Source organism: Amborella trichopoda, chromosome 13 (genome assembly GCF_054954075.1).
Source record: "Amborella trichopoda isolate Santa Cruz 75 chromosome 13, AtrichopodaSantaCruz75HAP2 v2.0, whole genome shotgun sequence".
NCBI classification, from domain to species: Eukaryota; Viridiplantae; Streptophyta; class Magnoliopsida; order Amborellales; family Amborellaceae; genus Amborella; species Amborella trichopoda.
This window is the reverse complement of record NC_142348.1, coordinates 33,743,239-33,887,417: the sequence shown is the minus strand read 5'-3', so window position 1 is coordinate 33,887,417 and position 144,179 is coordinate 33,743,239. Positions and strand designations below refer to the sequence as shown.

The 144,179-nt window shown below is 37.6% G+C and overlaps 4 protein-coding genes and 4 long non-coding RNA genes across 43 annotated transcripts in view; 3 read left to right on the top strand and 5 right to left on the bottom strand.

Moving 5' to 3' along the window:
* Window positions 1–10,328: 10,328 nt before the first annotated feature.
* Window positions 10,329–17,161, top strand: LOC148779174 (uncharacterized). Its single transcript, XR_016047619.1, has 2 exons — window positions 10,329–10,702; window positions 13,704–17,161. It is a non-coding gene; the product is annotated as an uncharacterized LOC148779174 (long non-coding RNA).
* A 1,236-nt stretch (window positions 17,162–18,397) lies between these two features.
* On the top strand, window positions 18,398–18,916 carry LOC110006487 (hypothetical protein). Its single transcript, XM_020662064.1, has one exon. It carries the CDS (start codon window positions 18,398–18,400, stop codon window positions 18,914–18,916), a length of 519 nt encoding a protein of 172 aa, XP_020517723.1.
* Window positions 18,917–24,694: 5,778 nt separating this feature from the next.
* LOC18425540 (ras-related protein RHN1) lies at window positions 24,695–41,057 on the top strand. 35 transcript variants are annotated; one of them, XM_088855965.1, is made up of 10 exons: window positions 24,695–24,892; window positions 26,648–26,723; window positions 26,924–27,158; window positions 28,508–28,585; window positions 28,865–29,019; window positions 38,869–38,917; window positions 39,465–39,894; window positions 40,339–40,412; window positions 40,712–40,805; window positions 40,895–41,057. In XM_088855965.1, the coding sequence occupies exons 7-10, from the start codon at window positions 39,813–39,815 to the stop codon at window positions 40,993–40,995; spliced, it is 351 nt and encodes a 116-aa protein (XP_088712091.1). In that variant the 5' UTR covers window positions 24,695–24,892; window positions 26,648–26,723; window positions 26,924–27,158; window positions 28,508–28,585; window positions 28,865–29,019; window positions 38,869–38,917; window positions 39,465–39,812; the 3' UTR covers window positions 40,996–41,057. The 35 variants fall into 35 exon arrangements, 28 of the variants coding, with proteins under 28 accessions (XP_088712091.1, XP_088712081.1, XP_088712071.1 ...); XR_016047613.1 differs by lacking the exon at window positions 39,465–39,894 and having other exon boundaries at window positions 28,852–29,019; window positions 40,699–40,805; XR_016047611.1 differs by lacking the exon at window positions 39,465–39,894 and having other exon boundaries at window positions 26,924–27,711; window positions 28,852–29,019; window positions 40,699–40,805.
* Window positions 41,058–46,345: 5,288 nt separating this feature from the next.
* On the bottom strand, window positions 46,346–55,492 carry LOC18425541 (uncharacterized). 2 transcript variants are annotated; one of them, XM_020662056.2, is made up of 6 exons: window positions 55,292–55,492; window positions 54,671–54,803; window positions 53,265–53,368; window positions 48,644–48,797; window positions 48,406–48,546; window positions 46,346–48,052 (listed from the first exon to the last, which is right to left on the bottom strand). In XM_020662056.2, exons 1-6 carry the CDS (start codon window positions 55,324–55,326, stop codon window positions 46,616–46,618), a joined length of 2,004 nt encoding a protein of 667 aa, XP_020517715.1. In that variant the 5' UTR covers window positions 55,327–55,492; the 3' UTR covers window positions 46,346–46,615. The 2 variants fall into 2 exon arrangements, with proteins under 2 accessions (XP_020517715.1, XP_020517714.1); XM_020662055.2 differs by having other exon boundaries at window positions 54,905–55,294.
* Window positions 55,493–71,076: 15,584 nt separating this feature from the next.
* Window positions 71,077–74,402, bottom strand: LOC148779173 (uncharacterized). The gene is made up of 2 exons (XR_016048151.1): window positions 74,275–74,402; window positions 71,077–71,455 (listed from the first exon to the last, which is right to left on the bottom strand). It is a non-coding gene; the product is annotated as an uncharacterized LOC148779173 (long non-coding RNA).
* A 10,602-nt stretch (window positions 74,403–85,004) lies between these two features.
* Window positions 85,005–85,553, bottom strand: LOC148779172 (uncharacterized). Its single transcript, XR_016047606.1, has 2 exons — window positions 85,509–85,553; window positions 85,005–85,435 (listed from the first exon to the last, which is right to left on the bottom strand). It is a non-coding gene; the product is annotated as an uncharacterized LOC148779172 (long non-coding RNA).
* A 20,976-nt stretch (window positions 85,554–106,529) lies between these two features.
* LOC148779171 (uncharacterized) lies at window positions 106,530–107,834 on the bottom strand. Its single transcript, XR_016046770.1, has 2 exons — window positions 107,708–107,834; window positions 106,530–107,531 (listed from the first exon to the last, which is right to left on the bottom strand). It is a non-coding gene; the product is annotated as an uncharacterized LOC148779171 (long non-coding RNA).
* A 35,091-nt stretch (window positions 107,835–142,925) lies between these two features.
* Window positions 142,926–144,179, bottom strand: part of LOC148779170 (secreted RxLR effector protein 161-like) — a 4,274-nt gene continuing 3,020 nt past the window's right edge. Inside the window, exon 2 of the mRNA XM_088856610.1 lies at window positions 142,926–143,107. Coding sequence (XP_088712736.1) covers window positions 142,926–143,107 — 182 coding nt within the window. The remainder of the gene's footprint in view (window positions 143,108–144,179) is intronic.

The following is a 144,179-nucleotide window of genomic DNA, read 5'->3' as shown; positions in this document are numbered from 1 at the left end:
GGTTCCTTCTCTCATTTTTTCTTATTCTTTTATTTTATTTTTTTTATTGTTCCTATGGTAATTTCCCTTTCCCTTACCCTTTTTCATAAAACTATGCAAGTTTGGCTTAAAACTATCCACATGCACCGTATCTTGGGGTGCATGTGCATCACACATACTCCTTTATTCCTCGGCTTCTGGAAGGATCACGAGCTCCTCTAACTTAGGAGTAGTTTCTCGAGAAGCAGGAGAGGATATATACACATCCCAAGAGCTAGGGAGGGTGTTCAAATGATGGCAAACTTGCATGGGCTTAGTGTGCTTCATATCGATGACTTCAAGTTTGCGTACTAGGGCACGGAATATGTGCACATTCTCAGCGATATTGGATCATTCCACCATCTTTAGATCATTATACTTCTTCATTGCAAGGGTCCTTTTTACTAGGAAAGCATAGACAAATTCCTTCTTTAGCCTTTTCGTGGATGGCTTTAACGGTCATCAAACTGTCATATTCTGATACGTAGGGATCATGCATAAAAAAAAGTATAAATTTTTAACAAGCATCTTTTTTTTTTGGTAAGTCAGTAGGGGGGAAGGTCCCTACCTGTTTTTTCATTAATAAAAGAACAAAGAAAAACAATTAACGTACAACCTTAAAGTAGGGAAATTGTGCCAGATCCTGTAAATAAAAGAGAGGAAAGAAAATTTGGTGGTTTATGGCACCACACAATAGCACCGCGACCAGCAGATGCCCTCGCAATTATGTTTGCCTCCTGAAAAATATGTGCAATGGACCATTGATGAGAAGAAAGTCTAGTCCGGCAATTGTCTGCAATCATCTTTAGCCACCATGGAGCACGACATCAATTCTGAATGACATCCACAAGTAGAGCCGAATCACTTTCTATCTGTATTGGAAAGCAATTCCTTTGATGAACCAACTAAACTCCTTCTTCAAGTGCTAATAGTTCTGCATGGTTCTTAGAAGCAAAACCAAAATGTTTTGCAAAAGCAATAATGAAACCACCGTCTTTGTTCCTTATGACTCTACTACCACCCGTTAAACCTGTATTTCTCAAGGAAACACCATCAATATTGAGCTTGTAATTCTAAGCCTCTGGAAATGACCATTCCACTGGAATAAGGGATTCTGACAGCTGATGGTGCCAAGCTATCTGAAGATTACCAGTTATGGGCCTTTCTGATTAATGGAAAGACCACTTTTTAACTTTTGCTAGTGCATGAACATATTAGGAAATTTGTTTCACAATAAGCTCTCTTCTGGTGGGTCTTGACTCATAGACTCTTCTGTTGTGCTCTTCCCATAGAAACCAAATAGCAGTTAAAAAGATGAAAGACCAAACATTATGAAGTCCATGAGATTTAAATCTAAAAAGTAAGCACCACCTAAGTACATCAGGGACAGAAGTATCGATGACAAATTGTTTCCACATCTCCAAGCTAATGATCTCCATATACCTTGCGCAAAAGCATATTGGAATAATAGATGGAAAATGTTGTCATCATTGTTGCTACAAAAGGGACATAAAGAGTAAAACTACATGCCCTGCTGCTGTAATAAAAGTGAGTTTGGCAATCGATTATGCAAGGCCAACCATGAGAGCCATTTCGCCCATGGGTTGCTTTTAAAAGACCAAAGTGTATGGAAAATAGGTTGTGATGAACCTTGATGCCTAATAAAAACCCATACCCCTTTAATAGAAATAGGCCATCAACAGAGTGAATCCAAACCAATGAATCCTTTTTGGGCTATAGAGGAAGAGTATATTTCTCAATATCCCTCAATATATTTCTCAAAATATCAGATTTGGGATCCTATAAAGTCTAAGATCCTTCTCCTTGTAGCAGCCCCCAAATCCGAAAGTGACTGACCTGTTAACCATAGATCCACCCAGAAATCCACCATCTGACCATTACTAATATTCCACTGTACATTGCCTTTCAAATGCACTAAGCCAAGTAAAATCTCATTCCATGCTTGAGAACATCATCTTCTTCCTTCAGCCTTCTATATAGAAGAATTTCTAAAATATCGATGTTTGAAGAACCGTGGCAAGAACGAGGATGGATTTTCCAAATCCTCCATGCTAACTTCATCATTCCTTTGATATTGAAATCCGCCATTTCCCTTACCCCGAGACCTCCTTCAGCCTGAGTGAGACACATTGTTCTCCATTTTATAAGATGAACACATTTTTTCTCTGCTTCAACGGCCCATAAGATGGTCCTCTATAGTCTCTCTATCATATTACATATTTTCTTTGGGAGAATGAAAGATAACAACTAGAAAACCGTTGATGCTTCGAGTACAGACTTAAGAAACTGAAGTCGACTTGCATATGAGAGACATAAAGCCTGCCATGACTCAACCTTACTGAACACCTTACCCACTAGACTATGACAATAACTGTGCCTTGGATGTCCACGAAATAATCGCAGGCCCAAATAACGGACTTGAAGGACTCCTTCAACAAACTTTAACTCCTTCAGAATTCTCCCACGTCCTCCCTATGGTGCACCAAAGAAAAAACCATTGCTTTTAGATGAATTCTAAATTTGACCAGTAATCCTTTCAAATTTAGAAATAAGTTCATGCATAGTAATGGCTGAAGAAATGGAAGTCACAGAAAATAAACACATCATCAGCATAAAAAAAATGAGAGACCCCATAATCACACCCTGAAGGAAACACCCTGAGAAGCGCCTACTAAAGAAATCCATGACCAGGAAAATAGATAAGGAGATAGAGGATTCCCTTGCCTCAAACCTCTCTTCCCTTTAAAATATCTCTTGGGTGAGCCATTCTTTAAAACAAAGAAGGAAGTAGTGGAAATACACAAGCGAACCCATAAAACAAATAACTCAGGAAACCTAAAGCATGCATTCTACCAACAATAAATTCCTAGGAACCCTATCATATAGGCGTTGCTCAAATCGATTCGCAGACACTTTTTAGGTCGAGTTGAATTCACATAAGTTCATTTTCCATAAGAATATTATCTGTACTATGCCTACCTTTAAAAAATGTAGCCTTCTTAGGGTCGATAATATCAACAAAAACAACTCATAACCGATTGGAAATTATTGTGATGATTATTTTGTATAAGACATTACACAACCCAATAGGTCGAAAATGTTTCATCATCCTAGGTGCATCCACTTTAGGAATCAAACATATAAAAGCGGAGTTGATTTGCTTGAGAAGCTTACCTTTAGTGAAGAAATATGTGAGGGCCAGAAAAAGATCCCTTTTAATGACTTCCCATCCAATCTTGTAGAATTCCACTGAAAGCCCATTCGAACCTGAGACATTTTCATTTTTTCATATCCCAAATGCATGCTTTGATCTCCTCCATATTTACTGCATCCATTAATTTGTCCTTGTGACAAGAATTGAGATGAATTGGCGACAAGAACTGATCAACCATATGTAGGTCAATATTGTTCTCCTAAGCTAATAGATCTTTGAAATAGCCAATCATATGATTTCAATGTCAACCTCAGTAGACAAAAAATTCCCATTCTGATATTTCAAAGAGATAATTATGTCATTCTTCATTCTCACCACAGTCGATAGATGAAAATATTTGGTATAGGAGTTCCCCTCTTTTAACCAGTTTTGATATGATTTTTGCCTCCAAAATCTTTCTTCATCTCCTATAAGAGTTTGCAATTTCTGAGTACATTCTTTTTCCTTAGGCATGAATGTCTCATTGGAAGGATCCATGTGTAAGCTATCATGCAAAGATGATAGTTGATGTCAAACTATTGCAATGGATTCCCCAACATAGCCAAACACATCCTTGTTCCATAAATGAAGGTCAGCCCTTAGTCTCTTAAATTTAGCAACAAAGCAATACTTGAGTATCCCCCCCCACTTGGCGTTGCTAGGAATTAGAGGTAACATCCAAAAAACGGTGATGCTGCTCCCACATAGAAATATACTTAAAATGTATGGGCCCAACCAGATCCAAATCAGAAATAGAGACGAGTAAGGTACAATGATCGGCGGCGCCTTTAGGGAGTAACTGGATTTTGAATTAAGGGAAAGCCAAAACCCAATCAATAGTTACTAATGCACGGTCCAACCTCCTTTTAATGCATCTTTTGCTCAACTGGCTATTATACCAAGAGAACAACCTTCTGACTACACCAACATCAATAGAGTATTGATGGTAAAGAATTGCTACCCCTCACTCTTTCTGAGGAATCTAATAGAGTATTGAAATACCCAATACTAGCCACAGAAGATTAATAGTTGCTCTTAAAGCCTCATATGGTCCCAAAGCGTGGTCCGTTGAGGCACATAGATGCATAAACCCCTGAGACAACTGAGATATTTCCATTACAAATACGAGTAGCCTCCATAGTTATCATGTGATCATTTACATCAATTACTTTGATTGAGTAAATTAAAAGATTCCATAGGACTAAAATTCTGGATGTACCCTCAACCTCATTAGCAATAAAGTTATTATAAAATCCCAACTTTTTAGACTAAATTTGGCTCAACTCCACATGAAGCTTAGATTCCAATAAAAAAAGAAGGCCAATATTATGTTGTCCTTTTAAATCCCCAATATCCGATATTATGAGACCCCTGACATTCCAAGCAGTAATTGACATAAAGAAAATTAAAAGGTTTGGTAATTTGGTAAGGGAAACCTTACCTTTAGAAGTTGTTGGAGCACGCTGAGCCTTATAAGGTAACCCTTCTTGGCACCAACAACTACTAGAGCTAATCCTTTCTTATTACCAATAGTTGATAAAGATAGACCCTTCTTGTCACCAATAGCTGTCAACGAAGCTTTTAATTGCGATCTAGTTTGAGCTTGAGGAAGCTTTTCACTATTCCCATGATCCTGTAATCGCTTACTAGAACCTTCCACCTTATCAACTTCCTTTTCCATAGACTTGCGAAGACTTACTAAGACCATGCCTTTTTGAAACTTGACTTTCTGCTTGGAATTGTGACCACCAACAATATTCCCCATGCCATCCTCTAGCGTGTCCCCCTGAGGCTGAACCACACCCATACCATTACTATTGGTTTTTGGATCCTTCAAAAGCAAGGGATCCAAAATGGCCTCAACATCATACTCCTCGCCATCTTTCTCTACGTCAGCAGTGACATTAACCTGCTTGAGATTGTGCTCACATTCCTTCTCATCATGGCCATGGACTGAGGAATGCATGACTGTAGGTGCAACAACTGATTCATCAGTCACCACTGTCGTCATGATATCAACATGTGTTGTCATAGAATGGGCAGCATTGTTTACATCAGCCTAGATGTCCATAGTCAACAATGAAGCTTCACGGTTTAGAACTTCATTCTGTGGCAAGAGCGAGGACTCGCCATCCTTATCTAGTGACGAAACACTCCCAATCACTGGCAGCAGATCTTCGACATCACCAGACACACCAATATTGTTAGCATTAGTCATAACTGTAACCTCATACTCCTGCTGCACATCAGAATCACCCATAGGAATACAAGTGTCGACTGTATTTTTCTCATAAGAGCCAACTACCTACTCAATAAGAGACACATCGTTATCCTCTTCGAGACTGGCTAGAATTTCCAAAATATTAAAAATGATATCCTTCTGGTCTACTTTGTTATTAACGTGAAAACCAACAGTATGGTCAGTAATCAGCACATTTTTCTCCTTTGACACATTGGGAAAGGTTGGAAAACCATTAGTGCTTTCCTTCACCCTCTTTTTATATACTAATTATTGTCTCCCTTTGACTAACTTCCAATCCTCTTCCCCTGAGGGTAACTTAACAAAAGTACCACCATCAGAAACAATTGTTGCACTAAAGCTTGATGGGAGCCTTTGCATTTAAGCCTGCTCGATATAATTCAAGCTTATGGCCCACCCACTGACATTTAGAACAGATCGAGGGAATGAACTCATAAACTATCTCTTGCCTATAATCCTGGCCACACATGTCCAACCAAACTTCAATCGAGCGTATCGTATATAAATCCAATGCAACACGCACCCTTGGCTTAGCCCTTGATCTTAATTTTGTCTGTTTGTCCATGAAGATGGGCTTTCCAACACTAGAGGCGATACAAAACAAAATTTTTGGCTCACAATACATCATTGGCAACCTTGGCAATTTGATCCAAATTGGCACAGTACTAGAGGGTTGAACTGATGGATTCCATTCTTGACGCACCAAACATTTTTTGTTGATAAATCATGGCCCCCCCATACAGGCAACCTCCATCTCCTTCCTAGAACATAATTGAAAAATCAAGAAGCTCCCATCAACGGAGAATACTTCAATAACATTCTTAAGCCTCCATATTTTCTTCAACATCTCTTTCATATAATTCCAATCGGGTTGGCAGCCCAAGAAGTACCCCAATAAGCAGTTTTCCCACCTGCTCCAAAAAGAGTCCATCAACTTCTCTTCAATTTTCATAAATTTTTTATCATTAATAATTTAAGTAGGTAAAGTATCGATCTCCTCAAATTTAAACACTCCATTTTGAACACCCTTGGCACCAAATAACAGGTATGAGGACTTACCCAAGCCCCAACAACTGTTAGCTACGCTTCCATTCTTGTTCTTTGGAACTAAGGATGGAAAGTCGTACCTTACGACACCTTCACATGAGAAGCAGAAGTAGATCCCAGGTCGTTCTTACTTCCAAAGTTTTTTTCTGAGTAACATCCACCTCCTTGCCTTTGTCAGAACTAGCAATAGGTTGACTTTCGATGTTGCCATCTATGGTATGCTTCGAACCCTCCCTTATAGGACTCTTGATGACCCCATCAAGGTCAACAATGGTAGATCTCGGGCTAGGGCCCATATGAAGATTTTCAAGGCCAGAATCTTGAACAATCACTGTCTCTCGGTTCATGACACTTTGAGTAGTACCATCAAGACTATAACTTATGGACCTAGGAATATCCCCACAAGGAGAGAGAGCTCGCTGATCAGCATGCTCACCCATAGCCGTAGGTGCATGCACCCCATAACCATCGCAAATAACATAATTGAGACCTTGACCATACTCAACATCATTAACAAGCATATTTTTCCACTCCCATTGTGCATATTCCTCTGTAGTAGCTTGATAGGCATTCCCTCGAGGAGCTAGTGGAGGGTTTTGAGTGAGCATGCATTGGATAGTCTCCTCAAAAAGGACGTATCCCACTTTCCACTTCCAATATGAGTAGTTGCTTCCATCGAACGTTTTCGATTTTAAGAGTTTGACCTTGAACTATTTGCGGCTACATTTCTTAACTCAAATTACAACAAGATAATAAAAAATAAAATAGCAAGAAGTCCAATCTCTGATATCAATGAAAGTAGGACTATATGACCTGGGCAACTATAAAGCGATAAAAAGTTATCTTCTTTTTTCTTTTTTCTTTTACCACCTGGATCATTTACAAGTGTCTAAACACAATAAATGAATTAGGAAAAACACAAAGTATGCCAAGGACTCTCACTTGCTTGCCATCAAAACAAATTCTCATTTAAAACAAAAAATATGAAAATCATATGAAAAAATAAATAAATTCAAGAAAGCATGAAATAAAACAATACCGTAAATCTTGCCTTAGGTTACTCCCAAGGACTTTGCACACCCATACCGGGTCTCCTCCAACAATGGCACACACGATCTCGGTCTAACTGTGTCTCATAACTTGGGAAGTCTAGTCAAAATCTTTTAAGAGCATGACATGGGAAGGTACAACTCAAGTACAAACACAAGGCTCAAAGATCAAAGAACATAGGCTAACGCCACCCACCAATGGCTTAGGCATGCCCCCCTTAGGGTTTGTAGTTACTATAAAGCTCAAAACCCTAACTAAATGAGAGAGAGAGAGAGAGAGAGAGAGAGATGCCAAATCAAGGTCAAGAGAGTAGACCCCCCCCATAGATAGTATTTATTAAATAGAGGCTTTGGGGTCTAATATTTTGCCTCCATTATGATACTCAATATGAACCTTTGATCATTGAGCCCTATGAAATGAAGAGATCTTAACCATTCGTTCTTTAAGTCAGCCATCATGATTAAAAAGAATGAGGTAAAACCATTATCTCTCAGTTTTCATAACTCTATTCCCATAAAAAATTGTGTAGAGTAAAATAATATGGTTTGTGAATCAATTTTCAATCAATTTCTACACTTGCTTATTTGGAATCAATTAATTTCATTCTATCGTATTTTCCTTTAATTTAAAAAAGTGGATGGCTTTCATTACATGCCACACCAAAATAGGAAAGAGAAGGAAGTGGGGCATCCCACACATGGAGGGCCATGTGGGCTCCACACCCCAAAAAGTGGGCCCAAAGTCCTAATGGCCCCCCACACCCTAATTATATTTTAGATTAATAAATATTTTTATAAAACTATTAAATATTTTATTTCTCTCTCTAACTAAAATAAATAAAGAAATGAGTTTTTCCTCATCTAAAAATCCATTTTCAGTAAAATAAAATATCTAGATAGGTCTAAAAATTCTTTTAATTATCTAAAATATAATTAAAACATAATTATGTGAATTAAAGAAGATTTTATGAGAGTTGGATCCAAAGTGTTAGGAATATAACAGATATATTGAGAACTTCATCTTTTCTAGAAACTACTTCTCACTGCAACTTCTCAAACTGGCCCAATAGCTCTCATGACCTACAGCTCTTTGTAGGGGTTCATGATTAGACTGTCAAAGTTAGTCAATAAATGAATGAGATACGATCCCAGTCCATGGATTACAGTTCCCTAGAAGTCTAGGCTTCATTCTAGCTTGATACCACTTGGGTTCCCCTCCAACACTGTCTAGTGTTGGAGGGGATCATCTCTTCGGAATATGTACGCAACATACACCCTCATCTAGAGGGCTACTTCCCATACAACCATCTAGTATACATACCGTGTGATGGTCATGATGAGGATTTTTACGCTTGTCCTCTCTTGCCAACTATCACACACACGGGTCACACCCAATCCCTTACCAACCGCCCTGATCAAAACTCTGGCCTCATCAAGAGATAACCCCACATCAAAACACTTATCGGTTGTGCACAAACGCGTAGGACTATGGGTTTTAGATATTAACCTAAGCCAAAGCCAGTCAAAGCTCAAGTGAGTCTTGACATTAGTAATGCCTCACAATCTAATCTTAAACACACTCACGTTGGAGCTAAAATTTCACTATAAATAGTTTAAGTACATACTCTCATGAGGCCTTTAAATGGCCACATAACCCCAATACTTGGCACTATTCCGGTTTGGATCAAGCTTCCTAATCTTTCTATATTATGTTAGGAACCAGAAATGCTCGCTCATTTGAAAACTAGGGCAGAGGCAAGGGTTTGTGTCGAGATGAATATTAATGGTGAATGCCTAGAGGAAATTCTGGTCAACTTGGATGGTTGCTTAATGTGATAAAAGGTTCTATATGAATTTATGCTAGTGTGTGTAAGAATTGCAAGTTTCTTGGTCATAGAGACAAGCTTTATAGAACGTGCTTTGAATCTATCGGAAAGAACCTCAAGGTTCAAACGCAGCATATAGAAAACACCGAACCTAGGGAACCTGAAAAGCTAAATGGTGAGGATGTTTGGTGGGTGAAAAAGGAGGCAAGGAGTTTTTGTTTCAGAAAAAGTCAGCCCCTATGAATGCAGGCATGCTTGATGTTCTTGCCGAGCTTGAGGATGGTGATTGCTGACTGCAAATTGCTTTGGGAGAATGAGCAAATGATCAAGGTTCACAGGAACCCATTAGATTGGTGGCTGTGGCAAAGAACCCCTTCATCCTCTGCATTAGATAAAGCTTTGGAGGGTGGGGATTCTACATCACGTACAAGCCCCTCATCTTCATGGGATGGGAGCATGGAGGGCAATCTTGTTGTTTTGAATGGAGGGCCATCAGATGATGGAATGAACATTGAGGATGATGCAGTTGGTATTGATGGCAAAGTGGTTTATAGATTAGATGGGCACAAGTTGGATGAGGCTAAGATTATCAAGGTCCACCTGTTTTAGAGAAAGCAGCTGTTGAATTTTCTCTCTTGGAAGACCATGTGTCCTAATTGGATCTTAATCAAAATAGAAAGGCCATCTTTTTGGAGGAGAATGTAGGGATGGTTAGCACATTGGGAGGAGAACGTGATGGCAGTTTCTATGCATGATTTAGGACACGAAACTTTCATGATTTTGAATGAGGTTACTGAAAACGAAAGCTTACCTATTGAAAATGGAAGTTTTAACTATTTCGTGGAGGTTGAGAATGCAACGGTTAACAAAGAAAATTCAATGTCATCACAGGAAACGTTGCCACATTATGTAGTTGAAGTGGGCGATGGATTTGCAACGGAAGTGTTGGCTATTGTTACGACCAAAGAACCAGCTAAGAGGAAAATGTCGGGGATGAGCTTGCGTCCAATCCAACCTAGCGATGGGGGACTATGGGAGCTTCATTGTTACTTGTCCATGATATTCTTCCGAGGATTCTTGGGGACGACAGCAGCAGTGGACACATCATGCGTAGTAGCTATGGTTGATCCTACGGCCTAAGTTCCTTTGAAGGTTGATAAGAATATTGGATATAGAGTTAAAGGTAGTTTGCAGCAGCACTCACAACACAAAGCAAAACTGAGAGTAAAATGAATGACGAGGTCAAAATCAAGTGTTGTACAAAAGGAACGGGGTACTTGCCACCCAGGTATGCCTAATTCTTCTTAATTTCTCCTATATTTATCATTGATTGAAATGTTAGAGGTAGAAATACAACAGGAAGAATATCAAACATTAGAAGCATTATTCTTAAACATGATGTTGGCTTATGTTTTCTGCTGGAAACAAGGGTGAAATTGCAATTGTCTGGTAGGTGGTCTAGAAAGATTGGGTTTTATAACTCTTTTGTGATTAATGAGTTGTATGGGAAAATCAGAATTATGATGACATTGAATCCTAGTATATATGTTGTGAATGTTCTCTCTAACCGATTAATTACTACTAAGGTTCATAGACCAAGTACAGGGACTTCTTTTATTATCAGAGGGGTGTATGGGTGGAATTCATTGTTAAAAAGAGCCATCTTATGGGATCATATTCGGTACTTAAAAATCACTTATACAGGGCCTTGGCTGATTTTGGCTGACTTTAAGTCCATTCTGGATGGGTCTGAGAAGAGAACTTAGTGCAGAAGCTCGGAATTTTGCAAGTGTTAGCTGATTGTGGTCTTGTAGATTTAGGTTCTTCTCGTGATTGGTGTACTTGGTTGAATAGCAGTGTGGAATCTTTGTGTATATAAGTGCGGCTTGATCAAGCGTTAACCAATTCAGATTGGATGCTAACTATGCCTAATGCTAAAGTGGAGTTGTAGTCGAAAGGAACTTCAAATCACTCTCCCCTGCTGGTTACACCTTCGTTTTTCCCTCCTTCCAATTCTAAATCATTCTATTATTTTTTAATGCGGCATGATTTGGAGATTTGTACCCGATGGTGATCATTTCGGGTCCTACTCACATGGGTGTGAGAGGGTCTCATAGGATCATTACTCTTGTTTTGTAGCCTATATTCTTCCCACATCTCTTCGACGTAGCACAACTATCATAGTCCATCTTCCACGCCATTTTACACGTTGTTTTCTCTTGGAATATCTATTTACAATGGAATACCTATTTACAACTTGTAATACAATGGTTGCATTGACTAATATTATTAGGATATTAGGCATTATTTCATTACATGATTAATATTAGGATATTAGTTAATCAGGATTAAAAAAAAATAGTACTAGCTCATAGGATAATAAATAAAGTAAAAAATATTACTAATACTAGTTTATTGAACAGTAAAAAAAATACACTACTTCAAGAGATATTTTAAGAGAGGAAAATATCTCTAGCTCATTCCACTTTAGAATTTGTTTACAAGTTTCTTTATCAATTATATCACATTGCAAGTATAAATTTATGTATTAATTTTATTAAAAAATGGGAGCAAATTTCTGTTTCTAAATTCTATATTTCTGTTCAGACTAATTATTATTATTTATTTGTGAGGGTCATACCCTTAAATTTTATGAATCATGCTTATTACAATATTATAATTAATAATTATACTAATTACAATGATAACCAAATCTTATATTTTATTTATTAATTTATTTACATTGTAAATTATACAATGTATTATTTTTTGTTACAGTTGTAAATTAGATTTTTAAAATAGACGATATTATAAGACAAAATTCATATTTATTCTTATTTGTACAGCAAAATGATTATAAAATATAAACCAATAATTATAATTTTAATGTATAATATTGTAGTTAGTTAGGTTGTAATAAGTTTGGATTAGTAAAGAGAATTACTAAATGTTTGATGCGATACTAAATTCACTTTATATGAAAATTTATTTTCTTTAATCTTATAATATGAAAGTGTTTTCTAATATTTTAAAATTATTTTGATACAATATTATATTATTATATCATAATTAATAATGGGAAAGATTTCTATACTTCCCCTACAACATAGAAGATCTATGCTTCCCTTGCCATCCAGCCGTCCAATTTTCATCAAGAAAGCCACTCACTGTTTGATCTTAGATCTGACGTCTCAAAGTATTTTATTTTTAGTTTTTTTTTTATAAAAATTGTATGATTATGAAATTCCGTACGTGTCATCTTCTCATTGGGGCTCACCTATAAAACTATTAAAAATAATTTTTCGATAAAATATAATAAGCAAAATACCCCTTAAATTTTCAGGGGTATTTTGGTCATTTTATTTTATAGGAAATATGTTTTTAATATTTTTTGCTAGTGTGAGTTTAATAGAGGATTGGACGTCCAAAATTTGGTGCCAAAATAGTTTATAAAAATAAAACTAAAAATAAAATAGTGTAGAGACGTGACATTATGATTGGGGCAATTTTAGCCCTCCATTCCGAATGGACGGTTGGATAAGGGGAAGTATATAAGTTTTGTTCTGTAGGGGAAGCATAGAAAGCTTGCCCATTAATAATTATACATATATTCAAACGAGAAAACAACATTTTACTATTCACCTATTTTTACAAAGTAATGAAAGTACATAATACACCACTCCTAATTTCTTTTAGAAACTAAAAAAACACATTTTTTAGAGACTTATAGTGATTTTTTGAAAAAATTTTGGGACAAAATTTGCCGATTCGGCTGATTCTCCGATCCGATTTACCAATTCCTTGATTCGACATGGGTATAGGTGTGACCGATTCCAGTCACCAATCCGTTTTTTTTAACCTTGCTTAAAGGTAGATTGATCGCTGATAATGTTGTCATGGTTAATGAGTTAGTTTCCTTATGCCATAGAGCTTCAGATAGACCGAAAACGTGCCTTCAACTAGACCTATGGAGCACATATGACAGGGTGCCCTAGAGGTTCATTCTTCAGAGACTTAGCATTAAGGCTTCCAGTTATCTCTATTTCTTGTGTACAATTGTGCATGACTATTCCTTCTTTCTCTATTATGCATGATGGTTCTCCTGTAGGTTATTTTAGAGGCAAGCGTGATCTTCGACATGGTCCTTGTATGAGTACTGTCAACATACTTGTTTCTTTTTGTGATGGATTATCTTAGTAGGATGCTTGATGAACTATTTCATAACAAGTCCTTGCCTCTTACCTTTCTTTCGGATAGCACTTATGGAGTCGATCATCTTCTCTATACAGATGATGCTCTTATCTTCTCTTGCACCATAGCTCAAGGAGCCTCCTCTATGAGGCATATTTTTTGATGATTTCTACAAGGTAACTGGTCAGAGAGTAAATTATTATAAAAATAACGATATATTCTGTGGTGTTCTTGACCATGTCAAAACTTAGATACTGAGCATGTTACAATTTGGTGTAGGCGATTTACATGTTATATATCTGGAGTTACTTTTATTTTATGGCTCTTTGAAGCATTCGCATTGTCAAAATTTAATTGAAAAGTTCTTCAGCAAGATTAGCTTGTGGCAAGCATTATCCCTCTTATTTGCAACAATTACAGTTCATCAAGTCTATTTTGAGTGCTTTGGTTATTTACTAGATGCTATCCTTTATCTTGCTAAGGCATCCTTCTAATATCATTCAGAAGTTGCAATGTAATATCCTTTTGATATTAAGGGACTACACTTGGTTAATTGGAACATGCTATACTTGAAACAAGAGGAGTTGGGACTAGGACTTCAACATGTTATGGATTTCAATCTAACTGATATGATGAAACTGGCATGGAGAATCATTTCTAACCCATATTTTCTCCTGGTAAAATTCTTCGAACATAAATAATTTGCAATACTACAGTTTAGCAGCCCAACTTTAGAATCTGCTTGCATGCATAGTGGTATCACCAATAGGCTGCAATCAAATATTATATGGGTGGTTGGTAATGGGAGGGAGATTGACTTCTGGAATGACCCATTGTTATCAGAATAGTCATTGCTAGAGATCTATTGCACAAACACTATCTTGGCTACTGGTTCCTCGATCATGGTCAAGGTGTCTGATTTCCAGGACAGTGTACCTCTGAAATGGAATCTTCCTTCATCCTTCTCTCTCTCTTTCTCTCTCTCTCTCTCTCTCTCTCTCTCTCAAGAGGTTCTTTTTCATGTTTAGCCTATTCATCCACTTGAGGATCATCTTGTTTGGATTCTTGTGGTGAATGATCTTTTCCTGGTTAGGAGAGCTAGGAAATATATTAGAAGGGAAGAACCTATGGAATCTTTTTTTAGAGTTTTATGGTCTACGCCATCTATCCTTAGGGCGAAGTGGGTTACCGGGTTAACTTTACATTCGAGGTTACCCATTTTGTCTCTACTTCAATCGATGTGCCTTGCTTTAGCCTTGATTCAGCCTCCATTTGTCGCTTATATTTTCAAGAGGAGGATTTCTCAGACCACATTATTGTGTAATGCATGTTTTTGAAACTTATCTGAAGATCCATTCTGAGTAGATTTGGGAAGTGCTTCCTCTTGGAGCAATCCACTGTGACCCTGATAAAGATATTGGTTAAATTTAGATTTCGATCTACATGTATGCAATTTGTTTGGAATTGTGTGCTTTTCATTACTATTTGGTGCCTTTGGATGGAATAGAATTCTTCAGTCCATGGTGGGGGGAATACGCCTAGAGAGCAACTCCTAAGATGTATTTTATCATTGGGTTAGATCGTTGGCAAAAGCTAATAATTGAGCATTCCATTCATCTGAATCTAATAGAGCTCCCAACCTTGATATACATTGGAGTCTGGTTACTTCTTATGTTCACATTCATGTGACGTGGCTGCTTCCTCATTTAGGCTTTTTTAAGCTTAATGTAGATGGGGCTTTCAGGCATATTTCGGGCAACGCTGAATGTGGGGGCATTAATAGAAATTATGCAGGTGGATTTATTGTGGCAATTGTAGCCTTGTTGGGTATTATTTCGAATAATGTAGCTGAATTCCACGCACTTGAGAAATGAATTTTCATGGCAAGGGAATTAAGTTGTGTCTCGTCATTGAAAGCGACTCCGAGCTTCTTGTTGATTCTATGAGTCGTCGCTCTAGACCCCCTTGGAGGTTACTTGTAATTTTGGGTATTTTGGGTAATTGTTTATCTATGCGTGCATCGTTTGCTGATCATGAATGGATGATTCAATACACTCATAGGGACGCCAATATGGTTGCCGACTCTCTAGCAAAGCAATAGTTTCTATGAAGAGAAAATTACATATATATCCCTTATACTTTACGTTATTACAGTTACATTCTGTTATTACTCATCTGTCTGTTTTTTATCTTTCATAACGCCTTTTTTTAAAAAAGACACTTTTGCCCTTTTTCAGATGTTCAACATTCGAATTTATGAAAATTTCGGATGTTCAACATCTGAAAATAGCCAGCTAGAACTATTACTTAGAAATTTCGGATGTTGAACATCTGAAATTCTGAGAATGGGATGTTGAACATCCGAAAGTTTGAGAATTTCGGATGTTGAACATCTGAAATTTTACGCGCCAAGACTTCCTGTGCACGGGCGGAAACTTATATATGTTTATTTTTATAAAGTTGGGAAAAACCGATCATTAAAAAACATACCCCCTTTTACTGTCCCTTAATACAGTAACCCACAAAGTTAAAGAGATTGACTCACTATTTGGACGTGATTGGTACCGTTCTTACTCTTTCTTTATACGGTTGATTAATTAAAGTTTATTTATCTGATATTATTTAGAATATTTAATTTTGTTAATAACATTTGTTGTGTATTAAGATTAATAAATAGGAATTTGTTTAATATTGATGAAGTTGTTTTTTTATATAATTGTTTGTTGTTTGTATCATGTTGATACATTGTATTCTTTGTTTTGGCAAAATAATTGTTAAACTTGTTTGTTAGTAATAAAATTTGTTGTTTATTTTACGTTTATGTGAGTATTACTCACACACTATTTCAATCTATTATGTAATACTCAGATTTTATGAACCCTAAAGTAGTTAGAAATATCCTAATTTTTGGTAATTTTTTTGTAACACTAATTTTGCTACTCATTTAATACATGAGTATTGACGATCGCTACTGACAATTTTAGTAGTACACTATTTCAATGTATTATGGAATACTCAGATTTTATGAACCCTAAAGTAATGAGAAATAAACCAATTTTTGGTAATTTTTTTGTATTGATTTTTTATAACAGTAACTTTGCTATTTATTTAATACAATATTATTGACGATGGCTACTGAGGGAGTGCAACTGGTATTCTGATATGTGGGGTCATTTGAGACGAATGCAGATGACAGACATGTTATTTATAAAGGATGAAAATTGAAGGTCACGAAGTATAATGGGAATAGTTCCTTGGAGGAACTAAAAAGTCATTTGTCAAATTTAACCAAGTGTGATCCAAACAAATTAGCTATTATGTACCACAACACAAGTCTATCTAGTGGACATGATTTGATTAATGTTAGTGATGATATAGATGTATCTTTTATATTGGGAGGAGAATCTTCAAGAATTGTAGTATATATTACCAAGGCACAAGAAGAATTTGTTTCTAAGGGCCCATCTTCAAGGAATAGGTATATCTACAATTTATTTTTCATCTGTAAGTTGTTTTATTTTAATCTTATATGTGTAGAAATTGTTGCTTCATCTTACACTCTATCTTTTGTCAATAGTTGGCATAACACTTTACTTGAGCAACATCAAAACATTGGAGTGATGCCCAACCTTGAGCTCGTATCAGAGCGTGATATGGAGGACATTGAACCACTAGAGAGTCCATGTAAAAGAGTCGGTAACGAGGTTTAATTGAATGTTGGGCAATTTTTTAAAAATGTTAATGAATGTCGACATCATCTAGTTGATTTTGCAATCCACAACAATTTTGTTTTGAAGTTTGACAAAAGTGAACTAAGACGGGTGTGGCCAAGTTGCAAGGCACATGGATGCACATGGCAAGTGCGGTGCTTACGAGTTGGCAGCACCACATGCTTTAAAGTGAAGTCTATAGTTAAGGAGCACACATGTAGTGGTCCAATGGAGAGGGTCCATCAGCTACTAGCTCGTAGTGATTGGGTAGCAAAAAAGATTAAAGGCCGCCTTCTTGACCAACAAAAAATTAAAACCAAAAGGCATTGTAAATGATGTTCAACGTGATCACGAGGTTAGGCTTTCCTACATGCAAGCTTGGTAGGGAAAAGAGGTTGCTAAAGAGATAATAGATGGATCACATGAATAACAATATCATGACCTCCCTCTATATATTGAGAAGATCAGAATAACCAACCCGGGAACTGAAGTCCGCATCCACAAAGATGAAGGCAGGTTCAAACGACTATTCATTTCCTATCATCCATGTATTATGGGGTTTGTCAATGGATGCAGGCCACTAATTGGTATTGATGGAACCTTCCTAAAAGGAAAGTATCAAGGCATTTTATTGTGTACTATCGCGGTAGATGCAAATAATGGGCTCTTCTCATTGGCATTTGCAATGGTTGAGAAGGAGAATTACCAGAATTCGTATTGATTCTTAAGTATATTGAATGAGCTCTTAAATGGGTACCCTAATCTGCCTGCCTTAACCATTATATCAGATCGACAGAAAAGCCTGCCAGAAGCAATAGAAAAATGCTTTCCCACATGTTTTCCATCATTTTGCATGCGACATATGGGAGAGAATCTCAAGGGCTTTATGAAGAGGTCAGCAACTACTGAAGTATTGATTTTGGAAGGCTGCTTCTAAAGCGACCACTGGTAGGTTTGAAAAAATAATATTTGATATACAGTGTGCTGACCTAGAATAATATCATTGGATTAAGAATATTCCACTCAAATTTTGGGCAGATGCCTATTTTCCATGGTCTAGATACAGTCATCTTATATAAAACATGGCCGAGTCTTTCAATGCTTGGATTTTATCAACTCGAGAGAAGCCGATCATTACAATGTGTAAAGAAATAAGGATACAGTTGATGATCAGGTTTGAAGAAAAGAGGGAATTAGGTAATACTTGGAGCGGCATGTTAGTATCGAAGGCCCAAGAATTACTTGACATGCGAAAGATGAAGGCTCGATTCTTGCACAAAGTTATATCCGCCATGGAAATGCTTTTTGAGATCCACTATATTGGAAAGAAGTACGTTGTCGATTTAATGCGGTGGACATACAGTTATAAAAAATGGCAATTCAGTGGAATTCCGTGTGCCCATGCTATTGCGGCCATTAACCATATGCATATGGATACCACTATGTACCGCCTTAAGTATTTTATAGTGGAATACTTTAGAAGGGCATTTGAAACTCCCTTTGCACTTGTCCCGGATAATATTGAGTTGACAGGTATTTACAACTGGACAGTGTTGCTACCAAGGACTACACGCCTTCCCAGTAGGCCAAAAAAGCAATGAAGAATATTCGAGATGAAACATCCGATCACTAGGCCTTTGAAGTGCAAACGATGCGGCGTAAAGGGTCATAATAGGAGGACATGCAGAGAACCAATAGAGTGAACTTGATGTTAATATTGTATTCTCATATGGAATTATGATTTTCATGAATTACTGAATTGAGTGAATATTGTGTTTTTGTTGTCAAAATTGTGTCAGTGCAATCGAAATTCTTTGCTGTCATAAATCTTCTAATGGATGAGTTTGCCAATCTTTGTGTCGAGATAGACGATTTCAATATTGGAAATCTTTGTGATAGCCTTAAAATAAGAAAAATGAAATTCATATCCATACATCCAGAAATGAGTTATTCTCATGTCCATGCATCCAGAATTATATCCATTTTTTTATCATGTCAATGTATCTTGATGTCCATGATCAATGTGATGTCTAAACAATTTCGAATGTTCAACATTTGAAATTGACATATTTTTGGTTCTTCAACATTCGAAAATGGTACTGTAAAAATCTAGGAAGCTCCTGGATTTCACAATGCGTTTTCGGATGTTGAATATTCTAAAACTTACTTCCTGGATTTTCACAGTGAGTTTTTGGATGTTGAACATCCGAAAATATGAAATTTTCAGATGTTGAACATCTGAAAATTCACTGTGATTATCCAAGAGCTTCCTGGATTTTCATAGGGAGTTTTCAGATGTTCAACATCCGAAAATATTACGTTTTCGGATGTTGAACATTCGAAAACTCACTGTGAAAATCAAGGAAGGTCCTGGATATTCACAGTGAACATCCGAAATTGTTTAGACATCACATTGATCATGGACATCAAGATGCATTGACATGATAAAAAAATGGACATCATTTCTGGATGCATGGACATGAGAATAACTCATTTCTGGATGTATGGATATGAATTTTATTTTCTTATTTTAAGGTTATCACAATTGTTTTCATTGCTGATTTTGTGATTTTGGATGCACAGTAGCTGTTATTTTCACCACCATCAATCATAAGACGTAATGTAAATAATGTTAAATTAATAAATCCCATTAATCTTATATCGAATGTATACTGGATAGCTTTAGACAGTGATATGATGCTAAACCCAATATACATATGCAACCACTAACAATCAAATTCACCAAGACTCCAAGTCTTCTCAAGGTGGTCCATAAGCACAACAACACACATTGATATCAAGAGTGATACTGAAGATTCTGCAATATATTTAGTGAGCAGTAATCATACAAATACTATAACTTTTCATAAAAAATATGCTAGCTCTAACCCTCAAAATGACCCATTACAAAATTGGGATCCTAAAAATGACCCATTACATGCCTCATCTTCCTTAGGCTGATACTGTTTATTTCGTGTGTTATATCTTCTAAGTTCCTCAACTGCAGGTTGTGTGGAGGGAGTTAGGTCTTCTATAGCCCGACTACTTTGACCCACTCCATCATCTCCGGCCTCGTCAAGTACAGCTTCGTCATTTTATTGACGTTGTAAATGCTCCATCCTGGCTTCTACGTCACCCATATCTACAGGCACTAACTTAGACAACATTTCAAACGCGTTGTTAATGCGATTAAGAACTTCAGGGTACCACTTCTATCTAAGTTTAAGTGCATCTGCTAATGTGACTGTAGATGCCTCAACTGCACTAACTTGCACAACAAGATTACATAATTAGCATATTAAAACAATTGAATAGAATTAATAGGTAAATAAAATATTATAAGAATTTATAGGTCAATATAAAAGTACCAACTGGTCCTCATAACCTCGAGGTCTCATTATATACTGTGATTCATGAGCAGGAACCACTTCTTCTTCTTCATGGATATGAGGTTGCAATATGTCTTTGGGTGGGTTAACGACATTATGTATCAAAGGATGGGACACCAAGTTGTACCAGGCCTTGTACTCCTCTAAGGGCAACCCATTACCAGTATCTTGTTGAATATCAGACATGATGCGGTCATGACGAGACAACCAGTTAGCGAATTTATCCACATTGACGTTTTGCTAGTCCCCCTGTCCAACTTTTCTGTTTGCCCTCTTATTAACAACCAAGGGATTCCTAGGAATGCCCTGTTTTGCTCCAAATTGCCGGCATACTCGGTCTGGCATGTACGACTCGGCAATATCGTCAAATATCAAAGTTGTAGGGCACATTGCAGTTTGAAATGCCTACTGCCTATCATCTGAAATGACCTCATTAGGGTTGAAATAGGGATTCCAGATTATATGTTATATGATATGGAATCAGTCAATAAAAATAATTACAAATACTTAAATACTATTAAAAGAAATCAATATCAAATTATACACTATCCTTATTAGGTTGGAGGTTATCAATTTCTTGTCTGATGGGAGGCATTAAGTTATGTGGATTGTCATGATATTTCTTCAGTGGCTCCCATCTTTTGGCCCTAGGAATATTTGGAGGGATACTATGTGGTATGGGCCTCATATGCATAATTTGCTCATATGACCAGCACTGCAATAAATTGAGTACGATAAATATAAAATATATTAGGAAAGCAATCTAAACTATTACGCTTATGTCATATACCAAAACAAATGGTTACCTGCATGAGAGTGGCCGAACCACTAAAATGTCTTCGCTTGAAAGTGCAAGCTTTTCCAAGTGAGCGATAGAGGAATGCAGGGGCTGCAGCATCCTAAGCATATGTGTTGGCACCTTCAATATCTTCAAAAAAATGCAGATACCTTGTTGGCACTGTTGAAACTGATGCATCAATGAATATGGTTATATTGATGAGGAATAGCAGATATGCTCGAGTATATCTATAAACTTGAACTGGGGTAGTATCAGGTGGCAATTCCCTAAAATTCGCCGTCAGGCATGTATGCCTTAGGCTTGCCAAGTTGACATCAGGGACTATACCCAAATTATCTTCTATAAACTTTCGTAGGTCCTTGATAGGACGACATGTGACTGGGTCGCCATCCACAGTCAGTTCTAATATCTCATATACATCAAAAAGTATTGGTGTCATCTCACCAATATGAATGTTGAAATGAAAGGTGTTGGTCTCAAAACACCACCTCTCTATATTAGCTGCGACCAAAGGATGATCAATTCGGCCTGGCCGAATGATAGCCAACGGGCCCAACCCAAAAGCATGAACTAACTGAACTTGTTCTCTTGTTAATTTCCATTCATTTAATTGATAACTCTTCTCATCAATTCTAATTTCTTCTTTCTCCTGAAATATAACAAATAGACAACATATTAGAATCAATATATAGACATGTACTTTCCAAAGGATGTTTGAACTAGACTACCATTTATTGAAAATTAACAAATAAATAGAATGGGCAGATGAATATATCCTTCCCATATGCAATGTTCTGGATGAAGTTGCTACAAACTAGGGTCCTGAGGATCTCCTGGATATCCTCCATTGGGATGTAAACGATCCATATTCACTGAAATCCCATATGGTCACCATGATAATCATAAGGCTACGCATATCAAAATTAGCTGGATAACAAAAAAATAATAATGACATACTATTGATGAAGAAGAACATTGCTAAAATCCATTGATGAAAGAAGAAAAATGCTAAAATGAAATTGCTATGCTCGTCCAACTAAAGATCATATACTTGAAAATCAAAATCAATCAGTGAATATGGAGGCCAAATAGAGAAATGATTCTTTGAGTCAAACAGACAACTAAAAAGAATTCATAGAGTTATTCAAAAACCAACAACTTCCATAATTAGCTACAGCGAAAAAACAGTCTCATATCCAGCTTTTAAATCCAATTAATATATCCACTTGAAGAACTACTATACATACCCCTTAATTAACCAGATATGCACAATCCTCATCCACTTCTTTTATCAGTAACAATTTCAAAACCACGTGAAATACTACACTAAGTCCAATTCAATGGACCTCAGCTAAACAATAACCAAACCCTAGATGGATAAACAAAAAAAAATACAGTAGTCCCCTTCTGAGTAACCATCCTCAACCAAAAACTAAAGAATTCAACTTTAATGAGTAACAAAATTATTTCAATGGCATTCGACATTGATAAGCAACAAATCAATTCATTGTAAAGACAAGAATCCAACTTTCATAAGCAGCTAAATCATCCCATAAAAAACAAAGAATTCATGTTAACTCAGTAACCAATCTATTGAAAAACCACGCAATTCAATTAAAAACTGAAGAAATCGATTTATAGATAGACGAACGGTTCCATCAAAAAAGAAAAAAATTCAATTTTATGTTAAGCAACAATTTCAAACAAATAACAGAGAACAATGCTACTTATAATACAAGCAACAGATTAAATCCAAAATATTCAAATAAATGTAGTCGTGGTTACTTGAATCATAAATCATAATTCAAATAAATTCACTCATTAAATACATTGCAAAATATTCAAAGTAAATATGTACTTGAATCATAAATCACATACAGATTTTATTTTTTAAGCTACTCAATCTATCGACAACAAAAATCAACAATTTACTAAAATATCAATAAATGTAACACAAATCTATGCTTAAGACTATCTAACAGTATAAACCCCTAAATTTAAGTAATTTATAGTTATACAGAGACCACAAAATTCCAAGTTCTCTAAACCCCCAAATTATAAATATCTAATTCAATCACAATGGAGCCACAAATTAATTCAATCTATACCAAAATCACAACAAATAATTAGTATGCTTGAGTATAAACCCTAACCAAAATTTTGGTGGCAATCTAAATAAAAAATCGACCCACATACCTTCACAATGTGAAATTGCTTCAAAATCCAAAAAATGCCACCTGCCAAAGACGATCACCGTTGAAAATCAAAATAAAAAACTAACTTCTATTCTTTACTAATAAGGCAGACAATATCAATCACACTCTCAAAGAATAAGAAAAACACAGATGCACTATGAAAGAATGAAAAAAACGCAGAAAATAGGGCAAACAAACCGAAAATCCTAAATTTTCGAATGTTGAAGATCCGAAAATCGAAAAGTGAACTTTTTTTTAAATCTTGTTTTCCGATGTTGAACATCCGAAAAAAGGGCAAAAGTGTCTTTTTTTAAAAAGGCATTATGAAAGATAAAAAAGCAGCCAGATAAGTAATAACGGAAACTATTAGATGTAACAGTAATGATGTAAAGTATAATGGATATATATATATATATATATATATATATATATATATATATATATATATATATATATATGTATGTAATTTTCTATTCTATTAATGAAGCGGTGTGGCGTGCTTATCCCAAGATTTTGTAATGCCTTTCATTTGATTTAATGTTGCTAGTTTTCCTTTTCGGGGGTTATATGATCGTTCATGTAACATTTTTTTTTTGGCTTCTTAATAAAATGGGTAGGAGCCGATATGCTTACAAAAAAAAAAAAAAAAAAAAGAGAAGTAGGCCTTTTCTCCCTCAGCAGATCATGGTGCAACCAAATGAAAATGCGTTTTTTTTCTCAGGTATTGAGGCTTTTTGAGTTTTTGGCCGTTGCCGAGAAGCCCCAACTACCAGTCATGTCACCACAAACTACCATTCATTCTACTAAGAGCAATCCACTATAACCACCGTCATTGACCTTATCACAAATATAATTATTAAATTATAACCCCACTTATTACGATACATAGCAAAATAAGATTCAACAATTCTCGTCTTCCTAATTACTCTAAATCGTTTCATTACTCTTGGATATCTATCTTCCACTCCCTATTTTCATCCATATGCTTTTTATATCAGGATTCTACTCTGATTTATCCAAAATATAACTCTAGAAGGAGTTTGATGCTTCTTGGAGTTTCTCATAAAGGGTTTCACGTTTGCTTTAATAGGGAAGGGATATTTTTCTTTTTTATACTGTTCTTTTCTCTCTGATTATCTGTGCTTTAATTGAGGAATGGCAAGGAATGGGAGCAAAAGCGTACAGGCAAAGCTGGTGAGAAAATTTTATTTGGGTAATCAGTTTCTTCCTGCTTAATGGTCTTTTGGATTTTATAATTTTTGCAAACATTAAGCTTTTACTACTTATTATTGTGTTCTCTTGTAAAATAATTGATGTGTTGGCATTAATGTGAATGTTCTTCCAAAATTGTTCTTAAAAGCTAGGATTTATGCTTAAAAAAAATATACAGATCAGAATTGATTGATTGGTGACTTTTGGAGTGGTCGAGAATGATTGTTTTTCATTGTTTGGTATCAATGCAAACTGGATTGAACCCAGTATTCATTATCGGGGTTATCTTAATCTTTGATATGATATAGTTCCTCAAGGTGACACTGTTGAAATAACAACCGTAGGAATGATAACTTTGGTTTATTTGGTGGTATGCTTGAATCTGACGATGGTTCAATATGATGTTTGATGTCACAGTAGTTTACAACATTCTTCCACGCTTGAATTTCAGATTGGGAATGGTATAAGAAAGATTTGTTCAGCTGCACACCTTGACATGAGTAGTTATGCCTCCCTAAATACCTTACCTTTTGTTGTTCCAAAGAAACATGATAAATATATGATTTGTAGTCGTATTGATGCCACCTTTGTCCTTGAATTGTAATGATATTTCCTTGTCCCCTTCAACAATAGGGAAAACATATCTTTGGACATTATCTGCAGAATTCTTTGTCAATGTTGAACATTTTTTTGGATTTGGCTTGGTAAAAGGTAGTAAAAAACTGAACATCGGTTCCAGTAATTTTTTGTAGCTGAAATAATTGTATTTAGAGGAAGGGTTTACATGAAATATGTGAGGAATGGTTAATGACTGGGAATATCATGTTATTTAATGAATGTAAACCATAAGTGGGTCAAGCATGTTTAATGGACCACCACTTTCTTCTCCCATTGCCTCACTGGACCATAAGGAGATCCTTAGATGTTCTAACTTATTATAAGACTATCGAGTTGAGTATCCTAACACTGCTAGAGGATTTGAGCCGTGCATCTGAAACTAATTATCCAACTCCGATTATTATTATCTATTTTTCTTTTTCGACTTATTTTACATTACATATGGAGACAAGAACTCTCTTATTATTAATGAATTTTATCTGGGAGCAACATACTTGAAAAATTCTCAGAAGGTTGTGGTGATTCCCCAATGAATTGATACTTTCTTATCATCTTCTTGTTCTTACTTCCCTATATGCTAGTTTGTAAATCTCAGTGTTTAGGAGTAACATATCTTGGATATGGCTATCTACCTCACAGTTTATTTTGATTTATTTTCTTAGAACTCGTCGATGCATATTAAATATCAAATCTCAACAGTTGGTAGTTGTTGAACGAGTTTCTTTGACATTGTTAGCAATTTGATGTTGAACCATGTTCGTCCTATTGGTATATCTTACCTCACAATCTCATTTCTCTTCAAGAGACATTCTTAAAGCAGCCAATGTTTACAATAGTATGAAAACATACAAAATAGTAATATTCTTGGAGCTAAACAATTGTCACTGCCATACAAATTTATCTCAATGAAACTTTGTTGATGAATGTTGTGAATTTATGCCAAGGAACCTTGGTGGGAACCCATCGGTTTGTCTTTATGATTTTCTGCAAATCTTTTGGACCAAAATCTTTTCTCCCATTAATTTTAATCAAAGAGTTGTTAATTGTTATTGTTTTCCTTGCATAAACAGTAATCAGTTAACACTCATGTTTTTCCGAGTTCTGAGGAGTTTTTTACAGGGCATTTGTCAAAGGATAGTCAATATTGAACTGTTGGGGTGCTCACTGCAGAGTGTATTGTGACTCTCTGGCTATGGTAGTGTTATTACCTTTGGCTAAATGTGCTGATTTGATTATTTTTTATTTTGTGGGAATATTTACTTTTGGGCAGAAGCACAACTGTGGCACGGGCAACATTTAGAGATCATGTTGAAACTAATTAAGAAAATAGTAATCATTTTGAATCTGATTTCATGGGCTTTTTAATATTCACTCTATAGTTGGTACTTCCTCCAGATGATTTTAGATGGATCTCTCCTCTCTTTTTCTATGCAATGTGTGAAGGGCATCATTTCAAGCAAAAATCTGCTCTAGTACCATGTAGAGAACCCTAGAACACTTGCAAGGGCTCAAGTTGACTCTGCTCTATCCCAGTAGAGTCTTTCCAAGAACAACTAAAAGCGAAGAAAAGCCCATGGGATTCAACTGAATCTTACGAGACTCATCGGCTGCCTGTGGCAAGTCGACTGTGGTGAGCCCCAAGACTTTCCCGAGTTTTAGAACAATGGAATTCTATACAACAGATTGGTTTTGCGGAAATCGGTAAAATGATTCCATTCATTGATTCAAGATATACAATGTCTTCTATAAGTTTACAAATGGCGATCACACCCTTGGACTTATGTGCAACTGCAGTTGGTGAATAAATACAATAGAAACACACGTTTGATTACTTGATTACAATGCTTCTCCTTACGTCAAATATCTCTAACAATCACTCTTGAGCAGTCTCTGCCATGCTATACCAATTCTGTAGGGTATTCCATATCTCTACAGCCCAACCGAATGCTATTTAGAGATTTCACAGATAGCTTTCTACTGCGAAGGCTTTCAGAAAACTGAAGGAAAATGCTTAGACTTGTTACCAAAGCGCACAGTTCATGGTCTGCAACATCATAAATTTCACAGCTCCAATTGAGTATCCTATCACTCTTGACTCTTCTAAAACCACCATCCAAGACCGCTCTGATATCCCCTCAAAGACAGAATGGTTGTAGCTCTCAATGAGAAAAAAGGATGCTCAGGTGATAATATTGGTTTCAAGTTCCAATTACCGATTCATCTCCATTCAGTACACATCTCGAGCATTTAATATTCAATAAAATTGGCCAATTTACGTGTTCTTGGGCACGAATAGTTGGATGATGACATCTAAGGCTGTTTTTGTCTGAATTACCATGCTTAGCAATCAGCATACAATATTTCTGTTAGTGGATGTTCATGGGAGTATGCATGTGTGTCATGCGTGGTCATCTAGGTATGCATGTGCGTCTGCATTCCATCCCCGGTACCATATTTCTATTTCTGGGCCATTTTTTCCAACGTAATATATGTTCTTATTGGGACTGGGACATAGGAAAATCATCTTGCAGAATCTGTTAAATGTAGTAGCTTGATAGGTAAAGGGGAGCTCCAGTTTTTCAAATTATTGGAAGTGAAATTATTTTTGATGTAAATAGTGCTGATGGATTGTTTTGGGTCTCTTGAAGATCAAGGGAAGTTCGTTCTTGTGCATGTAGCAGTTTTTAATGAGTCTTGTGTTAATTGTTGGTGTCCATATGCAATATTTGGGAATTTTTATCAAATTGGATTGGCAAAGTTATTAATTAATAAAGAAAGAAAAAATTTAATAGGGAATTTCGTTTTCTGTAGTTATGGGGTAAAGGAATGATTCATAGCTTTGCTTTTATCTCCTGTTCAATAGAATCAAGATGTGTATTGGTTGTATCATGTGAGGAAACTGATTATGGATGTTGGCTAACATATCTAGGATGACAATTTTTATTTATGGTTTTAACAACATGCATATTTTTTCTCAAGGTACTTCTTGGCGACATGGGAACTGGAAAAACAAGTTTGGTACTGAGATTTGTCAAAGGCCAATTTTTCGATTTTCAGGTTCTATTGCAGCTCCCATATGCAGATATCTGCTTGTTTGCATTTCTCTCAAAGTCAGTGTTTAAATATCAGTGACTCAGGTCCGCATGAATAACCCTAAGACTTGGGGCAAGTCTAGCTTGAGTCAATTTTTATTACATTGCTTATAGATATTTGGCCCAGCCTGCCTCTGACTCAGGCTTGGGACCCTAGTTAGTCCAAGCCCAAGTCTGGGTTTTTAATCAGTACTCAAATTTAAGGGCTATTGACTTTATTATAGTTTTCAGGAATCAACAATAGGTGCAGCATTCTTCTCTCAAACGATATCTTTAAATGAAGCCACTGTGAAATTTGATATATGGGACACGGCAGGACAAGAAAGATATCATAGCTTGGCTCCCATGTATTATCGTGGCGCAGCTGCAGCTGTTGTTGTTTATGATATTACAAGCATGGTAAGATTATTAATTTCAATATCACATTTACCTGTTATGGGTAATTTGTATGTTCGGGCTCCATCATTTTCTAAAGCATTGATCTAATCACTGAAACATTAGCTTTGGATGTTGATCTCCAAATGCCCTGCATTTTGTTTAGTAGATAACTAGAGTTTATTTCACTTAAATTCCTAGTTTTTTATTGCCAAATACCACTATGCAGATTTTCAAGAAATGCATGGCATGCAATGTAGTATTTCTCATACTAGTGATTGGTTTTTGCCCTTTTGATTCTTGCGTGCTACTGTTACATGGATGCTGGTGCACAATTATATTGACCTTCCAATTCCTGCATTCTATCCAGCCATGATCCTACATTCGTCTTAGTTATGTGGTCATCTATTCCTATTTGTGGTTTCATGGTTTGCCTATCCAAATAGAGATTTGAATCCAATTTTTGTTCCTGTTGAGTTCATAATTTGCTTAGTTAGTGTGTGTGCAGTATAATCAACCTAGTACTGATCTTGCTCATGCTCATTAGGGGGTGATTCCTAGTCAAATTGTTAACTATGTAGCTCCATAGCTCTTTATAACATAAAATGCCTAGCTTCCTTCTACAGTCCTTTCTTTTCCCCCTCCCTGTTTTCATTTACTCAATGTTCTTATTTTGAGATGGTGTTACAATTGCTTAGATATCTTATGTCATTGGTGTAGCCACTTGTCAATCATGGCATGTTAGAACGCAGGTGCTTTTATTTGACTTGTAAACTTGTAGTCTTTCACTTTTTCGTCATTCATTAGGCATTTTGTTTTGATGTTTGGGTCTGATGAATGCTTTAGGGCTTCATGGCTAGGATATGGTAAATATCAAAGAGAAATAGAACATTGAGAAACACAAGCTAGAGAGGAAGCTACGATTAGGAGAAGAGGGTGAGTCTATGGCAAAATGGGAGAGTAAAAGAAAGAAAGAAAGAAAAGATCTGGACAGAAATTGACATAGTAGAAGGGAGAGTTGTGGTGGTTGCTATGTAATTGAATTATTAAAGATCTTGATAGAGAATCAGAAACCGAAAGGGGTTTCTTATAACTTTTACACGAATACTGAAGAAAAAAAAGAGAGCACGGTTGGTTCCAGCACAACAGAAGTAAAATACAACAGTAACAATATGAGAAGTAGGAAATTATTTATAGGTCCTTGACAAGGCTTGATGGCCTCTCTTAATTACAACAAAAAAATGATTTTATCAATCTCAAGTCTCCTCAAAAAGATAAAGAAAACAAACTTCCTATCGCCCATTCTTAACCTTGAATGAGAAACCTTGTTGTTCTACCATGACATAATATCCTAGTTGATCTCCCATAATATATGAAAAGCAGGAAATTATTTACAGGTCCTTGACAAGGCTCGATGGCCTCTCTTAATTACAACAAAAATTTGATTTTATCAATCTCAAATCTCCATAAAAAGATAAAGAAAAAAATCTTCCTATTGCCCATTTTTAACCTTGAATGAGAAACCCTAACCCTTGTTGTTCTACCATGACATAATAGTAATATACTAGTTGATCTCCCATATCAAATCCCTTCTTTCTAATCAATATTTCTAAAACACCCCTTTTCTCCCATAGTTTTATCTATAGTTCTTTTAACTCAAATTTATCACCATCTCCCTCGAATTTATTTTTGTAGGAAATACTCAAATATATTTGAAAATCGTATAGAAGCTTCTTATGTAAGAAATAATGAAAACACCACTAATGAGTTTAAATTACCCTGCGACCTTCTAAAATCAAATTCTTGAAGGATCTTTTATGCTTCACCAGAAAGTTTTATTGGCTTGGCTTATAGAAGTTGCTCTAGAAATGCTTAACAAACAATGTCTCAGTGAAGGGCTATGGGGACATTTTTATTCTATTTTGAAAGTGTTGATAATGCTAGATTGGAAGACCTTGGAAAAAAATCCTAAGAGAAGTAAGGCATCTTTGCGATGTACAACTTATATGTACATTCAAGAGGAATCACACAATTGATATTGGTAATTGGTGATCGCATTTCGGCCTGGGACAGTGTAGAAGGAGAAGGAGACTTTGGGTTAAAGAGGTGATTGATAGGAACAAATTGGACTCTATCCTCATTTAGGAGTATTTATAGTGCAAATCTAAGAGATTTCTAATGGAATCTCCCTAATCTTAACACCATAAAATCAGTTTATTAATAAATATGTTGGAGGATTCACTGCGATCAGTCGAATTACGATCTAGGGGATTTTCCCTTGGATCGTGGGCAGAGCCGGCATAATCATTGCGCCGTAAATAAGGTAAAATACTGCAGTAATCCAAATTTTAATAAAATGCTCAAAAATAAAGTGGAAAGGAGAAATGGACTTACTGCCCTGGACAATTGGTCCTGAACGTGCGAAGCCAGGAGGTTTGCCCGTATCAAGACTGCAGCTTTCTTTGCACCATTTGCCTTCTTTCTTCTCTTAAATCGACCAAAGTTGAATATTGGGTTGGAAAATAGATTCTTAAGGGAAAAAGGGGGTTGTTATAATCTTGGTCTCCAAATTTGTGGCTTTTGGGTTCTCCTAGGGCTTAGGGCTAGAGGTTAAAGGTTTAATGTCATTGGGCTAGGGCTTAGTCTAAGTCTAAAGGTTTGAGAAATTGAGGGTTTTCACTCAGGGACTTAGGTGTTCTCTAGGGTTCTAGGCTTCTCTCTCTTCGCATCTAACCCTCCAAATGGGCAGAATTGAGTCATTTTATATACTCCTCGTCAGTTGGGAAATGGTTTCAAATCTCACCTATCGGGTTATCAGATGTCGGATATCCTGTCGTCCAGGCTTTCTATGGCCCAAAGAGAGATTTTGAGCATTGAGTAGGCTAGGCGCCAAGTTACGAGGCATTTTGATAATTTCCATCAAAACGATGGGTCTTATGTCGTCAAGGTCAACAATGACCAAAATCTCTAGATTTTGGTTCTCGTGATATTCCATGTTGTTTTAGGTGATTCCTTAGTCTATTCCAAATTCAAAATCCTATCCAAGTCTTGGATTTCCCTATTTTAATAATTTAAGGATAATGTTGGATAATTCTAAGGGTTTTTAGAGGGTATGGGCTACAACTTAGTGGACTACAGACCATAGAAACATTGGTATAGGGTATTTTAGTGTAGTATGGTCCTTAGTGTCCTTTGAGGGATAGGCGAGTGGCAAAGAAGTAGACACCTACAGACAATCTCGATTTCATTTTCTCCTATTATTAAATGTTCAGAGGGCACACCAGCTCTTCTGCACTAGACCTTGCGCTAATTCACTCATCCATTTAGGGCATTTTCATCCTAAGGTTTTCAGCCTAAGCTTTTCTTCGAACGTTTTTGGCTAGTCTGGACTCTAAACTGAATTTTCTAGCCATGCCACTTAACCTTTTGGCATTCTCAATTCACATTTCAAAGTTCTGAATTTGACTACATCCTCCTTGATTTTCCTTCAAGTTTTTCATAGGGCTTAGGTTGGCTGCTCCTATTAGAAATGTTCACCTAAATTTTCAACGTATTCTTTGAAAACTTTTTGGCTCATTTTAGAGAGAATGGAGAAGGTAGGGGTGGCAATCCAGTAGGGTCGACCCGTCGAACTGAGGAGTTAAACCGAACCGGGTTTGGGTCTGGGTCCAAGTTTTTGGACCCGGCGTGTCAGATCTGGTTCCAAATGACTTGAACCCAAGCCTGGTCAGGTTTGGGTTTGAATCCGGCTTGGACCCCTATCGGGTCGGGGTCAACCTGACCCGATATAGAATATATATACAAGATATATTATACAATACAAAGATTAATTTTATATTATATGATACAAAGATTAATTTTTTTATATTTTTAAATTTCTAAACTGGGGTCTGGGTCCAAATGACTTTAATGCGGGATGGGTCCATGTCCAATTCACTTGGACCCGACCTAGATCCGGGTCGGGTTCGGATCTATGTGGATCCTTATGGGTGGGGTCCAAGTTTGACCAACCCCGATTCGACCCATTGACACCCCTAGGAGAAGGCGGTAATGCGGTAACCTGATTTACGGGCGACAAATTCCTTTGCTTTAAAAAAAAATTTACAAATTCTGATAACAAGGAGAAGTTTTTGAAACATAAACAGGAGTTCAGGGATACAATTTTAACAAAAGGAACTAAAGATTTGGAAATTAGTAAACAAAGAGGTGAAAAGTTTGAAGAAGGAATAATATTTCAAGGACAAAATGGACCGCAGTTTTAGCTCATACAACCATGGAACCCTCTAAGCAATTTAGCATCATACAGTGATGGAGTTATCAACCCGACAGTTAATTCATGCGGTAGCAGATGTTTTCTAAAAACACCAGACCATTTTGTGTTCAATGGGGTTAGACGTTTTCCACAATTGATTTCGCAATCACCCTTTTACGTCATACAAGGTTAGACGCTATGAATCTCGAAGGATTTGAACTAATGTTTTGGATTTAAAAAGCATTTGAACTTTGAATCCCAAAGGATTTGAATCCATTGAGTTCAAGTGTTTTTGAATCTGAAAAGGATTTGAATTTTTTTAACTCTGAAAGGGTTTGAATTGGTTAAATTTTGAAGACGGTTGACAACATTTTGGGACAAGTTTCAAAATTTTTGAAGATTTTTCTTAATACTTCAAGTGCTTTTGAGAAATCATTTTGAAAATCATGCTGAAGAATACACGTACTTGTGCTCAAATCTCGGCTTCCTCTTCTTCTAAAAGTGTCTAGAAACATTATAATGGACTTCTTTGGCGAATGGGTGTAAACGATGGGGTCTGCGACATTTCTGGGCCTTGTCCTCAGACAATGCAAAATGAAGCCATTTATCGTTGACAGTTTACCAGCCAACTTTTCCCCGTTCCATTCGATTTAGGAATCTCTTTTCGACTGGGAGTTATCTTTCCGAGTCTATTTAAGGGCCTTTTGGCCAAAATTTCCATCACATGAGCTTGTCTTCTCAATGAGCTTGTCTTCTCTCCTACTTTTCTGCAATTCTGATCTCTTTCTTAGGGTTTTTCTTTTTCTTGTTTCTTGTTAACTAGTTTTGATGTCCATGTCTCTTAAGAAGTAGGATGACCCATTTGATGAGAAGGGCAAGGAAGTTTCCCCACTCCTTTTCTCTAGGATTAGACCCTTCCCTAAGAATCTACCGTGTCACATTGCTCAAGTTTGCGTGAAGAAGAGGCACCTTGACAAGTCCAAGGCTATCCATTAATTGGTCCCTGGTTTAGAGAAAAATGGTTTTCTTCAGCGAAAGAGTGGCCCAACTGATGACCTTCCTTTCATCACTATCTATAGTAGGTATCTTGAGTATGGTCTCTTCAAATATCAATTTTTTTCTTTAATTGAAGCTCTTTTTGAAAGATTCAACTACCAAACAAACACTTTTATGCTACCCACTGGGGAGAGCACTCCAACCTTGGTGCAAGTTTCAAGGACTTCAGGGTTAAGCTTAGCTGGCACTCTCTACCATCCCTTAACTTCCACAGACGATCACTCTATCTTAAGGAGGCTATTCTTGGGGTCAGCATATGTTCTCCAGCATGAGTGGGTCGATATGAAAGAACTTGTCAATGTCGGGAATCTAGTGGGGATAAAGAAAGCTCCCATACTAGTCCATGTCGTAATTGGCAAGGCTTACCCATCTTTGATGGGTACAAAAATAAATTTCCAAATTCATTCCTCTGGTTAGGCACTTTCCCGATTTTCGAGCCCTGGAGAACATAGGCTAACCCTAGGAATTGCCTCCCTAAGATCGAGTGATCGTCTGTGGAAGTTAAGAGATGATAGGGAGTGCCAGCTAGGCTTAACCCTGAAATCCTTAAAACTTCCTCTAAGGTTGGAGTGCTCTCCCAAGTGGGGTCTCAAGAGGATAAGATCGAGGCAAATGAATCCATAAATCCCTTCCATGATCAAGCTCCAAGGAGAAAGGTAGCTCATCGTACGGATAGGGATAGTAGAAGGTCGGAAACCGGTCTCAAGATTGATCCCAGAGTGTTATGGAAGTCTATCTAAAGACAAGCATGGAGATACTTTGTTCTCATCAAATGGTTCTCATGATCTGCATGTTGTGGACTTGGACTTACCACCAGCCTTTGGCAAGTACCTGGATGAAGTTTTGGGTGTTGAGAAAGAAGTAGGTTATATAAATGGTGATCCAATCATCGAAGAAGATCTTACCCTTTGAGAGGATTTATGAATGCTCCTATTCTTGATGAAGAATAGGGTGGATGTCAAGGAGTTGTTCTCAAAATATTGGAGGTAAATGGTTTCTTAGTCCCTTAGATGAAGTAGTGAGAAGAATGGTGTTGACGGAGATAATGATACTGATGTTGTTCTTCTTGGAGTTTTATCTAAATTTAGGGTGAGGTACACACCAAAGTGTTCAAGGTATTTCCCCCTGAACTCTCAACTGATGAGTTTGATATAGGAGCTGCTCACAAAAGGGTTGCCAAAATCATTCTCTATGAGAGAACTCAGACTGAGTTATTGCTTTGCTTTGTTGAATGAACCAAATATTTTCCTTATTATCTTTCCCTGAAACCTAAACCTAAGGAACCTAATATTTACATCTCAACCTCACAAAATTCAGCAAGAGCAAGTCTCAAAGTTCAAAGTTTTTCTTGCAGTCTAAGAGACGAGTTTTCCTCAATTATGTTTATGATCGATAGTGTTGCGCACTTGCATCGCAACTTGATGGATAAGATGTATATGAGAGGCAGATCTCTTGTTATTTTGGATTCTATATCTTTAAGGTTGAGTTACAATGTTTCCAAGTGATGAAAAATTATGGGTTTTGGTCTACTCAATATACCCTTGCTGGTATTGTTACGTCAAAATGGTGTAGCGAACGATTGGAAAGTATGTAGGCAGTTAAGTAGGCCTATGCTAAAGCTGTTAAATGTGGGTTTGGCTGTAATCTTTGCACCGACGGCACTCTCATCCATTCATTGCAAGATAGGCAATCTCCTTTTGGCGACTTCAATGCTCAAACATAGAAGTCAAAGAGGTGAGATTTCCTACAAAGTCATTTTGAATGGATATCTTCGAGGACGTATGATTAGAAGTGATTCAAGACTCTTCCCTCCTATGCTTGCTCATGGGTCTAAACCAAGTTCTTTTGAATACCATAAGTTGAGCCAGCACAAGATTGGACCATGTGAAGTGGTGCAGAAGATTAATAACAATGCACATAAATTGAAGCTTCCCAGCTATATTCACACTTTTGATGTTTTTAATGTCAACCATCTCATTCCATATCGTGGTAATGCCTCTGATGACGACGAGCCACCAAATTCGAGGGCGAATTCTTTTTAGAAAGGATATGCATCCTAGAACACTGCTCTCGCGTATCTAGATAAGAGAGACAAACTTAAAGTTTACAAGAGGAACCATAAAAGGGAAACTTAGTCATTGAGTTTATCCTTTTACATCTTTTATTTATTTATTGAGTTATTTTTTTTACTTAAGAGGCATAAGTAGTAATTTCAAGATTCTTTTATGTCAATTTATTCACTTAAAATCTTTTATTGTAAATGGCTTATTACTGCCCTTATTGTGTATGTTGATGCTATTGTTGTGATAGGGAATAATTTGAAGGGCATTGAGGATCTTAAATCTTATTTAAGCAAGGTGTTTAATATCGAATATTTAGGACCCCTTGAGTGTTTTTTGGGAATTGAAGTGGCAAGATCAAAGAAAGGGATAGTCATCTCCCAGAGAAAATGTGTTAGATTTGTTACAACAAATGAGGATGTTGGGATCTAGACTTGTAGATACTCCTATAGAAGTTAGTCATAATCTTCATGGAGAAAGGGGAGAGCTACTCAGTATCAACGAATATTGGGTAGGCTTATATATATCTCAATCATTTGATCAAACATTTCTTATGTGGTTAGCATGGTCAGCCAATTTATACATGCACTATGTAAAACCCACCTCAATTCTATGTACAGAATATTAAGATTTCTCAAGTCTGCACTAGGCAAACGGATGTTTTTCTCATATCAAGAATATTTTGATGTTGCAATCTATACCAATGCTGATTGGGTTGGTTGCCAAACTAATAGAAGATCCACAATTGGCTATTGTACCTTTGTTTTGGGAAACCTGGTTACTTGGAAAAGCAAGAAGCAAAATGTGTTGGCAAAATCAAGTGTTGAAGCAGAATACAGAGCAATGGCTTATGGTACATGTGAAGTAATCTAGATCAAAAGTGTTTTTTTTCTATTTGAGTATTAGATTTAAGCTTTCCATGAAGGTTAGGACCGTTTCCGGCCCACCCCTCTCGGGACCCTGCTTAAGTGGGACCAGTACCGGGTTACGGCCCTTAGTTAAGCTTCCCATGACTCTATATTGTGACAATGAAGCAGCCATTTATATCATAGAAAATCTTGTTTTTCATGAAAGGACTAAACATATTGAAGTAGATTGTCACTTTATTGGAGAGAAGGTTGCTGTCGAGATCATTCAGGCTCCTCATGTGAATTCTAAAGATCAACTTGCAAATATCTTCACCAAAGCAGTTTGACATGATAGATTATATGATATCGTAAGCAAGCTGGGCATGATTGATATCTTTGCACCAACTTGAGGGGCAGTGTTGGAAATAAAAAGAATGAGCTTTTATTGAATTTGATGGATAGAACTGTCATTTATCTTTTGTTTAGTCTTTATTTATCTTAAGTGTCTAAATATAGGTCAGTATTGTCCATAAGTTGTAATTAGGGTTATTACTTAATGTTATAAGAGGGATAGAGGTCACAATTGACCTCAATGCCACTCTTTCGCTCTCTTTCTATCTAACTCTTACATGTCTCTCTCTCCCTTCTTCTTCTTCTTCTTCCTTCATCATCGTTTTTCTCTTTCCTCTCTTTCTTTCTCTAGATCTTACCAAACTGGTTTCTTCTCTACTTTAATTTAAACTTTGTTTGGGTTTTCTTTCATAAGAGATGTACCCAAGCATAATGAAGCATCTTGTCATGGACTTTATTGAAAAGCCTAGAGCAGCTAGTGCTCCTTCTTTTATGTATGATTTTTTAATCTTTATCTAATTTTGGATCTCCCCTATCTTATTCTTTGCTAAACCCTAGCTCCAAGTTACCAGGTTTGTGCTAGTATTTTTCTAAGATTAGTTTTACATTCTATGATGTGATATGGCTGCTGAAATTTATAACTGTCCAATCCCATTGCGAAGAAGTGTGGTGTGCACAAAATGAACTATTATTCCCAAAGCCATATGTTTCAAGTGTCCTATTTTTGTGTCCGAAGTGTCACTCTATATAAAACATGTTAATATATTCTTTTCCCTATGGTTTTCTTATCTCGAAGATTCGTTTTTCAACTTATTTTATTTCTTTTTAAAAAAAAAACTTGGTGCGTAATGAAATCTAACTACATCAAGTGACCATCAAGTAGTTCCTTTGTGGATATGTCGGTGTATTCTTTTGGTTATTAGATATGGCAATTGAATATGAGGAGGGAATTTTTAATTGGAGTCTATGTGACATCATTTTCTTCCCAATTGTATGCTTTTTCTTTCAGCTTTTTCTTTTACCTTCATATTGTCTTGCATCAGATCATGGATCATGTAGTTTTGCCCGTTTTTCTTTGTATGTATTGAGAGTGTTGAATTTGAACACTTCAAAAATCTAATGATAATTACCACGCACCAGATTTTTTTAGATATTGATACCTTACGATCTTGTTATAGGCCTCAATCTTTGTCAAATAAGTTGTTCTACCACTCCATTTTTTTTTTATAGGAATTATGTTTGTAGGGGCTTGGAAGGATTTGTGCAACTTTTAAGAAATTAACAACACAGTTGTATTTGCTTTCAGGACTCATTTCTTCGTGCTCAAAAATGGGTTCAAGAGCTTCAAAGACAAGGTGAGTCATACAAGACTACATTATCTAGTATTTCTTTAGTTTGGATGGCATAATAGGGTACGCAAATTTTGTATTGGCTATTCTCCCTGTTTGGATTGCTTTTACTTTTTATTTTTATTTTTGCTTTCTTTCTCTAATAAATAGTCTTATTTTCAGTTAAGCTACAGAGGGGGAAAAAATAGAGAGAGAGAGAGAGAGCTAAATGAATAGGTTTAGTAAATGAGGATGCAAGATAGACTTACTTTCACTCGAGCTATACAAACAAAATGAGGAAGCAAGACTTTGTTAAACAAATTTCTTTGGTATGAAGAAACAAAAAGCTAGTAATCTAGAAGGTTTAGCCGATGCCATTATTTCCCTTGCTTCTATATGAGCTTTCTACATTTTCAGTTGTTAATCAAATTGTTTCTTTGCTTCCAAATAGTCTTTCTTTTCTTTTATTCTAGGAAGATATATAAATTCAGCTTGTCGCTGATGGCCACCTAGGTCAGGCCTTTAGGTCTGACTAAATCACTTTTTTATGTGGTGTTCACGGTATTAATATTAGATGCTGTGGAAAGTATCTGAACATTTCGGCGGAGTTATAAAGGAGCCTAGTATTCTGCAGGCCAGATGAGAAATTCAGAACATTCATGGTAAATAAGAGAGTGCGACAATTACCTGCAAGTTGGTGGATGATATATATGGAGTTCAAGAAGAGTTACTATAGGAAGATACAACTATAGGAAGAGACAAATATGTTGGATGAGGGAAAGGATTGGAAGAACATAAAGGAGTGGCTTGCTAGCAGGGAGACAGTGTTTACACAGTTGCAATTTGGAGATCAGGTGCCCTAACTTGATGATTTTGCCGAAGGCATACTAGCACCAGCAAGGTTGAGGAGTAGTTCTCAAATATGAGGATTGCGTTTGAGGTGCTTTGCTATTGTGTGAATTTGTTCCATGTGTTGATCATGAACAAGGTTGATGCTTGTAAAGGTAAGTGTGGAAAGAGACTCCTTCGACATCATCATTCATAATGTTTTTTCCAGGTAGAAGGTTCCCATGGAGGGTAGTGAGCCATTGGGGATCTTCTTAGAAAATTTCTATAGCAGGACAACATATTTGGATGAATGCTTCCCCCCACCCCCTCCCTTTTATTTTGTTAAGAAAAAAGAACAAGAGAGTCATGAATTTGCAAATAAACTTTTCAACAACTTGAATCTCGGAATCAAAGGTTGACCAGGTGTTTGGCTGGAGACATTCCTGTATATATAGTTCTTTCATGTGCTTTCTTGATATTGAAGTAGTCTAACAAATTGAAGAAAGCTGTAAGTCGGTAATCCTACTAGTGCCTTCCTGTTTAAATCATATTATTTTGAAGTTGCAATTATTTTTGTGCTTCATAAACATGTATAAATTCTGTTGGATATTCTTCTTCAGGAAATCCAACTTTGTTTATGGTGTTAGTTGCTAATAAGGTTGACCTTGCATCCAAGAGAAAGGTGGAAGAAAAGGTATGGATTTATTCAATATATGTGTTGTTTGCACTTCTTAAGAGTTCCGCATGCTTCTTTTCCCATCACAGCTCTCGTTCCCATTAGTTTTCTTCCTTTTTTTTTGTCTCTTTTTTTTCTTTTCTTTGTGGGTGGTTTAGCAATTGGATTCAAACTTGGGATATAGTGTTCCTCCCCATTAAGTTAATGAAGGATTTTAATTGCTGTCCTTAGTTTTGGCTGGTCTCAGAAATATTTCCTCTATTGAGCTTGTCAGTGGTTGAAACTTGAAACGTGCATTTAACAGTGATGATATGTAGGATGGGGAGACTTACGCTCGAGAAAATGGATTGCTTTACATGGAAACTTCGGCAAAGACTGCACAAAATGTGAATGAGCTCTTCTATGAAATTGGTATTTATATCTCACCACCCTTTGTTTCATATGATTCTTGTTCAAATTATGAGGTATTGTGATCATGAACCAATATGTTCCCTTCGCAGCAAAACACTTGGCGAAAACTAGCCCCTCTCATCCTACTGGGATGAAGCTACACAACAATACTGAGGACAAGGGAAGAAGAATATTTTGTTGCTCAGCATGAAAGCACAATCACTTTTAAAACACAACTATAAATCAAAGAGAAATAAATTTGGTTGTACATAATTGAAAATTGTGCAGAATTTGTTCCCTTTTTTTACTGTGTTACATTGATATTCTAGGCTCGAAATCTGTTTTCTTCGCTGGCTCGAAAGCCTACTTGTCTTCGGCTAAAAGCCGTAGTGTATTAGCTTGCTCAAAAGCCTACATGCGCACTCTTCACAGCTAGTGGGCACTTAGTTTTCTTGACAGTGCTAGAGCACTGTAGTTTCCTTGCAGGCTGATAGTCGAGCGCAGTCATCATTCATGAACACTAAGAACATAAAAAGTTAATGCTTAAAGTTATGCGAGCTTATAGGCCCATTTTGGAAGGAATTTAGGTTATCTGGGGATTCATTCATGGTCAAAGAGGGACCTTGATGAATGAATGCACACACCAAACTAGAAGAAAGAACTACTAATACACAACAGACTAAAAAAGAAAATGACTCTCTCTCTCTCTCTCTGTGCATGCGCGTGTGTCAGTGCGCGCATTTGCAATGTTATGTAATGAACTTCTATCACATTTTCCTCATATGATGCGTTAGAAGACACTTTCTAGTTTTCAATCTTAAGGAGTTAATGAGATCCGGTTGGGTTTTCATCAGGAGTGTTGGGAAGAAGCTGTAGAAATTGGGCACAGCTTTGGATGTTTTTGCTTAGAATTCAATGCCGATTTGGTGGTATCATATAAATCCTGGGGCTTTGGATTAGATTAGTGTTTTAAAACATGGACACAATTTTGGGTGGATGGTCCACCCTCCATGTCCGATCTAGATCTAGATCGGCAACCTTGATCTGGTGAATTGCTGATCTAGATTTGGTGAATCTGCCATCCAATGAAATAAAAAACTAAAAAATAAAAATATGTAGGAAAAACTTTTCATATGTTTCTTTGATGATTTAAGATATTTTAAACAAAAACGCATAATCTTCCCTTTGTGAACTACATGTATGGGCCAACTTGTTGGTTCGGTAAAGAAATCGGACTGGTGACCAACAATTCCCGATCTGGACCCATCCAAATTGGCAACTTTTCCATACATTGGATTAGATGAAATCAGATTTGTAAAAACGATGGGTATTGTATTATTAAAGGGCTGGCGGTTACCCAATATACGAAGGTTCGAAGAAAAGCAATAAAAGTGACCGCTGTAGATAAAGATACTCTGTTTTTCTGTGGATTGTGGATGTCAAACATATCTTGAATCTTTTAAGCATTTTATCCTTAAGTCCATCCATTTATAGCTCCAAAAATTCTGTAGACCTGATAAATGATTGTGAAAAAAGAAAAATTTAAACTAAAACCTTTTCGAAGTTCTTAATTGTTTTTTGTTTTATTTTGTTTTATTTCAGATTCATGATAGCATTATCAACTACTAAAGTTTTAGATCCAAAATCCATCTATCAGATGGAGGGCACAATGAATAGGTAGGTAGGCTAAACCTCCGGAAAACTGGTTATCAAATTGCATATAACATCCGTTACAAAACTCAATGTTACTACTCTTTTGCAAAACAGATGACCGAGGTGTTGTTGCCACATTTTTATTAGTACAATAATACTTGAAAATGGAAAAAATGATTGTTATTTTTTTAAAAAAAAACAAATGAGACTATTTATTATTTGTACAAAGAGGTTACAATCACTCTTGTCCATCAGATTTTAAATTGGGTAGTGGTCAAGAGTGTCATTAACTAGACTCATAGTCTAAAAGAAAATTCTCAAACTTTGTGAACTCCTAGTTACAACAAAAATAACAGTCTTAATAGTATACAACCCCTTTTCAAAATCCCAAAAACAAATGGGTTTTGAAATCTTATACATGAATTTGTTATTTTCATCTTTCAAGCATGTTTATTTCATTTTGAGGTTTCAACAGGCAGTTAACACAGCAGAGTTCAATGTTAGCATAAATAATTTCAGTGCAAATAATTAAACGCTTTTAAACCAAAATGTTACCGTTGTTTATGTTACCCAACGATGTTTTAAAAATCGGCAAGCCGGTTAGAAACTAGTAGGATACTTGGTCTAGGTCTATTACCCTTAGTTTTGCCATGATGAAGATGTTATCCTGCCACACCCCGAACACTGTTTCACCTTTCACGTATCGATATGTTTCAACAAGATCAAACATATTAGACTGTAGCCTGATGGGTCGGGAAAGGGGTTAGGGTTATGATTGTAGCACCCCAACACCTTAATCATCATGTTATGGTTTTTATTGTCATAGACACATTACTCTACTACTTCCAAAAACTACAACTCCTAAGCTATTTAAAAAAATAGGTGGGGCCTGTCTTCTTTACTGAATTTCCCATAAAAGAAAAAAAACATAAAAATACAAATAAAGATAAAAAATTCTTTACTCAATAAAAGAATAAAAAAATAAAAAATCCTGATGGGTTGGAGAGCAACATGAGTATCTTCCTTCAGCAATATAGTGTCATCTATTTATTTGTTTTTTTTAGGAGCTTGAATTATGACTTCTTAATGTGAAGAGACTTACTCTACCCCTTAACCTGCCTTTCATCCGTGGAGTACTTGGCTTCTTTCCATGAACTGGTTTTCAAAACTTATTGTACATGAAAGTGAAAAGTGAGGGGATTTTATCGCTCTAATATTCCAGATCTAAAGAGAGTCTAAATTAAACGAAATAAAAGCATGGCTATTTTCCTTGCTAAGGATATGGGCCATAAAAGTATTCTGATCTAACTTCACCAACAAAAAAAAAAAGAGCACTCACCCTCTATCTCTCTCACTTTTTTAACTAAAAAATTAAGAACAAGTCTTTTGTGCAAATAAAGTTCAAAATAATTCTAGATTATACGAATGACATATTCACTTTGTATTGATACGGGTTTACACAACTACTCTTTTTAGGTTTGGAAAAGGTTTCTATATTTCCCTTTCTATACAAAAGTTCTATACTCCATTGCCCCCATCCAGCCATTCAATTTAGATCAAATAATTCATTGACCGTTTGATCAAGATCCAACGCCTCAGCGTATTTTTTTAAATTTTTTATTCTACAAATTATATGAATACAAAATGTGGTACGTGCTATCATCTCAATGGGGTGCACTAAAAAAAAAAAGAAAACAAATATCTTCAGTGAAATAAAATGACTAAAAATACCCCTAAAATTTTCATGGGCATTTTGGTTACTTTATTTTATCAGATTTTTTTTATATTTTTTCATGTGTAAGTTTAAGAAAGGAGTGGACTCCGTATAAAAAAAACATTAAAAATAAAACAGTACAGAGGCATGACATTTTAACTGGATCCATCTCAGCCGTTCATTCAGATCTAATGGCGAGATAAGGAGAAATATATAACTACTATACATTAGGGGAAGTATAGAAAGCTTGTTCTTCAAGTTTTACAAGGAAATTGTAATAAAATAGTCAAAACGCTAGAGGTGGTTGAAATAACTCAGTTATTTCACTTAGGTATATTCTCAATTATTTTATTAAAAAATGTCCAAAATACTCTTTTTTTAGGATTGGAATCCTAAACAACTAACAACTTCCAGGTAATTTGGCTTCTTAGTTTACCTTAATCAAATGATTTAAATACCCTTAGTCATATCAGGATTCAAACCTAAACCATATTTTCTTGTGATAAAATATAATTCTAAGTTCATTACCCTGAACAAGTAGGGGTCTTCACATCTTATGGATTCGGGTAAATTAAGTGGGGACAAATTGCCCAAAATACTCATGCTTGTAGCACGGACAAAACTTGGAACATCATTTTTAATTAAAAATATGTTTTAAGTTTGGAAATTCTAAACAAGCAAGATCTTTTAGCTCAAGTGACTTAAGTTGGTCAAATTATCAAAAGAAAGACATTTATATAAGGTTGTAATCTTATCGTATAGAAGAAGTACGGTGCACCACAAAAACTAGAAGAAAAGAGTGTTCCGAAATTGGAAATTCTTTCAATTGATCATCTAAACCTCAAGATAGATGTTGGTATAAAAAAAACAAAAAATGGGATCCTTTTTTTGACTTTGTAGTTAGAAAATGATGGTTGCAGTTCTAAAGTTCAAAATCCTTGTTCATTCATCCCAATAAATGCATGCACATGGAGGCCTCTACTCTCTAATTTACACAGTTTGAGAAACACAAATTACAATTAAATGCGATGGATAGGTGATCTGGTTCTCAAGAAACATGGAATCACTTGGTTCTCATTGGCTTTTATTTTTTAGTTTTTTTAAGTTTCTTTGTTAATCGACCTTGCTGAATTGGTGAAATGCATTGGCGGTTCTTGATTCAAAACGGTCCAGCCCAGTGACCAGTTTGCCAAACTGATAGATTCTTGTATAACACTAAGGGCGTTTGAACAAACGTCTGAGATACAGGAAAAATGACGAAGAAGAAAGGGCGGAGTGGCAAATTGATGTCATCTGATATTTAAAATACTGAACAGATTTAAAGTTCCACACATCCCTTAGTTAAGACGAGCATTTGCATCTCTCTGGTTTTATAAGTGCCAGACAAAGCACTTGGTTGTTCGGCTTGTCTAAGACCAGACAGAACTTGGACATTAGTAATTTTGGTAAAGGGTGAGGTCCATATGCCATCCGATGTGGATATTGCCAGACAGCAACGACAATTAAGGAAAAATAGAGCCGCACCCCAGGGGAAGGGGGCCGATGGGGTGGCGCTATATTGGCTAAAATAGGATCCATCCCGGAATAAAGGCTGGGAAAGAAGGTGTGTACATAATTTTTCCTTTTTCTTAATTTTTACTTGTAACTCATGACAACATATTTTTCTTAATTTTTACTTGTAACTCATGACAACATAATCTTTTGGTGGAGTGATCCTATAGAAATCGAACCACCATGGTTTGAAATGGAATTCATTTAGTTATATTATTCCTAAAAGTGGAAACAACTATTACTGGACGATCAAATGCCTGATGGCAATGCTTTTAAACCCAGAGATTGATGGAGAATTGCCAATCCAAAACTAGAATTGGCCAGGACCTTCCTAGGAAGACATCGATACCAGCTCGGCTAACCTTCATTTATTTTTCATTTTTATTTTTATTTTTTAAACATTTTTCTAGATTGCCAAGGCGAGCAGATCCAAACTGATCCAAATTGGTGACCCAAAAGAGGTATCTGTGGGGCGTACGACCAGGTTTCAAACAATGCCTGATAGGGTATGCACCTTTGGCCAGATTTGATTTCTACATTATCATTCCTTAACTTTGGTTACAAACTGACCAAACCTGAAATCATTCTCATCAGCTAGTAATAACAAGAAAACACTACACAATAGTATATTTATCTATTATTATACACTGAACAAATGAATATTATTGGGTTGGGTATCACAGTTGCCTTTAATTGTCAAAGCATCATCACATAAAGAAAAGACAGAAGGTGGAAACAAACACCCCATTTTTTCCCCACAAATGTGAGAAAAAGAGAAGATACAAACACAGGGTGAAAAACAATCAGTCGTTCAAAGAATACTTAATTGACGTGGGATGTAACAATGATACTACAAGCGAGAGAGAGAGAGAGAGAGACAGAGAGAGAGAGAGAGAGAGAGAACCTTTAGTTCTTATTTCCCTCTCAGTGCTGCTATTCGAGCAGCCAATTCATCATAATCAGGCAGGTTAGGATGCACATGACCAACACCGAAATTGGGTTTCATCGAAACAGCTCGGATGGGACCTCTGATCTCTTCATCTGCTGTAACATGCTCACATGGTAGTGAAACTGTTCGGTGATGAGGGATATCCTCTCTCTTTGACCTCGTCGACTTTGAATTCTCGACATCATCATGGCGATAAGTTGAAGTCTTTTCCCTTGCTTTTGCCCTGCCAGCCCCACTAGAAGGTTGTTTCTGACTATAGAGTATCAATAGATCGTCCATCATCATCTCATCGTCGTCAATATCATGGCCATTGGACTCATGGGCAACATGGGTGTATCGTTTCTCATCTTGTACCCTCTGACTTCTCCTAGAGTGTCTGTCCCTACGAGAGCCATCCCCATGTTCTTGAGGAACCGAAATCTCATCTCTGGCTCTCTCTCTATGAGAACCATCTTTGGTTTTTTGAAGAACCCGAATCTCACCTCTGTCTCTCCCTCTATAAGAACCATCATGGTGTCCTTCACAGACTCCAATCTCATCTCTGTTTCTCCCTCTACGAGAACCATCATCATACTCTTGATGAACTCTCTCATCTCTGTCTCTCCCTCTACAAGAACCATCATCATATTCTTGATGAAGCCGGATCTCATCTCTGCTTCTCCCTCTTCGAGAACCACCCTCATATTCTTGACGAACCTGAATCTCATCTCTGACTCTCTCCTTACGAGAATTATTTTCATTTTCTTTCTCTTTATGATAGCCATCCTCATATTCAGGATTACGAACACCATTCTCATCTCTATCATGTTGCATTGCTGTCCTAGCAATATGGTCATCATCTCGAGATGATTCTTTATGATCTTGAGTTAAAGATTTCATGGCAGGCCTTCTCCTAACTGATCGTGGCTTTGGAGGGGTCCTATCATAGATTGGGGCATTACTATTATCCATATCACCATTCTCATTTGTTCTTGTGGGCACCTCCATATTCTTCTCATGGTCGGCACCATGCAAGCCAGGCAGTTTGCTCTTCTCAAACTTGCTTGCAATCCCACCATCTTCACCCTCTGTGTTGAAAACCACATTAACAGTTTCGTTTTTGATATCTTGCTTGTTGACCGTTGGCTTAGTATACGGAGGTAATGCATTACTCAAATAGCTTGGTTTCACGTCTCGCACTTCTTGGGGAAGAGTCCTCTTTGTTCTATCATTCAAAGCAGGACCCGTTCGCCCTGTAATGGAGGGTGAGTTGCTCATGTCTTCTCTGTTTTGATGCCTTTTGGAAGAGGACTTGGGTTTTCTATTAGTGCTTTTCAAGTCTGCATCATCCATGCCATTTTGCTGAACATGAGAGAATGCTGCAACTCTATTCTGGTGAGGACTATGTTTCGGAGGAAGATCCTGTAAATGTTGCAACATTTGCTCGTTAGCCTTGAAACTGTTTGTTTGATACTAAAAAACTTCTCTTGAAACATGAATTGTTTAAAATGAAGTGAATCAATCTGTAATATAACTTTTGTGGACAAGAATCCCGGTAAAGAATTCACTGTTGATAATCAGAAGTCATTAATTAAATCTACTGTGCACTCTGGTAAAAGAATTGTTCAATTCTGACATGTATATTATATCTACCCATCAAAAGAAAATATATATAGATTATTTTGCTTCCATATAGTCGGTTTTCAGCCATTTGAAAATAATCCAATGCAAGATTCTTGTGTAGCATCAGGAAAAGGAGGCTGATAATGACTTACACATCCCGACACACTGGGATTCAAGATCTTTCTCCTAAAAGCCTCAGAATCCCAATTCAAAGAGAACTCTTCAGATATTTCTTCCATTAGCTTCAGCTTTGTGTTGGTGGATGGATCCTTGGATGAGAGTTTGTCTACAAACTAGCAGAACCAAAAAAAAAAAAAATCCCAGTACTGTTAACTTCCAGGTATTGATCTTAATAGGGCCACAACATTAGCAAAATACATGTATATGTACCTTCTGATCGACACAAGAATCTGAGCTATGCCCGACATCCCCAAATCGAATTACAAATAGATTACGGAGAGTGAAAAGCTCCGGCAAGTCAGAAAATCTTGCTGCTGCAAAAGCCAGAGATGACACCGCTTCTTTGCATTCTGGAGTGCATTCTCTGTGCAATAAGAGTGAGACCGTCACATATCAGAGGTATATCCGTTATGAATGCATTGAAAATGGTGAGGATATTTTAACCGGAAGAAGTATTAGATCTGGGTTAATTGGTTAGAAGGTACATGGAGATCTCTTAGATAAAGTATCAACATGCAAACCAAGTCCTAGCAAATTCCCATACAAGTGCATAAAGTCAACATAGACATATCTGAAATTTAAGAAAATTTTGAGAAATTGTAGGAAATGTTGTTAAGGTTAACATGCCTAACAATCAGAAATTGCCAAAATTTGGAGTATGATACATATATGAGGGGAACAAAATTAAATCTGGAAGGGCACAGGATAACTCCTCTAAACTTCACTGGATACCATCATTTCAATGAACCAAATGCTAAGAAACATACAGAACTCAGACCAATCAGAGACACATTACTCTGCAGCACACAAAATAATTGATCGTAAATTACATCTGTTGAGTTGGTCGAAAATGAACCACGGCATTCATATGGTGGCTAACATTGTAAGAAACAGAGCTACCTTTCTTAATTGGATGTATAGATGTTAGTGAGTAGCCAGGCCCATAACCTATGCCTAACTGCAAAACACATGCAACTATATCCATAGCCATCTATCTCAGAAATGGGCGGTGATGCTATGAATGCCTACTATATGTTTATGATAACATAAAGTATCATTCTTTTATTTGATATTTTTATTTGCATATTGCATGACTAAGTGGTAAGGATGTGATGGCCACATCAACTGTGATTTTTTGCATGAGTTGCACAAGCAATTTGTTCTTTGGATACGTTTCAGTATGGAACTTTGGATATTAGTCTTATGGAATTGAGTCATCAAAACAGTCAGAATGACAACATCTATTCTCTTTATATTTTACATGGTATGAGAGCCTGAATCTGAAACTTCAGCTTTTCATCATCTCTCGTGGTTGAATTCATTATTTTTCTCTCCAATGTGGACCAGCAGTATTTCCAATGGTATATAGTTGGGCTTTGCTTTTTCTCCAACATGGACAAGTAACTCTCATAAGGGATCCACAGTTTTCGAATCTTAAAAGCTTTCTTTTTTTCTTGTTTTTTTCTCTCATCAAGCCTCGAAATAACTGACCTCATCTGTAGATAGTAATGCTCCTTGTTAGTGAGATATTTGCAAATGTCAGTTGGCACACGTTAACTCTCCATGAAAGACTTGTGCAATCTATCTAACTTGGCACAGTTCATACAATTTTTATTCTCCATCATTCTTCGTATGAACCCTTGGATTGTGTTTCTTCAATCATGTTCTCCGTAGAGATATCCCTCGATGCCTCTCTCCATAATATTGCAAGGACCACATTAGAACTGCAAAAATAGGCCGCGGTGTTCAAAGTAGAACATAGGCCAAGAGATGGTGCAGGAACTGAGAGAATGTGAAACGGGGTTTCACTTTCCTTTATATATATATAATGCCCTTGGACAAATGTACACTTTTAAAAGAGCCCAGAATATAAGAAAATTACAATGTAGCACAATCAAAGTAATAAAGGATGATTGTAGTACAAGACCTGCAATGGAAAAAAAACCTTCAATGGATATCAAATTTAGTCACTTGTGTACAATTTCATCAGATATATTGTTATATATAGGAGCCCTAGAAGCAACATAGTCAGCACAATCCTGATTGGAGGCAATGTTCTAAGAAAATACTTCGCTGTCTTAGGTTGTCACTAGAATTCATGAATTGGTCCTCAAGGATAGAAATTATTTCTTATTCTCTTCTTGAGAAGGAAGATGACGTTATAAGAATGGAACTAGACCATATCATACACGAGTTCTCCATGTGTAGAACGGAGTGAATAACAATGAACTGATATAAAAAACTTCATGCTTAAAACAGTCAAGTACCTCATAAGGTTTTGCATGTTCCATAAAAGGCTGGAGATAATCCATCAGAAACTTCATCTTTTTCCATATAGATTTTCAGTTTTGAAGCTATGAGCAGCAAATTTTAGGCACTGTTTCTTATTCCAAGAAGTCAGGACAATATAAAGTTGTAGTTTCTTCCTTAGAATTGGAGAAAAGAGCATGTCTGAAATGTGGTTTGCAAGATAGCATGTAGAATTTATTAAACAAAGCTAATTATCTACATAAGAGGTCAGCTTATTTGAAACAACCCAAGGTCTTTGTTGCACTGCAAATGGAAGCAAAACAAAACTAGATGACGGCACAAGACTCCTAAGTTTATAATGGTTCAGCTTCAGCAACTAGTAAATATGCTATCTTGATTTCCGTGTTTGATAATTGTGAAAATTCATAGGGCAACTGCTCTTGATATGGCATGAGAGATATAAAAAGATGTGTATAACTAAAGGAAATGAGCAAGAAGCAACAATTAGAATAAAAAAAAAATGTTAGGATATAATAACCCTGCAAGGAAATGTTAGTATATAATAACCCTTTTACATGCGAGAACAGGAATCGCAAAAGTTGGATCTCACTAGAAACGTGTACTTATCCAGCTAAAAACAAAATAGGCGAGAGTGCAAGCCATAATATGAGAAATAAGGCATAAAAACAATAATATGAGAAATAAGGCATAAAAACACATGCCACAAGAACACAAAGATTTATGTGGTTCACCCTAAAAGGTCTACATCCACGAGCATGAAAAACTGAAATTAGATTTTGGGACATAGAATTAACTCTTTAACCTTTGACAAAACCCAGTCGAGCAAACCCTTTTAGACCCGCTCTCCTGATTGGCACCACTCGCCGATCTCTCATCTCTGTCCTACCGCTAAACCACTATCCAGAAAGAGATCCATTTATACTCTACAAGTAAACCACTATCCAAGAAAAGAACTTGAGAGCAACCGAGACTTTCTCTCACTAAAAGGGAAAACCACCAAAAATCTCCATGGAACTGCTCCTCTACAAGAACTAGCAATTCAATTTAAAGGAAGCACTATTGCAGCATTTCTCTCCATAGGAAGCTCTCTTCTCTCTAATGGGAGACCTTGCCTCTCATGCACAGGAGTCTCCTGCCTCCCTCTCTCTCTCTAGAGGAAGTCATCTTTCCCATATGGTAACTTAAATAGGACACACATATTCTTTCTTCTCTCATCCCATATCAATGTTTCAAAAAGCGCTAGGCGGTCGGGGGGTCCTGGCCGCCCAGGCAGGCTCCCAGAACCTGTGCAGCCCAGTAGAATATTTTCTTTTTTGGGTTTTCTTTCTCTAAAATAGCCTCTAATGGGTTTTAGGTTTCAAATGAATCTAAAACCCATAATTTTTCCTTTTTAGTATTAAAAAAATAACCCAAAAATATCATCAAGGAGCTGCATTTCCGCCCCTGGGCAGGGCGGAGGCCCTGGGCGGCCGCTTAGGCAGGTTCTGGCAGGCGGCCAGGGATATCCGCCTAGGAGGCCGCCCAGGCACTGGGCGGTCTGCTTTTTGAAACGGTGTCCCATATATATAAGGTTAGGAATCCCCACTAAATAGGAAACTTCCCATAGATGTTACATATATCTCAAAAGCCAAGAGATATTCCCAAGAGTCCTAATCTTTTAGGATTTATATTTTCTTTATAAAACTTATCAATATCAATCTCAATCCTACATAATATGAGATTTCCTTAATGTGGGTGATTTTGGATATCACCACATCCAACAGGAAATACATTCATGATTGATGATTGCTAAAAGAAAAACAAACCAAATGAATAGGTACTTGTAACTCGCTTATAGTATAATGGGAATGTAAAATTTGTCTGATCTTGTAAAAGATATGCTTGTGAAGAGGGCTTCCAAGGCCCTAAATCTATGTAGAACTGAATATGGGATCGTTTGTGAACCTAGTATATACACCACATGAGTGTTTTTTACAACACAAAATTCTAAAAAATTTAAAGGTATTTGGATCTTTCAGATTTGTGGGGCAAAAACTATATAAGAAGAACAAAAATTTTCACTAGTATACAAGCTAAAAATCAGTAAAAAAAATATGTTCCATTGCAAGTCATGATCCAAGAGGATGAACATGCAGATATGAGAAACACAACATTGAAGGAGAATTAAAAAATAACAAACAAACAATAACCCAACAACAAAGTAAGGATATGTCAGACAAAGATGCTATGATGAAAAGGAGACTTGATAATGTAGGCCCCAAGGAATGACGCTCAAAAGTATAGAGATTAGGGAGAACATGTGTGACATGTAGAATTCATGCTGAGCTAGCATCCCATACAAGCATACAGTGAACATAAAATGTTACCCATATATATAATATCATGGTGCATATTAGAATATAGAAAACAAAAAAAAAAGATAGGTGGAAAAAATTATACAGAATGTAATATAACTACACTGTAGGTTAAAATATTTGGATTTGAGCAAAATGTTAGAGCCATAGTGCTGATCAGAAGATCCAGCAGTAGATTGTGTATAAAGCAAATATCATGAACATACCTCTGCTTTTGTAAGTTTGAAAGTTGGCTCAAAATGCTTTCACCAAAATGCTCAACCATTTCATAACCACATGTAACGTTCTGCTCTTTTATAAGTATCTCAACCTGTTCGAAATTAAAACCAAGTGAGCCTTATTACTTTACATGATAGAAAGATACTATGTTCAAATTCAACATAAAGCAAGAATAAACAGTGTCGGCCACAGGGTCATTGTTGAAATGATAATCATCATTTTCAATCATAAAGAAACATAATCTGATAGCTTGTGTATATTAATTGTAAGATATCCTCACTCTCAAAATTTTCTATTGCCGTAAGAAACAAGATACAGAAAGGACAATAGGATGCAATAGACTTAGGGCTTCTTTACATGGTTGTTTCAACTTCCACTTTAATTTTTTGTTTCCTCTTATGTCCACCTAAGCGAGATCATCTGATCCACCAATTACAAGAATTATTAAAGGAATTCACCAACAGAAAACAGCCCTCTTCTTAAGCCTTATTTCGTGTTGCTTGTTCTTTTCTCTAGAGTTTACCTATATTAGGAATATCCAATCCACCAAATACCAAATTCATTTCACGAATTGCGGCACACAAAACAGCCCTGATATTAAAAAATTCATCCTTGTAAACTTGTTACTGGAAATGAAACCACTATTTAGCACAAATCAACAAAAACGAAAGAAAGAAAGAAAGAAAAAGCTAAATTCATACATATTCTCAAAAAAGAAAATAGATCTTCAAACAATTAAGACTGAGGTTGAAAAACTTAATCTTTTTAAAAAAGGAATGTCACCTATGTTTGTATTCATTATGGATGGCCTCAACTCATAAATGTTTGTATTCATTATGGATGGCCTCAACTCATAAATGAAAGAATCAGGACAAAGGATTAATGACTAGCCTCCACAAAAGTGATGTTACAGTAAATGCAGGGATGTTACCGTAGGATCAGGGCAAAGGATCAATGAGTAGCATCTGCAAAAGTGATGCTACAGTAAATGCAGGGACACAGTTATGATAGAGAAGATGAGAAAAGGAATAGAGAAGAGTAATGCAGTTAAAAGTTTTTGTCTGATTAGATGCCATTTTATGAGTATGACGAATTCTAAGTCACAGCATAAAGTACATTCATATTTAAGCAACAAACTGGATTGCATTTTCAGCAAAACCCCATGAAACCTGCATTCATATGGTCCCTGCAATTAAAACTTTTTTAATTTCCATTTCAAGACATATCATAACAGAGGCACCACAGCACGGCACATTCATGACGACTACAGAAACAAAAGAAAAGAGCAAAAAGAGCCAAAAACAGCTGAAATTATAGCCCATTGTCAGGTTATTAAACAGAGCATTTGATCAGAAACTAGACATGGCATAAGATGAGAGATAGAGAGAGAGACCCGTTTAAAAGCATTGAGATCCTGGCCCTTAGTCAGAAAATCTGCAACGTCTCCCCTGAGAATCTTGAGCTCAGCATTCCTCCTCTTCTTGATGAAGTCGATCCGAGCTTTAATCTGCTTGATTGCCGACTTGCTACAAGAAAGAAACGAGCCAAGAAGACTACATCAAACACCAACACAAAAAACACAAAGGAAAAGGGAGAAAATCAGAGCAAACATTCTGCAATGGCATACCATTTGCCGGAAAAACCCCGGCCAAAAATACTGTCAAGCATTGCCAGAGCCCTCAGTCAGAGACTTAGAGATAGACAAAGAGGGATTCAAAAGGGCTGACACCAAAGCTAGCGAAAGAGAGAGAGAGAGAGAGAGAGAGAGAGAGAGAGAGCTGTATTCAAAAGGCTGAAATTAAAACAAGACTAGAGAGAGAGAGAGAGCTTGATCCAAAACCATGAAATCAGAACAAAGCAACTCTAGAGGGACACAACCAGGCAATGTGATGATAAAGCGAAGGCATTTTGAAGAGAGAGAGAGAGAGAGAGAGAGAGAGAGAGAGAGAATGAAGCACTTCCATGTGGAGGAAACGTAGGACGCATGGCTTCCTAGGTCGAAGCTTTTTGTTACCTCTGAGATGGCAAGAGAGAGAAAGGCCAGCACATGATATAAAAAAGCAGCCGTTGCTTTTATTTCGTAATTTTAAAATTTAAAACATTTTTATTCTTTATAGATAGAATAGAAAAGATGGATAGCATCAAGCTCGGAATGATTTCCGGCAAAGCTGTCTCCAACCGAAAAGAGAGGGAAAATGGAAACGGACGCACACATTCACCTGTAAACCCTACCTAATTAAACATATACTTGGACATACAGTGACTGGGACCGGCCGGCCGGCCGGCCCGGGAAGTACAGTGTGAGCTGCCTGTCCTTGAGGTACAGCTATGATACGACATGCAAAATCACTCTACAACGAATTACAGCTAGATAGCCGATGCGACGGGCCGGGCCTGCGTCGACCCGGACCTGACCCAATTAGGTTCATATGAACCTGGATCTAATCGTGGGTCAAGAAATAAAAAAAAAACGAAGATATTTTATCATTTTATATTATATTTTGTATATTTTTTATACCAAATAAAGTCGGCTACTGGGAGGACCCCGACCCGGACCAACTCGACTGATAGGTTCCAACCTACTTATGGGTCTAACATTTGAACCTGGACTCCGATCGGACTTGCCACCCCAGCAGCTGGACAAAAATATAAACCCTTCAATTATCTTAAGTACTTTCGATGATATTACCCTCTTAATTTCACAGCTAATGGCCAAGAAGATGGTAACCAACCTCCTTATACTAAAAAGGAGTTCACAGCAAATGGCCAAGAAGATGGTAACCAACCTCCTTATACTAAAAAGGAGACCGGTAGCATGCGGCCAAGCCCACACATGTAGAAATACGTCTTGGTAATAAATATATCTTTTAAATATAATTTGATCTTAATTTTTAGAGAATATATAATATTTAACATGAAGATCATGATTATAAAAAAATTTATAAAGTTTAAAAATTAGAAATAATTATTATATTAAAAAAACATTTAGACCATTAGTTACAAGTGTTTTTAGATAAACTACCTATTTACATCCATCATTAAGATGGATGAACCCCATATCATAGAAATGCGATCCAGCCAGCATTAAACAATTGTTCTATTAAAAATAAATGGACTAACTCTGCACTTTTCATTGATTAATACCCACTTCAATTCCAAAATAAAAAATAAAAAAACAAATAATTATATTGTGCCTCCACTCATGGGATAAATATGACCTCAAATCTGAGAAAAAACTTAGAGAAACAACAAGACTTTGTCCCTACCCTTCACTTCCCTTGATGCCAGTGTTCTAAAACTCACGATGCCAATCCGAAATCCTCCGAGTTAGATTGAAATTAGTGCAGGGGTGAATTAGTTCTAGGGAATCTTTGAGATTCCCCAAGTCCCTTGATTTTTTAGTTCTTTTTTATTTTCTATTGTATCCATCTAATGATTTGACTCGACAATTTTCTAAGTCTGATTTTCGCCGTTGTTATTTTAAGCAACACTCCCTTCCAAGGTTTTAAAACACACTTCGGTGACCAGAATTGTCAATATGAAAAATCAGTCTGGACTAGTGGATCAGTGATCCGATTGAGAGAACTAAAAAAACTAAAGGTGGGGCCAGACCGGTTGGTTCCCTGATAGAACTTGTCGGTACTGTCAAAGGATCAGTTGTTTTTTAAAGAGAACAATCATGTTCTAATATACGTTGAGAACCAGACTCGCCCAACCTATTCTCGGATCAAATTGGGCTACTCTAACCCGACCCGGCAATTTTTAAAACGTTGCTTCCAAAAAAAAAATGTTCTCTTGTATACGTAGGGCGGTCGGATGGGAGTTAGTTTGGGCAGTTTATCCACTTTTCATTAGAAACAAAATTTGTGGACAACCAAAATTGTAGGCACTTGGGATTCCAATTCAACCGCTGTGAAAAAGACGGGTCAAGGTCTCAAGGATGAGTCTTACTTTAGTTTGTTGATATAAAAGGCATCACCTTGAATTTCTTTGGTATCACTAGGATAAATATGTAATAATGGCATGAAAACAGTATCAATCCAGTTAGGCAGACCATTCATGTTGGATTTAGTTCAATGTTTTGGCACTTTATTTTGGAAAAAGTTTATATGAGGTTGCAATTTTAGAATGTAGAATTAAAAATGTCTCTCGAAAATCCATCGAAAAAAGTTGTTTTAATATTGAAAAACCCTCTAATTGATCATCTCGACATCGAGATATATACATATTAAAAAAAAAAAAAAAATTGAGTCTTAAAAATATTATATCTTGCATCACATTGACTAATCATTCATTTTCAAGGTTTTCATATGTTTGTATATCTACATGATTTTAACCATTTTTGGAGTTTAAAATTTTGTAATTAAAGATAGAAAATAGATTTTCATATAATCCTAAGAATTTTTTATGCTAAAAATACATGTTATAATACAATTTGTAGTTGTGCCTTTATTGGATTGTTTAATGTTGCAACCTTATACAAATCACACTAAACTTTATCTTTATTACATGGTGGTCACAATCAATCTTGACCATTAGATGTGAAATTAGATGGCTGGACTTATTCCATTGACCAAACTCAAATTTGAAAAGAAATTTTCTTAAACTTAATGACATACCCAAGCTATTAGATTTTACATCTTATTATAGTAATTGTGACCTCTTTGTATAAAAAATAAATGGTCTCATTATCTATGATCCTTTATTTTTATTATTGATTCGACTATTTAAATGCATTTATTGTATCCTACTCTTTGAACATGACACTCCACCAAGACCGGTCCTCCATCCTTGCTTTTTCCGCCCATATTAGTTTATCTTCCCCAAAATCCCAATCACGGGCTTGGGCCGGTGCCAGCCTGGTGGGCTGTTTTGGCTCCTGCCCTCTTTGTTTTTTATTTTTATTTTTATTTTTTTCATTTGTTTTTTACCCGGCCTTTATGGGTCTACACTAGAAACTCTAGAGATAGAACATGTGTATGTTGTTTCAAATGTAACCTCATTTATTACGTTCCCATTGAGAAATCAATGTTTCATAAAACACCCACTGATTCCAGCAATAACAATGAGAAATAAACATTAATTTTCACTTATTAGAAACTTTTTGAGAGAATTGTAGGTTTTCCTTAAGCGATGCAAACAAACCCTAATTTCGGAGCAACTCGATTAACATGGGTGGCAGTTATGACAAAACATGAAATAGGGTGAGAGTCATGAAAAATTCAGAAATTATGGTGGCAAATGGGCAATGTCTTGTATGGTTCTTTTACGTTTGCCATGTGGAGGTATTTTGGCATTCCTAAATAGAAAAGCATTTAGTTATAGGTACTTAATTTAATGGAATTAGTCTTTAAGTTGACGTATCTATTAAAAAAAAATTTCAGTAACATGGGGCTCATACTTCATTAAAGGGCAATAAATAGCCATTCTATGCTAAAATATCTTTTTCTTTCCTAATTTTCCGGCAGATTATTATTAATGAAAATCGTGCTGGGGCTTCTCCCCACTAACCTACCCAAAAAAAAAAAATGCCGGATGAGGTGCTCCATAAGAATTAAAAGGCATTATTACTTGAGTGGAGTTCTACCATAGTCTCCTAAACTATTTGAAAATGTCTTTACCACTGAATTACTAAAAAAAAAAAAAAAAAGTTGTCATAGTCATGGTGGCTTAATGAGAAAACTAGTGTCAATTTTTGGTTTTTGAGAGGTCATATCCATTGGCACATAGTTAGTATATGCTGGTCATTATCAAAAGAGGGGTTTTTTATTTATTTATTTATTTATTTGAGATAATTCAGTGGAAAAAAAGCCCTGCCCGTTTTTTAAAATAGATTAAGAGTTAGCATTTTTTTTTTCTTGAAGATCTTAGTGGGGTGGTATTAGTGGTGGTTTCCAACTTAGAAGGTTATGTTTCTAACTTAATTTATTATGGTGAGATGCCAAGAACCCCTAGGTGTGCCCCCACAAGCATTCAAGGATGCCTCAGGCTTAATGTTGGTTTGGTAAAGATCTTACGGTTGTGGGTCCAAAAAGTTCTTAGTCATTCACCCCAAAAAGCAGTGGAAGTCCACCTAGGATTGTCATATGCTCCACTTATTATTCAAACAAGCATAAATAATGAGCAAAAAGAACTTGGCAAAAGTATTAAATAGATTGTGAGGCTAATGAAGTTCTCATCTAACTCAATTAAAGAAAACTGAAAACTGAAGTCTACAATCCTCCCTTCTTTTTTTTTTTGGTGGGGTTTGCATAAATTTTTTTAGGTGTATTTTGTATAACCTTAAACAATCAAAGTAAGGTGCACCTTCAAATAACCTTGAATGATATTTCAGCACAGAAAAATTTGGTGATATCCTCAAAATTCATTTTTATATCTAATTATAAAATTTAAAGCTTCAAAATTAGTTTAGATTGAGTAGATCTATGAACACTTGAAATCTTGAAAATTAACAGTCCAGAAAATGTCTTACAAAAAGCAATATTTTCAAGACTTGAAATCTATTTTTTCTTTTGTCCATACATCTTGATGTCGAGATAACCAATTTTAAGATCTTTGGACATCGAAATAACCTTTTCTAGTGACTTTTTAAGGTGCACCTTAGTTTGATTGTTTAGGGCCTCACCCATACATAGACCTCTTCCTTTTTTTTTCCTTTTTTTTTCTTTTTTCTGAAAATTTAAGTTTTTATTTCAAATTTACATTTTATTCCTTTCGGACGGTTGGTGACTGAGAAACACATCAGCAGCGATGGCGGAGATTAAATGCAAGTCTCAGTAAAAGTCAAGAGAAAAGGGTTGGTGATCAAGGTGTGTAATTGTGAAGAATTGATGGTGAATTGGTTTGTCAATTACAATTTCCCTTTGTAAAAGTCATCTTGCTTTGTCTATTTATTGTTGTATTGGTTAACAGGAGGACATACCTTACCCTTGATTCCACTGTTGATCAAATTGCTAAAAAAGACTTCAGTTTCATGATAAATCGAATTCCTTTGGTCTCGTTTGATATGGGGTCTTCTTAGAAACTCCGGATGATTTTACATCATTCAAATCCGAAATTAGAATCGTAAAGAAATAGAACTCAGCCCAAATATGGAGATAATATCCTCCATGTACGACGGGAAATAGCATTCTACATACATGTAACATGCAAATAGAAAGTAAGAACAGTTTGGATAACTCCATAAAGATTTCTAGTTCATCCAAAGAGATATCACTTTGCCTCAAAAACAGCGTGTCAAAAAAATTTAAGAAAGACTCAAATATTTTTTGCTTTTATCGCGCTTGTCTTAAAAACTTTACCCTCCCGTGCCTCTTTCTCTCTTATCAACAAGGACTCTCCTCCGCAGGCCTCACTCTCTCATCATGGCCTTTCCTCCACACACATCCCTCTCTCTCTCATCGAGTTCTCCTTCCAAAGTGCTTGTATTCAGCATTGTTTAGTAAGGTGATCAATGGATTTGTCAAATGGATGGTGAAACAAATGATATTCTTTTCATTTTACTGTATTAAACAAGTTATTGTCTTGTATGAGTCATGCACATCTAAACCACACTGCTCGTAAGTTATCTTTTTTCTAGTAATGTGAATATAATAGTCAACAAACATTTAGACAAGAAAACGACGTCTCAATCTTCACATATTTTTGTAAAATAATGAAAAGGACATAGTAAACTACTCCTATTTTTTGGAAACACAAAAAACACTATTTTAATAATTTTTATTGATTTTTAAAAAAACATTTAGGCCAAAATCACTCAATTTGGCCGATTACCCGTTCCTGATCATTGATCCACATATCTGACCTAATTTTTGATGTGGCCAATCATGGTGACCGATCTGTTTTTTTAAACCTCGGTATGAAGTAGTGCTCTATTTTTTTTTTTTTCATAGTTTCCCTTTTTTATCATATTAAACAAAAATCATTTTAGTTTGTTTCTTTGTAATGCCAAACTTTTATTTGTAGAGTCCGTAGGTTCAAATACGAAAGGGTAGTACTATGTCATCAAATACTCTAACTAATTAAGGATCTTTTGAAGTTTTTTACAATTTATTCTTTTTTTGTTAAAATAAATGCAAAGACTATTAAGCATATATCTTCTTTTTTCAGAAAAAGAAAAACTTGGCGAAGCAAAAGTAGCGAGAAACATTCAATCAGGCCCAACATTCAGAAACTCGGTTGAGCAGACTTGGACTCGATTGAGTTACTCTATGGCCAAAGCGAGTTCCCATATGATCACTCTGGTATATAGGAAGCATACGATACTTGGATGAGTACTGTGCATGTCTGAGTACTATAGAACTAAGTACTCTAAACACAAAATGAAAAAGTTGATATAAGGTGTCAGCCTTATATTGTCCGAGCAAGGTGCACTAAAAAAAACCCACTAGAGAAGGTTGTTTTTATGCTGGAAAACCTTTACATCGACCATCTCGACCTTGAGATTCATAGACATGAAAAAAAAAAAGAAAAAAAAGAAAAAAAGAAAAGGATTTCTAATCCTAAAAATAGTTAATATTCTAACACATTATCTAGACGATCAATTTTCAAGTTTTTCAATATGTGCTTGATCGCCATCATTTCTAAGGTTTAAATTTTATATAAAGGTTCACAAGGCTTTATAGTACCAAAACTGCATTTTCAGTATAGTTTTGACAACTTGCCCCCTATTTCATCTCTCTCCAATAACGGGGAAGGAAACCTCTTGCAAAATCAACCTTGTTTCCATTTTTCTCTCTTCCTCCAAGCAAGAGAGATATGCCTGAGTACGTCACAGAGAGCTCTAGAATCTAGCAGGAGATAGGTGAATCCAAATGAATTCCCTGGGTTGGTCGATTTGGGCAAGAGCCCCCGAGCTGAGTATTTTAACATTGTTCTAGCATTCTTTGGGATGACAAAACTTAATTACGGTGGGTTCAAGCCAAGCAACCTGGGATGGCCTGGTTAGGATTCAGGCCGGGTTGATGTGGCTCAATTACTGGATGTCATGGACTGATCATAACCCAACGAGTGCACTGTGAAGTAAGCCTTGCCCATTCACATCTGGTAGATTAATTGCCACTATAACAATAAATAAGATTGTTCGAGTCCAGCCACTTATTTTGAAGTATTACTATTTTGTTGAAATCCAAAAAGTTGCCATATTATCAAGACTCTGAAACAAAACAGAGTTTAGATAACAATGACTTGGGCTCGAACTCTCCGAAGTCACTTAGAACTGGCAAGATGTTTGATCCAGATGACTAACCTTAAAGAAGGGCCGATTCTCACAGAGTCCTTGAACTCTCTGTATTTTTCTTTTGAGATTTGACTGAGTCAGGCTGTCTGGCTTGGGCTTAGGGCCATGGCAAGTCCAACCCTGAGTCTGGGATTTTGAACACGTAAAAAGCTGGTTGTTCTCATCGTATGTACTTTGGAGAAGGCTCATGAATGATGATTTTTTGAAATTTCATTTTTCCAGGTTTAGTTTGTAGAATTAACTGCCTTGGTACTGTAGGGAATGTGGGTTGCCCATTTTGGATCAATTACTAGTTGGATGTAACTAGCTATAAACACCCAGGTTTATTTGATTGAGTTTCTAGGTACCCCAAATATTGGGTGCACTTTTTTGTAATGGAGTGGATTGATTTGTGATTTTTATGACTCCAATTTAAAAGGCAAATAGATTAGAGGAACACATAAAAGAAAACTTCAGTTTATCAAAAGGACACGGTTTCTATGCGGCCAGCCGGCTTGGCAATAAATATATTTCTTAAACATAATTTGATCTTAATTTTTAGAGAATATATAATATTTAACATAGAGATCATGAACATGAAAAAATCAATAATAATAATTATATTAAGAAAACATTTGGACTGTTAGTTACAATTGTTTTTTTTACTGGATCACTTATTTGCATCCATCTTTAAGGTGGATGCTTTATATCTCTAGACCATAGTTACTGGGAGTGGGAGGGGGAACAACTACTGTTCCGGGAGCTATAGCGTCGGAGCGATGTCTGCCCAAAGCTTCGGAGCTTGGGGAGCGAGTTCCGGTGAGGGTAAAAGTAGTGGATCGAGATCCCGTATGAACATAAAGCGTATTACCAATACATCGGGATCAAGATCCCTATTTAGCGTGAACACTTTTTATGTCAAATGGGATCGTGTTTCCATATTCATTAGGATCGTACTCCCATCGACAGCAGGATGGAGTTATTTTAAAAAATAATTTTATTTAAGAAGTTTTTTTTAGGATGTTTCGGGAAAATATGGATGGAGTTCGGGAAATGTAGGGATCGCACTCCCAAAACTCTAGGAGCGAGAATCTAATTTATTTAGGAATGAGATCCTAAAATTTAAGGAACACATTCCATGTAGTATCGGGAGCGAGTTCCATTGTGAGCGGGATCGAGAATCCTAAAAATAGGAGCGAGCTCCCAAAAAATGGGGAACGAGTTCCGGTCGAGATCCCGACTATAGAGCATCGGAGCTGCGTTCCGGTCGAGATCCCTACTACAGAGCATTGGAGTTGCGTTCCGGAGTGGGAGCGCCACCCTAGATGGGCAATCCCGGTAACTATACTTAGGACCGCATATTGTAGAAATGCTGTCCAGCCTGTATGAAACAATTTTCCTTATCAAAATGAAACCAAGTGTTGGGGGTTTGCCACCAGTTATATGTTTACCAGGGATACCCTTGCTTGTATCTAAATTTTCGATTGTTGACTTTGAAGGAGGAATATAGCACTGTCTTGCTCTCTTTTGATAGAAGACTGCTGTTGGTGAGGCTGATGGGCTTTTCCTATACAAGTATTTGATCCACTAGAAATGGGTTTTTGAGCCTAGTGTTTTAGTCATTTTTGTTTATGATTTTTGGACTAATTTGGGGCTTGGGATTTCGAATTTGGTAGCTTGGGGTTTGTTTTTGGTAATTTGTTTTTTTTGGATTTGGAAATTTTCAGAAATTTGGGGAATTTTTGAAAATTTTAGAAATTTTAGCCTTTTTGGGCTAATTTTGGAATTTGGGTATTTGGCTAAGGGTAATTTAGAAACTTTGATTTGTTTCTCCAACTAGATTTAGATAGGATGTTGTGGACCTTGAGACTTTCTCTCTCCCAAATCTGTAATGTTTATTAATACCTGTAACCTCCCTAACCCCTTGCTAATGAGGGTTAAGGGGTATTTATAGAACTCTTAGGACATGGGTGGATGCTCAATTTTGGGGCCGATTTATAGGTGGATAATCAATAATTGCTCAGTATTTTTCACAGTGGACAAGTTTAGTATGCCAAAGTTTGGAAAACATCACCATCGAGCATGGGAGAACTTGGAACTTGGGTTCCTATGTCTTCATCAAGTGCACCATTTCATGACTCTTTCAACAATTCATTATTTTGACTCCATAATTTTGTGGAGTAGTCGTTTATGATTATTTTACAACAAGTTTAAATTAAGAGTAAATTACATAAAAATCCGTTATATTTTACGTTATTACCAATATACCAAATAGTTTCCGTTATTATATGTAAGTCCGTTTTTACCTTTAATAACACAATGTTTTTAAAAAGACCGCTCTACGCTTTTTTGGATGTTGAACATCCGAATTGGTGGGATTTTCGGATGTTCATTATCCGAAAATAGGCCTAAAGTTAAACGTTAAATTTCCTATTTTCGGATGTTGAACATCTGAAATTAATGAATTTTCGGATGTTCAACATCCGAAAATACCCCGATAGTTTACATTAAGTATAACATTTTCAGATGTTGAACATTTGAATTTAAGAGATTTTCGGATGTTCAACATCCGAAAACAAAGAAGCAAAGGTTTATTTAACTTTTCGAATGTTCATATCTTAAATTCGGATGTTCAACATCCAAAAATGTTATACTTAACGTTAAACATTCGGGGTATTTTCAGATGTTGAACATTAAAAAATCCCTTAATTTTGGATGTTCAACATCCAAAAATAGGAAATTTAATGTTTAACTTTCAGCCTATTTTCGGATGTTGAACATCCAAAAAAGGTTAAATTTGTCTTTCTTAAAAAATTACGCTATAAAAGGTAAAAAATAGACATACATATAATAACATAAACTATTTGGTATATCCGTAATAACGTAAAGTATAACTGATTGTTATGTAATTTTCCCTTAAATTAAAAACATCAAGATTTGAGGCAGTAATGATAATTTTTTTTGCATTTTGAGTAAAACTTTCATGAACTTCTATTTTCTTCTTAGTTCTTCATTTATTCATTATTTTTGCTCAAATCAACTCTATAAAATTGTTGGCAATCAAGTTTAGAGCACTTGACAATAAATTTGGATAAGAAATTTGAAAATCAAAGGAGTTATGATCATTTTAATAATCGATTTTTCAAGGTTTAATAGTCTTCATTTTTTAGTCCCTTGCAAGCTTAAATTCGATCCTAAATCTTGTTTTAAACTCCTCAACAAATTACATTTTTATTTAGGGACTGAGTGAGTATCAAATCTGGAAATTTCCAGCCTAATACTCCCTACGGATTAGTGATATTAATCAAAAGAGGATTAAGTATATATGAGCTGCCACATACTGATATTTGTTTTAGGGAAAATGACCTTTAACCCTCTCCCTGAAGTTTCTATTCCTATTAGCCCCTTGGGTTAACCAAAATCCCTTGCACCACCTCAGGTTTATAACTTTGAGATCATTAGCCCCCTAATTATGTTTGGGTGCGGCGATGATCTAAACAATCAAATTAGAGCCCACCTTCAAATAGTGTCAAAAAATATGGTTTCAATACTATAAATATTTGATTAGCCTTAAAATATATGTTTATCTTTAATTATAAAATTTAAAGCTTAAAAAATAGTGTAGATCGAGCAGATCTATTAAAACTTGAATAACAAAAAAATTGACAGTCCAAAATGTCTTACAAGATGCACTAGTTCTAAAACTTGAAATCTATTTTTTTCTCAAGTCCATGTATCTTGATGTCGAGATGATCAATTGGAAGATATTTGGGGATCAAAACAACCTCTTCTAGTGAAAATTTTGAGGTAGGCTCTAATTTGAATGTTTAGAGCCTAGGCTCTATATAAACTTTTCCCATTATATTTTTCTTTGTTCTTTTTACAAATTTGATTTCTTTGTTTTACAAAATGCCGAACCCATACATTAGTCATCTATATTTTTTTTGTAACTTAATATACAAATTTTATTGATGATAATAATAATAATAATAATAATAATAATAATAATAATAATAATAATAATAATAATAATAATAATAATAATAATAATAATAATAATAATAATAATAATAATAATCATAATAATAATAATTAATAATTAATAATTATAATAATAACAATACTAACAACAATAACAATAATAACAACAATAATTTATTCATTGTTAAATATTTCATCTCGTATAGGTATTTTGATAAATTTTTTAATAAATAATAACAGTCCATTAATAATAGTAACAAATATCTTGATTACTCATTTTTCAAATTCAAAAGATATTGATGTAATTGTAAAATAGGTCATCATATTAAAGAAAAATTCATTTTCCTTTCATATCTAAATTTATAGTGGGATCCACGGAGTTAAGATTGGTTTTAAGCAACAGAAGCGAAAGGGAAGGGAGAATTTCATAAAATGAAAAGATCAAATTTGCAAAAAAGAACGAAGAAAAACACAATTAGGGTGCTAATGGTCTCAAAATTTTAAATTTGAGGGGGTACATGGAAATTTGGTGAACCAAGGGGCTAATAGGAAATGAATTTTTGGGGAGGGGGGCAAAGGTCATTTGGCCATTTTTTTATTCGACCTAACATTGATCTATAGGAGGAATCTGGGCCGATCCAATGCCACAATTGCATTTTGTATTTGAATTTTAACTTTTTTTACAAATCCAAATCACTGGAAATTTTGAGCGTCTATTATTTAAAAATAGCAGAATCTATTAAAAATATAAAAAAAAAAAACACAAAAACTAAATTGGCTAAAATACCTTGAAACTTTTCAAGGGTATTTTGGTTAATTTATTATTTGTGTTATTTTTTTAAAAATATTTTTTAGGTGCGCCTTGATGGGAAGAATTGACTTCTAAAATTTCATATCATTTGAATTTATAGAAAAATATTAATTGGGCCATTGTGCCAATACTGTAGCTCTCAGCTAACACACACATCTACGTAATGCATATGGGTGAAAATGAACAGTGCTGTCGCCCATAGGCACATCACCGTCCAAGAAAAATCAGGTGGCGTGCGTTTTTGACCGTCAGTGACCTAGCATGTCCGTGGCGATACCATCGCGAATGTACTAGGTCAGTGACGGTAAAAAAATCGTGTGGAACTACAACGGACGACGGGCCATCCATTGTGGGTTCGTTCAATAAACCGCCATGGATATAGTAAGTCCATAGTGGAGGAAAAACTTTGTAGTATTTCTCCTAGAAGGCGTTTTTTAGATTTTTCCACACACACACACACACACACACACACACACATATATATATATATATATATATATATATATATATGTGTGTGTGTGTGTGTGTGTGTGTGTGTGTGTGTGAGTGTGTGTGTGTGTGTGTGTGCCAGCTTGTGTAGTTAATTATCTATTACGCATGGTGATGAGGGTCCGATTTCAACAGACAGTGCACAACTCTTCTCCCAAATTTCAAATAGCGCACTTAATGCATCTCTCCCTGACAAAAGCAGAGCCGTATTCTTTGTCCCTGGCAATAACCTCTCTCTCCTCATGCCTCTCTTTTTCCTCATGACTTTCTTTCTTTAATCTCTCCCTACTCACGCTCTTCCTCCTCTCATTCTCTCTCTCTTGATCCAGAGCTCCTGCATATCTCTTCACCACTATCCTCCATCATTGTTTATCAGTTCTAAGTATATTGCTCTCTCTCTCTCTCTCCCTCTCTCTCTCCCTCTGGTTCTTTCTCACTCTCACCCCCATATGGGTGTCTCTCTCTGGTTATATATATATATATATATATATATATATATATATATATATATATATATATATATATATATATATATATATATTACCCCTACAGGGGTCTCTCTCTTTCTCTCTCTTGCCCTAACATGGCTCTCTCTATCTCTCTCTCTTGCCCCAACAAGGGGATCTCTCTCTCTCTCTCTGTAACCCCAACATAGGTTTCTCTTTGGTTCTATCTCTATCTCTCTCGTCCCATTTGGACTCTCTCCCTCTCTCTCTCTCTCCCCGTCCCCTCACCTAAGGGGGTCTTTTTCTCTCTCTCTCTCTCTCCCAACATGGGTCTCTCTCTCTTTCACCCCAATAGGATCTCTCTCTCTCTCTATCTATACTTGAGATTTTACCTTCTTACTGTTCCTTCTATTTTTTTTGTATATTCTTTGGCTTGATTTTTGTATTTCATATTGCTTGATTTGTTTTGCATACCGTTCTTCATCATCATGAAATTGAGAAGGTTTTTCATTTTGTGAGGAAATTGAATACTACAGTGTGTTGTGATTGTACCATTTAGTCTTTAATTCTTATTTATATGTATAAGAATGTTTTTCATTTTGTAAGGAGATTGAATAATATAAGGCATTGTTGTGATAATGTCATTTAATATTTAATTCTTGATTATATGTAAACAACCTGATTAAATGTAAATGGTAGCATGCTTCTCCTCTCTCTATTTGTGGTTATATACATAGATGCTAATTTTTGTTTTTGATAATTAGATAGATGTCAATTTCTCTATCAATTATTGTAAATTCATGGTAATGGATGAAGGGTGATGTAGATACTTTTTTTTCTCTAGGATTATTTCAGTAAATCACATTTGTATAGTGATTTTGAATTTTGATATCATATTGAAATGGAAATAAATTTTCATTTTGTAAGGAGATTGAATAATATAGTTTGTAGCTTCCAACTATTCCTTTTATTGTTTCGCTAGATTCTTTGGTTCCTTCAATAACATTTATACTTGTGTTTGCTGATTTGAGTATTTGTTCATTAATCTTCAAACCTGTTTTGAACTAAGATAAGTTCATATGCAAAACAAATTTAAAAGCATAGCTTTATGAGACACTCAAGAAAGCGAAAGAAAATCTTTCCGGATATTAGATATGGGAATGTTGTGTAAGCTTTCCTCATATTTGCTAGCCTACTTGCAATTCAAATTGAACCATCATTTTGTTTATTAAAACAGTGAGACTGACCTGCTTGTAAGTGAAAGTAGACTGTAGTGCACAATATCTACTACTTGAGAATATAATTATTATTAGAATTACTTGTTTTATCTTTCTCTAAAACAAAACCTGTCATGTTATTCTAATAGTTATTACGCTCTTGCTTTTGATGATTGTGTGAGTGTCTTTCACAAAATTGTGTTCTACTTGCGTGTAGGTGGGAAGATGGTAAGTTCATCCACAAGCAACGCCATGGTATATCCAGTCAAGCTTTACAGAAGTTGTAGCCACACATGTGGGATGCACATATCCAGAAGTGAACAAAACCCAAATAGGAAGTACTATAAATGCAAGCCATGTCATTTATGGAATGGGTGGGTTGATATGCATATCTTGTACTCTCAAGACTCCAATATATTAGAGCCAACAACATCTAAGTTCTAGCCATTGATCAAGTTATTAGAGAATCAACAAAATTTGACTGCCCAAGAATTACGAGAAGCATGTAATCATAGTCATATTAGCTCTAAGTTTAGTAATTCATATCTGTATATTTCTTTCTCCTTATAAAAAAAGAGTAAGGTGTACTTGATCGTAAATAAATTATATTTTGTATAAACAAAAAAGCAATGTGTCAATTGTTATTTTTTGCCTCAGAGTTATTTCGTGTACTTACTATTTTGAGTTTGTCAAGTTTGTGTGAAGCAAATAAATTTTTGTCTTCTTATTGAGCACAAATGTAGATATTTGTGAAGATTAGGCTCTAAAAGATAAATTTTTGTCTTCCTATTGAGCATAAATATAGAGATTTGTGAAGATTAGGTTCTAAAAGATATGATTTTATAGAAGTAGACAACTTTATTGGTTGAGTGTGTACTCACCATTCAATAGAAACTCTACTCATTAACTAGCTTCCACTTTGAGGGTTTCATCTTGCCAACAAAGCTGATGATGGCCATTTCATCTCATATTGGAAGGTTCAACTTTGTCTCAATGAATAATAAATATGATTCCAAAAACCACCTCATGCAATCTCACTTTCAAATGCTCAATTCTGGCTAATGAATCCGTTTAAAGGGTCCCAATGGTAGTTTGTAAATAAATTTTGGATCTGCAACTTCATGCTATTATAGTTGCCGACTAAATGAGATATGAGTGTGTTAAGTGTTTGACAACCACACAGACTTTGGTAGGCTAATGAAGGGACATGAATTGTTGCTTAAATTGATAATGGTCATGCAGCATTCGGTTGTGCAATTCTTTTTCTCTCCGTCATATGCTATGACCTCCTATTGCAGATCCTTCCCTTTCTACCACTAAATTATCAAATAAATGTGGTACTCATACATGCGATATTATCATTTCAAAATAAAATCATGGTTCCCATTTGTGGGGAATTATTATGATCTATGATATAATCAGTCAAATAATTTTCTTGACATGCAATGGAAACCAAGAGTAAAATGCTGGCTCGGCACCTTGTTGACCTGAGTACCTAGGTATAAACTATTATATAACAAATAATAAAAACCAACTGTATAGCTTCAAGAAAAGTCTGTTATATAATCTTGTAACAAAAAACTAATTGTATGCATTACAAATTTTAAAGAGAGAGAGAGAAAGAGAGAGAGAGAGAGAGGTAGTAAATAAGTTACATAAATAAAACTTGGAGGGTATTCTTGGTAATTAGCTATTCATGAGCCATTCTAATGTCACTGCTCATACGTCATTTCAACATAAAGATACAACCAAGCCGAAGTATCTTCTTGTCCTACCCAACATTTTTTTAGTGTTTAACACTTGACATAACTTGCAATGAAATAACATATTTTATACGGAAACTTACATTCAACCCCCAACCTACATTTAACTTAACAAAAGCCCCCAATCCCTTTGGTGCAAATACAACTCCAAGTTCGAACTGTCCCCTCCCTCCATGATGGTCCTGGGGACTAATTATTGTGCTTTTGCTTCTGACTTTTCTTGACTTCTTCTTGAATAGTGAACTTGGGTTTATCTATCAAACCATAATGTTTCCATGGTTTGAAAGCAGAGGAAAATCCCACAGAGGATTTAGATTTCTCTCATGAATGTATCCACAGTAAAATTCAATAGGATATTACTAAACAACACAATGTTATAACACAACATCACAACGCATAATGTATGCACAAGAAGGTATAACACAAAATAACATAATAGGATTAAAAAATATGACAACACAATATAACAATAATAAGAGCAATATCATGAACAACAACAAGCTGGAAAAGTTATTCCCATCTCTACTTCCTGGTCTTGGCGAACCACTTATCTGTAGTAAAATTCAACATCATATTGCTAAACAACACAACATCACAACACATAAATGTATGTAGCATATTACTAAACAACACAACACAACACCTGCTTGATTCATCACCTTTACTAGATATGTTCCACGTCTTCACAGGTTCCATCCATGGCTATCATAGTGTCATTTAACTTGTAAGAAGAAAAAACTTTGTAAACATTTAAGAAATCCATGTTACATTCACAAAGAATACAAAGATGGAGCAATCATTCATGCATACTCTGAACACGCGAATGATGAACAATTGCTTTTGTCATGTCCACTCTCCTTACAAACTACACATTTTTTAATACCATCCTTCACATTTGCTTTTTCCTTTGCTTTATCTGACTCTAACTCAGACCGAGATTTATATCTATTATGGCAAGGTCGCCCCTTTATTTTTGCCCGTGGGGCTAAAGGATATTTTGAAGAGGGTAACCCTTAGTTCTTTTGCTGCTGCTGGGGGTCTTGCTAACATTGTTTAATTCTACCATATTCCCAATATTGGGACTTTTGCTATAGCAACTAAATCAGACATTATCAATTCATGGAGTTCCATGCTTTTTGAGGCATCCTCTGTGAGTTTTTAGGCCATTTGACAAACTTCATTATAACAAACGACTAGGGCTAGATCAGAAGAGACTTGAATTTTCTTGCCGCTTTCATTAAGTACAACACCCTTTCAACACATCCTTTTTCAAATTGATTCATTATGTAATGTGGTGGGATCTTAAAAATATTTTCATTCCAATTTGGGGCTCTTCTATTTTTGTATTTGTAAACTTCTTTGGGGGGGGGGGTTGTGAACATGTGATCTTGCTTGACGGATTCAATGTCGTCCCCCATGTTGTCTTGATCTGACAATATGGGAGATGACACACTACCTGAAATAGATCGATCCATCTCAGGTAATTGAATGAGCTTAAACAAAAAAAAATTTGTATTTAAACTTGTGACAAATAAATTCTAAACTTTTAAGATTAATTGTTGACTTCATTTGGTTACTAATCATACACAATGCATAATAATTAAAACAACTCCCACACCTATATAGGAATAACATCAAATTCTAGCCATTTCAATATGATACCAAAATTCAAAATCACTACAAAAATGTGATTTCTAGAAATAATCCTAGAGGAAAACGTGTCAACATCACCCTTCATCCATTACCATCAATTTACAATAATTGATAGAAAAAATTGAAACATAGAGCAATTTGAATCACATAGATTAAAGCTAAGAGCAATTTGAAACATAGAAATTGAACCAAAGAATCTAACAAAAAAATAAAAGGAATAATAAGAATTTAAAATCTCAAATAAATCGAAATCTAACAGAAATTGGAGAAAATCGATAGAGAAAAAAGGGGAGAGATTGTATCAATGACAAACTTGAGAGAGAGAGAGAGAGAGAGAGAGAGAGAGAGAGAGAGAGAGAGAGAGAGAAAGAACCCAACTAAACACTGTATTATTCAAACTCCTTACAAAATGGAATTTTTTTGCCATTTCAATAAGATATCAAAATTCAAAATTAGTATGCAAATATGATTTATTGAAATAATCCTAGAGGAAACAAATGTATACATCTCCCTTCATCCATTACTATCAATTTACAAGAATTGAGAGAGAGAGAGAGAGTGGAAAAGCCTGCTGCCCTTTATATTTAACCAGTTTTTTACATATAATCAAGAATTAGAGAGTAAATGACATTATCACAACAATGCCCTGTAAATTATTCAATCTTCTTACAAAATGAAAAAACTTCTCTTACATACAAATAAGAATTAAAGATTAAATGACACAATCACAACACACAGTAGCATTCAATTTCTTTACAAAACCTTCTCAATTTCATGGTGAAGAAGAACAATATGAAATACAAAAACTGAAACAAAGAGCAATTTGAAACACAAATATTGAACCACAGAATCTAGTAAAAGGAAAATCTCAAGCAGAGAGAGAACCCCCTGTTGGGGCAAGAGAGAGAGAGACCCCTATTGGGGTGAGAAAGAGAAAGACCCCTTTGGAGGAGAGAGAAAGAGAGAGAGACCCTGTTGGGGAGAGAGGCAAAGACCCCCTTGAGGGGGAGAGAGAGAAAGGAAGCCTCTTGTTGGGGTGAGCGAGAGTCAGCTCCCTGTTGGGGTGAGAAAGAGAGAGAGATGGTAAGAGATAGAACCCTATTGGGGCAAGAGAGAGAGAGAACCCCCTGTTGGGGCAAGAGGGAGAAAGAGAGAGAGCCTTGTAGGGCAAGAGAGAGAGATCCTTGTAGGGGCGAGAGTGTGATAGAGCATGAGAACTAGAGGGAGAAAGAGAGACCCCTGTTCAAGAGAGAGAGAGAGAGAGAGAGAGAGGGAGACCCCTGTGGGGGCGAGAGAGAACTAGAGGGAGAGATAGAGATCCAGAGAGAAAGGGAGAGCAGCTGAGAGGGAGAGAAAATCAGATGGAGAGAGAACTAGAGAGAGAGAATCAGATGGAGAGAGATTCAGAGAGAGATCATACCTGAAACTGTTGAACAACGATGGAGGATGGTGGTGGAGAGATGCACGAGAGCTTTGTTTCATGAGAGGGAGAGGAGAAGAGCGTACATTGGGAGAACCTAAAGAGACAAATTCATGAGGAGAGAGAGATAACCATGAGGAGAGAGAGTGGCAATTGTAAGGGATGAAGAATATGGCCATGCTTTTGTTAGGGAGAGACACATTAAATGCGTTATTTCAAATTTGGGAGAAGCGTTTTGCATCGTCTGTTGAAATAGGACCCCTCATCACTGTGGGTAGTTAACCACATAGGTTAACGTTCACAATTATATATATATATATATATATATATATATATATATATATATATATATATATATATATATATATGTAAAAACACTTTATCCCCTTACCCCACCATGTATTAACAAAATGATGTAAGGTTAGTTTGGTAATTAATCGGGTGTAAAGTAGAAATTCTTGCTAGAAAGAGAAACATTTATTAATTAGAACTGATGATGACATTATCCACATGAGGTTATTATGCAATTGCTTCTTAACCACTAATAAAATGCAACTAGTTGTTTTATAAAAATATCTATCCTACCCATACTAAAAAAAAATTTGTATTACAAAGTAAGGGACAATGAGTTTCAAAAATATTTAGTATAGTAAAGAAATACTCGTACGTATCATGGAGTCAAGAATAACATATTAAAGTTTCAGCTCATTTGGATTTGGGGTTTGGTATAAATGATCAAAACTTCATCAAGTAAACTTGCTATTTTGCTTTTCTTTGCCCACTATTAACATACCACAACTACGATATATCTTTTCTGTTAAATAATGGTGGACCCTTGCCATGTTATCAAATATCACCTTGAAAGTGGCATTTTCATGCATCAGATTGAGCCCAAATTTTGCATGAGAACTTTTCAAGGGACTACCCACGTTCTCATAACATTTAGGGTTCTTCAAACACCAAAATCTAGGGGCTTCTTTATATTTTCCTTTTTTCTATCTCTAAACTGCTCTTCCTTGGTGAACTCCAACTTTGCAACCCCATATATTGGTCCTTCGATATCGAAATAACATGATTTTAGGAGGACACTTCAAGGTTCACTAGATTAGAGTTTAAAACCTTTGGGTGACCAATTGGAGTAGGTTTGACTAATGTTTAACTATGCTTAATTTTGGGCCATCTATTTGCTAGCTTGAGACTGTGATGATCTCTAATCTCCTTTGTTTTAACCTGAGAGTTATTTACCTCACTGCATGGGTCTCTTAGCATTTAGAATTGATTTGTGTCTCTTAGCATTTAGAATTGATTTGTGACTATTTAACTGATTATGCCTAAATCTAGTGATTCCTATAGATTTTTAGCAGTTATGGTGTCGGGGGCTCACTTGAGCAGCAAGCACAATGCAACACATTTGATATATTTATGAATGAGCAGCCATATGTGAGCAAACTCACTTATCCGTGTTATTTATTTACTATGATTTTTTTAATTTTCGCATTCACAGACATAGATTGCTAGGGATTTTTATGTTTGGATTGATCACATTCCTTAAAGCGGAAATGTTAGATGGTGGAAGCGCTTTTGATAAATGTGTATTTTAGTACCTGCTTGATGAGAGTAGTATTTGAAAATCTAACCATCAGCATAAACCTCCTTGAGGAAATGGTATACGACCTAGGCTTGTAATTAGATAGAGACATGTCATACATGGATTAGTAATGATCATTGTACACACTACTCTATGTTGAGTGGCATGCATAATGCACAATAAGGTTAGTTGTAAACCTTTCCAATAACTAGGCATATAAAGAAAGCCTCCCAGCGCTAGTTTGCTCACAGATCGGCCACCGTATTGCATGCACTAATATGGATATTTAATGCACCGCTTAATTTCTCCATCATGGAGCATATGAAGAAATAATCATAACGATCTATGACATGAGTCATGCTGACAGTATTAAAGTGACATGCTCAAATAATACTTGTGCTCTAATCACTTTCTCATTCCCTGCGACCAGATGGATATATTGATACTGTTGTTTTGGAGCATCATAAATCTCATTATTTGGAGTTAGAGGCAGGATACTGCTCTACAAGTAATAGTAGAGAGACTTACTTTCCATGGTACGTGGGCCCAAGGGATAAAATAGTGGCAACATTCCTAAGAGGACAGATGATATGGAGGTTGAGGGTGTTGGTGGCGAATGAAGGTGAGGCAAGTAAAGTTCTCTAACATGAAAACTCAACCTTGAACTACTATGATCTGCACGGGAGATCGCCATATCGCTCGTGAATGAACTGAGTTGAGGCATGAACTATATACTTCATTATTGATGCTAGTCTATTCATGAGGTGCTGAATGCTCATTCATATTTCATGTGTTGGATTGTGGAATTGGGAGCATTAGAACAAAAAATTGAAGGAAGACTGGTTTGTTAAGTTTCCCTTGTTCTAATAGGGGGCGTGAAAATTGGATGGGAAGCAACGTCTCTAAGAGTGCGATGTGTATAAGATCATCTGTATCATCATATATTTCGGATTGGACCAAGTTACTTCATTATATGCTCTACGTAGCTGGCACGAGGAGAGCCCTCTTTTTAGTGTCTAAATCCCAATTAATTGGGGAAAAGGTTATGATGATAATGATCCTTTTCTACAGGATGTTCAATTTATTTTCTAAGGGTATAGCATTCTAGAAAAATTGTGTGCATGATTACTGGCTTTAAGGTGTTTTCTCATAGATGGATCATTAAGCAAAGTGCTTGCCCATGCCAAAAACTTGGGTGCACAGATCATAAGATTTTTTAGAAGTTATTTGGACTTTTATTTTTGTCCCTTGGATGGAGGCCCTGTGATAAATCCTAATATTAATACTTGCGCCATCATGAAGTATACTTAGTCCACTTGAATTAGATGCAACTTATTGCTTCAATATATTTAAGTCGGAGGTTCAAAACTAGTTAGGGAGGAGTGTTATGATTCTCAAAATTGACTAGGATCAGGAGTACATAGCTTAATTGTCTGATATAATTCTTTTAGGTAATTGTCTGATATAATTCTTTTAGGTTATGGAGTTGCAACATGAAATGATGTCCTATACTCTGTAACAGTATGATGTTGTGAGAGAAGGAATCATGCCCTATTGGACATTGGAATGTTCATGATAGCACAACTCTATACACGGTGTCTTAGGAGATGCTCTATTGACTATTGTGTGCATCTCAAATAGGGTGCCTTCGAGATCTGTGCATTAGAACCCCTTAAAAAAGTTATAGGCCAGTTAGAAATCCCTTATATGCCATTTCCTGTTCTTGGGTGTTTGTTGTTCTTGTCATCTCATTTGATAATGAGGTAAACTAGAGGTCCATAGTATAAACTGTAACAAGATTTTATAAGAACTATAATGGGTGTACGAGGAGGGTGACCTCAAAAGTTGTATCATGTGATGTGGACTTCGTTGTGTTGAAGTTCCTAATAAATAAGAGGTCTTGGATGATGACTATCAATCTCAAATAGGGAGTGGTACGTAGATTTTTCACTAAAGGATTATAATGGGACTACTTGCATGGTCATTGAGGATAGTGGGTGGGAACCACTATTTGTTCCTTAGTCTTAAAGGAATAGTGGTTCCTTAGTCTTAAAGGAGTGCATTTAGTAGAGGTCCTCGGAGAGTTTGATATTAAAGAGGAAAGGTCTAGCCTCCATCTCCATTAATGTGATTGTGCGGGGTTCATATCAATATACGTTGAGATCTTTTGTTGTTGTGCCACAATGAACCAAGAAATAAAAGTTTCGTGGAGAAGAACCTAGTATGGGAATTCATGGATCTTTCCTTTGATAGAAAGGTCAATGGACGTATAGATGAAGTACAAAGCCCTAAATAGTGGGATAAGTGTTTCACCCAGTTGAGCATGTGGACTATAGTGAGACAATTCTCCCTTGTTGTGAGAAGAGTATCATTTTGCTTCACATTTTCCATTGTAGCAAGTTAGACTCTAGAACTTGACCATATAAGCGTTCAAGTGATATTTCTTCAACATGATCTATCATTGAGAACAGTGAGAGTTCCATGATCTTGTTATTATAGGTTGATAGATCTTAATGGCAAGGATAGAAAAGTAGAAGATTGATAACAATGAAGACTGGTTGTCCTCTATTTTTGATGGGAATGACATGGGCAAAGTACATCACGTGCATGATGTTGAGATCAAGTACACTCATTCTAAGAGGGTTGTTAACTTTGTCTTGATTGACTTACATTAGGAAAATTTTAGAATGATTTAGGATGCATGATGGAGGGCCCATCGATACTTCTGCCAAGAAAATGCCATGCACTTAGTGTTAATCTTTGTCCATAGATAAGAGACTGATCATGAAAAGACGATTTGTGTACGACATGTGAGCATAGTAGGCAGCCTTAAGAATGCCATTTTGTATATGTGATGGGATGTGTTGTAGGGCTTGTCAAGTAGCTCTAGAGTAATCCAAGACCAAAACATTGGCAAACAATGTGCTTGATACTTGGACATCTCCAGAGTAGCATAAATTTCTTGTGGATCTTTCTAAGAAATGAACTCCATTATGAGGACATAGTAAGCCTAATTGGATGGGTGATCTGGACGATTGATGGTTGACAACAGAAAATGTCTCAACTCCGAGAGCAGGAGTGATTTCTTGGGGCAAGTAATGCAATGACATGATTGGCAATGTCCAATATGGAAATGGAGTATACGGATTGATGTGTAGCATTATAGGAAATTGTATGGCTCATGCGGAACTTGGAAAGCTAGGGATCATAGTAACACGATGGCACAAGCTTTCATGAAGGATCCCAAGTATCACAATAAGACATAGCGCATATAAGCCGGGTATCACTATGTGCAAGCTGTCGTTAAGAGCGAAGTGATAGTCATAACATGAAATCTCCCAGTAAACCACGCTTGTGCTTATAGCTTGAGAGAAGTATAACGCTTGTATCAAGGTATTGGCTTATGTCAAGATATTATGGGAGTCCTTAACTGATTTTCTAAACCATCATTATTGTCTGATCCTTTTAGTACAAAACTGTTATTTTTTTATTTACCATTAATGTGAGATTTATGGTACTATGGTTTGTTCTAGTGTACGAAAAATCACCGATCTGGATCAGAATTATTTGATTCAGATAGAGAATTATCTTGGGCAATCTGGTTCCCACAATATATTGGGAACTGCCCATTTCCCTATAGAATCAGCTAGTTGTAGCCGGTCTGTATGAGTTTTCTAACGAAGCTTTCCATTTCTATTAGAGAACAGGTTGATGGAACTGGATTGTGCCACCTTGGCCCCGTATTTCGTATTTTAATATGTTTTTAATTCTTTTATATAAATTTTTTATGCTAATAAGAGTTAGATAACTCGTAGTACACCCCTCTTCATCGGGCGCCACAAGCACACATGTGCTTAGACTGCTCACATGAGCCTCCTACCATGATTCAAACTCCCAATTTATAGACGTTATAACTCCCCCACCTCCACCCCCACCCCCCAGGAAACATTGTGGATTGGCCGATGTGGGACTAAAAGGGGAGAGAAAATTTGATATAGTCGAGAGAGAGTCACTAATACTTATGGGCTTATGTCTTATTAATTTTTAGAAGGTGTGAATAGGCTAATATCTAAAGCTAAGTTTATTTACACTAAATAGCTAATTTTGTTCAAAGCTATTTTACACCATAGTTTATTTACATAGCTGTTTTACATAGGTTAATTATTCTTTTTTTGTTGTTCAAGACCGGGACAAGTCATTCAAAGCTATCTTATTCGCATCGTTTATTTTCGTAATGTAACCTTACCTATATGTTCTTTACACTAGAGTTTAAACATAATTAATTTAGACAATAGTTATTTTACACTATAGCTATGTTTAAAATTAGATAATTCTAAAATTAAATATTTTAGTATCAAATAATATTACATGGTGGTTATTTTACAGTACAACTACAGAGTGGGAGAAAGAAAATCCCCATGAAATAAAAGTTGGATACATCGCTGGAATGTTGATAAACAAAGAATCAGATAGGCAATGGCATCACAATCAATATTAACTTATTTTTACAATATAATAAAAATTCATAATGCAATATCCCATTTCTTTTTGAAAACCTTAAAATATTATTTATAATGATTTTTAGTGATTTTTAGATTTTTTTAATATGGTTGATTCCCCAATCTGGATAGTCGATCTGCCCATCTAACCCACTTTTCTAGATAGACGATCTAGGTCATTGATCCTTTTTTCTTAAAAAAAATACCCGGGTTTATTTATGGCATAAACACCTAGTTTTGATTACACATTCACACTTGCACATTAGGATAATTCTTCATTGTTAGATATATCTTCAACAGGCTTGATATGCTCTCTCGCACGACTTTGACTACCCTCAATACTTGGAACATTTGAGGATGAAATACACACGAGGGGTGACTATCCCCTCGATATCAGATTGAGATGAGATTCAATAGTTGGGAGTTGATATGATCCATATGAGTATATCGTTCCACCGAATAATGCTCTGCCTGTATGAGAGCTAGGTGTGAGCATCATAGATGATCAAGTTAGATGCATGTGTATGACCTAGCAGCACATGGGCAGCATGGATGCGATTGAACTAAGACATAAATGATACAAATCTGGTGTGGATCCTAGTATAGCTCATCATTTATATTATGGCCTATGGCTCATACCACATGTGCTTAATGAAACCATTGCTACCACAGAGGTAGAGTTGTATAGGCTCCTTGTTCCCTACTGCATCATGCGAGATATTGCTGGTCACATGGTGACCCTGATTTCCATTATTGACCTTGGACTGTATTAGAAAGTGCCAACAAGTTACATGCTACCTCATTGGCTTGGCGATGGACTTTCCTACCTATGCTAGAGAGGGGCCAAGTGAGTTTGCATCTTCGGCATTCCTTGTCAGCTTGCCATTTGATAGAGTGTTTTTGTTCGTTATGATAAGGCGGACCAAGCTTTACCCCAGCTACTTTGATTACTACTATAGCATGCTCTCCCAAGGTCATTTATGATTTAGCTGGGTTAGGGGCAGAGATAGAGAAGCAATCAAGTCCAAATGGAATAATGGAAGGGTTAGAGAATGCTATTGGTATCACTCTTTGTATGGTACCTAGAGAGATAAGTGTACTCTAATCAGATGCTCATCAGTTGATCAAGGACTTTGCATTTTTAATCCTGTGTTCTTTTGCAAAATGTTTAGCTATTATAATATAATTCAATATTTTTGCAATTAAATTTCTCGGCTTGCATGAAAACGACGTTTTATCAAATGAACTAAGTAAGAGTACACAAAGGGTAGAGTACTCTTCTGAGCATGGAGCAGTTCACGAGGGATTAATAGAGATATTCAATACAATGTAGTGAAGTGAGTCTAACGTAGGTTGGAACATTTTTGAATTAGAGAAAAGAGTTGTTCCATGTTAGTTGATGAAAACTTAATGTGGTTTAGTTTAATAGAAACTTAATATAGTTCTCTTTGCAGAGATGCATTGCTTCTTAAGATCTCATGACACATTTCTCAAATAAGTATGAGAGAGTTCTTGTGTTTTGATATATCACTAGATCATGATTATAGGATCTGATGCTTTTTGAGAAATTTATCAAAATATAATATCAACTGTTTCACATTTCAGCATTTAAAATACACTTGATAAGTGTAATATCAACTGTTCTGATTTTATGAGTATGTGTTGTTTGGTGGGATCTTTGAAATTATTTTGAAAGAGATGGGCTTTATGTTAAATGGCTATGATTTATGATAAAGATTGCATATACTATGCTTGCGTAGAAGGATACTATATGAATGGTTATAAGTAATTGTGACCTTCATATTCCAAAGGTATATCATCTCATTGTATAAAGCCTCTTTTTTTATTCCGAAACATTGAAAACCACCTAAAGATCACTAGGTGATCATGTTGAAAAGAAAAAAATTGAAATTTGAGTTTTCTAGCATTAAGATCTGACCCTTGCAAAATTTTACATTTTCTATTCAATCTTGAGGCATTATTTTTAACAAACCCATAAACTATGTAATTTGGATTTTTTTTTTTTTAAGTACACTATGTGGGTTAAAGAGATCGTATCTCCAAAATTTGTGGTCTTAAAAATATTCCTACTTTGCACGTTGAAGGGGATATATCCTATTGAGAGTATGGTCCTCCATGAGCATGAAATCCTTTGGATTGATAAAGTTGCAAAAGTGGCATTTTCAGTCTCGTGTTGTTGCCAAAAGGACCATGTAGAAATGACTCCACTATTAAAAATCTATTTTTGAGATGGATTTTTGGACCTAATTTTTAAGGACATATAATCTCTAACATGGAGATCATGAATATAAAAAATAAATAAATTTTAAAAAACAAAAATAATAATTTTATTAAAAAAATATTTGGACTGGTAGTTTCAATTATTTTTAGATGGACCACCCATTTGCATCAGGTGGATGCTTTATAATGCAAAGGAGCAAATGTAGAAATGCGGGACGCGATGTATGAAACAATTTTCTTTTAGAAAGACACGATTTCTATGGGTCCATGTAAAAAGGAGCCAACTATTAAAAATCTATTTTTAAGATTGATTTTAGGACCCAATTTTGGGTAAACGCTCCAGCTCCAGGGTTGGTTAGAACTTTCTTGTGGTGAAGTCACCGAAAGTAAAGGGATTCGGCGTTTTCGTTTGGCACAGTGTTAAGACTACTTGGGCGAGCCAACATGGATTCACAGGGGTAACGCAGACTTGCCATCCGAATATCCCAATTTGGTTGTTACGCTCCGGAAGTTAAAAAATAATTACAAAAATAAAAAATAAAAAATCTAAAAAAATAAATTTATTTGTAATATTTTTTGGGTAGTGTTTTGTCTATGAATACTCTTTTATGTTTTCCAGATTATTTCTAAATTACTCTAGTCACAAATTGATTTTACAAAATCAAATTTTTAACCATTATTTTAACCTCATGTATATATGTGTTATTTAATTTTACTTTAAACATATTTTTTCATAATTTTTGGGATTTGATTTTGTATTTTATTTTATATTTTAACTCTTTTTGGCTGGTGACGACCTGCCGAACTTGGGTTGAGTTACTTGGACTCTGCCCGTCAAGGGCCATGTTCCGAGGTTGAATTGTGCTTTCCTACACTTGGGTTGAATTACCCAGACTCCTCCCACCTAGGGCCACGTTCCGGGGCTGAACTGTGCTTTCCTACACTAGTTTCGCACGATTGCATGGGTTAGGACCAAGGTTTAAAAAAGAGCATTGGTGACCTGGATCAGCCACCCCAAAAACCGTGTCAGAACAGTGGATCGGTGACCTCGATCGGAGAATCGCTTGGATTAGCCGGTCTCACCCTAAAAAAAATTTAAACTATCATGTATAATTTTTAAAGACTATAGTGTTTTAAGTTTTTAAAAGAATTGAGAATTTTGTTTCATGTTGAGTACTGTTGTCTATTAAATTCATTTCATAGTCAAAATAAACTTAAAATATTACATGACAATAAAATGCATATCTCTAATTCCTTTTAATTTATTTTTTCGTTTTGCATTAACTTAAGAGTTCTAATTTTTGAAAGAAGCTATATAGAACAAATTTAGTGGAAGGGGTTCTTAGTAGAGAGAGAAAATGAGACTTAGTTTTAGTGAAATTGATTGTTTAGTGAAATTGATTGTTTGTAAAGAGAGAGATACTAAGGTGGGAGGGTAGGAAGGGGGGGAGAGAGAGAGAGTGGGGATTGAGTGATGAATTTATTGGGCCAAAGTTTCTTTAATGTGGTGGAGTGCAGTTGTATAGAAGGGGGACTAATTTTACCCACATGGAAGATTAAGTGAAGCAAAAGTATGTATAAAAAGTCTCACACATTGAATATTAGTCAAGCCATGCTCATTCTTTAATGCTAATTAGTGGGGCTCACATAAATATAATAGCTTTTTTGAGATTTAAAAAGAAAAACATAGGTTGCTTCCTTTCGTTTTATATTTAGTTTGAGAAGTACATTAAAATTTGTTTTTGAAAGTGTAATTACTCAAGTTTCTTCATTCAAACTGGTTCGGAAGAGAACTGCCCAGTTTTAGTTTGACTGATTCAGGCTTACCAGTTCTATCAGAGATCCAGCCGGTTCGATGGAGACCTGGGCAATTCTTGACATATGATGGGACTCAGACTTGCTTCGACAATTTCATATCTAAATCGAGAGATTCCGATAGGGATCTCCATATTTTCGAACCTTGGTTTGGATCCTAGCATTGCTAAACAACCCAACACAGACGTACAAAACACTAGTGAACTTACAAAAAAAAGAAGTTAGGCACCGGAGCACATTCAAAGTTTGTGCAAAAACCACTGAAGGAAAAAAATGCTATGAATTATGGAAGTTATTGGCTTTAAGAGTTTTCCAATCACAGTTACAAGGGTTGAAACTTTTGTAGATTTTGGCAGAAGAGCTCATGAAAAGTTTGTGCAAAAACCAATTAACTAAAACAAAAGTTAATGAATTATGGAAGTATATTGGCTTTAAGAGTTTTCCAATCACAGTTGTAAGTGCTGGAACTTTTGTTAGATTCAACTGAGACATTTTAAATTTGACTCCCCCCTTAAATATAAAATGGACCTGTTCACTCTTCTCACAGGTCCAGCCTAATGGTGGATCACCACATGTGATAACCAATAAAAAACCAAAAATAAATTCCTCCTTTTGGTATTTATGAGCAATGAGAGAGCAAGCCATAAAAAGCATACAAGTTGTGGGAAAACAGGAAATCAACATGGTGGAGAACTCACCTCTTCGTGTGGCCCAGGGGCACATACTTTCATCAAAACAAAAGATTGAGCCCCAGAGCTCAAAAAATAAAGCAATCGCTGAAAGAAAAGAGGGGTACAATTGGCCCATACTCCTACCAAAAACAACTCAACAAGTTGATCAAGAAATTAAAGAGGTAATTCTCGTTCTCTAGCAAATCATTCTGGACCATCCTCATCAGGCTAGTGTTTCGTGGGAGGAGATCACTGTAGTAGAGGATCGTCGTCACAGATGCCACCGGCCGACTGATAAACGATGCTACGAACCTACATAGTGATCGCACCAACAGCGATAGTAAGGCCTGCACATAACATGAAGCACCAACAATTTAGAGAGAGAAGAAGACAGAGAGAGAGAGAGAGAGAGAGAGATACCATATTGCAGGAGGCCAAGGGGAAGAGTAAATCATAGTGTTTGGTGCAAGCAAGTGCAGAAGAGGATGGAATGTTAAAGAAAGTAGGCTGGTTTTGGAGATGGGGTGTTTAGGTGTGAGATAAAGAGAGAGTGAACTGCCAATCTTTCAACTGCTATTCAAACCTACCGATCGCATTCCTCTTTCACGAATGGGAAATGCTGGTGGCCTTCTTAACCCCTCATTTGGGAAAAATCGATGCTCTTCCTCACTACTAACGGTAACCGTGTCCGCACGTGTGGATCTTTTCCTGGCTTTTCAAACTTTTTTACCCAAGTATCCTTGTAGGTCTCATTGGATGTTATTGCGGTCTCTTTTAAATAGGACACGGTTTCTATGCGGCCTGCCCTCATTTCTACAAAATGAGGGTTTGGTAATAAATATATTCTTTAAATATAATTTGATCTTAATTTTTAAAGATTACATGGAAATCATGAATATAAAAAAAAAAAAAAAACAATTAAAATAATAATTGTATTAAAAAAACATTTAAACTTTTAGTTACACTTATTTTTAGATAGACCATCTATTTGCATCTATCTTGAATATGGATGTTTTATATCTCTGAACTGTATATTGTAGAAATGCAGTTCAGCCCGCGTAGAACAATTTTCGTTTTTGGCTTTTTAATATTCAAGTGTCCCCTTGGTCAAGAGTAATGGTATTTCCCCCTTCACCCATCTATGAATAATAGAGATTAAGTGCCTGTTTGTATATGCTTATATCTCCAAAATAGCCCTCCTTACTTTTATATTCAACCTAAAAAATTGTTGTCTCAAGTGGTCATAATCTTGTTAAACAAAGTATATTATATAAGAATAAAGGTACGCAAGTTTTTGTTTTGTTAGCTTTATGGAATTTCAATAGCATTTTGAAAACAAGTTTTGTCTAAAGATATAGCCAAAGTTTCTATGACTCCATCGCATCATCGATTTGAATGAGAAGGATTTTGGATCTAAAATTTTAAGGATTAAACATCTAAACCATGATAAGCATCAACCTGAAAAAAAATAATAAAATATAAATCTCGGCGTAATTTTTAACACCCTTAATTTTTAGTTTTCGTATAGACATGTAGAGAGGGGTGTAAGTGTATCTTTTAGTAGGAGGGTTCCCACTTTGGGCAGCTAAGTGTGGGGTTTAAATTATTTTAAGATTTTGTTAGTAATGAATGAAGAAATTTACTAATCTCATATCGCATTTCCTTGTAAGCACATGTTATTTGTCCTTTAGATTTCCCATACATGTCATTTTGGGTGTGAAAGAAACAGGTAAAGAACTTGTCTTTGAAGAATACTTGAGAGAGAGAGAGAGAGAGAGAAGCACTTCTTGAAAGAACATTGTGCCTTACAATGGTGGCTCTTTCATTACTGTTAATACAATAGTAAATGAGTACAATTCATATACAATTTACATAGTGACCATTTCCCATGTATTACAAATGTAATATATAATTTCCTATCTTGTCAAATTGTCTAAGAGTTTCCCTGCATGTGTTCTTGATTGCCTTAAAAATAAATGTTATTATTTCTACCCTGTGGCAATTCTAAAAACTTGGAGTGCTGGGTTTTATTTATGTTACTCCCCTCAAACTTGACTGTGGAGACATCTGAAGTCCGAGTTTGAAGCAAAAAATCTTTGGTTTGGTGCCTCGATCTCGTCCTCCGGATCTTGATGATTTGGCGGCACGTATCTCAGGTTTCTAGTGAACTGGGAATTGAGATCACTCTCTCAGGAACCTTGCTCAAGAGGAAGGACAGGGATACCAACCGATGAGAGAGGAATTTAAGGTGGGTTCGGGACTTACTCGGGCTGGCTCTCGTGGGCACCCTCTTAGATCACGAAGAAAACCCCCCAGCTACTTTAGCTGGTTCAGAATCGCCTCCCTTGTCCTGCGATCATCTTGTTTTCTTCACAATACTACTATGGTTAACTTGCAAGACAAGTGGGCCGAAAGGCCCACCCTTGTCTTAGGGCAATGCACATTCGCATGGCTAAGAATGTGAGAAGTTGGAGTGATGAAGTGGAAAGTTCAAATAAAGGTAGAAAAAAGAAGATAACTTGATGAAGAGGCAAGACCAGCGTGGCAGCTGGAAAGTTGCTAATTCGGAGTAGTTGCAAGACATGTATGGTACTTGGGACTCTGCACGACGACAATACTACTCGAAAACGAGGCTGATTCGTTAGTGTTAGGTCAAGTCTACCCTCAGTCAAGTGAGAAGAGAAAAGAAAGAAGAGAAAAAAGGGAATGAAGAGAAAGAAAGCGAGATGACGAAGGGGGGGGGGGGAAGAATCCTGACGGTAGTGGGCCACGCCGTTAGCATCATGAGAAGGCACCACATCCCTTGTGGGCGGCTATGGCCTTTGGTGAGGCTCACGGCGATAGCTCCCCATGAGGCACACGACGCTAGATGTGTGGGACACGAGAGAAACATGCGGACAACAAGAAGCATTGTCGTTGGCAACGCGAGAAGGCCACACGTCTCTTGCGGACATTGATAGTTTCTGGCAAGGTACACAACGATAATTTCGCATGGGTCATGCAACGATTACCTTTCGTGGAGCGCACGACGATCGGCGTGGGGCACAAAGGAAACTTGCGCACGGCTATAGATGCGGAAAGAGCTTGCGCGCGGCGATTAGCACCGAGCGAATGAAAGAAGTCTACACGCAATAAGCACAGGGCGTAAAAGAGAAGTTCGCAGACGACGATGAATATTGCCACGACCCTTCGCAGACGGCGATGGACATCGCCGCTTGCAATAGTCATGCGGCAGGGTGAAGCCGCTGTGGATGGCAATAAGCTTCACTACCCACGTTCCTCGCTGAGACGTCGAGGACACCTGCGGATGGCGATGAGTCACGCCATTTGCAAATCTCACCGAGAGATGAAATCGCGAAAACAGAAGAGGAAAAGGAGCTCACGCAAGGTGCTGCCATTGCTATGCACGACCTATGGAATTACAAAAAGGAGAAAAAAGAAAGAAAGAGACATGCACGACACTGCCACTGCCGTGCATGGCCTCTGAGGGAGGCTCAGTTGAAAAAGAATAAGAAGAGAGAAAATATGAGAGAGAAAATTTACCTTGAGCCTAGGGGTACCGGTCCAAAAGTTTCTCTCTTCTTACTCTCTATCTTCAAACGTGACCCAACAATGAGAAGAAAAGGAAACTTTATTAAGTAAAAACTCTCTCTTTAGTGAAGGGTTCAAGCCTTTGTGTACAATGATGGTACAAAATGACAGATTTTCCCCTTTCTAACAAGTTATGGAATTTCAAGACAGCCCCTGTGTTACCCTTAAACATGCATGATTTTTCATAGAAGATCCGGGGTCATTCTGATGCCCGTCTGATCAAAAGATGGTTGTTTTCTTGTAGGACTCGACATGGAGATCGATTTGATACCAACTTCGAGCCATGGATCGTGTTTTTAGGGCACGATCATGTGACTTGAGATTTGAATGAATCTTGAAACTTTGGATCTATTGTATGCTCGTTCCTTGATGTTTTTTTGTGATTTTTTCATTAAAACACACTGAGCATGCCATTATGATCGTGGGGTAACAAACGCAGCTCAATTTCATACTTGGACGAAGATTTTGAACCTTTGAAGTTTTGGCCGGAATCTTGAATTCTGATGACAGAATTTACAGTCACTTCGTTGGTTTCGTGTATGGAATCCGACCTTTCATCATGTACGGGATTCAAAATAGAGATAACCCTAGACCTTACACACTTTATGGATTTGTTTCACGTCGATCGGGTTCGCGAGCGGCGTGATTTGGCTGCTCAAGCGAGGCACGCCGCTGTTGATTTTCCTATAGTTTCTTCACAGATCAGCTACTTCTCTCTTACTTTTCTTCACGCTCGGGTGTCGTTGCAGGGCATGGCACATATCCAAACGCTCGTCTCGATGAGACAAACACGCTCCATCAAGCATGATCTGATCTCGTAGGAGGGAGATATAAGCATCAGAAGTTACCAGTCGTGATTGCCCTTTTAATGGAGTTGAGTTGCAGGGTGGCCGCATGGGAATAACGTGTGGCTCCTCTTGTTTCTCTCTTTCACCTATAACTTCTTCCTGGGATATCCGTTCAAGCGGAAATTTGACCCCCGAGAGTTTTCAACTGTACAGGATCCAATGGTGGTGGTCCCATGGTAAATTGAGACACCAAAATATAGCTCTAATTATAGGGTCCGTTTCAGGATGCAGGAGGCTGATTATGCCGAAACTGTTTCTTAGTCTGCGCTGCCTTAGATAAGTTGGAATGTAAAGAAACTTGGCAGAAGACTTTTGAGAGTCCTTATGAAGATCTTGGCAAGTTCTGGGGCTATTCTGAGACTGTCGGGATTTCCACTGCTTTGTCAAGCTTTATTGACTGGGGGGCCAAGGTGCTGAAAAATGTCATCAAACAGCTTGCCCTGCTGAATGTTGTTCTTCGAGAAATGAGAGGGACAACATTCAGAAAGGATGCTCATACGTTTGGATTCAATGTACAGGTCTATTCGTGGAGACTTTAGGGGGAGAAGAGACTTTTGAGGGATCCTGTCGAAGTCCTCACCCTCGAGGGACTATTTGTGACTCTAACAGCTTGAGGATTTTGTAGGGACCTCATTGGTAGAATCAGGCCTATCTGAAGCCAAGTGTTATGAACCTTTGGCCGACATTGTTTGTCGCTACACCATGTTTGCTTTTGATGATAAGGGTATCTCTATAGGTCCCATCTAGCGGGGTCCAGACAGGGGCTTCTGACCTATTCCGAAAGTCTGAGTCTATCGGCTAGAGGGAATTTCGACGAGGCGGCCACGTGGGCCCCATCCTACCTGGTCCAGTAGAAAATCTGGGCCTGTCAGCTAAGGAAGGTTTTAAGCGAGGTGATCTCATGGCGAGACATTACCCTGAAGTCTCTAGTACGTTGGGCCCTGACTTCATCAGTTTCTTGCCTTCATGGGGATCTTTAGCATTTTGGAGGGATCTTTCAGTCATCATCCTCACCCTCAGGGACTCTTGTCATTTTTTTTGGAGGTGAAGTGTGGGAGGTCTTAAGAGGTTCTCATTCCCGGAAGTGTGATTGGATGCTGACAGTTGAGGATTTTAGGTAGACCTCGCCAGCCAGGACTACGACTGTTTGGAAATTGGGTGCTGGCTGAGGCTGTGGTGCTGTGTCAACCTGTTTTGTCAGTCCAAGTGCCCTTTAGCAGGTTTTCACTTGAACAGGGGAAGTGGCACCGTAAAGACGGTTTTCACCAATTTCCTTGATTTTCGGGCTCTTTTACCCATGACCTTGTGGCCATGTCCACCCTTTTGATCCCTTTTTTCTCACGGTGTCCTTTGGGGTTTTCACGATGCCTGGATTTTTGTTTTCACAAAAATATTTTAGTCATGGTTTCATGACCATGCCCGCACGTCATTTTTACTCACATCGTTCCCTTGTCCAGGTTTACACCATGCTCATTTTTTTTGTTGTGAAGATGTGTTTAAGGTCATGCTTTCGAGACCTGTGTGAAGCCTTTTAACGTCAGGAGGCCAAGACGTGCATTATAGTTTAGAGTCATACAACTGGACCATAATGGTGATGAATGACAGTCCTTGGAGACCATAGGGTGAGTATGGTGGTGGTTTTGACTAACTTTGGGGAGATGGCACGAGGCTACCTATGAAAGATGGAAGGTGTATGAATGGTGGGTGAAAAGTGGTAACCCACTAGCTGATGATGAGTATGGATGGAGAGATGGTTCGCCATCTTTGTGAGCATGAGTGAGACTCACTGGGGAATGATGAATAGTGGCAGTGAAGTGAATGGGTTCACTGGGGAAGCAATGAAGGTGGTGCGCGCACACTGATAGGTTGGTTAGGGAAAGAGTGATAGAAAATGCACGTAAAGGGGATGTGTGCATATGTGGGGGCAAGTTTAAGGTCATGCCTCCGAGACCTATGCAAAGCAATTTAATGTCATACGGTCAGGACGTGCTTAAGGTCATATAGTTTGGACCATGGTTGTGCAGTTTAGAGTCATGCAGCGCTGACCATTATTTGGATCGCCATGTAGGTGAAGCTACATGGGGGATAGGTATGTGGATATCAATCTGACTCCCTGGGATAAAGATAGTTGAGGCTATACACAAGCAAAGAGATTTAGATGAAGATGGTGGCCCTACAAGGAGTGACAAGCGGAAGCGGACTTCACGGGGGATTAAGAGGGTAAGTGTGACTCCCTGGGGATGATGAGTGATAGTATGCATGTAACTCTACTGAGAATGAGGCTAGACTACAGATGCAACCCCACTAGGGGTAGTGGGTAGCAATAGGGTGTGACAACTACTGAGGTGTTGGTCTGAGACAGACCCACTGAGGATTGAAGGGTAAGCACGACTCCCTTTTTCTTTTGCATACATCTAACTCTATTGGGGATGTTGATGGAGTACACCTGGCGAAGGGGTACGTCCATTTCACAGTTTAGAGTCATGCGTGTGGACTATTTGTTGCGTTGTTTATCATTTTACTACAGGGACGTGCGTTACAGTTTTAAGGTCTTGCAGCTCGAACCATGGCTATGCAGTTTAAAGTCATATGCCTAGGACCATGCAGTTTAAGGTCGTGCAACTAGACCTTCGCTACAGTTTAAGGTCATGTAGTTTGGACCATGCGGTTTAAGGTCATGAAATTAGACCGTGGCTGTGCAGTTTAGGGTCATGCGGCCAGGACCAAGGCTATGAAGTTTAAGGTCATGCAGCACGAACCCATTTGTGGGGAGAATGATACTTCAGGGGGAATAGAGTCGTAATTGGGGACTTGACACCCGAAGGAGTGAGGCTATGGTGCATGGAATGAACTTCTTGGGGATGCAAGACGAAGGTCTAGATGGGAGTGCCATGGCATGCACGCGATGCTAAGTTCTGAATGGCACTCACGGTGTTAGGCTCTTAATGAAGGGCATGCAGCTTTAACCACTGGGTGAGGCGCGTGATGTTAACTCTTGATGGGTGCGTGACGATAGCCCTTGACGAAGTGCACAACGATGGCCCTTTACGAAGGCGCGCGGCGATGACCCTTGACAAAGGCGCGCAGTGATAGCATCTTATGAAGCGCACGATGATTGCCTCTGGGTGAAGCACGTAGTGATAGCCCTTGACGAAGGCACGCGACAATAGCATCTTACGCAGTTCACGACGATGGCCTTTGACGAGGGCACCCGGATGGCATCTTACGCAGTGCACGACGATTGCATCTGGGTGAAGCGTGCAGCAATAGCCCTTGTCAAAGGTGTGCGACGATTGCCTCTGACACAACGCACGATGATAACCCTTTCGAGCCTCGAGCTTGACCCACCCCGGCCCGATCTTATTGCTGTCTGAAGATGGGGATCGCAATGTCTTTTTGAACTTGTAAGGAGCAGTTTGCAGCACTGTTGAGTATAAAAAGGGGAAAAACCTCATTTTATTATTTTATCGAAGGGTAAAATAGTTGAAGAAAGTTTTTTAGAGAGAGCGAGCTGGAGCCTTTGTCAAGAGTTTTCTTGGTTGGAGTTTTCTGGCCAAAATTTGCAATACCTAGGACTTCAGGAGCTTTTTGACCAGCTCCAGCAGGTCGTGGAGCTTCACATCGTGTTTGTGAGTGGTTTTCGGGGAGTGTCAAGGCTTCTCGAGCAAGAGATGTGGGCTACTTAGAGCTTCACCGAGACTTTTCCAGTGAAACTGCAGGGGTCGTAGTGGTGTTTCGTTAGAATGTGGAGCTCTTCCAATAGTCCTGTGGTTGAAGGGGAGGATGCAGAGAAGTTAGGGCTAACAGTCCTTTGGTTATCAGAAGAAGAAGGAGGATTAGCAATGGGTTCACCGGAAAACTCAGTGGAATTCCGGTGAGATTGTGGCGAACTGCTGAAGTGCGAAAATATGGAGAAGGGAAATCCAGGGGGTCACAAGGAAGCTTTATAGGGATTTCGGTGGTTTTTTTGTTTTTTCCGGCTATTGAAAAGGGAAAAGAACAGGGTCAGGGGAAGTTCCCGATGGACAGAGGGAATTTTCGGTGAAACCCAAAGTGTTGCGGGGGAGGCAAAAAGTCGTGAGAAGGTGGACCGTCGGAGAGGAGTGAGGGTTGGGGAAATCGAAGGGGTGTGGGAGTTAATGCCTCCCGAGAATTGGAAACACTGGGAACCGGGGCCCCGTGAGGGCATGCACGACATTAAGTCGCATGCAGCGCTGCCTTCACGTGTCTCTAGGCCACGCATGGTGAAAGCCACGCTCGGGAGCATGCCGCTCAAGGCGATAGTCTCACACGGCACTGGCCTACCTGTGGTAATGGTAGCACGCGACATTGAGCTGCGCAGGACAGTGGTCATCTGAGGCATTGAGTTATACGCGGTGATGATCACGTGCGGTATTGACTTACGCGCGACGATGACCATGGATGGCGATGTCTTGTGGGGGCCAAAAGTGATGGCAAATCAGAAGGCCCGGTCACTGTGGTCTGTTGGAAGCCAATTCCTCCAGCACAACAATGAAGTCCATGTTGTTTTGGAGGAAGGGAAGCCATCTTGGGCCACTTCCTTGGAAGCTAGCCATGCCTCGTTAGATGAATTGAAGATGACGCAGAAATGTTTGGGCTTCTTCCTTTTTTTGGCCTGTAACCAACCTCTTCAGTGGTTTTGCTTCTTCATGGAGAGCATTTCTTTTTGGCCTACCGTACTCTTATTCTCGAATGCAAGAGTTTTGTAACCTCCCTAATAATGAGCTTTTGATTGTGGCTTGTAACTTTTTCTAATGCAATGAAAGAAATGAACTTCCTTTAAGTTGGCTTAATGTTCCTCATCTTCATTTCTTTCTTTTTATCGCACGCACTAGATTTTAGGGATATGTCAAGGATAATACTTCTTTAAGTACCTCCCATTGATAGGGGGCATCGCCTCTACTCCATCCAAGTTTTCCAGTATATAGGCCCCATTTGGTGTGACCTTTTTAATTATGAATGGACCTTCCCACTTGGGTTCAAAGTTTCCTTTGCGGCGCCCATGAATGAAAATTGGTCTCTTGACTACTAAGACTAGATCTCCACGAGTGAATGAGCGAACTTTGACAGATTTGTCAAAGGCTCTCATCATTCTCCCTTGATTGAGCTCGAGGTTCTGCTGGGCCTCTAGTATTTTTCGTCAAGGGCATCCAACTCCTGATAACAGAGCTTGATCCTTTCGTCTTCGGTTAGCCCCTGATGTATAGCGATACGGAGCGAAGGTATTTGAACTTCGATGGGTAAAACCGCCTCACCTCCATAAACCAGGGAATAAGGGGTAGAGTTTGTAGCATTGCGATTGGTGGTGCCATAGGCCCACAGAGCCTCAGGCAGCTTCTCATGCCAATTCTTCCTTGACTTTAATATTGACTTCCGGAGCACCACGCACAGGGTTTTGTTGAACGCCTCAGCTAAACCATTGGCTCGAGGATAGTACATGGTCAATTATTTCCACTTAAAGCTGAACTGGTTGACTAGGCAATCAACATGATGGCTTCTGAATTGAGGGCCATTATCAGAGATTATTCGATTCGAAACCCCAAACCGGTATATGATGTGGTGGCACACAAAGTTGGCAATAGTGGTCCCTGGAACTTGCTTGAAGGGGACTGCTTCAGCCCACTTGGAAAATTAATCTGTCGCTATTAGAATGAAGGCATGACCCAAAGTAGAAGGAGGATCGATGGGTCCTACTATCCATACCCCACTGGGAAAAGGGCCATTATGTTACTGTAGGATGGAGAGGCTCTGGGGGTTGATGAACGAGGCTTGAGTGCATTTGGCACACCTAGCATCTCTTAGCATAGTTTTTGGTGTCGGTCACCATTGAAGGCCAATAATAGCCGAGTCTGCATATGCGTTCGTAGAGCTTAGGGCTGGACTGATGCAGTCCGCAGATACCTGAATGCACTTCTTCGAGTACTTTGCTTACTTCTTATGTTTCGACTCATATGAGGAGAATCCCATCAAATGATCGATGAAAACGAACACCCCCATCGAGGAGGGTGTACTTGGTGGACATCCGCCGTACACCATTGCGTTTCCCTCGATCCTCAAGTGGCCTTCCATGCTTTATGAAATTCATGATAGGCTCCCTCCAGTCTTCCACTTGTTCTACCTCTGCACACATCAGGTCGAAGAATTCAGGGTCTTGCTTCTCGACCTTGGATTTTTTTCCTTGGGACATTTCATGCTCTGCCTTAATGACATCCTTGGGAACGAGGACTGCTCTGAATGAATAAGGCTGGCATTTGGAGAAGATATATCTCTCTTCATCTGTATCAACTTCAGTTCTCAAGTCAACATGTCTCCATTCTGTGACCCAAATAGGTGTGGGCCCTGATGAAGATAATTGAATGGTAGCCCCGAGCTTTGAGAGCATATCGAGATGCGAGTTCAGCCTCCTTGAGATATGACCTAGAGAGAAATCATCGAACTGAACCATGTAAGATTTGGCCGCGTCATGATATGGTTTGATAGTATCCTTCCTGACGTCATAAATCCCTTTAAGCTGTTGGATGACTAGCTCAGAGTGACCAAAGATGTTTAGCTGTTTCAGGTCTAGTTTCTGGGTGATCTCCAGTCCGATTATGAGGGCTTGATATTCAGCTTCATTATGAGAAAATGCCTCTGCAAGTGAGAAAGATAGAGGAATCATTTCACCATAGGGAGTGATGAACACGACTCCAGCACCCCCTCTATCATACTGAAATGATCCGTCGAAATACATCTCCCACGACTGAGCTAATACTGCACATAAAACTTCTTCATCTGGGAGATCACTTGACAGGGGAGATTCTGAAGAGACTGGGTGAGCCGCGAGAAAGTCTACTAGGGCTTGTCCTTTGACTGACTTCTATGGTATGTACATGATGTCGAACTCCATCAACAATAATGCTCAGTTGGCCAAGCATCCTGATAGGCATGGCCGGGTCATAACGAACTTGACCTGGTCCGCCTTTGAGATTAGTTTGACCTCATGATCGAGAAAGTAATGGTGGAGCTTTAGTACCGTAAAGATCAAGGCTAGGCACATCTTTTCAATTGGAGGGTAATTCTATTTGGCTCCTTGCATCCTGCGATTGAGATAATAGAGCATTATTTCCTTCCCCCCATCATTATTCTGTGCTAGGAGTGCCTCGAGTGACTCATCAAGGGTGGTCATGTATAGGATGAGAGGCCTTCCTAACACTAGCATAGAGAGCACTAGGAGATTCAACAAATACTTCTTGATGTCATCGAGTGCAGCCGAGCATGCCTCATCCATATGAAGGGAGTGTCCTTTTTCAGTAGGTGTGAAAAGCGTCTGCATCGCTCTGAAAGGTTTGAGATGAACCTTCGAATGTAGGTGAGTTGTCCTTGGAGAGACCACAATTCATGTAGGGTCGTAGGAGAACTAAATTGCCTTGATTTTGATCGGCTCGATCTTGAGCCCACGGTACCTCATGATGAACCCTAAGAATTTTTCTGAGCGTACGCCAAAGGTGCATTTCAAGGGGTTCATCTTGAGTTGGTGATGCCGTAGCCGTTCAAATACCTTTTAAGGTCTTGTAAGTGAGCATCCTTTGTTTCAGATTTCACCACCAACTCATCTACATAGCACTCGACCTCCTTGTGGATCATATCCTTGATGGTCGTCATGGCTCGTTGGTATGTGGCGTCGACGTTCTTCAACCCGAAAGGCATCACATGTGTAGCAAAAGACACCTTTTGGGGTCAAGAACACAATGGCCTCCTTATCTTCTAGTGCCATCCTGATTTGATTATAATCAAAATATCCATCCATAAAGGAGAAGATTTGGCAATGAGCTATGGAATCAACAAGCATCTCGGTGAACGGAAGGGGGAAGCCGTCCTTTGGGCAGGCAGTATTCAAGTCGCGGAAGTCAATACAAACTCTGATTTGGCCATTCTTCTTCTTGACTGGAACAACATTCGTCAGCCATCTCGAGTATTTGACTTCACGTATGAATCCAGCTTGCCTGAGCTTGTTCACCTCAGCATCGATTTGCATCGCGAGGTCGGGTCTAAACTTTCTTGATTTCTGTTTTATGGGTTTGATGGTCGGATCAATACTGAGACAATGTACAATGACTTGAGGGTCTAGACCAGGCATCTCATGATAATGCCAAGCGAAGACGTCCCGGTTTGCTCGGAGGAGGGCAATATAACTTTCTTTCTCTTTTGGGGAAATTTTTGTTGAGATGAAAGTTTGCATTAGGTCGGCCTCATCCCCTAAGTTTATCTCTTCATGCTTGTCAACTGTGGCTTGGCCACCCTCTTCCCACTCTTCCGGAGCCTCTTGCAACTCTTCGTCTAGGGATTCAAGATGCTTCTCATCAACCTCGAGTGCAGAGACACACGATCCTGACATTTCTACTTCTAGGAGGGGCTCAGTCTGAGAGACGATTTTTTATCCTTGGCGGACCAAACAATGAAAGGTTCGACTTCGAACGGGGAGTTCATGACTTTGTTATTAGGGTCACTCGGTACTTGCCCCGAATTGGGTGACGCTTCCTCATGGGAATAGGAGCTTGAAGATGGCTAGGTCTTGGCTTGGGTTGACAGGGCGTCGGCGACTGTCAAGAATCCAGCTGCCTGGGCCAACATCTGTCTTAGGCACTTTTGCTGCGACTTGCTAAGGTTGGTGCCCCCAAGCTCTCTGTTTAGAGTGTCGAAGTCTGGGCAATGTCAAGCTGCACCGGTGGAAGAAATACTAGAGGCGGGAGTAGAAGAAGAGTTAGAATGTTCCAAGCAGCTTTGTACGTCGTCGTCGGAATTGGACGTGTGCAGGGGGTATTTTAGGTCTTGCCCCAGATTTGACCGTTGTGGGGTGCTTATTGCATCATCACCATATTGGATGATTTCCAAGTTGTTGATGACTTGAGGACATCCGTCTGATTGGATGACAGGATAAGGCGACTTGCGTCTGGGATGAACTAGTGTAAGGTTGGTAGTGGAGGAAGGGGTCTAAAAAACTCTTCCTCGACTGGTGGCTGAGGGAGACGATTCCTTCGACGAGCAGACCTGGGTGCCTGTCTCCATTTGGATCCCTGAGGAAGGGTTTGGTTCATCCTATCGGGCTAATGAGTAGTCCTACCTTGGTGGACTGCCTCAAGCTTCAGGGATTTGAGCCAACTTCGCCCATGGTAGATTTTCCACGGCTGAGAGGTTGAGGGCTCTGAAGGGTCCCGTAGATGCTCCTAAGGGACCTGTAGCGGGATTTCCTCGTGAACAAAAGTGATGGCTTGGAATTTCTCTGGGAGAATTACACAAATAATGTGGCCTTCCTGCACCTTCTGTGAGACTATAGCTTCGAATCAGGAGCATTCCTTCAGCTCGTGGCCCCATACTTGGTGATATGGGCACCAGAGGTTTTCTGTACCCTGGGCAAGGCGCTTAGGTTGCCTGACGGGTTTGGAAAGAAGAGGGCTAGTAGAGGGTCTAACTCAGTGCTTTTCGGGGCTTGCGTCGGGAGTTCTTTTTGTACCGGTGAAGAGAGACTTGAGGGCATCCTTCTGAGTTACCATGAGCTTTTTGGCATTGTTGCATCTTCTTTGCCAAGAGTTCGTGGAAGCTAGTGCATTTGTACATGTCATAGCCTCGTATCAGGTGATACGAGCACCAGAGGTTCTTAGTTCCTAGGGGCAGGAACTTGGGCTGCCTTGTTGGCTTTGACGTGATGTGTCCCTCTTCGAGCATTATGGAAAATAGTGCACGGAGGATGGCGGGTGCCCCATCATCTTCTTGTATTGTCACTATGTAAGAAGCCTAAGTTTTCTTTAACTCTTCGAGCTTTATCTGACCCTTGTTAATGAGGGCTACAATAGTATCGTTGAGCTTATAGCAATCTTGAGTGGGGTGGCCTACTTTCCTGTGGTAGGCACAGTACCTCTCGTGTGTCTCTTGTCCAAACTTATTCTAAAGTGCTAACCTTTGGAAGCTGGATCATGTTTTGCACTAGTAGTAGTCGAAGTAGTGCAGGAGTCCACTCCTTATCGAAGGGGTACACATTATTCTGGTGTTGGGTCCAGAAGTCACTTCGCTTTATGTTTTTGGGAGGCAGGACCTTGTTGTAGGACTGCTGCTTGCCCCCGGACTGAGGCGTTTGTGCCTTGGAGAGGTCCAGGGTTTGAAGAGTGGCTTTGTTAGTGTCAGTCATGATGACAGTCCCACTGATCACTGTTTTTTGCTGGTTGCCCCGATTGTTGGAGTGGGAGTTTGAACCAGAGGGTTGCTGATGAGATCCGCCATGGTGCTTGGACAGACCCTTGATACGAACTTCATTAGAGATGAGCTCTCACATGGAGGATGGTTTGGAGGCCTCGATATGCAGGGCGATCTCGGGAAGCATGTTCCGTATGCAGGTCTAGACACCTTCTCTTTCAGTCATGGGGGTAGCATGAAAAGTTGCCAGCTCTCTCCATTGGGCTATGAACTTATCAAATGGCTCACCAGGGTCTTGAGTCAGAGTGATGAGCTTGATGGTTTCCACAATCCTTTGGACTTCGTAGAAGCATTGGTAAAACAACTGCTCCATTTCCTGCCCGGTGTGCAACGAGTTTGGAGGCAGACGAGCATACCACACGAAGGTTGGCCCTTAGAGGGTCTCGACGAATTGATAGAGGAGGAGTCACTCGTCGGTTGCCGTCTCTCGACAAGCCGCTTCGAAGTGAGCAGTTTGCTGGCGTGGGGACATAGTACTATTGAGCAGGAGGAGCTTCCCCTTTTAGTAGTTCAGGGGAAATGGCACTTGTTCGATGTATGAGGGGTACGAATTCTAGTAGAGCTGTGCCTCTTGCATGCCTGGGTCCTTGTTCTTGAGGCTATGGGCCACCATGGCATCTATGTCGGTCTGAGAAACCCTGCGAGAAGGAGAGCTGTCTTGGGAGACCGGTGGGGGAGTTTTCTTAGGAACTGTGTCTTCGCCAGACGGGGAATCGGTCTCATGATGAGAAGAACGGGACCTGGAGGCTTCTAGACGTTTCATCTTTTCGAGGATGGACTGCACCATTACCTCGTACCTGATCATCCACTCTTCTTGGGCGTCGTCCGGCTCGTTAATCACCATGACATTGACCGTTTCTTCTGGAAGGTCAAAGTTGGGTCGAGTAATGGATGGCCGGGGTTGGCGAGTCCCACGTGGCAAGTCGGTTTGTAAGGGCTCAACATGCCTCGAGCCTTGTACGCTGACCTTGTGATGACCGGTGCTTGACGGTCTTGGGACCGTGGCTTCTAGGCAGTGATCACTGAGCAATACTCTGGGACTAGCTCGAACTCTGGGATCCACAGAGGGAAGAAAGGATTACGAGGCAAGAGATCACCAAAGGTCGTAACCTCAACTGCCTTGGGGGCTTCTTTGGTCGGAATCTGTAGACCTTTTCCTGCTTGCTCCTGAGGCGACTATGGACCGCACTCTAGGACCGAGCCTGAGGCTTGGATTGCCCCACTTTTCTTGAGCTGATGAGGACTGTGTCTATTAGCTGAAGCAAAGAATGGGGTCCAACAACTGACAGAAACCTGGGTCACTGCCTTGGAGGCTGGAGGCTCCTGATTAACATCAGATCATCACCCCAAATTCCTTTGTGGGGCCCGACTGCACGGCTGACCTGAGACTGACTCAAGATGGTACTCTTAGGGAAGACCTTTGAGTACCAGGTCTCGAGGTGCATTCCTGGTGAGAGAGGAGTGACAGAAGAAGGAGCTGATTCGTGACTGGCCTGAGTCGGGGTCTGGGATGGAACCTGCAAAGTCAGTGCATGTGCACCTTTATGGTTAGCCATCTGGGTGACCTGAGGGTTAGCCTGAGTTTGCTCAACTGGTTTGACCTTAAGAAGTCAAGACCCACGAGCTTGTGTCTGTAAGGGACCGGATAGAAGCCCATCTCTCACAGGGTGAAGCAGTGTGTGGTGCGAGGGAGGACAAAGTGGTCGACCCTGATGTGCTTGAGCTGACACCGAACTGAAGCTGCACCGAGCTATGGGATGCACGGCGTGCCCAAGGTTTGGCCTGAGAAGGCCTAGCCATGAACACGAGTTCGAGGCAGCATGAAATTTGCCTCGAGGTGTGGCTCGAGTGGTCAGACCACAATCTCTTAGGTGTGTGCATGTGGTGGAGACCCCAAGATTTTTGCCTCCGTGTTCCTCCAGGTGTAGAGGTTCGGGGTAGTGTAGGAGTTCGAGGGGTAGCCTTGCGGCGACCCACAGAAGTGATGACAAATTAATTACCTTTCACGAGAGTGAACAGGGCAGCCATCTGGCGTCCCTAGCAATATGACTGGCAAGGGACTTGTAGTAGCACAGTGCGTGCTGTGTGCAGTAGTAGATGTGCCACCAATACAAGGGGCCTTGATGGAGGGGCCACCTGGGTGAGGAAGCAAGGAGTCAGGGACCTTGAAGTCCCTTCTCGCACCAACCCAAAAGGTCTCAAACTAGGGTTTTGTTTTTTGGGCTAACTCTTTTCTGACCTAATTCTTTCTCCCACAAATAGCCACAAATTTTCATTTTTATAGATTGGGAATCGACTCAAAAGGTCAACTTACTATCACCAACAAATCACTAGCCTGAATCTGCCATTTTTGGGGTCTCGAGTCTGAGCAACACTAGTGGCATCGCCCAACCAAAATTGGTCAAATTCAAAACATTTGACACAAAATAGTTGGGGAAACTTTCGCATGCAAAAACTGTCACTTCCGAGCAGTCAGAGCTGCCCATGTCAGGACTGCTTAAAAACAGAAATTTTTGATGCAGAGCAGATTCTAGTGCTGTGAAGATGCTGCCTGTCAAAAATCATCCATTTTGGGTCAGTCTAGGCTGGGTGACACTGATAGTGTCGCCCAAGCCAGAACTGCCCAAAATGGCAGATTCCCGTTCAGAACTAATCAATGAGTTGTCATGCCAAAAACTGATGATTTCGAGTCAAACTGGGTTGGGCAACACTGGTGGTGTTGCCCACACTGGTGGGCAGTACTAGTAGAATCACCTAGTCTAGGTTGGGCGGCACTACCAGTGTCGCCCAGAAAAAATCTGACCAAAATTGCCAATTTTCAAGTTAGGTATGTTCTACAGGCTCTTGTGATGCTTCTGGAGAAAATTTGGGTCAAAACAAGTTATTTTACTATTTTAGTGATTTTTTGATAAAACAGGGTATCAACAGGATTCTGGGTCACATGGTAGGTAGAATGGTTTTGGATCATAAGGTAGGAAAAATGGATTATGGTTGGGGGTTTACTAGGATAGTATGGTCTTATAGGTTCAGGCAAATCACAAAATTTGCCAATTTTAAAATGGGATGTCTACAAAGATAAATCACAAACCTAAAGCAAGGCTTGTCACTCCACAAGCCTGTCACCATAGGACCGCTAGGGATAATTTCCTACCTTGTTCTGCATGGCTCTACTTGATTTTATGGCTATTATTTGGTGGATTATCTTAGCATGGTATATGATGATTATTATTGGAAAGAAAAAACTAGTCACAGAAGCTATAAACTTGAAAAGGAAGAATACGCCCATAATGTCACATTTAAGTACTTGTGCTTACTCTTTATATGACATGATAACATAAGAGATGGATGTCTTGATTCTAGATTATTTGATCTTTGACTCAAGTATTAAATCACTGTATATGACCAATTCAAGTAAATAGCATTGGTATGAATCATATGAACCATGAGAGTATTATGTTGAATGTGGAACGATTATTTTTTATGTGCTATTTGTGACATGAGAACTTATGAGAATAATTTCGAATGGGTTGTATGCACCATGTGATTGACTAGTCCTTATGGCGTTTTGTAGCTCATATCTTATTCTTTGGTGCTTTTCAAAATGCCCAGATAATGAAGTCAAGATTTGTATTCTCATATTGTGGATGTTTTGTGATGCTGAGGTCCCGACACAATATACATATATGTATCAGATTTATTTGAGGATTATGGATGGCACAATAGGCTCATTGGTTAAGAACATAATTTTATACATGAAAGAAGATTTTCAAATGAAAGTTACATCGTTTTTCTACTTGAAAAATGTCAACATTTATAACGCATTTGAGATAATTGAAACCAAAAGATTTGTTTTTTCTAATCCCTCTTAATCTCAAATGTATGAACACAAATGCTATGGGAGACCAAATCGATTTTTTCCTAATGAGTTTCTCTCTCTCATTGTATTGTTTTCCCAACAAAGGATAGTGACTAAGATACACTTTGCCTCATTATTATTATGGATGAACACTCGAAAAGACTTCTTTAGAATGATGGCATGACTATGTGGATCACGAGTTAGTGGGGTATTTTATAGTCACTAATTATTGAAGGAAAAGTAAAATAAGTTTTTATTAAAATTATTTTGAGTATTTTGAAAGATGGGTTAAAAGATATTGTTTTACAAAAGGCTTTTGCATAAACAACCTTGTGTATTTGAGTGGAAGCATCTATAATAAATCAAATGATAAAGCTATTTTGAAGACGGAAAACTTGGTCTCAAATTTAAAAATATTTATCTCAACCAATTTCACATAAGAGATTTTAAACGAGGCATTATGTAAGAATGATTTGAGAGCTTTTAGCCTCTTGTTTGAAATTGGTCTTTCATTAAACCCTTGAACTGTATTTTCTTCTGTTGTATCATAATTATTTGTGCATTCGACATTGTGCCACATTGAAAAATAAGAGTCTCTTGATGAAGTGCCCCCTTGTGAACATTGTTAGTTACTCGTTTGTTAGAATCTTGATTGTTTTCAATGGTTGATTATATAGGACCAATGCATAGCATCTTGGAATACAAATTTGTGTTTATTATATGTACTTATTCTTATTTACCTTCACATGGGTGATTCACAAGATGGCCTCTGCCAATTTCTCGAAAAGGGAGCAAGTAGGCCCCTTGGTGGGAGCATTCATGAACTATTTGAGAATGTTTTATTTGGCATATATGGGGCTACATTTTATATGTGGATCATGATAAAACCATGTGATAGAAGAACTCCTCATATAGTGGGCAAGTCACAAGGGTAGCGATAACCTATGGGACATACTTTGGGCCAATGATATAATTGGTTCCCACTATAAGAAAACCCAATTGAATATTACTAACTCCCACATTTCATGAAGCTTTGTCCTAAGATATTCCAAACCTTAAATATGCGTAGTTGCTTGGTTTCCTCTACTTTTGTATTAGGTGAACCTCTTTGATTATGGGAAAGGATTGATATATTTGATCCATGATGAAATTTGCTTCCCATGGAAACCGAATATGATGTTTATGAAAAGTTAAAAGAATCGAATTATAAGAAACGAATATGAGTTCTAAGAATAAATGTCTCATAGGTGAAAAATCCAAGCACGAAACCCCCACCATAAGTCTTGAATGAACAAGGTCTTTTTTTAGTACCTGTCCGTGACTAAGGAAGGATTGAGAACCATGCATGAGAAAGAGAATATGATTATGGGAATGGATATTTGTATGAGTTTTAATAAGAATACTTATAATGAATACAAGTATATATTTCTTGGCATGGGGATGAGATCGTGGGCATTTGTAGGCTTACATGAGAATTACTGAGATTTGTGGTCATATGCATGGGTATAAAAGGTTGAATAAAGAAATGGAAGGTGTACCATATAAAAGTGACATAGGCTCCTTTATATAGGACTATGGCAACTAGACTCGATCTAGCTTTTTCTCAAAGCTTGATAGGAAGATTCCAAAAGTAATGCCGGTATAGAACATAGGAAATCCATTAAAAAAATTTGAGGTACTTAAGGGAAATTTGTGATTATGCATTTACTTATGAGAATGTTGGTGATTCTAATGTGTTGAGATATGCTGATGCTGATTTTCAAAGAATCCATATCAGTGTAAATCTACTGCGAGATATGCTTTTTGGCTGTGTTTAATTTCATAAGAGATAAGATAGAGAATGGAGAGATTGATGTGACCAACATACCCATTGAGGCTATGCTTGCCGACTCCGTGACCAAAGGCACTGTCCACAATGTTTCTATGAGACACGTGCATGGGGTGTTAGAAAGATTACATGATTACTCACATTTGGGGGCACACTTTTACACTTGTCTTATGGAGCATATATGTGGCTTATGCTCATGTGGTACATACATGTAATTTATGATTATGATTATGATTGTGATTCATGCTTATGGTTTATGCTCATGAGGCTCATGCTTATTAATCATGTTATTGGATCATAGTTATTGATCATGTTATTGGATCATGCTTGTTGATCATGACATTGGATCATGCTTATTGATCATGTCATTGGATTATGCTTGTAGGGCATACATATGGTTTATGTTTATGGAGCATATATATGTGATTTATGGAGCATACTTGAGATTTATGTTTATATATGGTTTATGCTTATGCTTATGGAATATGCGCATGGTTGATGCTCATGTGGTTTATGCTTATGATTATGAAGCATGCATGTGGTTTATGAGAATGTATCCTATGAGATGAGCATATGGTTTATGCTCATATATGTGGAATATGTGGTTAATGCTTATGCATATAGGTTATACATATGATTTATGCTTATGGAGCATTGATACGGTTTATGATTATGTATCATGCATGCGATTTGTGCTCATGGATTATGAGATGGATTATGTGAATGTGGATTGTGTATGTGGATCATATGATATGATGAGATTTAAGGCCACAAAAGGCCAAGTAGGAGGCTGGAATTACGATCTTTCAAGACCTTAAATTCCTTCATTTTCAATGGTTCTATGTTTGAGTGGGATTATATGAGCGACATGACTCTAGGATCTTGGCACATTGGGACCAAGAGTCATGGAACCTTGGTATGGTCATGGGAGGATTTTGATATATGTAAGGTACCATGGGGGTTGATGGTTGCATCTTAGTCGGGGTCGTTTGTTTTATCATGCCTCATGGGCATGTGATGTGTCAGGACAATACGATATATGTATGAACTCGTTGACACAAAGTCTTGTACAGAAAGATTAGACCAACATAGGGCATTGGTCTGAATCCCTAACTCTTATAAATATTCTTTTGCACATAACAGTAGCAATTCATGAGAATCTTGCTCTTTCACGGATCTACTAGATTTGAACTATGCACATGTGCCAAGAGAAAAAACCCCGCACCTTGTATATTGTGTGCATCTCCTATAAGGGATACATTTGAAATCCACCTAACCCTTGGATTCAGGGTCATTCATTGACTTGAATTTAATATGACTAACATCATGAGTCCCTAATTATACATTGTGGTTAATGATTCTGTTGGGTCATTTACGAGAAGATGATTTTGGGTTTTGGGACTAATCAGGTGGAGTGCTTCTAGTTATAGTTGAGCTCCTAGGATTTTAATTTATCTTGAAAATATTTTTAATCATTGTGAAAATGATTTATTTAGATGAAAATCATTAATATGATTTTTCAGGAGTTTTTATGATTTGTTTAGATTTTTTAAAAACAAGAAAAACCGATTTTAAAGTTCTTTGGGCAAAATGACACATAAAGACCGTCCCCCTTAGACTCACGCAGGACACCCAAACGGCCAATGAGTGTCCACATGTCATCCCAAGGGGACCCATGTCACCCCACTTGATCATGATGTGGGGGTGACATCATTTCCTAAGTGGGAACCCACATGTCATTTGATTATCCACTATCTGTGTGGAAAAAGGAATCCTCAGCCGCTCATAAACAATGCCCTCTCAAGTAAACCAAACCGGCGTAAAGAGAACCCGACCAGAGCGGTAGAGTCCTAGCTCCTCTCTTTGACCGTGGAGGCCGAGACGAAGAAGATGGTTCATCCGGATTGATGTTAGACACATGCCCCGGTTCCTCCTCAATCACTGCCATGGGCGGTTCATCGTCAGCAATGACAATGGCATCGTCTTGGGTATAATTGCCCGCAGGATTTCTCATCCGTAGGCCACCAGAGGCCCTCGCTGCGCGACGGGTAGTCATTCGAGAGGCACGTCATCTAAATAAGCACGAGAAAGGACAAAGTCTCAAATAAGTTAGTGATGCACAAAAAAGCCTGTAGAAAAAGCAAAAGAAAGAAGACACAAAGCCTAACAAAAATTCGGCAACACCTCCCCTGTAAACCGGACTCTCACAAAAAAGGTGCTCTATAAGCATTGGAGGGAGTGGGCTTACCTAATTCCCGAGTACTAGATGTCCCCCGCCATCGATCCTCTATGAGCAAAACGAAAGCCCTTTGAAAGCCCCCTAAAAACCCCACTTTCTCTCACTACAATTTAAAACATGAGTGAGAATGACTAAAAATGAGCCCCCATCCACTCTTATGTACTCCCATTAAAAAAGTGATTTTTTCACTTTTCCCCCATAACTCCTTACAATGTCAGTATTCCAACCAAGTCCTTGACTAAATTTTGGGTCATTTCAAGATAAGAAGGACACTTTGGGAATGGATTAAGCAAAACGATGAATTTGCCTTGAAGGTCCTTTAAATCAAAACTTGAGGAAGGGAAATGGTCAACGGGATTCAAACGGCGTCAGAACCACGTGAAACAAGAGCCAGGACGTGTAGAAAAATTTGTCGAGCAAGAAGGGCCCCATGTATGCCAAAACCGAGCTTCCGGATCGGGCCACTGGCCTTATTTAGAGCCCAACGGATCCTCTTTTTCTCTTTCTTCCCTCTCGCAGTGTGGTCGGGCTGGGCCTTCGACCTCGACCCGAGTCCAAGTCCCCATCTTTCTCTCCCACACGTGCCTCCGTGCACGTGTGTCTTCCTCCGCCCTTAGCAGTGGCCAGGCGGGCCTTCGGCCCGAACCCAAGTGCAACCTCCTGTCCTCTGTCACGATCATGTTCACACGCGCGCTTCCCTCACCCCCTTCCTTTGCGCACAGGCCAAGCCGGGCTCCTGCGCTGAGCCCGAGCACGCGCGACCTCCCTCTCTCCCTCTCTGAAGCTGTGCACGCACGCCACTCTCTCTCACATGCGCCGTACTCCCTTTCTCTCTCTTCCGATCGCACAAGCGCACGCCCCATTCTTGCACGCGTGCTCCCACCCTCTCACGTGCGAGTTTGTGCGTGCTTCTCCCCCACCTGTGTGCAACCTTTTCTCTCCCTTGCGGGCACATGTGCCCCCCACTCACGCACATCGAAATCTTTCTCTCCTCCTCTCGTTTTTCTCTCTCCTCTTCACACCTCCTGGCACACTTTTCCACCATGTGTGCCACCTCTTTCAAACACACGTGCACCCCTCCATGTGTGCGTACCTTTTTTTCTCTCCTCACCGAACACCATCTTTCTCTCCCCTCTTCGCACCGGTCCCATGCTCACTCCATTCATCTCTCACAAAAACTCACCCCATTCCCCAGTGAGTCATAGCCTCCATCACCAACCCTTCATCACTCATAAGAACTCGCCCATTCCCTAGTGAGTCGAATCATCCCATGATCACCCCAATCATCTCACAAAGACCACTCCATTCCCTAGTGAACTGTACCCTTTATGGTCACCATGAGAGCACCACCCACATACAAGTTCATCATCTCCTAGCCAAATATCACCCTTCACAAACCCCCACAATCACCAGTAAACCCTCAACATGTTTAGAGCCTCGAAATGAGCACCACCACCCCGATTACCCATCTTCACCCCTAATGAGCCATGTCAAAGGCGTTTTTTGAGAGCTCCAAAGATAAAACCTTCGAGACCACCATCCACGTCCATCATTAACCATTATCCACACCAGTTCCATATATATAATAGTAATAATAAACATGAGCGTACATGGTCATGAAACCATAGGTAAAAATTTTTAAAGAAAAAAGGGCATGATGAAAACCCGAAAGGGCGCCATGAGTAAAAATAATAAACATGCATTGTCATGAAACCATGAGTAAGAGTGTTCTGTAAAGAAAAAAAACTGGGCATGGTGAAAACCCGAAAGGGCGCCGTGAGTAGAAAAAACGGGAAAGAAAGCGGATGTGGAAGTGAGGTCATAGGTAAACGAGCCTAATAAAAGAAGGAAGTTGGTGAAAACCGTTCTACGGCGCCGCTTCCCCTCTGTTTAGGTGTAAACCTAAAAGGGCGTTTGAACCAATAAGAATGTTGATGCAGTGCTCACCTCCACAGGCAGTTTCAGCCGCAGTCCAGACAAGAAAACCCAGTAGTTTGGGAGTCAACACACTCCATAAGAATGTACCCTACTATTGGAACCAAAAAGACCTTAAGAAAGCAGTCTGGGTCAATCCATGAGACGAGCCCCGACAAAAGAATCAACAAGGTGGCAAGTTAGAGCCCCATGCTAAAAGAGCTCATTCTCAAGAAGTCACTAAAAACAAGAAAATCATGCCAACAAGCCGAAGATGCTCCCAAAAGGCAATTGACTGTCAAGCAGACCAATACCTCCACTGACATCCACGGTAACAGTCTCCCAAAGGTTCCCAGTTGCTGATAGTTTAGACTTTTAAGGATGGCCAACAAAAAGACCCTGACTAAACCCGGTGAAACTGGGGCTTCAATCCCCAAAGTGACCATCTCGTCAATTCCCCATCTATCGATGGTTTAGACTTTTCAAGATGGCTAACAAAAATCCCCTGACTGGATCTGGTAGATTGGGGCCCAAAGAGGCACCCCGCTTGTCAAACAAACTTCAAACCCTGGCGTAGTAGTTCATACGACTCATTAAGGGCCCTCGACTGTCTATCTGAAGCACAAACATCTCTTGAAGTGGGAAGAAACCCTTAAGCAAGGACCCCTTCAGAAGACTAAAAAGAGAGCCTAACTGATTGGGCAGTAAGCCCTCAAGAAAGGCCCCCTACTATCAGACAAACCCTGATTCTAAGAAAGGCCCCAAGTTGTTGAAACCAGAAAGAACTACTGAAGTGGGAAGAAAGCCCTTAAGCAAGGCCCCCACCAGTAGCTCAAGTCTCTTCTCCCCTTAAGTCTTGACGACCCTGGGTCTACAAGCCCTTAAACAAAGCCCCTAGTTGTCGAAGCACCTCGGTCATCCCCCAGGGAAGAAGCTTGGCATGATTCCACCATTGCTGGTCGTGTTGATGCTGATGGCCGAGAAGAAAAATGAAAGCCGAATGACCAATTTTGATTCAAAATGTTTTCCTTCTCATTTCTCTCAAAGCACAACATTCAGCGAGGCAAGCTGTTATAGGGTATTTTTCGACACTTGTATCCCCCGGTGCGCATATGGAGAAAGCTAATTGTGATATAAGCCCACTGGTACCCAAATGTATACGGACTAGGGAAGCACTATTAAAATAAACCCTGATCTGGAGTGAGTTTTTTAAGGCCGATGGATGGGTCCCAAAAGCATGTGGGGGTAGAACTTGACTCCCTAAGAACACCCACCAAATTTTATCATGATCTAATTAAGCAATGTGAATCAGACACAAAACCAGTTTTCAAATCCGACCCCTAATATGCTGAAAATGCACCTTATAACTACAGCCCTATCATTGGGTGCTCAGATGAGCACTAGATTAATCCCGTTGGATTTAGAAAGTCCGAAAACCTCTACATATCAAATTTCAGCTCATTCGGACGCTTATGGACCATCTTGCGGCCATGTTACTAAAAAAAGATAAGTTACACACTATTCTAGTGCACCCACGGTGAACCAGTTTCCATAAATGGAAACTGGGTCTTATGATTTCAATATCACCTTCAAAAGACCATAATTTCTCCATTTTAAGTCAAATGAGTCCAAATTTCAAGAGATTCTTCATCTTGTTGACACGCAGGTTTTGATATATGGCACGGCCTGTGACACAGCCCAAGACGGAAGAAATCCTAAAGATAAGTTGTTTAAGAAAAATCATAGATTGCAGATTTTTACAAGAAGGAGATCTCTTCAATCAAATGGTCATATCACGAAGTCCTGATCTCGGATCGCCTTGAAAATGGGTCAGTTGTGATCGTGATGTGGGGTTCGATCCAAAGTAACACCATATGTGATAAAAAACGGAAAAGGCTATATTTTGAGGTTATAAGAAAGAGTGATTTTCGACAATATTTTTCAGCGATCGGAATCCATATTCGGGCAACTTCCCCAATTCAAAAAGTGGTGGTCCGGTCACCAAATCGAGCCATTCTTGTCACAAAACATCATGGAGGCTTCCACGTCATTCTACGATAGAAAGATTGAACCAAAATGTCAAGGAATGGACAAGATCTATGATCTAAGATTGCAAATTTATCATATTTTGCCGGATTTTGTCAAGAGCTCAATACTTCGATTTGAGGATCAAGTAATATTTCAAAACGAGAGCCTCCCTGATTTCAACACTTTTGTGGCATTCTTTTCACCAGAAGGCCCCAAATGACCACCGTAGCCCATGGACCCTTTTTGGGGACCATCTTGCCATTTTCAAGATTGTGGGTAGGGGCAAAATTGTCAATTTGCCCCAAAAACGGGATTTAAATTTAAATCATAAAAAATGTAATTTTTAGTAATTAGGGTTAGTTTTGAGCATGCACCTTTGTTCCAAGGGGCTGCTATATAAGCATTGCATGATCATTTGTAAAGAAGCTCTCCGCCATAAGCAAAAAAATTAATAGAATTAGCTTGAGTTCCCCTTAGTTGTCAATATTTTTATCTCTACCCTTTTCACTCATAGATATGAGAGATAAAACTTTTCCCCACAAGCCACTAATCCTAGAACTCCTCACTTCCTACTTGGAACTCTTTGCTCCCAACCTTGGCCCCGGTCCGATTCAAGGGCCACACTAGGTAACCCCTCATTCTTTCTCTCTCTTCCCCCTCCTCTCTTTCTCTCTCTTTCCCTCTCTTTTCTCTCTTTTGCTCTCTCCTCTCCTTCCCTTCTCCCTCCTTCTCTATCTTTCTCTCTTCTTTTTTTCTTTCTCTTCCTCTCCTTCTCTCTTTATCTCTATCATTCTCTCTCCCCCAAAGCCTCTGGCTCACTTCTGTTCTCTCTTCTCCAACCCGATCGGGCTGGTGGCTTCTCTACTCCGCTTCTCTCTCTTTCTCTTTCTCTCTCCCCAACCAACCGACCTGCTTCTCTCACCCCCCTCTCCTCTCTCTCTCTCTCTCTCCATATTCAACTGGGCCAGCTTCTCTATCTCCTTCTCTCTCTTTCTCCCTCTCTCTCTCCCTTTCTCCCCACATCTAACCAGACCTACGGCTAAGCTGCCTTCTTTCTCCTTCTCTCTCTCTCTCTCTCTCTCTGTCTCTGTCTCTCTATGCCCAATCGGGCCGACGGCTAAACCGTTGGCCTGCTTCTCTCTGCTCCCTCTCCTTCACTTTCTCTATCTCTCCCTCTCTATGCTTAACCGTGCTGGCGGCTATGCCGCTGGGCCGCCTCTCTTTCTCCTTCTCTCTCTCTCTCCCTTTCTCCCCACGCTTATCCGGCCTGGCAGCGGCCTGCCCTCTTTTTCTCTACTTCTTCTTCTCTCACTCTTTCCCTTTCTCTCTCTCTTCTCTCTTCCTCTTGTTGTCTCTATCTCCCTTTTCCTTGCTCCCCCTCTCTCTTTCGTCATCGCTTTCTCTTTCCATCTTTCTCTCTCACTCGCTTTCTCTTTCTTGATCTCTATCTTTATCGCTATGTTTCCCTCTCTTTTCACACTTTCTCTCACTCGCTGTCTTTTCACTCTTTCTCTCACTCGCTCTCTTTTCACTCTTTCTCTCACTCGCTCTCTCTTTCGCGCTCTCTCTTCTCTCTTTCGCTCTCGCTTTCGCGCTCTCTCCTCTCTTTCTCCCATTCACTCTCTCTCCCTTTCCTCCTTCTCTCATTCTCTATCTCTCTCTTCCCTCCCTTTCTTTCTCATATCTCTCCCTCTCTTTCTTTCTCTCCCTCTCTCGCTCTCTTTCTCTTACTCACTCTCTCTTTTTCATTCTCTCTTTTCTCTCTCTTACTCGCTCTCTCTCTCACTCGCTCTCTGTCTCTTCCTCTCTCTCTCTTCCACACTCTATCTGTCTCTTCTCCTCTCTCTCTCTCTCTCTCACTATCTCCCCTCTCTCTTCTTCATTCTCTCTCTTCATTGTTCTCTATCTCCTTCTCTCTTCTTCTCTTTTCCCTCTCTTTTTGATTTTCTCTCTCTTCTTCATTCTCTCTCCCCCTCTCTCCTCTTTGCCCCTTTCTCTCTCTTTCTTCATCTCTCTCTCTCTCCTCCTCTCTTCTTCTCTCATTCCCTCTCTACCTCATTTTCTCTCTCTTCCAAGGTTTCTCTCTTCCCCTCTCTTCCCCCTTTCTCTCTCTCTCTTTCTTCCTCGCTCTCTCTCTCTTTCTCCTCCTCTCTTCTTGTCTCTTTCTCTCCCTTCTCTCTCATTTTCATTTTGTCCCTTTCTCTCTTCTTATATTGTTTCCTCTTTTATCTCTTCTTAGCTCCTTTCTCTTTCTCCCTCGATCCTCTACTTTATCGACTTTTATTCAATCTCCTCCACCATCATGATGCCCTTCTCTTGACCATATGACTTATCTTATGTAATCTTTTCATTTATTTATTTATTTATATGAGGTTGTTTGTCAAAACGACATCGAAAGGCTGTCAAATTAACAGATAATCTCTCTTCATCCCAACACCTCCTCCTTTCCTATTATTCTCACAATAAATTACCCAACTAAGGACAAATCAAGAGAGTGTGTTCAAAAGGCGCAGAGTGTAAGCAAGGGAGCGAGAGCTGAACCAGCCTCAAGCTAGGGGGCCTTTCCTTCATGATCTAAGAGGGAACCTGCAAATACCTGAGCATGTCATGAACCAACCGTGACGTAGGTCCCACATCACACCCTATAATTCTCTCTCATTAGTTGGTACATGCTCGCACATGCACCCCACACACTGCAGTTTCTGAGAGAGCGATCTCGAGCCGAACCCATCCATCCGGGTCCCCGCACGGTCTTATGACCCGATGAGATCGAGGCCCAACCAATGTCAAGACAAGATAACCATTTGTTGAAGAGATTCTTGAATCCAAGACGTTAACCAAAAACAGGAACAACATATTGACAATTCGAGATAGAAGTTATTATAAGGCAATTGATTTCTTAGCCTGGATTGATACCCTGGATTCGAGGGTAACTGTCTTATTAAGGTTTGCATCTACTGTCAGAGTTAAGACTTTTGGGATGGCCACTAAAATTCTCTCAATTAAGGCCCTGTATGATCGGGGTTTCAAGCCCCAAAAAGACTGTCTTATTAAGGCCCCAGTTACCGACAGGTTTAGAATTTCAGGATGGCCACCAAAACGCTCAAAACTATGAATGGTATATTAGGTGTAAGCCCCCAAAGAGACACCTCATGTGCAATCAGTCCAAGTACTGGTGAAGTAGGTCATGTGCTCCATTAAGGGCTCTTCTCGATTGTCTATCTAAAGCAAAATAGACAAATCAAAGGTTCAGTGTAAAAAGGGAAGGAAGCCCTTAAGCAAGGCCTCCCGTCGCTAGCCTTTCAAAAGAAAGATCAAAGGTTCATTGTAAAAGGGAAGGAAGCCCTGAAAAGGTCCCCCGCTGCTAGCCTTTCAAAAGAAGGATCAAAGATTCAGTGTAAAAGGGGAAGGAAGCCCTTAAGCAAGGCCCCCTTCACTAGCCTTTTTAAGAAAATTTGATTGGGAATGAAGTCTTGAAGCAAGGCTCCCGACTGCCAGACGCATATGGAATCCGATAATACTAAGTTTATCAAGCCCTTATGCAAGGGCCCCAGTTGTTGAAACCAAAATTACCATTGGATTGGGATCAAGCCCAAAAGGCACCCACCAATTGGCTCATTAGGAAGTATTGTTGAGTTGGGAAAGAAGCTAGTAAGAAAGGCACCCGGTCAGCATGCTCCCCCAAAAAAGGGATTTAACAGTATTAGGTTTATCAAGCCCTTAAAGGGCCCCCAATCATTAGAATCTTCTCCAGGGAAGAAACTTGGCATGGTCTTGCCCTCAAGGATCGTATTGACGCCGATGATCGAGAAGAAAAAGACTGTTGAGAGATAATAAAAGCACGTCAGTAAGGATTCGAAAGATGAACTCTGGCAAAGTTTTGTTACGAATGTTACACTTCTTGCTTCTCTCAAAGAGAAGCATTCGGCAGGGCAAGTTGTTAGACGTCATTTTTGACGTACTTATATCCCCATGGTGAATAAGGAGAGAGCCAGTAGTAACTTGGTCCCGCCGATGCCCAAGGCGTTGTCAGACCACGAGAGCATTGTAGCAATAAGCCTAATATTGAGTGACCTCTGAAGAAGTGTCAGAATGCCCCAAACTGCACGAGGGGGTAGTTTTGTCGCGTTCTGACAAGTTTGAAGATGATCAAGATGAAAATCAGTTTGCAAATCCAGTTCCTATCATACTGAAAATGGACCCTATAACTATATCCTTATTTTTTTAGTGTTAAAATAGTATCCGACCACCTCCATTGGATCCAAAACATCGGAAACCCCCAGGTACCAAATTTCTGCTCCATCGGACTTTCCGAAACTATTCTGACCCTAACTCAATATAAAAGGGTGTGTTTTATACTATTGTGGTGCAGCCTTGGTGAACCATTTTCCATTTATGGAAACTGTGTTTTCTCATTTCGTAATGATTTTCAAATATTTATAACTTACTCATTCTGGATCCAATTAAGCTCAAATTTGGATACAACCTAGATCTTGACAATACGCTCGTTTTGATATATGGCACGCATCATGGCGTGGCTCAAAACGAGAGATTTTTTAGAGTGAAAATGGGCTCAAACACTAAAATTCAGATTTTTACAAAAAGAACATCTAATTCTTTGAGAGAGCATAGCTCAGGATCCCGATGTCGAATCGTCACAAGTATTGCTCCGTTGCGACCATGCTTCGAAGAGCTATAGTTTGATATGATTTTTGTGAATGATCGGATGATGAATGACACCGATTTTTGAGGTTGAAAATGACATACTTTTTCGGTTGTCGAAATCCCATTTTTCGACAACTTTCCAAAATTGGAACATGCTAAAATAGAGATCAAAATAGACGAAATTTATCACAAAATGATCGTGATAGTATCCTTTCAATTTTTGATCAAAATGAAGTCTCAGATCATCATTAATTGGGCCAGATCGGTGGTGGAAGATTCACATGTTTATGGAACTTGGCCGGAGTTTGGGTTCTTCCTTAAAAATTCGTTTCAAAACGTGCATAATGGTTGCATCAATTATATGACATTTGATCGCACGAATTACCACCGTAAGTGTCTGAAAAAGCTCCCAAGGCCTGGCAATAGTAAGAGGCTCCTCATGGAGGGATGGTTTTATTATTTGTTGAAAAGTGTTGAAGGGTATTTTGGTTCAATTGGTCTCAAAACGGGATTAATATTTTAATTCATAAAATGGATATTTTTTTAACATATTTGGTTGTTTTTTACCAATCCACCCTTGTTTTGTAGTTGCTCTATATAAGGAACTCAAGTCATTTGTGATTAATCTCATGGAGATACTCTTTTACTCTTGAATTCTTAGTCATTTGCAACCAAGCTCTTGGAAACTCTTGCTTGTTCTATAGCTTTGCTTTCATGTTCAAGACCCAAGATGGGAGGAGAGAGAAACATTTCCTAGAGAGAGAAAATACCATTAGGAACCATTCACTCCCTAGAACCTCAAAGTCCCAACCCCCTTTAGGATTCCCTACTCTCAATCGCATACTCCCTAGAATTCCTAGCTTCCATAGACCTTAGGAGTCTTAGCTCCCAATCCAACTCCATACATCCTATACCCTAGTCTACACCATACACCACAGTGCCCCATACTCCTAGCTAAAAAGAATCAGGGGACAATAGTAGCTCCCAGTTAATTATAGGATATATAACATATATTCTCAACATTCTTATGCCTGTCATGAGGTAGTATAGCAATCCTTCATAATAAGAAAGATCTTTGTGAACCATAAAAGTTTAGCCACACTAGTCTTCTTCATAGTAAACCCATACAAACCAAGTTGTCTAATCCACAGGTTGTCTAATCCACACAGCATGTGTCAAGGAAGCCCACCAAGATGGTCTTCCTATGACATTCCCTATGGTTTGTGGTCTTAGGTAATCGAGGATTCTAAAGAACTCAAAAATAGGTCACATAGTCAGTACTATGAAGTATGAGTCAAGACATATGGGTATTTAAAAATAGTTCATAAATAAACGACACATTCTCATATGTATGTAAAATACATTCAAGACCCAATGTTTTTTCCTTTTATCAAAAACGCTTGACTTGGTAAATTTTCACAAACAATAGTTAGAAAATAACATAGTAGTTCAAAACGATCTTTCTTAAATACTTAGTGGACCTCTCAAGACTATGGGGTTTTCTCAAAACCATATGCATAGACATAGGATTTTCACAAATAATCCGATTTATTTTAAAAATACATGTTTAGTCTTCATAAATCATTTTACCACATTCACCTTTAAGTACTTACCAAGTCATTTTATAGCCAAAAAAATAAATCATAAAGTCCATCTTATAATTTTATCTAAAATAAAGCACGACTAAGTAATCGTTATCAAAAGCTAAAAAAACACATCTTATTGACAAATATAGAGACTTTATCATGAGATCATCATCACATGCATCACATCATACTACTGGATATTATCGGGAGGATGGTCATTAAGACTAGGTTCCAACAGAACACTTTGTGCTCACATATTTGAATGAGCCACATCCATCCCTCGTGTTTGATACTTACGTTCATAGTCCTTGATCAAACCACATCTCCATGTGTTTTACTACCTTAAGTAGTTCATTATTTTTCATAATAGAGTACTTGGATATCTGAATTTTCAAAATAAAGTACTTGGATATCTGAATATCTAAGGAGCTAAAAAGAATCGTGGGACAGCTGTAGCTTCCACTTAATTATAGGACACGTAAAATATACATTATCAGCATTCTTATGCTTATGTCATGAGGTAGTATAGTAATCCTTATGCAAATAAAATAAAATAATAATTCAATGCCCGATGATTTGATAATACACAAAACCTTCGTGAACTGTAAAAGTTTAGCCACACTAGTCTTCTTAGTAGTAAACCCATACAAACTAAGTTATCTAATCCACTCATCATGTGTCAAGGAGACCCACCAAGATGGTCTTCCTTTAACATTCCCTATGGTTCGTGATCTTAGGTAATCGAGGATTATAAAGAACTCAAAAATAGGTCACATAATCAGTACTATGAAATTTGAGTCAAGAAAATATGGGCATTTAAAAACAGTTCATAAATAAATGACATGCTTTCATATATATGTGAAATACTTTCAACACCCAATGTTTTTTCCTTATATAAAAAACTCTTGACTTGATAAATTTTCACAAACACTAGATAGAAAATAACATAGTTGTTTAAAATGTTTTTTCTTAAATACTTAGTGGACCGTGCAAGACTATGGGGTTTTCTCAAAACCGTATCCATAGACTTAGGCTTTTAACAAATAATCCGATTTAATTTTAAAATACATGCTTAATCTTTATAAATCATTTTACCACATTCACCTTTATTTACTAACCAATACATTTTTATAGCCACAAAAATAAATCATAAAGTCCATCTTATAATTTTATTTAAAATAAAGCATGACTAAGTAATGGTTATCAAACCCTGAAAGAAAACTTCTTATTGACAAATACGGAGACTTTATCATGAGATCATCATCACGTGCAACACATCATACTACTGGACATTACCAATAGGATGGTCACAAAGACTAGGTTCCATCAGAACACTCATTTCGTGCTTACATATTTGAATGAACCACACCCATCCCTCGTGTTTGATACTTAGGTTCATAGTCATTGATCAAACCACATCTCCATGTGTTTTGCTACTTTAAGTACTTGAATGTCTGAATTTTCATAATAGAGTACATGGATATCTGAATATCTAAGTAGCTAAAAAAATCGTGGGACTATAACAGTTCCCACTTAATTATAGGACACATAACATATGCATTCAGTCTTATGCCTATGTCATGAGGTAGTATAGCAATCCTTATGCAAATAAAATAAAATAATAATTCAAACCCCGATGATTTTATAATATGCAAAACCTTCATGAACCATAAAAGTTTAGCCACACTAGTCTTCTTCGTAGTAAACCAATACAAACCACGTTATCTAGTCCCCACAGCATGTGTCAAGGAGGCCCACCAAGATGGTCTTCCTAGGACATTCCCTATGGTTCGTAGTCTTAGGTAATCGAGGATTCTAAAGAACTCAAAAATAGGTCACATAATTAGTACTATGAAATATGAGTCAAGACATATGGGTATTTAAAAACAGTTTAAAAATAAAAGACGCGTTCTCATATGTATGTAAAATACGTTCAAGACCCAATGTTTTTTCCTTTTGTCAAAAACTCTTGACTTGATAAATTTTCACAAATAATAGTTAGAAATTAACATAATAGTTTAAAACGATTTTTCTTAAATACTTAGTGGACCTCGCAAGATTATGGGGTTTTATCTAAAACGTCTGCATAGACCTAAGGTTTTCATAAATAATCCGATTTAATTTTAAAATACATGTTTAGTCCTCATAAATCATTTTACCGCATTCACCTTAAATCACTTACCAAGTCAGTTTTATAGCCACAAAAATAAATCATAAAGTCCATCTTATAATTTTATCTAAATAAAGCATGATTAAGAAATGGTTATCAAAACCTAAGAAAACACCACTTATTGACAAATATGGAGACTTTATCAAGAGATCATCATCACAAGCAAGACATCATATTATTGGACATTACCAGTAGGATGGTCACTATGACTAGGTTTCATCAGTACAATCTCTTCGTGCTTACATATTTGAATTAGTCACACCCACCCCTCATGTTTGATACTTACGTTCATAGTCCTTGACCAAACCACATCTCCATGTGTTTCACTACATTAAGTAGTTCATAATTTCTTAGAATAGAGTACATGGATGTCAGAATTATCATAATAGAGTACTTGGATATCTGAATATCTAAACAGCTAAAAAGAATTGTGAGATAGTAATAGCTCCCATTTAATTATAGGACACATAACATGTACATTTTTAGCATTCTTATGCCTATGTTATGAGGTAGTATAGCAATCCTTATGCAAATAAAATAAAATAATAATTTAATGCCTTTCATAATATGCAAAACATTCGTGAACCATAAAATTTTAGCCACACTAGTCTTCCTCGTAGTAAACCCATACAAACCAAGTTATCTAATCTACACAGCATATGTCAAGGATGTCCACCAAGATGGTCTTCCTATGACATTTCCTATGGTTCGTAGTCTTCAGTAATCGAGGATTATAAAGAACTAAAAAATAGGTCACATAATCAGTACTATGTACTTTGAGTCAAGACAAATGGGGATTTACAAACAGTTCATAAATAAATTACACGTTCTCATATGTATGTAAAATACATTCATGACCCAATGTTTTTTTCCTTTTATAAAAAACTCTTGACTTGGTAAATTTTCAAAAGCAATATATAGAAAATAACATAGTAGTTTAAAACATTTTTTCTCAAATACGTAGTGGACCTCGCAAGACAATGGGGTTTTCTCAAAACCGTGTCCATAGCCTTAGGTTTTTCACAAATAATCCGATATAATTTTAAAATGCATGCTTAATCTTCATAAATCATTTTACCGCATTCACCTTTAATTACTAACCAAGTCATTTTTATAGCCACAAAAATAAATCAAAAAGTTTATCATATAATTTTATCTAAAATAAAGTATGACTAAGTAATGGTTATCAAAACCTGAAAAAACACCTCTTATTGACCAATATGGAGACTTTATCATGAGATCATCATCTCATGCAACACATAATACTATTGGACATTACTGAGAGGATGGTCAATATGACTAGGTTCCATTGGAATACTCATTTCGTGCTTACATATTTGAATGAGCCACACCTATCCCTCATGTTTGATACTTATGTTTATAGTCCTTGATCAAACCACATCTCCATGTGTTTGACTACCTTAAATAGTTCATATTTTTTCATAATAGAGTACTTGGATATATGAATTTTCTTAATAGAGTACCTGGATATCTGAAGATCTAAGCAGTTAAAAAGAATCATGGGACAGTAGTGGCTCCCACTTTATTATAAGACACATAACATATACATTCTCAATATTCATCAATCCTAATGCAAATAAAATGAAATAATAATTCAATGCCCGATGATTTCATAATATGCAAAACCTTGGTGAAGCATAAAATTTTAGCCACAGTAGCCTTCTTGACAGTAAACCCATACAAACCAAATTATCTAATCCACACAATATATGTCAAGGAGGCCCACCAAGATGGACTTCTTATGAAATTCCCAATGGTTCATGGTCTTAGGTAAATGCGGATTCTAAAGAATTAAAAAATAGTTCACATAATTAGTACTATGTACTTTGAGTCAAGACAAATGGGGATTTAAAAATTGTTCATAAATAAATGTCACTTTCACAAATGTACGTAAATACTTTCATGACACAATGTTTTCTCCTTTTATCAAAAACTCTTGACTTGGTAAATTTTCACAAACAATAGTTAGAAAAAACATAGTTGTTTAAAAAGATTTTTCTTAAATACTTAGTGGACCTCACAAGCCTATGGGGTTTTCTCAAAACCGTATCCAGAGACTTTGGTTCTTCACAAATAATCTGATTTAATTTAAAATACATGTCTCCATAAATCATTTTACCGCATTCTCCTTTTATTACTAACTAAGTCATTTTTATAACCACAAAAATACATCATAAATTCCATCTTATAATTTTATCTAAAATAAAGCATGTCTAAGTAATGGTTATCAAAACCTGAAAAAAACCTCTTATTGACAAACATAGGGACTTTATCATGAGATCATCATCACATGCAACACATCATACTACTGGACATTACAGAGAGAATGGTCATTATGACTAGGTTCTATTGGAACACTCCTGTGCTTACATATTTGAATGAGCCACACCCATCCCTCGTGTTTGATAGTTACACGAGTGATCAAACCACATCTCCAAGTGTTTTACTACCTTAAGTAGTTCATAATTTCGCATAATAGAGTACTTGGATATCTTAATTTTTCATAATAGAGTAGTTGGATATCTAAATATCTAAGCAGCTAAAAAGAATCGTGGGAGAGTAGTAGCTCCCACTTAATTATAAGACACGTAACATATACATTCTCAGCATTCTTATGCCTATGTCATGAGGTAGTATAGCAATCCTTATGCAAATAAAATAAAATAATAATTCAATGCCCGTTGATTTCATAATATGTAAAACCTTCGTGAACCATAAAAGTTTAGCCACACTAGTCTTCTTGGTAGTAACCCCATACAAACTAAGTTATCTAGTCCATATAGCATATCTCAAGGAGGCCCATCAAGATGGTCTTCCTATGACATTCCCTATGGTTTATAGTCTTAGGTAATCAAGGATTCTAAAGAACTAAAAAATAAGTCACATAATCAGTACTGCGAAATATGAGTCAAGACACATGTGTATTTAAAAACAATTCATAACTAAATGACACTTTCTCATATCTATGTTAAATGCTTTCAAGACCCAATGTTTTTTTTGTTTATCAAAAACTTTTGACTTAGTAAATTTTCACAAACAATAAATAAAAAATAACATAGTAGTTTGATACGTTTTTTCTTAAATACTTAGTGGACCTCGCAAGACTATGGGGTTTTCTCAAAACCATTTCCATAGACTTAGGTTTTTCACAAATAATTTGATTTAATTTTAAATACATTTTTAGTCTTCATAATTTACCTTTAATTACTTACCAAGTCATTTTTATAGCCACAAAAATAAATCATAAAGGCCATCTTATAATTTTATCTAAAATAAAGCATGACTAAGTAATGTTTATCAAAACCTGAAAAAATACCTCTTATTGACAAATATGTTGATTTTATCATGAGGTCATCATCACATGCAGCACATCATATTACTGGACATTACCGAGAGCACAAAACTGATGAAGAAATACTTGGTCATCATCTTTTACAAGTCGATGAAGCATCCACGTCTTTGCCCTTCGGATTCTCCCTTACATAAATAAAGAAATACTTTTCTTCATGTCATCATACTGAAAATAACTATATTGATATTTCCACTGATCGCAAGGTATCTATGCTACCACTAGGGTACTCTGCACATCGCTTCATTGCAAATAGAAACTAATATGATTTTTATAGGTAATGTGTTTTTCATTCTTTCTGCAACTCTTGGATTGAGCACTCTTCACATAGAGTGTCATATCTCGCTAACTTTGCATTACCTTTTTCTGAAGATTTACTGTTATAAATTATACTCATGGCACACTATAAAACTTTTGAATGAGCCCTAAAATGGGTTCCCATTTTGAGGAACACAAAAGATGTCCTTTAACATGCCTCATCTTTTAATTTACTATAGAATAGAAAATGATAAAAATACGATATCTCTCAACTCATAAGGGGTTTATCTCCAAAATGTTCAGAGTATTGAAATAGATTAAAAAATATTGAATATTTCTCAATTCTGTCCCTTAATCATATTATTTAGTGACTCTATGATTTAGTGGCATTCAAGTCACAAGAGTTTTCACCTCTTAATAAAATAATTGTCGCTCTCAATTCACAAAGGATTTCTTCCCCAAACATTTTCTATTCAAATCTAGATTCAAAACTAAAAGTTGAAATCATAGTGTAAACTCCAAATAATATTTTTTTCCATGGAAGTAAATAATTAACATGCATGTAGCAAAATAAGTCATACTACAGAATTTCAGAATGAAAACTATCTAGCAAAATTGCCTTTCCTCTCTACCTTCATGGAGTTTCCTTTTCAAACCTATTTTGTTCAAAAGTAGACACAGAATGAAAACTAATATGTTTCTTCAAGTCTCATATCACTCTATTTAGTATGCTTGAAAAATATATTCATTCACATCTCAATGGAAACACACCAAAACTGCAAAAATTTAAGATGACCTATTTCCAATAAAAAATATCTATTCCTTATTTTTCATGGATATTTCTCTCTCAAATAATTTTTATTTGAAAATAAACTCAAAATGGTTGTCTATAAACTTACTATGGTCCTTAAAACATTCTTTTAAGAATGAAAATAAATTTATGATTTCCAAGTCATTGAAATAATTTTCGTTGCAGGAAACAACACTTGCGTACCCTTCAATAAAATGACTATATCTTTCAAACCACAAGGGTTTTTTCATGAAATTATTTTTGTTTGAAAGTAGACTAAATTTAATCAATTATAATTAAGAAATAAAATCATTTGATTGGTGAAAAATTCACAAAACTCATTGGACAGTTCCTGGATTCTGTAGGGTCAGAACTCTGATACCCCTCAATGATGAGTTCAGAACCCCAATTCCCCAAACATCTCCCACTGAAATTTTGCAGGTAGATCCTACATTCAAAAACATATAATATAACTGAGTTATGTATCAAATAAGCACCTCATTATCTTATTCATATCAGTGCTCCAAAATGGCAAAGATTACCCGATTCTGCATAGTGCCTTTCTGGTGTAGGAGTCATGTCACTAGTCATATCGTAGGTTTTGCCATAAGACCATAAAGCCATTGCTATTCAAATCTCTAATTTTAGCTCACAAAAAAGAGTGAAACAAAAGAGAGATGGTAGCAAAAAACCTTGCTCTGATACAAATGAAAGGTGGACAATGTGATAAAGCACGGTATATATAAATTTAAAATTTTCTTTTCTTTCACATGCAATATCACTTATAATGTCCAATTACAAATAAAATCACTCTTGAAATAAATAAATAAAAATGGTTCTCAGTTGTTACCACTTAAATACAACTTCTTTATTCAATAAATAAAACTTGACGCATTGCTTTATGGGAATAGAATAGGACAACAAAAAGAAGTAAAATAAAACAAGTAAAATTATTGGAGATTACTTCAATCCCACATTGAGTCTCCTCCTTGCAATGATGTTCGGGGTCAATGATCGATCTTGATTCTACTAAGTTTAGTAGAAACCCTCCAAAAGCATATAGACCCTATCTTGAACCAAAATGCTACGGCCTCAATGCCTTAGCCTTCTTTAAGCCCCCTCGGCTTAACCTAGAGAGATGAATGAGAGAGAGAGAGAGAGAGAGAGAGAGAGAGAGAAGAGGAGAGTTGTATAGATTTAGGGAGAGAGGGGCCGTATTTAAAAACCTTAGGGTTTGCTATCTTTAGTGAGATCAAATCTAGATTCTTGATCTAAGGAGATTTATGGGGTGAGAGATGTGAGTCATCAATTTTTTAGATCCACCATCAAGGTTCAAAAGAATGTGTTAAAACTTTATCCTCCATTTTCTAAACCTATTCCTATCAAATATTTAAATAAAAAAAATATAATCGTACTTTCTCTTTTTATGGATATTCAATCCTTATTCACATAATCTTTGAATAGTCTAATATATTGATTCACAAGATACACCAAATTTTATTACCTTGATTCTTAAACAAAGAAGGCTTAACATGAAATTAAAGAACTAACTTAGCATGCGGTTTCAATCCACAATATAGAAAGCCAAGCACCTATGTGTGGGGCGTGCCACCATAGGTGGCCCCTCATGGGCCCCACCCAATTTTGTAATGTGATATTAAATGGGTCCCCATACCAGATGGGTCCCTCATATTTTTAGTGAATATTTAAATTGATATTTTAGAATATTAAAAATAGAACTTATTTCTCTTTTATAATTTTAAACATTGATAATTGATTTTCTCTTATGCTATAAATCTAAATGATAAAAATAAAATAAAAAGATAATCACAAAAATTCAAATAATCATTTTAAAAATCATATAACATAAAATTGATTAAAAAAATTTAATTTTGATGGGAATTAGATCTATATAGGTTTAGGAATTATTATTATACAATAACACTCCACCTACAATTGTAGACCACAATCCACGCTAGCTTTCTTAAATTGACTCAGTGGTTCCCATGACCCATATTCCACTGCAGGGGTTCAAAGTTGCTCCACCAAAGTTAGCCAATAGGCTAGCAGACGTAATCCCAATTTATGGACTACAATTCTCCACTAGAGACAAATCCATGGTCTCTCAAACCATGATGCAACCACGGCTCCATGGTACATAAGGGTAATCTTTCGTACAACTACACTCTTCTCCCTCAATGGTGTACATGTCGTGTAATAATTCAGGGATGAAGTTTTGGCCCAGTTTCTAAAGGCCAACCATTACACACAAGGGCCACACAGTCTCTCGGCTCACATTTGGGCAACTCGGACCTCATCAAGGGATGACCCACTAAATCCTAATCGGTTTTACTCTATGCCCAGGTACTTTAGATATTTTAACTCTACTGGTCTAGCATGTTAAGCCAAATCCGAGTATCGGCAAATAACATTCACCTAGTATGATCCACAAGAGGACCACACTCCCATTGAATTTATGTCTCACTATATAAAATGTTTATATAAAATCTCATAAGGCCTTTAATGGCCATGTAAACCCAATACTAAATACAATGTTTTTCATTCCATTTCTAATTGTAAAATAAAACTTAATAATATTGATGGTATCCAAATTCATAACATTGAAGATTACCTTGATCAAGTCAACTCCTTCAAGTAAACTATTTTCAACCTACCACTCTATCTTCTTTCTCGGTTGGGTCATATTACCTTGATAAAGCTAAAGATTTTCAATCTGACCAAGCTATCTCCTTTCTCTTTTCGTTCTTTCAAATGATTTGGTAAGAAAACATAAGGAGAGGATAAAGAATTTCTTTTGGGGTGGGGATAAAAATATGAGAAAATACCATTTCGTACGTTGAAAAAAAGCTTGCACCCAAAATGAGATGGCGTTTTAGATATAAAAAGACTACGAATCATGAATAAATCTCTATTTACCAAGTAGTAGTTTTGGAATACTAAAGGGCAGAGCCAACTTTGGAGGGATATCTTTCTAGACAAATCTGGTGTGGATAAGGACTTCATGCTAAATTGTAAATGGAAATAGAAGAAGGGAAGCATCCTTGATTTGGAAAGGGATTTCATGCTGTAGGAAGGTTTTCTAAGGAATTCTAGGTAGGTGGTGGGTCGAGGAGACAAAATTGTTGTAAATGGATTGATGATGCGCCTCTCAAGATCTATTTTCCCAATCTTTATAGAATGTCTAATAATCAACATGTCAATGTGAGGGAGGCGGTGTTAGGAAATGGTTTTCATACACTTTAGGTATTGTGGACCATCTGAATTTGCATAATTTTTGGAAAATTGGCAATATTATTTGGAATGGTTGAAGGGTTCATATTTTGTGGGAAACATCAGAGAGAGGAATAGAAGAGTATTTGAGGTGCCAGTGTTAAGCGTGGAGCTTGTAATTAATAAAATTTAGGATACTCTTTTAAGCTGGGTGAGTGTTCATAAAGAATGCTATGGGATATCAAAGGTTGATCTTCTATGAATTTGGAGAGTGTGATCGAATTGGCTGTGGCTCCAGTGGAAGGTGTTGTGCATGGAATCCTCCTCCTCAAGGTGTGCTAAAATTAAATTTTTGCTGGAGTTCGAGGAGAAATCCTGAGTTGGGAGGTGTGGGTGGTCTCTTTAGAGACCATAGGGGTACTTTATTGCTTTCTTTCTTAGGGCCTTATGGATCGCTGCCTACTAATGAGGCTGAGTTGGAGGCTTTGTTACAAGGGGTGAGGCGTTTTGTTGAGTTTACGTTGGGAAATGTGTTACCCATGGAAGTTGACTCTCAAAATGCTATTAGATGCTGTCCTAGAGAGCATTCAGCGCCTAGGAAGCTAAGATTTATTCGGAGGACAAGTTTTTATATTACTGAAGTGTTGTATATATCTTTCAAACATGTGTACAGAGAAGCCAATTCAAAAGTGGATCAGTTAAAGAAGCCAATTCAAAAGTGGATCAGTTAGCCAAATTGGAGGTTTCATGTTCAGATTTGATGATTACTTCTCCCTCTTTGTAATTGTGTTCCCTCATTTACTGTTGTTATGTTTTATTATTAAATCTTTTAGTTCATACAAGCATAGAAAGGACGAAGCTCATGGGAATTCTGTCTCACAAACACATGCAATTAGAAGTACGTCCATCTCCAAAATTTGCATGGACATATAGTTCCAGTGTAAGCAACCTTATATCTTTAAAATCTATTTTTATCCATAGTTATGAAGTTTAAAATTTCAAAATTGGAACAGGTCAAGAAAATCTATAAATACTGGAAAATCTTGAAAATATATGGTTTAAATACTTGTTGCAAGGTGCATTATTGTAGGAGTTTGTATTCTTTTTTTCCGTTACATTTGAACATCTCGAGGTCGAAATGATAAATTTGAGAGTTCTCCAAAATCGGATGACTCTCTTCTAGAGAATTTTCTGATGTGCACCTTACTTCAATAGTATAAGTTTTCACCCCTATAGAAATTTTTTTATTGTAATTATGTCATGACTAATGTGAGCTATTACCGAGTCCTTTTTGAGTACATATGGAGAGGGTTATGGGCCATACATGTAAAAAGAAACTACGTCCCATATGAGTAAAAAGGTGGAGAAGTATCCTACTATATCTTATGCGTTAATGCCGATATAGAGGTCTAGGTTCCATGGGCATTCTGAGTCCCTTGTAAGGCTCACACAAACATTTAGATTTACCCATCCATAAGAGTGAGAAACCTATAATTACACTGTGAAGTAGTGGTATTCTAGGAACTCATAAATAGTGTTTCGATCATAGCAAACACAGCCTAGACAATGATAAATGGTTAGGGATGATTCTTGATGACATTCAATGTGTAGGATGGTTGGGGGTGAAAACCCTAGATTGCAGTCAAAACTATGTAGGGATGAACTCATACCTATCCTCAGCAAGATGGGCTGGCCCTAAACACTTTGTTTAAGCAACACGAAAAGATTTACGATGCAAGGCGAGTTTCATTCCATGGGAGTTTGATTTTGGATCCTCAAAACCACCAATCCTCAAGGAAAGGAGCCAATTTCAATCTCTAAGAGAGACAAAACACTCTTCTCAGAAATTGGGAGGCATGAAACCGCTCTTTGGAACAGGATTTTTTGTTTTGTAACGGCAAGAAATTAAATACGGAGCATGGATTTTGGCATGAAAAATTACAAAGCAAAAGAATCCATGTTAGGTTTTCATGCAATTAAAACTTTCGAGAAAAATAAAGAAAAAACGGTTGTGAGATCACTTAAAATGGGTTATAAGATCAAAATACAAACATAGTATGGGTTGTAAGATCACAAGATCGAACTCTAAAAGATCACGAAACACTAGAAACCCAAGAGAAGGATGTTTAAGTTGGGGAATAACCGCAGTTTATGGAATAAAAAAGACTAATACAACCTGTGGGTAAGATTTTTTCAGGTTTTTGCTAGTTGATATCGAAGTTAGTGAAGATAGTTAAGGACAATCAAGAACGTTTGTGGAACTTGGCGCACACTAGGGTTTAGAGTGAGCAAAAGCCCAATGGCCCTCAAAAAGTTTATACATGGTTGCAATCGTGAAATATAGAATTAAAGATGCAACTCAAAAATTCATCGTAAAAAGTTGTTTTAATGTTGAAAAACCCTCTAATCGATAATCTCAACATCGAGATGTATGAACATGAAAAAAAACTAAAACAAGATTTGGACCGCCCATTTTCAAGCTTTTCATATGTTTATAGATTTACTTGATTTTAACCATTTTTGGAGTATAAAATTTTATAATTAGATATGAAAATAAATTTTCAGATAATCCTAAGGATTTTTTACACCAAAATTACATGTTATGATTAAATTTAGAGGTACGTCTTAATTAGCTTGTTTAAAGTTGTAACTTTATAGAAACCACACCCAAAAGAGAATTCTAGTCTCTAGAAAGGTATTCCCTATGACTAACAACTCAGAACTGCAGACCACCAAATTTGCACAGCCAGAAGCACCTTGAATAGCCAAGGCATTAGATAGGGGTGGTTCTAAAAATTTTGTGAATCAGACCCCAAGTACGCCAATGTGGTCATGCCAAGGTAGAGGTCCAAGCCTTGGGCAACCTCATGCAAGCAGGTACAAGTAGGGTTACCTCGATGATCAAGAACCTCTAGCTGGAAGTAGGGCCATTAGTAGAACTTCTGGTCGTACATCTAGTCATATAGCCACCGAAGGCAGTCTCCAATCTCCACCTCCACCCAAATACCCAACTAGAGGGTAGCCAAGCCACAGACGCTTTTGTCGACTCCCTCATGCAAGCTCTGAATACGTGACTAGCGTTAGGAGCAATATCCGACTCGTCTCAGTCTAATAGCTTGGGTTACTCAGTTCTGAACCAAACTTGTTTTCAATATGTGGCAAGCCCTAGCCAACCAGCCCAATAACAACATTCATACGAACCACCACATATGGTTCATCCGACCTACCATCCTAAACCCGTAGGTGATCCATAGCACGACACCCTTGACGCACATCACATCCAACCATCATCTGTCTATCCACTAGCCAACCAACCCATTGTAGGAAACAACCCAGCCACCCAGTTCTTTTGTTGACATGGATTTGTGGAAAAAGACGAAGGGAATTGTCTAAGTCTTTTAGGACTTTGAACTGCCCAAATCCTATAGAGAAGAAACCATCAAAAAATTTGAGGATCTCCGACAAGGTTTTGAGTTGGCCAATTATAAGAACAGATTTTCAGCAAGAGATGAGCCTAATTTTTGCATTACTAGGTATTTATTAACCAGCCTGCACTGTGGGACAAACCAAACGGCCAGAGGGATAACCTTCAAGCTACTTGTGTTATTTTCCATTATCATGGGGTGCAAACATCAACCTATTTCATTGGGGAACCCAGTGTCGCAAGGCAAGAGATTGACAAGTCGTTCATTAACTTTGCCATAAGATTCAAAGGTGCCACATTGCAGGTCACTAGGTTCCTACTCAATGAGCTTGCGGAGGTTCGTTTGATGCTAGAAAATGTCACCTCAGAAAAAAAACTCTTTTTCAATCATGATGGCATACCACTCTTAGTTGAATCAATGCTAGAAAGAGTTGCATTATGCATTAGAGCAAAAGGGAACTGGCCAGTAATTGCCCACATACGACCCAGCACCAGCTCATCCTTTATGCTAAAAGGACATGGCCTCACCTAGCAAGGAGGTCAACCAATTTATCATAATCAAGAAGCCTAAGACCCAACACTTGCTAGAATCTCACCCAACATAGCCTTGGGATACGGGAAAGGATCAGTAAGAAGAACTACCAATCTAATTCGAGCATAAGCTCACCCAAGTCCCTACGCCTAAGGATCCTCGAGTCCACATTGAGGATTGCCTTAACCTAAAGATCACACTCCAAGACCGTATCGGAGAGCAAACTATCCCATGGAAAACTCACATAGTGACCAAGAACACTATCCCAGAAAGATACATTGTTACTTTGATAATTGAAAACATAGGGGTAGAGTATCTGACCCCACTTGTTATTCCTACCAAGTGCATTGTCTTACCTACTCACTTAGGTACCTCAAGAGACCTCTTTGAGATAGGCAGAGGTATGCCTGCACCATTATAGACACCCCACTAGGGTTAGTGAGAAACCCTAACCCTAGTTCATTTTCTGCACCATATCCCTAACCCCTGTTATACAAATTACTAAGCTACCCCTCAACAATCATAAAGAGAGAACAATTACCAAGTACCCTATAACGCTTTCATACTTAGTTTATCAGGGTACCCGTCCCCACTTGGGGCTTACAACCCATATACTTTGGTGGAAATTATCCACTGCAAACCTCATATAAGTTACATATTTACTTCTAGCCCAGTTATCACCTCAAAACGCCGTAAGAACCTTCCCAAGTTTCTGATTTTTTCCTCAATAACATCACAAAAGATGAGATTATCAACTACATATTGTAAATACGATACACTCACCTTATTATTTGTAATCTTGAGACCTCGTATTAGCCCTTCGGCCCTCATTGATTGCATCATTGTCCTAAATGCTTCTCCAATTATTGATTGTAAACAAAAATGGGGATAATGGATTCCCTTTCCCTGCTCCTCTCGTGGCTTTAGAAAACCCCATGGATATCCTATTTATCGAGTAAGTACGCACTTGACAAATATACATCTATTTGTGACATCTACCTTGATCCAAACCCCAATGGCAATCATAATTTGTGTCAACATCCTCTAATCTACCATGTCATATGCTTTCTCTAGATCTATTTTACAAATTACTCCTTGTTTGTTTGTAGCTTCCATTGAAGATATGCATTACTGAGACACCAATATACTTCTCATCATTTGTCTTCATTTAATAAAAGCTAACCAAGAAATTGATATCATAACTGACATGACCTCTCTTAGTCTTCTTGCCAACAACAATGCATTGATCTTGTACAATGAAGTGAGAAAACTTATAGGCCCTAAATCATTTTTCCCTTCAATTACACTCTTCTTTGGGATCAAAGTTATCAATGTTACGTAGATTGCTTCATTTACATTACCTCGGTTATAGAACTTTTCTACCATTAGGATTGTATTCTTCTTCCTTATTTCCCAGAATTTATAAAAAGGATCAAGGGGAATCCATTAAGGCGAGGTGCTCTATCAACATATAGACTAAGACTACTTCTATCTCTGCTTTTATAAACCCTGCTTTTTCACCCGATGATCTTTTGAAATGGATCACGTTTATAAATAATTTTTTTATGTATTTAGATGAAAAGGTCTAAAGCGCTTCGCAATCTGTTCTTCTTGTGCAAGAGTATCTTAATTCCATAACATTCAAAAAACAAAAATTATCTCAAGTATATTTCACTGAGGCGCATTGCATACTCTTGTCTTCCTTTCTCCTAGTTGTGATAATGGGCTTAACGTTGCAAAAGTTTACAAAAATAAAAGTAGAGTTAATTATGTACGGATCCTATGCTCCTCTTATATGCGAATATTACAACCAAGGTCTGTCAACCCGATTTTTTTTAACAATATTACGTAACGATTCTCGGACCGCATTTTAATTTTCTTTTTCTTTTTAATTTTTTTTGGTAGGGCAGTGCCCTACGAGATGGGAGAATTGTCCACACCGTCTGAGGTCCATATCCTCAGACTACTAAACACAAGAGGTCTGAGAATGGTGATATCAGGCCGCACCATAAACTAATTTTTTACGGTTGTCTGAGGTCCCCATCCATGGACCGCTTGTTATTTATAAAAAAAAACTACGGTATGATAATTATAACCTCAGACCGCTTGTTGCTTTTTTAAGAAAATAAGATCTCATAATTTCAACCTCAGATCGTCCTGTGATCACTTTAAATGCAGCCAACCCGTTTTTCATTTCGTGCTCCCTTCTTTTCATACTCTCTCTCTCTAGCGCTTATCTCTTTCAACCCTCTCTTTCTCTCTCTCAACCCTCTCTCTCTAAATTGTTGAGGGGCGAATAATCTAAAGGCAGATTTCTAACAGTATTACCTCGATTCTGGTGAGAATCTAAGAATAAGGGGAGTTATTTTTTCTCTTTTTCATATTTTTTTACAAACTTGGATTGTAAGATTTGAATCTAGTGTTTTTCAAATGGGAAGTTGTATTGAGATGATTAGGGTTTTGAGAATCTATGGTTTCACCTCAAAAAAGAAACGAAAATGACTTAAAATTATTAGGGCTCCTCAACAATGTATTTAATTTTTTTTTGACACATTAGGGTTTTGTTTTTTTTTTTAACCTAATGGAAAATCAGTGCTTTGTGTGATATCTTTTCATTTATACATGTACTTTAATTTTGAATTTGGTTGTATAGAATATTGTTTCTTTTTATGTATACATATAATTTAATTTTTATTAATGTAGTTATACAATGCAATTTATTGTAGTTGCACTCTTATGTTAGTGTTAGGGTGTCTTTAATCGAGGCTACCTCATGTTGACTCTACAAACCCTTCGTTTGAGTGATAAGAATAGCCATTGGGGGAGTTAAATTGGTGTGTCGTTATGGTGGTATTTTCATGCAAAATATAAATGATGGGAAAATTTATTACAAGGGTGGGAATATAAAAGCCACATTGTATAGGTCAGGTTAGTCATCAGAGTGATTGAAAGCGCATATGGCGACTATTGCACACTGTGACCCAAGTAATTTGACAGTTATGTATCAAGAAAACGACAGTTTATTATAATTAAATGAAGATGGAGATGTGACATGTATGCTAGTAGCAGCTTCTAGTATTCGTGTATGTGTTTCAAAGATACTAGTAGCGAAGATGATAATTCATTTGAATAGGAGAGCAAAGATGATACATGTGACGACGAAGTCAGCGAGTCTGGGGAGCCTGTCTATGGAATTTCATATGAGGAATGAAGTCGATGTGTTTGGGGCGTCTGTCAGTATTGTTTTTCAATATTTTGAGAAAAGTGAGTGTCTTTTCATCCTGTGTATGAATCACTGTTTTTTTGTTCAAACAATGTTTTCAATTATATGATTGTATTTTTTCGATTAAGATGAAGTTATATTGTTGTCAAACATTTTGGAATTGTGTTCACATCTGGCTCGTTTGAAACTAATGATTGTAAAGACAAAGTTATACTGTTGTCAAACATTTTGTTTAGATGAGGCATCTATGAGCAGCTGAGTCAATTTTTAGAGTCTATGAGAAGCTGAGTCATTTTAATAGTCTCATGATGTACACACATTTTTTTATTTTTTTTAAAAAAAATAGCGATATGAGGATGGGTACCTCGGACTACCTCGGCAATTCATTATTTGAAGTCCATAAAGCAGTCTGAGGTTCCCATACTCGAATCAGAATTTTCAAAGAAATAGGGTCCGATGATGGGGACCTCAGACTGCCCTGGTAGTTCATGCTTTTGAAGTCTACATAGCGGTTCGAGGTCCCCATCTTCGGACTGAAATTTTAAAATAAATGGAGGTTAGACGATGGTGACCTTGGATTGCTCTCTGGACTTGAAAAAAGGAGCGGCCAGGATTGTCCGAGGTCCCCATCCAAAGATTGAAATTTTAAAAGAAATGGGGGTCTGAGGATGGGTACCTCAGACCGCCCTAACAAATTCTTTTTTGAAGCCTAAAGAGTGGTCTGAGGTTCCCATCTTCGAACCAAAATTTTAAAAGAATTGGGCCCAAGGATGGGGACCATGGACCACACTGGCAATTCATGTTTTTGAAGTCTAGATAGCAATCCGAGGTCCCCATCCTCGAACCGAAATTTTGGGTTTCGAGGATGGGGACCTCGGACCGCACTAGCATATGTCTTTTTGAATTCTAGAGGGCCGTTCAAGGTCCCCATCCTTGGACCGCCCCTTTTTTCAAAAAACAAAACAAAGTTGTGTATATGATTTTATTTCATACATTCAAAAATTTTGTATATAATACACCTCGGATAAAAAATCCCGTATATGATATGTGAGACATAAATGCCAACCCAAATCACCGTAATAAAATTTCAAATGTGCCAACAAAAATCACATAAATACCAACTAAAATCTTTCCTCTTATAGTTTTCCAAGAAAGAAATACATTTCCAAATACCAACTTTAAGCTTTTCCAATACATTCCAAAGAAGAAATGCATTCCAAATTTAGTTATTCCTTGTATATATATTTAAAAAGAAGAACTACATTGAGAATCAATAAAAACAAAAAATCGTATGCCTCAGTTCATAGGGCTTCTTCCTTGATTGCACGCTGGGGCACACTTCTTATGGGGGAGCCTAAGACCCTTCAACTTCCTTCTTCTGCACCGAAATTGAAACCATGGTTGTGCTACCTGTTGTGTGATAACAAGTGCTTGCTTTTGAGTCACAACAGGGACCTCCTCCTCTTCCTCCCCTGTCTACTGTTCCCATACCGTATCTCCCCTAGCCAATATCAAGTCCCTTCTGACAGCTGACACATACTGACGCATCAGGAGCAGCTAGTGCAGAGCTCAACATCTGTATCGCTAAGTGATGTACAATCCACTGCAGCAACGAAAGAAATGCATAGGAATATACACATTAACAAATAGATATCATTTGTATAGTCTTGCTGCATATAATAATAAATGAAATATAAAAATAAATTCAGACACTTACCACACTATCACCATAGCCTTGAGGAGCATATTTTATCGATGCACTAGAGATCAATGTTATGAATCCTAGGTCTAAAAACCCTAGCGTACCATTGTTTATACTCCAATGAGGACAAAACTTACCATTCAGGTGTGTACTGCTATGTTAAAACATATCAAGGGCATTTTCCCAGTCAATGATCTGATCCTTCAACTCTTCCTCTCAATTTTCTACGAACTTACCAGACCTCTCTAATCACTGCCATCTACCACGAATCCTTGGAATGGGTTCCATAAATCCAAATTGACGAAATACTCGATCTGCCAAGTATCTCTCTGCTATATTATCAAAAATAACATAAGTATCGCACATCACAATACTATATGCATATATCGTATACAACTCCCCGTCTTGGCCCCGCGCGAGGTTTTTAATCTGAAGTAGGGTGGTCAAGCAACTTAAGTGACAATGTGGGACTTCATCAGGTTTCCATGTTACAAACTTTTGAAGCGACCCAAACAGGTATATGTTAGAGCCACGGCCCCCAAGGCATATGATCCCGTGCATTCCAGATCTTCCAACAAAGTTGCGTATCTCATCGGCACTTCATTGCCTTTCACATTGGAAAAGATGGTGTGGCCAACTATGTAGAGCAAATAAGCCCTCATATGTTGCATTGTTACCACATGTGTTGCATCCTCAGGTTGCTCCATGACTCTTTCTTTCAACCATTTATACTTAAGTGTATACAGTTTACTCTCCTCTTGGCAATCCCCGAGCCACTTGTTTATGTATGTATTATATGGCCAGCAATCTCTGGTCAACACGGGATTACCAATGACATTCAGCCAGTGTATCTTCCATGTATCGTACAACGTCAGCATCATCTCTCTGATGCATGTCATCAGATGTGTGATGTTTGTCTCAAGATGCCACCTTTCCGTCGTAACGATCATCAATGGATGATCAATTGGGACGTGCTTCTGCTAGTTGCACCAATGGCAACAAGCCCACCCTCTCAACAATCTCACACTGCTCCTCTCTAATGGACCATGCCCTGACGGCAGTAAAGGACTCGTCGATGTAAATCCTTGGTCTCTCCTGTAAACAACAATAATACTTGACGGCAATAAAGGACTCGTCGATGTAAATCCTTGGTCTCTCCTGTAAACAACAATAATACTTTAGTGTGTAGGTTGTTAAGAACAATGTATATTATGTGAATTTTGTTACGATACATCATCCTATCAAAAACAGATATAAACAAATATCTTTCCTGAGACACCAATTTAGAGATGTGATTCTCTTTCAAGTACAATAGTATACCATCCTCTAATCATCTACCAATATTCTCTTGATTTTCCATCTTATCTACAACACTAGATTCAAATTTAAGAAAACAAACTTACTATATATGCATCATAACAGAGTGAATGAACTTAAATCAATTATATTGGTCTAAGGAACTTAATTGAGGAAACAACTAACATTTTATATATATTAGTTAGCTTCTCATTTATAATCAATTATGGATACTTGTACATGCATGAAAACAACCATTCAAATCAATTATGAATCCTTCCAATACTTTTAGGACAAAACATTTAGAACAACATATCTTATCAAATGTTATGGTTGACATTAAAGATTGTTCTTATATCGCGTAATGCTCAGTGAACATTTAATGTTTCTACATAATAACAAGGATTCGTAAAAGCACTATTCTCAAATTATAAACCATCAATTCAACTTTTCGTCATATTCTCATAATCAAATCAAAGCATTATTCTCCAATCATAAACCACCCATTCAACTTTTCTTCATGTTCTTATAATAAAATCAAAGCACTATTCTCAGCAAATCAAATATAATTCATGCGTACTAAATAAGTTTAAAGTCCCATCCCCAAAATTCTTCAAAATCCAAATAATCCACTGAAACTCTATTAAAGACGATAAAATAAAAAAATCTAAAGAAAATTTATCATTTTCATTCTAATTTGACCCTAACTCTTGATTTTAGAAAGAGCTATTACAAATTGAGCATGACACATTGTAGAGTAACTAAATTAAAAAATAAATTACATGTATAAATGCAAACATAATACAAAAACCATTGATTTTAAACTATATTCACGTGATAATAAAATAATAATAATAATAATAAATAAATAAATAAAATAAAATAAAATAAATAAATAGAAAAAAAAAAAACCCTCATATATCAAAAAGAAGAAATTCATGATTTTGTTGATTTCCCTTAATAATTTTTTCTCATTTTCGGTTTTTTTTTTTTTTTTTGTTAGGGGAAACAGTATCAATTCTAGAAACCATAATCATCAACTTTCGATTGCAATATAAAATATAACAATCCAACTTCCCCTTCAAAAAACCCTAACATCACATTTAACAATCTAAAATTTTAAAACACGGTAAAATAAAAAAACTCACCTGAGTATTGGAATCATACTAGAATTGCAAAAATGTGGCCAAAGATCCTCCTGTTGAATCTGAGGCCGGTCGAGAGTAGAGAGAGAGAGAGAGTGAGAGAGAGAGAGAGGTCGAGAAAATGAGAATAAAAAGAAATTGGGGCTTTCATGTTTAAATTGGATCAGAGAACGGTACGAGGTTCAAATTCTCGTACGAACCTTTTTTTTGGAATTAATCTCAAGTGATCCGAGTTTCGGGTTCTCGAACCGCATACTTAAAAAAATTAAGTTACGGTCCAAAGCTTCAAACCCCGGACCAGCGTAAACATTAACTCATCGATCCAAGGATTCAAACATCGGATCTGAGGATTCGAACCTCCGCCTGCGAAGTACCCCAAACCTCCGGGCACTACCCTACAGATGAAAATAAAAGTAGAAAGAAAATAAAAAGTACCCAAGGGTTATTTTGTCAAAAAATAAAAGGTTGTGTATACCCACTTTAGCTGTAATATTCGCCTATAAACAAAGCATACTATATTTTCTATACCTTTTTAGGGTCCAAAACCATTTAAAAACAAAACTTGTTTATACACTATTTTTTTTTTTTTATTATTTTGGATAAATATAATTTAGGGTTTTTCAACATCAAAACAGCATTTTTTTTGGAAAGATTTTTTAAGGTTACACTTTAAAGCTGCAACCTTGTATAAACCTTTTCCCTCATTTTATTCCTTTTTTTTTATTTTAGTTGATTCCGTGCCATAATGACTGGGTTCGAGCCACCTTTTCGGCCACCAATATGAACACACGTACAACAAATTTAGAGGTTGATCTCTCTCTCTCTACATTGTGCAAACAATGCCGTAAGGCATACGAGGAGACTGATTTTTTAGGCAAGGAACTGATCCACGTGATGTTCATGTGGCAGGAGGATGGGCAAAGGCCCCAGTGCTGGGTGGTTAACCCACACATTTAGACCCGCCCACCTTCTCTCTGTCTATCACCACCCTTTGGATTTCGGGGCCTCCTAACATACCCATCCTTTGGACCACCAACTCTCTCTCTCTCCATCACTATCTGGACCACTGCTTTACTACTGTCCCTCTATATATCTTTAGGACCATCCCCTCTCTCTCTCTATCTCTAGGGCATTTGAAATGTGAAGAAGCAAGGGCCACAAATGAGATGGATGGGGGCATAAGTCATGAATTGAATGATGTAAAGTGTCCTACATGAGGAGTCATGGGAAGTTTGAAATCCAAAAGGATTAGATGTATGTCTTGTGAGCCACGTGCAGACAAGGATTTGTATTTATAGTTGCCACTAGTGAGCCGACAGCCGTAGGACTTGTCCCATTACAAACACCCATTTCTACCTTCCTCTCTAACCCATGTTAGGTTTGGGTGTGTTCGTATAAGGCTAATGCCCTAAACAATCAAAGTAAGATACACCTTCAAATAGTGCCGAGAGATATTGTTTTAGCATCGAAAATTGATATGATACCTAAAAATTTATTTGTATCTTTAATTATAAAATTTAAAGTTTCAAAAATAATGTGGATCAAACAAATATATTAATACTTAAAAATCTTATAATTCATTACAAGATGTACTATTTTCGAGACTGATTCCTTTTGTTTCTTTTACATTCATGCATCTCCAGATCGAGTTGATTGGATTTGAGAGTTTACGTCTTTGAAATAACTTCTCTAGTGACTTTTTGAGGTGCGCCATAGTTTGATTGTTTAGGGCTTCAGCCTTGTATAAACTTTTTCCATTAGGTTAAGGGTTCCTTTCAAGACATGGATAAAACTAATGTTTGTGGTCCTTTGTTCCTCCAATCCATTGCCTGAGCCACAACTATCTATCCATTTCGAGGACATTTCACTTTCACAACTACATTTCGATTACTAAACAGTGCTGTTATACCCTTTTCAGTTCATTTCTTGTATGATAATTAAACAAGCATGTTTTCTTTTTGTTTTAAGAGCATTCAAGTTTGGGGCTTCAATTGGAATGTTCATTATAGATAAATTCTAGGTCCCTTTTTTTTCAACTCCATATCACGTGTTATTCACATTATAAATCTTTGGAAAATACTTACGGCTCATATTTGGTCTCTTATATTATGGAATGATTCCACAATTTTGTGAAAATTATGTAGAGACCACTGTCGCCCTGTCACCTCTTCTTTTTATTTTATTTTTTTCTTTTTTTTTTTCATTTATTTATTTATTTATTTATTTTTATGTTTTTGGAGAATTAGCCACCTTTCGAATATTTCAACTTCAAATTATTGCGAAATTTTCCAATTTTCCTAATCTCATTTATTCAGGGCATATTTGATATCAAAAAATATTGAACCCTATATATTGGTTCGTTCGGTATTTGCAATGTCACACAACCACAAAAGTCAAGATCCTAGGGCGGCAGGATGCTAGCAATATGACATAGCATGAGTATGCCGTCCGATGTTGCCAATAGAGAACATTGCATGTGCATTTTCTTTAAGTTGTCAGATATTTATATTACCAAACAACCCTATCTATTGGGCTGTCTGAAATTCACTATGTCAGACAGCCCACAGGAAGATTAGTCTAGTTATTCCCCATTTGCAAGGTAGTAATGGCCCCTCTTCTTTCCTTTCCCTTTCCAATTGATGTAGTTTTCTTTTATTTAGCATGACCTGGCCCGGCCTGAACCTGAGAGGGCTTGGGCCATGCCTTATTAGCCCGGTTAGGACAGGCCAGCCCTCGGCTAGCCCCGTGGCGACCCATTGCCAGCCCTACCCTTTTTGCTTGTCGGGGTTTTTGCATTGTTTCTCCAATGTGATTCAAATATTGGATCTACATAGAACGGCGATCTCTTCACCAGGTGTTTCTTACTTTGGTTTTTGTCGTTTTGGCCAAAATTTTGATGATCACATTAGGTGAAGGGCCATGTATTATGAAATTGAGCGGATACTCTTGTATATCACCACTGCTCAGTGTGCCTTGCTTAAAATCTACAGCAATGTGTGTACTCTACTCTTATCTTCTACAGCTATGTGTGTACTCCTTCATGCATGTGCATTGCTGATACAGCTATCATCTGTACCTTAGAATATGGGGTTTTAGTGATTGCAATAGCATCTTACATCGTGGCAATCTCTTAGCAGTTTGACACCTTAACATTTCTAGGAAATCCATAAAACAAATAAAAATTAAAAATTTAAAAAAATAAATAGAGAAAGAATAATCTTATGGCCACTCAAGTTGTCTCCAATGAAATCAATCACAACCAGATGAAGCAAAATGATATGCAGTGAAAAATCATTGACCATGTTTGTTGTACGTCACCTAATGTCATTATTGTATATCTATAGGTGCTTTACTGTATATTAGTTCATATATTTTGTACACACCTTCCCTAGTCTATTTTCTTCATTTCATTTAAGTGGTGAAATGTTTCAAGACAACTATTCTTCATTTAAGTGGTAACGAGTAATTCCAGTATGCTAGATTCGGCCGAGTCCATTGGGACTGGGCCGAGGTTCTCTGAGTTGTGTGAACAACTCTGGGATATCAAAAAAAATATTTAAAAATTTCAAGAAGTTGTAAAAACTGTGGGATTGATCTATAATTTCGTTGTGTATGAATTGTGTATTTTTGGCTATGATTGATTAGTGTTTTTGCCACAAATCCCTTATTTATATTTTTCCTTTTTTGCAGTTTTTAAAATGTCCCTAACTTAATCTGTTTTTTTTTAAATCCATTTTTTCAGTAAATTTTTAAGCTATTTAAACTCCTTAAGGTTCTTTTTCGCTTTATTTTGCTTTCAATATATATTTTTATTTTAAAATTTAATCGAAAATTACAATTTATTGCGGGCCTTTCTGCCCTGCGAAGGACTTGGCCAAATCATGACCACTTCATCAAGTAACTCGCGTTGGCCTGAGCAACTCTAAGAAACACTTTGGTGGATGTATGTTAGCTTGCTCTGTAAGCGGAACCATTACTTCAAAAAGCGGAATTAGCCCCAAATACTCAAGTTCCTCACTATGGATTCGCCAATCCGACTCAAGTGATTCCCGAGTAGAATCTTCATACAAATACACTAGAAACCAAAAAACCAAAGAGAAGCTAAAACATCCAGACAATCAGACGTGTTAGTGGTTCTGCAAATAAAGAAAGTTTGACATTTTAGAGGTTTTGCGAACTTGAATCTCCCACTTCCTATTTCGTATCCGAGTTGGGCAATTCCAATTCGGATGGGCAACTTTTCGAACATAGCTCGGAACGACAGACTACTTTGGTTGGGCCCAATATTTGGTTGACTAGTATTTTTAAAGGAACTTCTAGATATTTGTTGTAGACGTAGTTTCCGTCGTTTTATGGAGTTCCTATACTTGTAGGTATGAAATGTTTTAGGCTTAGGAATGTTCACGTCAGCAGGGAGATAGAAACGTTATTTAATTCCTAAAGGAATGGAAGAATTGAGGGAGTATCACGTGGGTCTCCTCATTAGTTTGTCTTTATAAAAATGTTTTGTAAAGAGAGAAAATGTTTACGCAAAATCAGAGAATGCAATATAGGGCGGTTCAACTCGAAACTGGCCGGTTAGATCGGAACTAGCCATTATTCTGATTTTGACCAGTTTGAGTGATCTAGCACTGCTTTTTTAAAATATAATTAAAAAACCTATATTAAATCCCCAAAAATAAGGGATTTAGTAGTAATGCATTTTTAAATTTTTTTTATCAATTTGGAAAAGATTGGAAAGTGTATCTATTATTAATAATTATTTTTACATTTTTCCTATCTTTTTTGAAAAAATTCAAAACTACGGCTGGGCATGAATCAATTTTTTAAAATCTATTTTTTCTCTAATTTTCAACTTCATTTGGATGTGAATTTTTCAATCCAGTGTTCGCAAAATCGAACCGGAACGGTTAACTGGACATGGGCCCGAAAGCGATTTAACCGGTCTAACCGGTAAACTGGCTGATTCAACCGCTCTAACCGGGCACGTCCCGAACAATAAAAAAAAGTGTTGAAAAAAATAAAAACGATACAAAAAAAAATCTACTAAAATTTGAAAAGCATATAAAAAATATGATTAAAACAAAACACACTCAAATGAAGTTGAAAATTATTGAAAAAAATGGATTTTAACGAATTGATTTGTT

Bases quoted from the DNA above. Each gene is read 5' to 3' on its own strand.
- LOC110006487 (XM_020662064.1), top strand. From the start codon at position 18,398: ATGGCCGAGTCTTTCAATGCTTGGATTTTATCAACTCGAGAGAAGCCG.
- LOC18425540 (XM_020662057.2), top strand. From the start codon at position 24,854: ATGGCAAGGAATGGGAGCAAAAGCGTACAGGCAAAGCTGGTGAGAAAA. The intron at 29,020-38,868 runs GTAAGATTATTA...ATTTGCTTTCAG, and splicing joins TTTATGATATTACAAGCATG to GACTCATTTCTTCGTGCTCA. The intron at 38,918-40,338 runs GTGAGTCATACA...ATTCTTCTTCAG, and splicing joins TCAAGAGCTTCAAAGACAAG to GAAATCCAACTTTGTTTATG.
- LOC18425541 (XM_020662055.2), bottom strand. From the start codon at position 54,945: ATGCTTGACAGTATTTTTGGCCGGGGTTTTTCCGGCAAATG. The intron at 53,369-54,670 runs GTCTCTCTCTCT...AATTTCGAACAG, and splicing joins ATCTCAATGCTTTTAAACGG to GTTGAGATACTTATAAAAGA. The intron at 48,798-53,264 runs GTATGTTCATGA...CTTATTGCACAG, and splicing joins TCAAACTTACAAAAGCAGAG to AGAATGCACTCCAGAATGCA.